The sequence below is a fragment of the Cheilinus undulatus genome, linkage group 1, assembly GCF_018320785.1.
Source record: "Cheilinus undulatus linkage group 1, ASM1832078v1, whole genome shotgun sequence".
NCBI lineage: Eukaryota > Metazoa > Chordata > Actinopteri > Labriformes > Labridae > Cheilinus > Cheilinus undulatus.
In genome coordinates this window covers 10,676,194-10,820,372 of record NC_054865.1, presented here as the reverse complement: position 1 = coordinate 10,820,372, position 144,179 = coordinate 10,676,194, and positions in this window count along the sequence as shown.

The following is a 144,179-nucleotide window of genomic DNA, read 5'->3' as shown; positions in this document are numbered from 1 at the left end:
TAATAACCAGTCAGGTTTTATTAATTTATGGATAATTGTGGCTACATGAATAAGGTGCGTGGCATGAAACCAGCTCATTTTTACAAAGTGAGATGAATGTGTTGTCTGGCTGATGCTTCCACATGACAGCAATAAAAAGGGGGGCTTTTTTGTCCTTGTCTGTACAATCAGACTAATTTCTTAAATCTGTTTTCCCATTAGAGCTGAGACAGAAACATCCAGCCACTTCCTGTGTGCATGCTTTGTGGAGTGAAATAACCTAAGTGATATCTAACTTTCATTTTCCCAACCCAGTATATTACTCTATAGAAAAACAACAAAATCCAGCGTTTTTCTGGATTTTTTCATATGTGAGCTACAACTATGAACAGGCACTGATTCAAGAGAAAATGTCAGTATTTTGTGTTGAGCTAGCATGATTATTTATGTGATAAAATGTCATATGAACTATGAAAAATAAACTGCATCATACCATATGAAATAGCAAAAACAAACATTTTTGGCTTCAAACATGGCCTGCCTATTGAGTGCAATGGCTTAATGAGGGATGAATTACTAAGATTAGGTGCAACTGTTTTTATTTTCCATTGCTGGGTCAAATAAACAGTTAATAACCAGTGTTATCAGAGGAGAACGAGGCTGTAGTGATGAATGTAGTTAGGCTACGGCCTCACAAGCCAGTGAGCAGTGGCGGCTGGTTAGATGCCAGTCAGATAATCACGACCCACCTGACGGGTTCTGAGTCCAGTCCTTGGTCCTGGTTTAATGGGTGGTAATATGGTCATTCTGAACCAAAGGGTGTTTAAAAATAGCTACAATATTACTGTTTACTACCAACATTAAGAAGGTGCTCTGTAATAAGCACATGTTTAGAATAAATGCCTCAAAACTGTGTGTCTGTTTCCAGCAGCAGCAGCAGCACTGCCAGTGTGTTAAGATGTCAATAAGTGATGACAGACCTGCTAATGATGTTGGGCTAATTTATCAAACAAGTCCAGAAATGAAAGGACTCATTCACAGGGCTACAGAGCTGCCCTGTGGTCTTCCCTAAAGTCAAACTGTTAAATGTGCACTGTATCACTGCCATGTGACCCACAGCAATGTGAGTCTAAAAACATGTTAATTCCTCTCTCTGAGTTATGATCTGACGTTTTATAACAGTGCATGCTTTATGCTGCAGCAGAAATATCAGAAACCACTCAACATTATTATAAACTTTAAGAGGTATGTTAACTCTTAGTATGGGATATGAAGATGAAGTTAAAAGACACCTATTGGTTATTTTAGCCAGTTTGGAAAGTGACTCATTACATTTACTCAGATTATTGTAATTAAGTAGTTTTTTCATGTACTTGTGCTGTTTTAAGAGTAAGTTTTGAAATCAGTACTTTTACTTCTAATTAAGTAAGTTTTGACTAGAGGAACTGTACTTTTACTTGAGTAAAAGTACTGTTGTACGTTTTCCACCTCTATGGACTACACCGAAGCACATAGTGAGAGACTGATTCCACAACACATCTTAAAACAGCACAAACTGGAAATGTCAGGGTTAAACATTTCAGAGTTGATTTTTACTCCCAAATTGTAATTTTAACCCTGCTCTTAATTAAAATATTACTCTAACACTGTAGAGTCAATTGATCTAAGCTCCGCCCACTGCAATCTCCAGTCTTGGGATGTGTGTGGGCAGAGTTCCCCATCATGTGCTTAGGTAGAGTGTTTAGAAGTGTTCTAAATGTGTTTAGTTTTGACTGGATGTTGCTTTTTGTATGATGATCCCTGCTGGAGTTCTTTTGGTAAACACATTTGCACTACGCTTGAAGTTATCCACTGAGTTAGAGTGTCTGTGAGTTTAGGTGATCCTTAGTGCATCAGTATGGATTACTTCACAATGAGGTTGACTCTGTTTTGTTTTTGCCAGAGGAGACCCACCTCACCACAGATTTTCAAAGGTTAGAGCAGCTCTGTCATAATGGGAAACATTCAACTCTTTAAAAGTATAATTTACATTTTACTTAATTATAGAGATGCAACTTCACCCGAGCAACCTGGTTGGAGATTTATTCTCTTGTTCTTGCCAAGAAGGAAAAATCCTATTTTATTGCACAACTCCTCAGTAGCTACTTATTACTCAAAGTAAACTTTCAGTGAAATATGTTTTACTTTTCCTAGGGCAAATTTATAGAAGTGTAATTTTACTTTTTCTAAGTCCTTTTTTAATTTAATTTTATTTTATTTTTGTGCCTTTATTAAATAGAGAAGGACAGTGGATAGACTCGGAAACAGGGACGGGAGTGGGGGGAGACATGCGGCAAAGGGCCACAGGCCGGGTTCAAACCCGGGCCGCCCGTGTACATGGTGTGCTTTAAACCACTCGACCATCTGCACACCCTCTCAAGTCATTTTTAACCACAGTAATTGTTTTTCTTGAGTACAGTAGTCATGCTTCCATCTATGTATTGAAGGTTCTGAAGTGGTCTAAGTTTTCACAACTTTATCTTGTAGTTAACTCACAGCTGAATGAAGCTCACCATTGATGTGCAGCACTAAAATGAATAATATTTACAGCTTAATCCTTATCTGTTTAACAGCATAGGAAACATTGCTTCACGTTTCTAGATCCAGTCAGACAAAAGCTCTAAATTAATGTTTCTCATATTACCCCTCAACAAGTGAGGAACAGAGAATGCATAGATGACACTGTGTGGGGAGAGAGAGAGAATAAAGAGAGGGTAATTTCATCCTCTATCCTGATGTAACTTAGCTAGCTTGTTAGGTCTGAAAACAATGCAGCAACTACAAATCACTCCCAGCAAACTGTAAACATCCTCAATGTTCTGGTTCTTTTTAAGACTCATGGCATTTTGCAAAGAATTCAATGAAGCATAAGTAGAAGGGTGAGTGGGTGATGGGTGGCTGTGCTTGCAGGTGCATGCCAGCAAGATCTTGGTCAACCTGTAAAATGTGGTTTTTAAACACCTGGTAGTAATACCAAACACTGCAGGAAGTAGTGGGTGGTTTGTGTTAAAAAACAAATACGACCCAATCCCACGCACCCCTGTGTGTAATGAGCTTCCCTTTCATCCATCTAGCTTACTCTTGTAAAGGACAGCAACTTTTTACATCAGTGTTGTGCCAATTAAACTTTTAGATTTCATTTCTGTAAATCTTAATTCTGATGTGAATGTTATGTGTCTCTTTGTTTAAAGGGCAGCAGCCAAACCACTCAACCTGCACAGGTAAGGTGAGAGAAACAAACTCTTGAAAAGCAAGCAACACTCTCAGCAATCTCAGCTGAACAGCACTGCTCTCGTCAATGCCACTTCACCCTCTCTGGCCAATCAAAATCAAGAAGGGGTGGATCTCTAAATGTCGGAAGGGAAATCAATCTGACTCATCTTTTCGAGAATAATGTCTACAGCTTCTTTAATATGAAGCACACAGAGCTATTTTAAAACAATAGCAAGGAGAGTCGGAGTCAACTTTGTAACCTAGCAACGATTAACACTGATGAGAGGCGGTCAGAAAATGAGGTTCAGCTCAGGCACCCACTGTACAGAAGTTATGGTTCAACTCCCAGTCCTAACACTGTCTGGTAATCTCCTGCTCTCTCTCGTCAATGATTCCTGTCCCTCTTCAGCTAGCAAATGTGGGCAAAAAATGCCCTGAATGATATGGCAAATATGTTTATTCGAGCGCTTTTATTTCCATGCAAGATTTGGATTTACAGCTATCATTTATATACTCCTAACACTAATGCATACACATATGCCTGCTGCCCCTACAAATGAATCCATTCCCACTCTCACACGATCCACTCAGGCAGTTCCTCGACAGCAGCTCCTTCTAGATAAGACCATCAAAAGGCTGAGTGGTCCTGCAAATGGAATCATCTCCACCATGAATGGGGATGATGCTCATCTAATACACTGCTGATGTGCAAGTCAGGCTCTGCCAGTGTGTGTGTGAGTCCAGTTATGCTATAGGATGTGATGTTGCGTTTGTCTGAGTGGATGACTGTCAGCGCTACCGGCTCTGTTATCCTGCTGACGTCTCCATTACTGTTGTCTGAGGTGGGACTTTAGTCCTGTCTGCTGTCACTCTGCTGTCACACAGACACAAATACACACAAATACATCACACTCGTGGACAAGGAAGGACATTTATGCTAAAGTGGGTATAAAAAGACTAATACAATGTCATATAAGTAAAACACCAAGATTTTTGTCTCATAATGTAAAAGATTTCTGTCAAGCAATTCTAATTCATGAGATTGTATGCAAGTTAAATTAATTTTTGTGGAAGCAAAAGGTTATTTTCAATTTGGTTTTGATGAGCAAAAGTCCTCAGGAAAGCAGGTGAGGTTGAAGACAAGAGTCAAAGTCTTTCAGTCCTTGGTCTTCCTGGTCCTACTATACTCTTGTAAGGCCTGGATCTTACCTGGCTCGCAGAGGCACTAGCTGGACTCCTGTGTCTTGACTTCTCCTCAGTGTATTTTTGAGTATCACTGGCGTTAGACTATGCATCTAATGCTGACGTGCTCAGGAGAGCAGGGATGTGAAGGACCAGCTTCCTAATACAGCATATCTACAGGCACCAGGTGTGTTTTCCAGTCCCTGATCAATCGTTCTGCGTACTGGGTTCCCAGGACCCATTGGGCTGGACCAGATGTCTGGGGAGGACGCATGCATTGTGGAGGGGTCAGCTGGGAAGATACTTGGAGTGATGAGGCAGGGGCCTGGAGCAGGCCTGGATGATGGCCATCAGGAGGCCAGAGCGGTACAGGACCAAGGTTGATGAGGTGAAGTGCTGAACCTGTATACACTATGCTCCCATCCCTGAACGGACCCTGGCCTGTCAAACAATTACCTTTTTAAATTGCAATCACTCACTGACTGTTAAAAGTTGATGGTATTAATCACTTTTCGAGTCTCATGTTTAAAATTCTTTAGACTTTTTTTTATTTCAAAGCTGTTCTAAATTCTGTTTTCACTGATGTGAAGCATTTCTTAAAAGTGTTTTTATACGTGAGCCAAACAAATGCAAGGACCTGAATGCTATGTTCTAATCTTCCAATTTATTATTAAATGAGTGCTGCACACCAGTGTCATCTGAAATCATGATTTGAAGCAAGAGGTAGCTAAGAGAGCCAAGACACTAAAAGCACTAGAAGAATACACTGGAGAGCATGTACAAAATGACCCACTGAAGTCCAGTGATCCATGGTTACTGTGACTGTATTCACTAACGCTTTTCAGGAGTTCTAGTTTCTTTCTCTGCAAAAACCGTCTCAGAAAAAGTTATCTGTTGTGGTTTTACTTTGTAATTCATGCCGACTAACACTAAGGGTATTTTACTTTTTGTGTAAATAAAAGAAAATAAAGAAAGTCCTGTGGTTTGAAAATAATAACATGAGCTCAGAAAAAAAAAAAACAATATAAAAACGGTAAATGAAAAGGTAACGATAAAAATGGAAACTATTGATCACAATGTGCTGATTAATTTTGACTTGCTGAGCTGTCTGCAAGTTTTACTAAGTGACTCGATAAAGACACTGTGGTGTCCGAACTTCCAGCACAGTTGGAACCAGAAGATGTTAAGGGTTGGCTCAGACTTTGACGTGACGTGGCTTGATTTTTGTTTTGTTTGCATGTTTACAAGTCAGGGTTTTCAGACTTCCTGCATGAGTGCTGAGTGATTAGCATGTCTTATGTGTGGAAAATCTACAGTCACTGCCTCCTGACAAGTCCATCCAAATTTAGTGCTCAGCCCATTTTATGACTTTGGTGTAGCCATGGGTTTTCACAAATAAAGGTGGGTCTCATCTGGAAGCCCCTTTGCATTAGAAGTAATTAGTCAATAAAAACTAGTGAGAAATGCAATAAGACACTCAGGTCAGCCCACAGACTTGGCTGGGCCCCTGAAAACAGAGAGAATGGGCCCTCCCCAGTTGTTAGTTATTGATGACAGGACTCGACAGTACAAACGGTTCACTTGCATTTGCGCCTAAAAATCGGTGTGTGTGGACTGTAAAAAATATTAAGGGGCACTTGCACATAAAAAAATCAGCCGAAGTAGCCGAAGGAGAGATCCATGAGGAGAGGAGGAAGAGGGAGTGGGAGGGAGGAGTTTACTGTGTTGAACCAATGTGGTCCTTAGAAAAGCATCACATGATTCGCTCGTCAGCAGAAGCCCATGGACTTTCCTCAAAGAAGGTGAACGAAGACAGATAGAAGGCAAGTTAGTTAGTAAAACACGCAAAAATGAAACCTATCAGTCATTTCTTCAGAAGACCGACTCCGACTGAAGTTGGGGCAGTTGATGCTGAGAAAGAGGACAACGATGAAGGCGGCGAAGACGTCGTGTTAATGTCAACTGAAGCCTCCGGTGGCCATCTTAGTGCATCCTCCACCGCTGGTGTGACCAGTAGGACATACAAGTTTAAAAATCAATGGCAAAAAAAACCTTTCCTTGGCTCCTTTACAAGGATAACTTCATGTACTGTAAATACTGCAGAGTACAAAAGCAGGTGGGGGACTTGACATTTCTTGTGGGCAATCGGCACCTGAAAAGAGACGCAGTCCTGAAGCACAGTAAGTCATGGAGGCACTTACTGTGCAGAGATGTGTTTACCGCCTAAGAAAATTCAGGTACCATGCAAGCAGCTGTGAGAAAAGTGCCGCTCTCCGAGGAGGAGATGAGGAGACAGCTGAAGATCAAATGTAATATAGCATATCATAATGCAAAAGAAGAGATTCCTTTTGTTAAGTTTGGGCCACTCATCACCATTGGCAGGACAGATGGAGCTCTTGTACCCACGATTACTGTAAGATAGCCTAAAAATTAATAACATCAAAGACAAAACTGAATTACAATCTTTTTTTAAAACTTGATGATTTTACCTTTCTGTACATTTTGTATACAAATTCATTAAATAATTTTGCGTATAAATGTCTTTTTGCATCACATTTATTATGGAAAACACATTATTTGATCAATTTTCATTGTGCCCCTACATTTCTTTATGTGCTCCTAACTTTTTCAACTTAGAAGCACATGTGCTCCCTGGGAAAAAAGTTACCATCGAGCCCTGGATGATATTAATGCATGTGTTGGATCAGTACCATTGGTGCTAGCATCCCTGATAACAGTTACTTCAGTTTGGATCTTAAAAGTGTGTTCAGCTATTATTGGGTTCTGATGTTGGATTTATTCATTTGTGCTACTTTTTAACCTGTTCCACCACTTTTTCCATCCATGTTGACTTATTTCTTTTAGCCCCATTTAGCATTATGTTTTTTGATTTTTTTCTGCCCCTCTGTTTCGCCCGCTTTTCGCCTCTTTTTTTTTTTTTCCAGATATATGACTTTATTGCCCCCTCTGACCCAACTTTTTCACACATTTTTGCCATTTTTTACTCATTTTAGCTATTTCTTACCACTTTTTGCTTTTTTATCACCCTTTTTGCCACTATTTGCAAATTTCTGCCACTTTTCCACACTTTTTAGCCAATTTTTGCCAGTATTTAACCTTTTTTTTTTTTTTTTTTTAACTTTTTGGCCATCTTTGTAATGATTTTGCCAAATTTTGCCATTCCTACAACTTATTTTTGCCACTTTTAACCTTTTTTCTGCCACTTTACAAAGACTTTTGAGAGCTGTCTCGGTTTCTTCTACTAAATTTCCTGGCATCCTGACATCTATTCATATTATGGCCTTGCTGTGAAGTCTGACATTACTTTCCCAATCGTCTAGTTCTGAGTGCCCATACACATTGTTGGCATCACCAATAAATAGGTAGTCTAGGGGGTTAACATTTTGAAAAAGGCTATAATTTACTACAGCATAAATAAACAAAATTATTTTTATTTTGTTGTTGTTGCTTTATTCAGGTTTTAGAAAAAAGCATTTCATCATCACAGCTAAACTTTAGAATGGACCATAGTTTTGTTGACCTCCATGGGCCCCTCTGTTTGGCCAGGGCCTTAAAGGCTCTCCCCTTTATCCCCCCTTATGGGCGGCCTTGAAGACACTAAACAAAGGTGAATTTAGATATCTGCATAAGGCAGATTGCTGGTCTGTGTACCAGTGAGAGAAATAAGCAACGACATCAGCCTTATGAGTGTTTAGTTCAACAGAACATAAGCATGGCCTTTCTCAGTCTCCTGCATGATGATCTGGATAAAGACTAAATAAATTGAAAACTCCATGAGTGACAGGAGGGACATGGCTGCTTTTGCATGTTGGCAACAAAAACCTAAGTTGACTGAAAAAAGGTTTCCAATCTCTGGCGTTGAATTACAGGCTCTCTGACTTTTACCCTGAAGCTGTATATGCAGTCATGTGTTTCTGTCAGAGAGCGTTAGAGAGCAGCTCACTCATGTTCAAAGACAGAGAGCTCGGCCATCAGCTCATGCCTCGCAGCTCCCGCATGGTGCTTTGAACTGCTTCCTATGCCATTTCCTGTTCACCAATCAGAGGTCAGGAGGGGTTAGTGTGAGGTAACCTGTGTGAGAGAACAAAACCAGCAACCTGCATTTCTTGACAAGGCTTCAACTCATTTCAAACATGGATGTGGACTGTATGTTTCTGTGGAATGACATCATCACTCTTTGTGGAGCTCATACATTGTTATAATAACATAGAAGAATCACCAGTGGAGCCTGCATGGCCTGCATACTTCTGAGTGTAATCCAGGCTATTGACTATGCCATTGGCCCATGTAGCCCTGAAAATACACAGAGGCCTACATGCATTATCTTACATGCACCTCATTAAAATGTTACTAAATAACACTGCTGTGCACTTTCTTTTCTCTTTTGCAATAGAGTATCACCATCTGTAGACACAGATTCAAACGCAGCATCCAAGGTGTCCCTGAATATCCGGATCTGTCTTGTGGCCCAGGAGACGGGCATTCCAAACATCTCAGCCTCCTCACACGGTAAGTTAAGAGCCCCCACAACGACATCTACAGTCTCTGCAAGGATAGTCATCAGCAAAATCCAGATCAGTGATCTGCACATCAACAAATGACACTCCACAGTTTGCCACCCCTGTTACCTGCCCCTTTATCAGTCCAGGCAGGTACTGGAGAGTGCAGAGGCTAATGTCGGCCTTACACCAGAGGACTTTGCTAAAACTCTTAAAAGATTCTAAAAAGACTAACACCTAAGACCCTCTAACATTTAAAGGCAATCTGTTGGCAAGCTGTTGAGTTTATAGTCTCAGATTGAGATTTTGCAAAGACTGTGGGTCACTAACTACAAGACTAGAACAGGATTCCTTTTGAGATTATTTCCCGTCATGCATCTGGTGGAATTTCACGATGTAGAAGGAGATGGAGATATTGATTTAAGGTCCCCGCCAGCACTATGATCTTACTTAATCTGCTGACTGTTGAGTTTTTGTTGCACAAGCTCTGTGATTGGTCTGATTGGTAGCATGGGGTGACTTAAGTACTTAAAACATTTTTGAAACCCTGAGTTGGAGTCAAAGATTTGTGCATTGAAAAAGTGGATATACCAAGTTCAAGTACTAATTAAAGTATGAGATAAAGGTATTAAAATAAAAAAGCCACAGCTAAATAAATATATGTGCATGAAATGCAAAAAGAGGATGCAGCTTCCAGTCAATAATATCATATCTTTTTCTTCATTAGACAATGTATACAAAGCCAACAATGTTACAAAATAAAGAAAATAAGCTCCAAAGATTTGGAGGTGTTTAACCCTTAAAGTCCACATTGTTGTTTTTTTTTTTGTTGTTGTTTGTTTGTTTGTTTTCTTGCTGTTTTGTCAATACTTTGCTTGTGACAATGTAAATTAATTTGAAAATGTTTACTGTTTAATGTTGCCCATGATTGGTATCATGTCCATCCTGAACTTAAAATAAAAATAAAATAAAATATATATCAAAATATGTTGAAGTTGTCATTTCAAGAGTTAGAAATTTAGAAAATGTTCATTTACACATAAAAGTAGGAGAAATAGAACATACAGGCATTTTGTTGACTAAAACATTCCCAATGATAAAAAAAATGTACATAAGTACACAAAGAACAATGTGGCATTCTTTGCATTCCAAGATTCACAAGAAAAGCAAATAAACATTAAAAAGATGTATTAGTGGGCCAAAATCAAGGTAAAGTGAAAAAAATACAGTTGTATACAAATGCATTTTTTTCCGTTTTTAACGGTCCCACTGCCCACTATTCAATATTTTATGAGCACAAATAAAAGAATATTTTTTACACAGAGTGCATTTTCAAAGAGTAAATGATTTGCAGATAATAGAAATTAAAGTTTTTTTTTTCCTTTTAAAAAATGACTTACCAGTGCCAGTCCTGTACTGTATTGAGCACTGTACCCCTTAATTTTAAATGAAATTCAAATGACCATATTTCCTGTTTTCAGTGACTTATTGACATTAAATCAAAACTGAAAGAGAGTCACACAAAGTGATTGCAATGCAAAAAAGGTGACTTTGTTTTTATGTGATTTCATGACAAAAATGGCACATGATGACGCCACGCTGGCATGGTCACAGACCCTAATGTTTGATTTAGAAAGCCTCTACCTTTAAATCTGTAGGGCTGTTTGGAGACAAAACCATAGTTTGGTTCACTCAATATCTTGACAGTATTGCTGCCCCTTGGTTGACAATATAAACAGGGAAACCCTCTGTTACTCTATCAGTGCCGATTCTACCATGATAGTCTTTGTTTAAATCTGTGAGATATGCCAATACCTTTGTTGCTCAGCTTGCATCTTCTGTATCAGTGGTGTTGATCTGCGGGTGGGATGTTAAATGTTGTACCTTTGACCGTCTTTTTCAATCTCAATCATGTGTCATCTCCAGCTGTCACCCATCCCCGCTGCACCTCCTCCTCTCTGACAGCGTTAAGTAGCCTGAGCATGTATGGCCTTTTTTTTCTCCATCATAATTAAACAAGTTTCCGCCTTTATTTCATGTCCATTAGCAGGGCTCATAGCACTGCTTGGGAAATGGTCATTATCGCAGACAGAAATAGGAACATAAATTTGCTGTTAATGAAAATGTCAATTAGTGGTCTGCAGTGTTAGGAAGGGGCTGATTGTGCCACCGCTGTGAATTAAGCATCCACGTTCGCACCAGGGTGCCTCTCATATGTACTAGTACATGTATTGTCTCACACGTCTAAATAAGACACAATAATATGACAGTAAACTTATAACACAAAATAAAAACACCTGAGCTGATATTTGACGACTCATTTCACACCTGGCTAGAAGAATCTTCTGGTTAATCTTAGATCAAAATTCAAACTAAGGCCTAGAAGTAATGCATGTTTAACTTTATAGAATAAAAGTAGCTCCCCTCATTAGTCTGTAGTTTCATCCTTAAGCAGTTTCGTCTCAGGAACCCCTCCGTTTGACGAGTTGTTTTGATATTTTTATTCACATATTTGGATCATTAATCAAATGGCGGCGTGTAGGGAGGGCAAGCAGAGGGGGATGGATGCGATCCATATAGCATATCTTCTTCAGGGCTTGTGTATGTGTGTGTCTGTTTGTGTGTTGCAAGATCAATCTAAAAGTCCTCTGCAACAGCCACTTCAGACCCTGGGCGCAGTCACAAAAAAATGATTACCATTACACTCCCGCCCTCCCCGCACCTCCCCTCTCACTCTCAACAGACGATGAGGGGAAATAAATGTTGCCACACACACACACACACGCACTTACACACACACCCACAAATATACCAACGACTGCGGCGCTAGAAATGACAGAAATAAAAAAGACGGATTCCCACCTAAACGTCAATATGAGGGGGATGTATTAAAAGTGCATTTGAAATTCTTAGCAGCGTTCCACTTCATTTCTGAATGTCTGGGTCTTGCACCCTTAAAAGCAGAAGGGAATAAATCAACTTTGTGGCTCGTGCTAAGACCCCTACAAAAATAAATAGATGAACGCTGGTCACCTCAAGACCATTTTTAAAATGTCCCTCCAGCCGTGCTGTATCCATAATTATGATTTTGATTGTCTGTGACCACATCCTCCAAGATCAAATGTGAAGCGGAATAACAGCAACACGGATGAGGAGATTTATCTGTCGTCTACCAAGGCTCAGGTTGTGCATGACAAACAGATACAGCTAATGCTCATGAGGAAAAAGAGCCATAGCCTGGGCTTTGGCAATAAAACACAAGAAACATCATGTTTCAGACATGCAGTTAGCGAAGACAGGCATGTTTTACATGCACAAACAAGGTTTCTTTCATAAGTGTATCGTGTACAGTAAGGATGGAGATATAGCTAGAAAACTCAGCTTAAACTGTTAACTTTAATTTCCAATTTTCATTATTTTTTTATGAAGTTAAATAAAAACATGTAGTTAAAAAGATAGACTGCCACAGAAAGGAAGGTCAAAGGTCTATGGAGGCCTATAGTAGTATTTAGTGTTGGGGTTATAGGTCGGATGTGTCTAAGACTGTATGCCTTTACACACTTCAGTGTTAGATGATGATCATATTATTATAAGAGCTGCAATGGTGATTACATCAGCTATTAGGCTTCAGAATCGTAGACTATGGGCTGTAAACCAAGCTGTGCAGTAACATCAAAAGACAGACCTACAGTCAGCAGGCAATGTGTTGTCTTTATAAAGTGGTTCTCAAGTGGTGGGTCGGGACCCCAAAGTGGGTTGCGAAAGCAATTTTTAGTAGGTCGCCAATGTGTGTCTAGAAAAAAATAGTGGCAAAAGTCTATGAAGAAAATACAACCATATCATTTATTGTACAAATTTTTGTAATAATGGGTAAATTTGAATGCTTTATCAATATTTCAACTCATTTATCTCCTTTTCTTGCAACAAAAGAGTTGCTTTTCCCATGTTAATGAAGCAATGTCTCAAGATTGCTGAAAAATTGGCCAAAATGTACACGTTGCCACGGGGAAAAGGGTGTAAAACATGACAGTTTTGTCCTGTCTCTTGTTACTATCATAAATTCTGTTCTATCCAAGATCTGTAGTGCAGCATTTTTATTTACCAAATGTGCATTGTTGAAAATCTTTGGAAATTTGATTTGTCATCAAAGATTTTGGTGGGTCCTGAGGCTAGTCCAGTTGAGAACCACTGGTCTAGAAAATATGACATTAAACAGACTAAATTTTTGGTAATACAAAAGTACTCTCTTGTGTTACCTGTCCTAGTATGGAATGTTTGCAGTCATGTGATCCAGGTGATGCTCAGATAGGGCGGGGACTGGGAACAGAAGAGAGTTAGCATCTTAAAGCTCAAAATAGATCTGCTCGTGACAGGGGTCTGGCTGCAGACTGCAGATCATTACTGTGAGACACAACTTTGCCAGAATGAAAGGGACAAGGATCAAATCCTGTAAATAGAACCAGTTACACAGATGGTGGTTTGCTTTAACTTTATTAACTTTAGCTAAAGGCAATGCACACTCACTGACCACTTTATTAGGTACACCTATCTTGCACCTTGCTTGCAGAAATGCCTCCATTCTTCGTGGCATAGTTTCAACTAAGTGTTGGAATAATTCCACAGAGATTTTGATCAATAGTGGTGTGACAGCATCACGCAGTTGCTGCAGATTTGTCAGCTGCACATTCATGATGCAAATCTTCCGTTCCACCACATCGCAAAGGTGCTCTATTGGATTGAGATCTGGTGATTGTGAAGACCACTGGAGTACAGTGAACTCATTGCCATGTTCAAGAAACCAGTTTTGGAGAATTTGAGCTTTGTGACATGGTGCATTATTCTGCTGGTAGTAGCCATGAGAAGATGGGTACACTGTTGTCATGAAGGGATGGACATGGTCAGCAGCAATACTCAGGTAGGCTCAGTGATGCTCGGATGGTACAAAAGGGGCCCAAAGTATACCAAGACAATATCCCCCCATACCATAACAGCACCATAAGCCTGAAGCGTTAAATCAAGGCGGGATGGGTCCATGCTTTCATGTTGTTTTTGCCAAATTCTGCCACAATCATCTAAATGTCACAGCTGAAATAGAGACTCATCAGACCAGGCAACGTTTTTCCAATTTTCTAGCGTACATTTTTGGTGGTCCTGTGTGAACTGTAGCCTTAATTTCCTGTTCTGATCGGACAGGAGTGGCACCCATAGTGGGTTTTCTGCTGCTGTAGCCCATCTGCTTCAAGGTTCCACGTGTTGTGCGTTCAGAGATGGTACTCTGCATACCTTGGTTGTAACAAGTGGTTACCAGCCCGCCCATTCTCCTCTGACCTATGACATCCACAAGGCATTTTTCGTCAACACAACTGGCACTCACTGGATACTTTCCCTTTTTCAGACCATTCTCTGCAAACCCTGGAGATGGTTATGCCTGAAAATCCCAGTAGATCAGCAGTTTCTGAAATAATCAGACCAGCCTGTCTGGCACCAACAACCATGCCACATTCAAAGTCACTTAAATCCTCTTTCTTTCCCTTTCTGATGCTCGGTTTGAACTTCAGTAAGTCATCTTGACCACGTCTACATCCCTAAATGCGTTGAGTTGCTGCCATGTGATTGGCTGATTAGCTATTTTTGCTAACAAGCAATGGAAACACAAGAAAGATCAGGACTAACATGGCAAAGTTTACTGGACCAAACCAGACTGTTTGGTGAAAATGGACACTATGGTCTGACACTGCACCTCCAAACTGTAGATGAAGGCTATTTACCATGCCAGCTGCTATTTCTCTGTTCACTGCCTTCAGGACACAAATGTAATGGTTGGCACCACTGTAAACAAAAAAAAAAGCATTTTCTCCACCCACAATAATGTTAATGTAACAGTGTACTTTTAAAAGTAACCAACATTCACAGTCAGTCTGTCTGAGGCGATCCCACTTCAGGAAGGCATAACATCTGAAACAATGAAATAATTTAAATGCATGTTATGAATCAAAATTCGCATTTAAAAATCCACATCACATTTATTTTACTTTCAGTTATTTTTCCTCAGACCCAAAGGTAGTCATTATTTATGGCTGGACTGTAACCTTTACAGCTTTCCTTTTTTCTCTCTATGTCTTTCTGTAATCACATTTATTACTGTGTTTTACCTCCATAAACTCTTACAAAAAATAAAAGGACTGCATGCATGTTCACTGCTTTACACACTGTATCTCTCTACATTATAAACATAAACTTGCAAACGGAGGAATACCGGCAAATCTCCACTCTGAAACAGAACGCCCATCTTCACTTTGATAGCTGTCATTTCTATACGAGACTCCTCTCTGCTGCTGGGGGAAATAAAAGAGTTTGTGGTAATGGAGGATAATTACACATCTCTCTCCCTCTCTCTCTCTCTCTCTTGTTTCTCCTCTGGTGCTGCATTGCACAGGATGGATGCCAGTGAAGTCGCAAACTGCTGCATTCAGGCCCATTACATCTGCAATGAGAGGAGATGCAAGCAACATCTGGTGTCTGAGCTGTGATAGAGAGCTGCGCCCTTTAATAGATATCTGGAGGCTTCACAGAGTGGGATATCACATCTGAGCATTAACTCTTTAAAGCCCACCTGAAGGTGAGGGTGGAGATTTGGAGAGGTGGAGAATGGACAGACGAGAGAGAAAGAGGAAGGGCAAAGAGAGTGGAAATATATAAAGGACATATGTGTTCTCATTGACAGTGTTTTTGGTTACCTTGACATGTTTCAGTTGCTAACTTCCTGCAGTTGTCTCTAGGAGAGTCATTATTTCTCTGTGACATGTCTTATCAGCTGACTTTATGCAGATTTGGTCTTCCTGCCTTGATTGACAGGATGGCCACGCCCATTACCATCTCGCAACTTAACAGCAACATCACATGATTCTTTCTAAGAAGACTTCAGGGAGTAAGCAGTTAAAACATGTCATTTGACAAAAAATGCAGTATGTCAATATGAATGTACAGAAAAATAATATTTTGTTTTATTCAGGGACATTTTAACATTTAAAACTGAAAAATAAATAAATAAATAAATAAAAATTAAAACAAACAAAAAAGGCTTAAAATGGAGAACTGTACCCCAGAAGCAGGAGTCTTGTATTGGGCTATGCAGCCAGCTGAGCCCCTTCAACATATAAAAAATATTCATTTTGTCATAAAAATGCTTTAATTAAAATGGTTATGTGCTATCAATCAAATAAATCTTGTGGAATAGGCGACCGAGTGATGATGTGCCATTCACGAATGAGCCTGTGCTAACAAACAGCTCTTTCATTAAAGTCAAGGTAGCTATAGCTCCCGTTTGAGTGCCAGTTTCCTTTCCTCCATCCCTTTTCATTTTTTAATCCAGATTTAAGGAGCCAAACTGGTTTAACATGAAGCGTTATTTGGGAGTCAAACAACCAGCTCTACTGAGCTGGACCAAACGATCTGGGTCTTTTAAAAGAGACAAATGTCCTGTCAGAACAAGTGAGGCCAAAGGTTGGTGAGACCAGCATCAGTTGAGAAAACAGGTGATATCTCAGTTTAATGAGCTAAACCATGACAAAACTGTAAAATCAGACCACTTTGTGGAAGTGGACCATGCACAAGTGTTGAGTTACACCACTCATCCTTAATGTACTCTGGTGTTTTATTGATCTTCAACTTTCTAAAGATAAATTGAACAAAAATGACCCAGAGCAGAAGAGCTATTTGGCAATTTGTCATAAGTTTATGGCTTTCACTTAATTCTTCTAATGGCTGATAATTGGACAAGCTACAGCCAGCACAACAATCACAGCAATCACACATAATGGTGAGGTTAAGGAGTGGATCAAAGGATAAAATGAATAAGGCTCCAACTTTGGAGTTATTCTACATCACTTTAACAGAAAATACTTAAAAACATACTTCTATCATCTGTCTGTTGGATGTTTCAACTATCAGTTTGAAGATGAAGCTAATTTAACATCTAATACCTGGACAAACAGAGACAAGGGACAAAAACAGAGCTGCATATAAAAAGGTAAATAAGAAGAGAGGTATGAAATAAAGTAACACAGTCTTTCATCAATCTGCATGTCTCTCAAACACACAAATACCCTTTTTTTTTCCCACAAAGCACACACGCTCTTCCACAAAACAAGAGATCACCTTCAAGAGCAGCGACGCATCAAGCTGAGCCTTCAGCTGTTGTTAAGGCGACGCACAGCTGATCAGCAACCGGTGTGACAACTTCATTCACCGAGCATCTGCTAGCTGTCAATCTCACAGGACAGAGATGTGTGTGAGTGTTTCCTGAGGCTATTGATGAAACTGTCAGAGAGAGGATGAGACATGTCCATCAGACCTCTTTATCTCTCTGTCTGTCTGCTGCTCTCTTATCCTCGCTCTCTCTCTCTCTCTTTGCCCTTGATCACGCCATGTTCAACATTCACTATTCATCCTTCATTACACCTCACACACAATAATCCCGCAACACACCATCACCACCTACCGTCGGTAAATAAGAGGCCCTTCAAGGCATTGATATAAAGAAATAGCCTGAACCTGGATGTATGCGCTCATGCTAACACAAAAATCTAGACAAAAGTGGCTAACGCAATCGCGAGCACTACATAGAGTACTTATACTAGGGTTGGTTGCACACTCCTGCCTTACTCCACCTAAGACTAAGATCTATGTGTGGACTAGTCTCAGTCAGGCTTGCACATCTGGACACTGAAATTTTACTCCATTCTTCTTTGCAAAACTTCTCAACCCAGGGTCAGGTTACATGGGGACAGGATATGAACATCCTTTTTCAAGTCCAGCCACAAAGTCTCTTTGGGATTGAGGTCTGTTTGAGGGCTTTGACTCGACCACTCCAGAACATTCACCTTGTTGTCTTTGAACAATTTCTGCGCCGCTTTCTCTGTGTGCTTCGGGTCATTGCCTTGCTGTAAAATAAATCTTCTCCCAAGCCGCAGTTCTCTTGCAGACTGAATAAGATTGTCCTCCAAGGTTTTCCTTTATTTTGCCACAACCTTTACAAGCCTTCCAGAGTTGGCTGCTGAGAAGCATCTCCACAGCATGATGCTTCCACAACTGTGCTTCACAGTGGCAATGGTGTGTTTGGTGATGAGCAGAGGTTGGTGCCCACCAACTCTTGTCTGATGGCCAAAAAGCACCTTTGTGGTTTCATCAGAATGAAGCACTTTCTTCCACTTGACCATGAAGTCTCCCACATGCCTTTTGGAGAACTCTTGTCAACATTTGATGACTTTTCTTTCTCTTTGCCGCTCCTACATAAAGCTTTGACTGGTGAACAACCTGGCTCTCCCATCTCAGCTGCTGAAGCTTGTAACTCCTTCAGAGTAGTCATAGGTGTCTTGGTGGCCTCTCTCACTAGTCTCCTTCTTGCATGGTCACTCAGTTTGTGAGGACGGCCTGATCTAGGCAGATTTACACATGTGCCATAGTCCTTCCATGATGGATTTAATTGAACTCCGTGTAATGTTCAGTGCGTTGTTGTTTTTTTTCCTTCCAGAAGCCCCTTTATACTTAAAGCAGGTGATTCCCTTTACACTATTTGTGAAACTACTAGCACCGGTTGGCTGGGCCTCTGTTTGATTAAGTCAGTCACTTTAAAGGGGGCTGAATATGTTTGCAGTCACCTATTTTACCTTACGTATTTTTGTTTAATAGACATTACTTGTAAGAAATATGTTTTCACTTTGATATTAAAGATATTTTTTGTATTTTTTGTCAAAATACCAAATTTTATAGACCCTAACTGATGAATAAAACCAGGAAAAGGTTAAAAAATGTAAGTGGGTGAATACATTTTATAAGTTCTTTATATTTATTCATATACCACAATAAATCTGACCAATTAAAGACTTTGTATTTAAAAATATACTTTTGGTAACCTTGCAAAGCAGATACATATGCCCGTTTCCTTGTTTCTCACTTATCTGTCTTGCAAAGCTCCCATCTGAACTGTTTGGGCCCGGTTAGAAAGTGACAGGACCAATCAGCGATGAGGGGCGGTACTTTCAGGCATGGCGGAGTCATGACGTATGCAAACAGTGAGAAGAGGCCGATGCAATTATGCCGGAAGAGCTTAGCGTGGATGCTGCTTAAGCGCCATTTTTATCAGAACTTGATGACATTTCTCTGTTAAAAGAAGAACAAAGAACAGCAGTGAGTTGTTTTCTTTTCAAAAGCCACAAAAGTCGTGTACTGACATGTCTACAGTCGCCATGGCCCATGTTATTCTTTGGTAGCTGCGCACGCGCACCTCGGTTGCGGCTACGTCACGTGTTTTGTTGCTCTGATTGGCCCGTAAAGATGTGAAAGACAGAATGTTCTTCCAATTACCCTCTGAGTTTTTTTCAAAGCCTCTGCCCTTTCCCAAACACTTAGTATTTAAGGTTCTCCCAATGGATGTGTGAAACAAATCCATCTGGCGTCTCAGGCTATGTAAACCCTAGAAATGGTTGTGCTTGAAAACCCCAGTAGATCAGCAGTTTCCGAAACATTCAGACCAGCCTGTCTGGCACCACCAACCATGCCACATTCGAAGTCTCTTAAATCCCCATTCTGGTGCTCGGTCTGCACTTCAGCAAGTCATCTTGACCACGTCTAAATGTTTTAAGGTTGTCATCATGTGATTGGCTGATTAGCGGTTGTGAAACACATCCATCTGGCGTGTCAGGTTATACTTTTGACCCATGTGTGCACACAGACCTGATTTTAGGTAATTATGCAACATTTCAACAAACTGGTGCATGACTCAAACCAGAGCAAATAACTATAGATTCTGAAATTCCCTTAAAAAGCAAAACACATGTATCTACAAAAAAATTAAAAGTTTTCTCTGTGTATGCCAAGAATAATCTTAAGTATAAAAATTCTAAATTTAATTTAGGTTACCATTTCCTATTTCAGCACACGTGCATATTGTTGATATAATGTCTGGATGGGCTTTTTAGTTTCTTTTTTCAGTCGAAAAACCTGCTTGTCCTTGCAAATCACTCTTGACTTCTTCATAACTGAATCTCTCTTGAAAAGAGAAAAAGTTTCATCCCAATATCTACAAATATCACTTATTTGACAGAGCAGGTGTTCATTATGAAGCACCTATTGCTTGGACGTGTGCTTGTTCAAATATCAAGAGGATTAATTAAAAGTCAATTAGCTGGAAAAGGACAATTATATATGATTAGAGGCTTTTACTTTGAATTCAAGCATATCCTTACTTTTAATATCACAAGCCCTTCATCTGTAGGCAGATTAATGGTCATCTGCCTACATATTTGTACTCATATTAACAGTTTTTTTTTTCTAATGCAAATTTAATGAGCATTTTAGTTGCATCTTTTAATGTTCCCTGCAACCTAATGCATAATTAAAGAGTGAAATAATAAAGGAAAATAAGAACGGTGGTGGACTTCCTGATAAAGGGGATTGAAACTGAGTAGAAAAGAGCAAAAATAGACCATATTATAAATAAATAATAAAAATCTTGTAAATGATTGACCACTGTGACACCTGATGTAAGTGTATGGGTGTTTAGAAGCTAAATGCTTGAATATTTTTTATCAGCTAGACCTTTATTTGGTCACTTTTCTCTTACATGCTCTATAGACACCCTGCAGTGGGTATCAGCGTTTATCTTTAATTGTAAGAAGCTTCCTGTTGTAATTTAAATAAGTTATATGGAAGCACTGAACATGACCTGACTAATTTTTGGTGCATACCAGAACAAAAGGCTGAAAGTGCAAAAAAGAACCTTACAGTTCATTTTACTCCATCAGTTTAATATCGAAGTAAAACACAGAGTTCAGAGGGGAACCAGAAGTAATGAGTCTGTATGTGAGGTCGTGTGTGTGTGTTCGTGTCACACTTCCGAGCAGTGCTGTAGATAATCTGATCCTGATAGCGCTGTGTTCGTGTCAGCAGAGACGGACAGTTTATTGTCAGCGTCCTCTGCCCGTGACACCCGCCCTCCTCTCTCTCTCCCTCTCTGTCTGATTGTCTCATCACTCCTCGGTGCTGTGACTCCCACCTGACGTCCAGACAGACCTCATCCCCCTGCGAGCTGGATAATCAACATCCTGTCTGTATGCTGTCAATACCCTACACACACAGTGGGCATGGACTCACACGTGCACACATACTGTATGACCAGTATGCCCCAGCACTGCTTTTTGTATAAACCAGCATTATGCCAGTTGGTAAATGTAATTTCTCTTACTAAGTTTGTAGTAACTTTTAAGGTCTAAACATTTTCATTAAGTGTTTCTCCAAGTCCATTTTTGAGTTGAAGAAAGCCAGTCAACATTTTTGATGGTTGACGTGTACAACACTGTCATCAACGTTTCGGGTTCAAGGGGGTATTTGTAGAAATTACTGCCAAGTCAGAGAGTTCAAATGACCACAGGATGCAGAGCAACAAAAAATATGAGAGCGAACTTTTTTGATAACAAAATTAGGCCGAGAGATAAATGCAAAGAATTAGTACTACCTTTTCAAAAACGACATAAGTCGAGTACTTACATGTCTATAGTCGCCATGTTTTGCATTATTCCTCAGTAGCAGCGCAAGCGCAGCTCGATAGCGGCTATGTCACGTGTTTTGTTGCTCTGATTGGCCCATAGAGATGTGACAGACAGAGCATTCACCCAAACACACTTCGAGTTTTTTTCAAAGCCTCTGATTTTTCTCAAACGTTTCCTATTGAAGCTTTCCCATCTGGCGTATCAGGTAAGTTGTATTTATTTATTTCAAAATAAATACAGTGAAATTGTCCACCAGTTACTGCAGCAGGTAACTGGGATTTGTCCCCATACAACATATGGAAAGCAGCTATAGACAGCTAAAAGTAGGAACTGTTAAGATAGGCTTAACCCCTCCAGTCTAATACTAACAACTCTGCAAACTCTTGAAAGACTTTTCTGGCACTTTAGCTGGTAAATTTTGACTTTCTTCTGAAACAAGTTGTTAGCTTTATGTCTCTGTTTGGTTATGGACTGCTTGTAGACAGAAGACTTGTCTGAGCTCTTTAATTGAAAATAATTAAACTGTGGATTTTAAACTCAAAATAATTATGTATTGCATGTTGTTAAATCACTTGCTATCTTCAGAAGAAAGAAACAGGTGGGGTCATTAAATGCCTGTCCATCATAGCACATCTACATTCATTTCTACGATTGTTAAAATAAACGGCTCCAAACTGCAGCAACACACAAAGCAATGATTTTATGTACACTTCTTAATCTTTAGAGTTTTCTTTCATAAACTGACTCTGAGGCAGAACAAACGCATATTTATCAAAGGGAAGATAACACCCACTGCTGTCTAATTATGCTTACCTTTAAACTATCAGTGACAGATATCATGATGATGAATTTGAAAATGGAATAAAAACATTTAAATGATGATTGCTTTTGACAGCTCAATCAACTCTTAGCTAATTGACAGTCCTTTTTCACACTTTAAGTGCTGTTTGCTTAAAAAAGTGATGATTTTCATTAAAACTACTTGTTTCAACTAACGATCAAGGGCCAATGACAAGTATAAGTGCTTCTAACACTAATGACTGATGCCAAATTCTCTGATAAATAGGAACTTTCATTTTTTATTAAAAGCTGAGCACATAAGGAACAGCTTGTTTAAATTATGCAGCAGCAACCATTCATTTACTTTTGCTCAAACTGAGTGATTTTAAAGGTTATACCATTAAGTGAGCCTTACGCTGGTTTTGATCATCATTGGAATTTAGTGTCTGCATTCAGTACCTTTTGATGCATTTTCCTAACAAGTATCTTGTTGCAGAAACAGATCTTGTTTGCAAAGGCAATGTTTTTTTTTTCAAACAAAGTGTGGATGTTTTGAAATTTAAGGAAAAAATGAGACCACAGTGGCTTAATGCTAGATTAGCACGGCTAAATAACAACTTCATAGCGAAGTCATATTGAAGTTTATCCACTTAATTTCGAGGAACAGGTGAAAAGAATACCCACCAATATTAAACCTGTCCTCACCGGAAGTAACCAGTATAGTTTCTTCAGTACCTTCCAACATGACCTGACCTGCTCCACTGTATGTGTTAGCAAACCGTCACCCTGTCGCCTGCACAGACTTGTACAGGTCTACATTTTCATGCTTTCTTCCATCTAAACTTTAAATCATATTTGACTCATTAATAATCAAAAGGCAAAACTCAGTGTCTTTGTTACTCCCGAAAACTACCTTGTTGCTGCTGCCATGTTGTTTTTGCTGATGTGTCACTTTGCAGAGGCCTAGTCTGTGCAGATAGCTGAAAGTGGTCACCCACAAATTCCACATACTCCGTCTGCACAATGATTTGGATGTGAAGCACGCTTCAGGGCAAATCGCTCCCTTTCTGGTAGATCTCTGGGGTTCCACGTCACGCTGTCATCCATCTTCAGTGTGTGCCAGAAGTGTCTCTCTGGTTTGTTCCAGTCAAGAATGATATGAATGATATGCATGATATTGTTTTTTTTTTTTATTTTTTCTTTTCTATCTAATATGCAGATATTACCAAACTTATTTTAACTGATGCTAATGCTGATACCAATTTATTCACAACTTTTTTTTTCATTTTGAAGAAGCACAGGTTTCTGTGGTGAAAACAGTGGCAGTGACAAGCGGCGCAGAAAGAGAAGCATGAACGTAGACAGTTTTGTTCCAAGAGTTCAGAGACACAGTGGGCCTCCTTGAGTGAGTGGTGCACTAGACAACCACCTGTACCTGATAGTATAGTTGTACATGCTGCTGATATTTAAGGCCGACATGTGAATTATACTGCTAATATGTACAGCTGGTATATGGACAGAAATTTTCGTATATATCTATATCGATATTTACCTGCATCTACCTATCAGGACATTTCTTCTTGGATTCCCTACAACATGGTAATCATTTTTGCTATTAGAATTTTTTAGGTCATTTTCAAAAATGTCCATTGATGTTTCAGTAAATTCCTTAAATTGTTTAGAGAATTTGTTTCTAAAATTTTCAGGAATTTTCATGAACTTTAGGGATTCTTTTTTTATATATTTTAGTAGATTTTCTTGGATATTTCATGTATCATTGTGGATGTTTTGGAGATATTTTTGAAAATCTTGCAGTTTCATTGGCAGTTCTGGAGAAAATTTGGATTATTTTGGCATCTTCATGAGAATTTGACCGGTTGGTTGGGAGGATTTGTTTGAACTTTTTCAGGCGTGTCATATAAATTTAAGAACTGTGTTTCTATTTTTTGAGGAAATTATTGAAATGTTTTGGGTGCAGTTGATTGAAAATTTGTGGTTTGTTTTTGGAGAATATATTTGTAATTTTTGGGAAATTTGGTTGGGAATTTTGGATGGGGTGTCCTTTAAAATTTTTTAGACTTTTCAAGGAAATTTCAGAGAATTTGCTTGGATGTTTGGGGGAATATTGTACAATTTAATGGAATCTTGGGAGAATTTTTTTTTTTCTTTTTTTTTTTTTGAAATTCATGAGGAATGTTAAGTAGAATGTAGTTTGATATCTTCGGAAAATGTTCAGGAATTTACATTTACATTTATTTTGGGGGAAATTTTCATTGAATGTATAAGTTTTATATTAAACTTTCACTGAAACATTTGGGGGAATATTTAGAAAAAAATATGGATACTTTTTATGGGATATTTTTTAAAATATTTAAGAATTTTAACAGAGACAATTTCTTTAAATTACAATGGAAATGTGTGGATTCTGGAAAGGAAAATTTCCAAGTATTTCAGAATTTTAAGTGGAAATTTTGTTCATGCTTGGCCTTGGCATGTTCTTCTTCTCAATCGTCAAAATGAGTCCATCATCTTTCTCTAAATGACAGACACCTTTTCTTACTGACTGAAGACCAACAACAGCTGACTAACTGGCTGACACAGCCTAAACAAATGAACTTAAATGTAGCCAGTTCTGATTTTTTTTTCTGCAGAAACAGGACCTGTAGGAGGACATCATTTTTGGTAAAACAAAACAAAACAAAACAAAACATAGTAATAATAATAATTCCTATTCAAAGGCAAGGCTGAGCTTTTAAACTTTTTAGGTCCTACAAATCCCAAGCAAGTGGGCTCAGGTCTCAGGACAATGAGCTAAAATATGATAACAATGTCATGCATCTCTACAGAACATGTCAACAGATAAACGCTAACATGAGTTTGAGAATGAGAAAATAAATTCAGTTAATTTCAAAACATGACACAAAGAACAGACTCTAGACTGTAAATCTCATCACTATATCGTCATTATGTCCCATCGTAGCACAAACTACAGGCCACCTGTTGGTCAGAGGGTCACAAAGGTGATAAGAGACCACAGGCATTATTTTTTAGTTGGAAAACTACAGGACCACACATCCAGAGAACATAGGCCTTTCAATTTTCAAGTGCTCTCTACCATGATAGAACTGAAGAAAAATGAAATGCAAATCAACTTCAGAAAGTCTGTTGTTTACATGTAATTCTTACATTGGAATTCTAGTTATAGCATGATCTTGCAGTTCTTCCATGAACTCCTGGTTCTGCCATGGTCTTGTGATCTCTTGTCTCCAGATGCTGGAGATTGCAAACTGCAGTCCACTGCATATTGCTTCCAAAATGCATTCAATGGACAAGCAAATCCAAATGCTTTCCCTGGTTTCTGAATTTAGGATTTGATGTTTACATACCCAAACATAAAACAGGGTATGTATAAAACCTGATAAAATCAGGATACTCAAGTTAATGTAAATTCACCGAATGGTGGAGGAATAAAAAAATGCATTGGAAAAAAACACAGCTGGATTATCTTTCATTACCAAATCTTTGGTCTAATTGTTTTCTGCAATCACACGAAGTGCTTTTGCAAATATGTAAATGCATTATGAATATTAGTGCTTGTGTAACAGGGAGTCAGTTCATTTGTGTTGTGTTGCAAAGGTTAGTCTTAGCTTCTGTGCTCCGCATGAATTGTCCCCTGAGTTTAGCAATCTGAACCTGGGTCCATGGTGTCCGCCTCTGCCACTGATCCAGCAATGACAGCATCCACCCCCACACCCCTCCAAGTCTGAAGCCTCCCTGGAGCTCCCCTGGCGCCTGGCCGCTGCCGTGCCCCAGGAACAGCAGCCCCTGTGGGTGGGCACTCTGCTGGCTGTCAGCTTCCACAACATCCACCATCTAGCTTTCATCCAGGAAGTATGGGCGCTGCCACGTCTGGCGGTGATCTCCATATGTTCGGATAATAGAGCAGCCCTTCTCTCACTTTGACACTCACATTGCGGCTGATGGTGCCCTTGCAAGACTGGCACAAACACACATGCCCTCAGTACCACCATGGGAGGCAGAGACAGAGAGATGACAGCTATATCCAAAGTTTATCCTGCCAGCCAGCCTCTGATTCCACAGAGGATGACCGAGTGACCTCAAGAAACTCCAGTCTAGACAAAAGAGGTCAGTGCCAGTGTCAGGTTACTCCAGCACAGTTTAAAAACTTTATTTTGGAATCTTGTTGTAGTTTCTTGTTTGTTTAACTCTGCTGCAGGGACTGGAGACTGCACAGCTGCTTAAAGGTCAGACCAACAGGAATTTTACATGCTTTTCCTGCAAAAAATGTGTTGGCTTATTACCATGTTAACATCCCCAAATACTGCTAACACCATAGCTTCAGTTTGATTTGAGCATTTTTATTTCAATTTCTTTGTATTTCTTTAATCCTGAAATAAATTAAATCTGAGTAGGTATCTGTAACAAATCTTAATTACCAATTTGGAAGTCCATTATCTCAGTAGGGGCCACTGACTGTGTATTAAGGTGAGAATAATGCCAGAAAATGAAGAGATCTCCCTGCTGACGGGCTGCAGTCTAGGCCAGAAGCTCTGCCACCAGCAGCTCATCTGAAAACAGATGAGCTGCTGGTCAAACTCAAGCAATCACTAGTGCTGAAAAAAATGAAGCTTTTGCAGTCGATCCCAGCTGTCATTGGACGAGAGGCGGGGTACACCCTAGATTGGTTGTCAGTCAATTGCAGGGCTGACATATAGAGACAGACAACCAGGCCTGCTCACACTCACACCTGCAGCCAATTTTGAGTCATCAATTAACCTAACGAGCATGTGGTGGTAGGAGGCGTGGAGTGCCCAGAGAAAACCCACGCATGCACAGGGAGAACATGCAAACTCCACACAGAAAAGCCTTGACTGGGAAGTGAGCCAGGGACCATCTGCTGTGAGGCAACAGTGCTAACCCCTGCACCACCGTGCAGCCCTGGCTAAAACAGTATGAATCTAAAAAATAAATAAATAAAATGAATTAAATAGTCATTTCCACCATCATGTTATTATTGTATTACATACCAACAGAGCCAACTCAAAGAGCAGTATATAGTATAGTATATGAGCTTTCTCAATGAACAACAACTTTATTGTCGTTGACAGGAAAGAAGAAGAAAGAAGAACCCTGCAAGCCATGGCAACTCTGAGTCAGAAGAGGTGAGTGGTGCGATTCAGATGGAAAGTTTTTTGTATTTTTATGTTTTTCCAGTTGGAAAACACCATCAGACCAAATGTCAAAAAGCCATTCTGCCTCCTCTTCTCCCCATGTGTATGATTTCCTGACATTGATATGAAGGTCTGAACTTTTCAAAATAATGCTTTCACGCAGGGCATAAACCGGACCGTGGTTCACTTTGGTCTTGACCAGGTCTGGGTGTTTAATCTGGACCACGGTCCAGGGGGAGGTTTCATACCTGCCATTTAGGTTGATGAAACTGAAAAGTCCAACAGTCCTGTCCAAACGACAAAGGTGTGAAAGAAAGCATCCTTGGTTTGACAACCATCAATGATGAACCATGTTGACGTGTGCCTTCAAAATCTGCTTTGTGTACTAGAAATCAGGTCCATATAATGTCAGGAAATCCGATTTATCACCACATATCAATGTCCACATACAGTAGATCTCTGTATAGTCCAGATATCCTCTATTTAAGCAGGTAACACCTAGCACCCTATGTTGGCTATTGTGGGGCTTTTCCATTAAGACTTTTGGCCGTCTTGAGCCAAACCAAGCTGTTCTGATTGGCTGTTCCATCACAAGTTTGGCTGCGCCGTGCAGCGCCAAAATGATCCTGCTCTAGAGCAGGGCCAAAGAAACCAGCATCAGAGCGGTTCACAGGGTGCAATTTGCTGGGTAGTTTTAACCCTTCTTCTACTGATACCTCCCTCCCCGTGATACAGCCCACAGGGAGATACATTTTATCCCTGCCTCTGCTTGAGCTGTCTATAACTGTGTTACAGACAGTGGTCTAACGTCAGCATTCACTATATAAATGAAACATTTAGGACACAAGACCAAAACTCCAGATTTATGTGCTCATGCTACGGTCCGATAACTGTGCATGGCTGGAGTTCTCACACTGACGAGTGAAATCAGGACGGACCAGGCACAGATCTAACCTTGCAAAGCAGATGGATTCGCCTGTTTCCGTGTTTCTCACTGGCGAATCCATCGTGCAAAGCTCCCGTCTGAACCATTTGGGCCCAGTTAGAAAGCGACAGGACCAATCAGTGACGAGGGGCAGTACTTTCGGCGACAAGAAGCCAGTGCCATTATGGCGGAAGACATTAGTGTGGATGCTGCTAAAGCACCAGTTTTATCAGAATTTGACAACATTTCTCCTTTAAAAGAATATCAAAGAACAGCAGTGAGTTGTTTTATTTTCAAAAACAACAGAGGTCATGTACTAACATGTCTATAGTTGCCATGGTTCATGTTATGCACTGCAGTTCTGTACGGAGCACGCGCACCTCGGTAGCAGCTACGACGTCACATGTTTTGTTTCTCTGATTGGCTCATAAAGATGTGACAGACAGAATGTTCATCCAATCACCCTCTGAGTTTTTTTCAAAGGCTCTGCCCTTTCCCAAACGCTGTCTATAGAAGGTTTTCCAGATGGATGTGTGAAACACATCCATGTGTAAAACAAATCCATCTGGCGTGTCAGGTTAGCACAGATCCGGGATTACAACTTTTTCTGCACCCACTAATAACAAAAGTTCGACCCATTCCTCTTCTTATTCTTACAGCCTGAGAGAAACTCCTTGGTCCATGATGCACTGTGTTGTTCTATGTAGCCCCTCCTTCTTTTGTTAGCTTCTTCGTTGGTCACTTGTATGTATTCTTTTTGCCCCCTCCCCTCTCCCCTTTTGTATGAATCCCAGTCGGAGAGTTGGGTGTCCATAGTTTATATCTATTTCCATCCTTGTGTTAAATGTCACATCTTGTACATATTTTTAGTTCTTACAATGTCCTTACATACTTTCCCTCCTGTTAACATGTTCATGTGCTTTAAATGTCTTGTTTAATTACTTTTATGGAAGTCGGGATGTCCATTTGTCGTGCACGACAAGTTGAGCTAGCTTGCGTGCGCATAGTATGCAGCTAGCTTATGTCAAGCTAATGTTACGTACTATAGTTTTATCTTTTGTAGGATCTGGAGTGGGCTGAGAGATTTATTGGAGTTTTTGCCTGATTTTATCTTTGTCAGGTAAGCACTGTTTATTTTGTAAGATGTATATTTTGTCTCTTTCCCATCATCACAAACACAGCGCAGATATTTCCACCGGTTACACAAGTCACTAACTTCGGGACGAATATTGTCAGGTTTGGAGTTTAGCATGAATTGACAGATTGATTTAAAGACATAACCAATACAGAATCATTAAAACATTATTAATGATAAAAGAAACTATTTCAGAGTTACAAAAATGAGCATCTAGCTAAGTGAACTGTTTGTTGTTATTTTCCTTTCCTTTTCTTATTTTATTCAGTGTAACTCTCACTGGGTAACATCTAGGCTCTCCTATAATTACTGAATTCTTTTAAATAGAAGCCTGGTTGATGAGCTCCTCACTGAAGTCTATAATTAAATAATTCTTTCACAGAACTTCACTGGAGGATTCCTAAAGGAGATGGGATTTTTATGTGGAATACGACATATTGGAAGGCTTTCTTTTTGGATTATGCAGGCCGTTTCATACCACCCACTTCACTTCTTTAAATATGTGGTGATATGGCAAAGAAACAGGATGCATAAACAAATCAAGCTGTAAATGAAGGTGAGAAAATCGCCCTTTAGCGTGCCTACATGAGCTGAAAAAGAGAACAGAGATAATGCAGAACGAGACAGAACAGCAGGATGAGACGCAGCAGAATTGCGGGTGTGGACAGATGGACAGGGAGTGTTTCGTTTAAACATCATCACCATCCTCATCATCCATGTCAATTCTGTCCACCAGGGACCCGCCGCTCACTGGGAAGATGATGTTTCCGCTCCACAGGGAGATGGCCATCAGGGACTCAACTCTCTGCAGCAGTTCTTTCCCCAGCACAGTCATAAACACCATCCTCTCCTCAATATGCATAACATTACAGCATCCAACAACAATACTCTTTAAGCAAAGCCCATCCCATGCTTCTCTTTATCAAGCTATTTTTGATCCTCAGGGTTTGGTGATGCATCCCAGCTCAATTATCTCCAAATATTATGTATATGCATGTTTATTCTCTATGTTCGGAATGATAGAGTGCTAATATGCAAACCACCCTTGTCAACCAAGCTGGGATTGAGAGGCTACCAATTATTTGCCGTCAGACAGTGAGAGATGATTATCTAGGTGAGGGACTTGGTTCATCCTCAGCAGCTAGGAAGTGGTGTATTGATTGGCCATCAGGGAGCTAATAACACAAGGTTATCTACACACAGCATGAGACATTCTCCCTACTTAATACAGCAATCCTATCTAGATTTAATGTGTCCTTATAGCAGTGATTCAGGGAGCACGGAGAGGTTATGCATCTTCCAGAGCCGAGCAGAGGTCATCCTAAAAGCATCTGCAGCTACGTGGTAGGGTTATACGCAGTGCATCGTCACAGCTCTGTTTTACAGTTTCACTGGGTGTCGCCAGCTCCTCGTAATGATCACTGGGGCGGTGGCCTTAAACATTTATAGAATTTTCTCATCATTTATCAAAAATAACAGCTGTGTTACCTGAGCTAAGACACTGGCTTCTCTTCATGCTCACATCAGTGTGCTTTATTTAGTTATCCTGCTGCTGGATCAAGTATCATGGCTCTGTTTTCTACTGCATGCTCCCCGTCAGACACTGGAATATAGATTTTAATATCTGTGGTCCTGGTTTGTTGTTGTCACTAGTTTTTCTGAAGTGCAGACCCGTGGTTCTTAACTGGTTGAGCAGAAACTTAAAGTGGGCTGTGAGGCTATTTTCATTGGGTCACAGATATGTGGAAAAAATCTTCTAAAGGTGCATGGTTTGCTTTTAATTCGAGGACTATATCTCCATCTCTTTTTGTGACATTTTTCTTCCATAAGAAGTTCAATATCCTACTTTTATTTAAAATGTTTGGCTATGATTGAATGGAAATAGGTACAGATGCAAGACCAGTTGAGAACCACTGCTGTAACCAGAACATTCCCCTCTTATTTGCATTTGTGTGTTTAAAAAGTGCAATCTTGGCTGTAACGTGTCACCAAGTAATATATAAAGCATTGGTTCTCAACTTGCCTCTGGACTAATCATCACTCTCTTTATAAGAAATCCTAACCATAATTTCCCAAAAATTCAAACCGCTTAAATATATTCAATACCTTTAATAATAATTAAAACTTTTATTTTGTAGAGACTAAAATTTTTCCTTGGAAGATAAATCATTCTCAGCAGATATCTTAGTCGTGACAAGACTGAGCAAGCTGTTAACTTAGGAGAAAAAATGTGAAACTTTGACTTTAAAAGTTGTAAATGTACATAAACAAGAATGGTTAAAATGTCAAAAATCCAACCACTTTTTTCAGTACGACTTGTTGGAAATTTTTGGCTTAACTTGGTAATAAATGTATGATTTTAAAAACTTAAAATTGTTGAGTGTCTATTGTCAAAATTTAAGACTTTTTAAACTCAAAAATGGCAAGTTATTCTTATAAACTTCCCACTTTTAAACTCCGAATTCTAGTTTGGTATCTTGTAAAAATACAACCTTATAATCTCCATAAATTTAATTTTCTTCCCTTAAAATCTTAACCTTTTTGCTCTAAAGAAAACAGTTGTTCATCATTGTTAAATCTTTTAGGTTGGACCTAATAAATTATGTTTTTAATCAGCATTTGAAAAACAAATAAATAAAAAATAATAATTCATTACCCGTGCCTCTTCTTGTCATATACAACAACGACAGTCTCAGAGGATTAACTGAAAAAGTTTTTCTGAAATATTTCTAAGGATTTCTTGAAATTCCCTGAATCTTTTGGTGATTTTATGGATTGTAGATGGTGAAATCTCTAGATTTCTTGCAGTTGCACATGGAAGGACATTGTTGAGAAATTCAAGTGGGTAAAATCTCATTCTTTTGTTGAGTGTGAACCTCTCAGAAGTGTTCCTTTTCTATCATATCATGGTACTATTCCCTGTAATCAATTACCCTATTTAGCTGGGGAATGTAAAGTTTTTTGAGTGTTCCAACAACTGCTCCAGTCTTTCACCACTTTGTCCCAACTTTTTAGGAACATGTTCAAATTTAGAATGAGTGCATTCCACCCCTACCTCCTAAAATCGTATGTCTATCATTCTGAACCCTAAGTAACATGTCCCTGTTTTGTTTTAAAGTGAATACAGGTTAAAAAGTATTTGTAAATCACTGTAATCAATTTTAATTCATATTTTACACCACGTGCCAACTTTGTAGAGTTAAATATGCTAAATATATCTGTAGCTGGCCTTTACTGCATGTAAATGTCCTGACAGCCCCGTAACAGAAATGCTAGAATGTTCCTAATATAAGAAGGATAGATAAGGTGAATATCTATTTAAATTGTGCCACTCAGTGTCACAAACAATGCTCAGCAGCGTGTGCATGGCGTACACAGTGTCATAATGTGTGAGGCTGTCTGGCACAGTGATCTGTTGTCTCAACATAAATCACAGTGGCAGCAGAGAGTGACCATGTTTCCTTGTTACTGTAAACCAATGGAGAGGCTTCCTCCTGAGAAATCAACATGACCTCAAAAACAATGTTCCCCAGCCACTTTCCAGGTCACGGTCGAGACTCCTACACACATAATACCCTTTTCACTCTCAATCGCTGTCCTGTTCTGTCTCCTTCGATCTTTCAGAGCATGCATGGACAAATATTTAAACTTATATAAATATGGAAACGCTCCTTTAAGGAAATAAAGAAATAAATGGACAGGAGTTAGTCAGACACAGACGTGGCTTGTTCTGAATGCTTTAGCTTTATGTTGTTGGTTGTATGTGGTGTTGAAACATAATCCAGCCTGGGCTGAGTGGAGTAATCTCATAGCCAGTCAGTCTGTTTTAGAGTGCTCCATTGTTTCTGGAGCTAAAAAAAAATGCTGGGCCCCTGGAATAAAAGATTTCCCAGGCAGAGTTCAAGGTTTTGGTGGGGGAAATACTCTAGGGAGGTCGAGCGTGCTGTGAGCCCCAAAGATTACATTTCAGTCCCCGGCTCGCAGTCAGAAGCTCGCCAGACGGAACAGGAAATTGTGTCGCTGTCAGTGAAAATGCGCAGAGAGAAATGTAAATGGCCCTCCAAGTAACGGACGCCTCATATGCAACCCCGGTTGTGTCCCCTGGGCTCTGCCTGTCCACCACCTCCATCTTGTGTCAAATAGCTGGTTTTAATACTGGATAGAAATGGGGGCTGGGTTATGTGTGTGTTGGTTTGTGCGGGAGTCTGTGAAACTATGCAGCGATGTCCAGGCCCTGCTCACACTGTAGAAATTAATCAAATTGTCATTATTGTGAAAATCAATGACATAATTTTGTTCTAAGTTGTAGCAAAACACAAACTGCGATCAGAACATGAAATGAGGATGTCAGAAGACAAAAGAGCCAATAAACATATCAGTCAAGTTAGCAAACCCACATTGTGGAACATCAGCTAGTACAATTGTTACAATGAAAGCCTTCATGTTCAAAGCCTGTCGGCCAGCTGACAGTTCCATTTCAGCAACACTGTCACAGACTAAACAAACACATCTAAAAGGAACAAATTACAGCCACTGAGATTTCCTTCAGACTCTCTCCAACCTGAAAGGCCTGAAAAGCCATCAGTCATTGTAGAGAATAAAGTGACATATGCATACAAATAAGAAACGTAAGGAATTAAAGGCAAAATGCAAGCGTGACAGTCCACTGTGTCCAAATAGTCCTTATTCTCACTTTTATCCTTGACTTTTAAGGATGACCAATCAACCTTAAAGGGATATTTTGTTTTTGTTTTTTTTTGGCAAATATATGTACTGGGATGTACTAGGTAGGGGTTTTCAACCTTTACTGCTTGTGGCACTCATAAGATCAAGCCAAAGTGAAATAAATGCAAAGTAACCTCTTTAACAGATCTTATGAAAGTGGTTCCCAAAGTGTGACCCATGGCCCCCAGTCGGTCCTAAACCTTTGAATGGGGGGACAAAGCAAGGTTAGCATTGGTACTGAAGAATACCACATTTTGCGAGTTTCTTGTTGTTGAGTAAAGAAAAAATCATGACAGTATTAAAGGGTTGGTTTTTAAGTAACAGTGATATAATTGCCCTAAAGAGCTGTTAGAGGTGTTTGTAGGCTGGTTGTGAGTCTGTTCATGCATGCACCCTCATCAAGGTATTGATACAGGCTGTTTCTGTATGCATTGTCATGGTATTTTCCCATGCTGTATGCTTTTTTTGCATGTTCCATCCAAACAGGGTACCCCTACACTGTTATTTTTGTGGGCTGTGACTCAAAAAAAAAAAACACAGGTCTAATGTATGTTAGTTACTTTTATCATTCACCAAGGTAAGATAATGCATTTGACTCTGTAGACACCTGTTCTGCTTCATTAACCCAAACATGCATGGTCACAGCGAGCTTTAGGAAGTGCTGGCTTCAGGTACGGCATGGTACAAGTTGGGGTAAAACAGCTTAACATCCACTCACAATGATGTACTAACAAAATTATCTCAGAGAGAGCTCTACCCTTACACAACAGCCTTCTAAAACACAAGTGTTTGTAGTTTTTGTTATGGCAGTAAAATAGAATAAAATGCACTAGACTGACAGTACATCTGGGAGCTTCTTTCCAACATTTTATTTTGTACTGATAGAGTAATCATGTTTGCCTGGAGCATTGCAATGCCATGCATGACTCACTTTGAAAAGGGCACTTCATCTGAGCTCACAGTGTTTAATAAAATATGATATGAACCTCTGTCATTGACCAAATAATCAGTAAACATTCAAACTGCAGGGAGAATATTATTGCATGGTTTTGTGTCTGTAACTCAAACTGGTTTGAAAAAAAATCCGGGAGTGGCCTTCAGAAGGCATTCTGTAGGTCATGTAGAGCAGGCCTCTATGCTTTATTATGAATCAGGTGTTACCAGCAGCAGTCTATCCAAAACACAGAGAGAGAGAGACCAAGAAGAAAGAGAGGGGGGCGATTTATCAATGCAAAGTTAATAACATCCATTTGAATCTAACTAAAAATCAATATTTCATTACCAAATTGTTAGCGGGAATGAAGAAGGATTGAGGAAGTTGGGGTGGCCGTGGTGGGGAGGAGGTGTCGGAGAGTTCGATGGGGAAGACGGGATGATTCATGGGGCCATCAGGCAGAGGAGGAGAGAGCGAGGGAGCGGGGGATGGTAGGACGACGACGGAGGAGGGTGCTGGAAAAACTTGGAGAGGTGTTTGCTCACTGTGACCTTGGTGACAAAGAGGGGACATATATAGAAGAAAATTAAAGCAACTGTCATGTGCACACAGGTCAGATTCAGCTTATAAATCAAACCAGAGAGCGGAGTTTCTGTTTGTGGTGGGTTTGTGGTGAGGTATAAGCAGAATGGCTGAGATGATATACTGATTTTAGAAGATATTTTCATCTTTATGTTTTCCACAAAGTATGACATTATGCCAAAAGTAGTTCAGAACATTTACTCTGGTATTTGTCCAATTTAAGTAACCATGGACTCAACTACAAGGCTGGAGGATTATAAACTTAAGCACGAATGATGAAATTCTTATTAGACAGAGATGTATCCAGAGGGGTGTCCATTAGGGCTGCATGATATTACCAGCATGATATTGATATTGGCAGATATGATAATTTCTTCCAATATTTCCAGCTGATACATATCAGTAATATGAATAATATATCAGTCTGGAATTTCAGCAAAATGTATAAATGTACCATCAGGTATGTGGTTGGGTGGACTGCCCACTTAAGAAGGCTCACTCTAAGCCCTAAACATTTCGAAGTATGCAACAAGTGTAAAACAACTACCAATCTGTCCTCTTCCCTGCTCCTCTTACAGCTCCACTTGACAGTTGTTGTTCCTTACATTTAAAAAGCTACAGCACCAACTAGAAGCCAGAAATGTGTCCAAAATACTGCAAATTTGAAACTACACATTTAGTGTTAACGCTCCAACTCTACAAAATTGGTAACCAGCAAATCCTTATTGTGTAAAAAAATAACACTATCACAGCAAAATCTTAGTGTTAATCAACTTCCATAGTGTTAAATTTAACACTTTCCCCAAGCTAACATAATATTCATGGCTTCACAACTAGACTTACACTTTGGAGAAGTGTTGATATTGTAATACAAATCAGTATTATTTCCCTCCACTTTGGGTTTTATTTGCTGTATTTATGACAACCTTTATCCATACATCCAAGGCACACCCTATAAATTTAACCCATACTTTTCCACAAGTTGGTAGTCACTGACTCAGTGGATAAGTTCACATTTTAACAACTAAGTAATAACCAAGTATTTACCTAATAATAATGTATTTATCATCAAGTAATTCCTTATACTATGGTGGCAGTGCTCTAGAAATTAGCTGGTATTTAACCCAAACCCTAACACTAAACTCTAACACTAAACCCAAATAACGTGGTATTTTACCAAGTAAATTTTTAAAATGAGATAACTTTCCATGTAGTTGCTTCATAATTCCATGCTATTTTCTTTATTTTGGCCCATTTAATGAGTCTTTTCTGAATAATTTTAACTTTTGGGGTTAGGGGTTAGGGTTAGAGGTAAGGATATTAGGGGTTGGGCTAAAATATAATCTAATTTGCAGAGAATTGCCATAATATTACAAGGAATTAATAATGAATACACTACCCAGCGCCTTAAAGCTTAAGTATCATTCAGTGAGAACCGTGTAGAATCATCTCTACTCCCCTTCCTGTTCTTGAGTTCCGAAGCCCCACCCCTCTTCCTACATACCTCCTCACGAATGTGCATGTCCACTGAATCAAATACTGATGGTGGCACAAGTTTTATTCTAGGGGAAAAATCCTACTAAAAAATCCTGGATTTACAACAGATTTTCTTGCCTGTGCACTCACATGGAGGACATTGTAGAAATTTGCAGGAGTTTTGTATATATGGAAAATGGGACTAATCATTTTATATAAGCCAAAAACATTTTTTTTTAAAATGTATTTCCCTGTAAATTCAGAGTACCCTTACTTCAAATGAAAAACAAAGAACTTTTTCCCTTTTTCTTTTTGTGCCTTAGTATGCGGCTCTACACGTACCTGCAGAGCATATGGATGTTTATGTCATGATTTATGAAATTATGATTACACCGAGGTTTGTGTAATTACATTTTCAGAGCTCATCACACTTGACAGATATCACACTGTTCCAAGTGAAAGTGAAGTGGGAAACAACAGCCAAAGAATGATTAAAACCGACAGCTATTTCAGCTCTCCACTAATTGTCAATTTTTTTATGACACTTTCCATGAGCTTAAATCATCGGTACAGTAGTGATTTCCATTAAAGTGACTTAATTGGACTCTGCATAAAGATGTGTCTGTATTTGTGAGTGAGACGCAGGTATGCGCGGATGTGTCATGAATAACATAACACTGCTGTGCAGCAGCCTGCAATTTCCAAAGTGAAATTTTGGCGGGGAAGTAACGCAGACAGACATACAGACATCTCACTCAGACTGGGTGATAACACCAAGTTTTTCAAATCCAGCTCATGGCGAGTTTGATGCGATCAAACTTGCTCATCTTCACACCTCGTCTGGGTAGTCCACAGAGAGGAATTGTCGTCTTTTGTCAGCGATTCCAGATTGCACGCACATCAGGTGACAATTAAGACATAACAGCATAAATTGTCTGCCGTCACATCCACTTACCTTCACGCCTTTCCCTCTGATTCAAAAAAGGAAACACACGCTCAGGAAAGGTTTTTGCTGCAGTGTAGCCAAAAGCTGACATTAAATTAACAGCATCACTTCCTACCACCTACTCATCCTGGTCACATTCACCTGTAATGAGCAATTACAGTGAGGTGGGCCCCATCTGTAAAAGTTTCTCCACTGCTGATTTTCTCCCTCAGCTTCTCAGAGATCCTGCTGCGACTTCCTTCACCCCACTTACCACGGCACATTTCAAACAATCCAAATATGGCACGTGTGCTCTAAATAATTCAGCTGCTGCTAGCATTAAACAACTGTTAACACGCTAGAATAATTAGTTATGCTTGCTTGACATGTTTGCATCTTTAATAATTAATGCATTTGTCTTAATTAACAACAACAGTATTTTAGACCTGTTTCTTCTTTCACAAGGAAATAAAGTAGAAAACAGGCAATTACACTATAAATATTAATTAGATGGCCTTATTAAAAATCCAGATAATGGGCCGTGGGGGGATGAGTTAGACTGTGAAGGAGAGTGATGACTTTTATAAATCTCACTCGTCACTTCTTCATTGAGAGCAGGTATCTCAAAGTAGAGCTTCTTTGTGTTTGTTCTTCCTTTAGATATAAATGCAGATATAAAATCATCCACAAGACAAACACAGATTTACTAAAACATTAATGCTGTCAATGAAGCCCGCTGATTAATGTAATAATTATGGATATGATATTTAGCAGAATAACCACATTCATCATGAATTGATTGCCTGTGCCTTAAGAGACAGCTTCTCTCATAAAGGAAATGTTCTGGGCATCAATAAAGAAGAAAATATAAGTAACACAACAATTGGCAAAGGTTTTAGGTAACTAACTACATAACCAGGGGTCAGATGAAAAAAGCAAACTGCTACTAAACCAGAGAACCAATCCAGCAACCTTACAAAGCTGACAGACTGACTCCATGTCTGTCACAAGGCAAATCTGTCTTGCAAAGCTCCAATCTATGACATTTGTGCCTGATCCAAAAAATGATTCTGACCAATCAGTGTCATTAAAGGAGAATGAGGCGGTAGCTACAGGTTGGGGTAAATTTGTACTGGAAGCTGATGGCAATGGCTGCTACTGCTGTAGCGATTAGCTTGGATATAGCTGTAAAAAAAGTGTCACTTTAATCAGACTTTGACCACATTTTATCATTAGAATCAGATTAGACAGCCACACAGAAGGCTTCTCTTAGCAGAGACGATGTTAACACTGTCAAAGAAAACTGTGACTAAAAAAGTTTGTCGACAGTGAGACTAAGACTAACCACATTTAGGTCTCCATTGATTAAAACCTTTGATCAGGATGACTAAAACTAGACTAAAATGTTAGTTTTCATCATACATTAAAAATCCATGATATTTGGGGCGCACCGGTAGTCAAGTGGTTAAGTTGCGCATCATATACGCAGGCGACCCGGGTTCGAAATCGGCCTGTGGCACCATTTCCTGCATGTCTCTCCCCGCTCTCCTCCCTGTTTCCCACTCTATCCACTGTCCTCTCTCTCTAATAAAGGCATGAAAAAGCCCAAAAATAAATCTTTAAAAAAAAAAAAAAAAAAAAAATCCATGATATTTCTCCACTGTGGGTAAATCTGCCAAATAAAATGCATCTGTAGCTTTTCTACCTCTCAGCTGTAAAAAGCAGGGACCCTAGGTTTGGCCAACCTTGCAAAGCAAATTTGCCCGTTTCTGTGATTCTCCCTGGCAAATCCATCTTACAGCACTCCCATCTGAACTGTTTGGGCCCGGTTAGAAAGTAACAGGACCAATCAGTGTTGAGGGGCAGTATTTTTGGGCATGGCAGAGTCGCTGCAATTATGGCGGAAGACACTGTACTGGGATGTCTACAGTCGCCATGGTTTGCTACGTCCCGTGTTTTGTTGCTCTGATTGGGCTGTAAAGATGTGGCAGACAGAAGGTTCATCCAATCACCCTCCCAGTTTTTTTTTTTTTGTTTGTTTTTTTTCAAAGGCTCTGCCCTTTCCCAAATGCCGTCTATTCAAGGTTATCTGGTGTGCCGGGTTAAGATTTTGCAGGGTGCATAAAACAAACTATCATGATTTGGTACCAGATTCAGGAAAGAGAATAAATGCTTGGACTTAAAGTTAAGACTGAACTGTCAGGACATTTTATGGACTAAAACTAGACTAAAATGTTTTTGATTTTTCATCTACCAAAACAACAAGGGGTAGAATTGACTAAAATGTGACTAAAACTAAAAGGCATTTCATCAAAATACTAAGACTGAGACTAAGATTAAATTTACTTGTCATAATTAACACTTTGGCAGAGAAGATGCATTTTGCACTTCTCCTGATTGGCATGAATTTTAGCCATCGTCAGGCTCTGCTAGTACTGGAGCTGTGCATGTCTGCTACCTCATTTTGTCGCGTTGCCCTGATTGGCCTGTCATGAATGTGACAAAAAGAACGCTCGTCCAATCACTTTGAAAAGTCCTGGTGGGGGGCGGGGGAGAGCATCTTCAGAAAAGATGCTGGGAACTGTTCACTCTGGGACCTGCTTTTAAAAAGCAGCATTCCGAAATGCCTGTTCCTCTAGGGCAAAACGCTGATACCAAAAATACTTTTGCTGATATTCCTAATATTGTCTCTCAGTGGACTCTCCCCATGTTAACCAACTTCAGGTAAACCATGGGCCTTGAGACACTAACCGCTAGTTAATGAGGGAACAAATAAGTAACTACCTGGGAGTTAAACACAGGACAAACTGATTGCTAGTTTACCAGAGGAAAAACAGAGTGACTAACTGCTGTTAACCATGGAACAAGTCCAGGTACAGATCAAGAACAAACTACTGTTTAATAGGGAACAAATGAATGGCAAACTCTAAGTTAACCAAAGACCTAATAAGTAACTGCTAATTAACCAGGGAGTGAATGAGTATCCGACTGCCAGTTACCAGGTGACAAACGATTTACTAAGTGCTACTAAACCAGGAAGCAATTTCTCCCAGGACACAAATCCAGGGCCAGATAATTAACTGCTAGTGAACCAGGGAACAAATGGTCAAGTAACTGCTTGTTAACCAAGCTTGAATGAGGAACTAACTTCTTGTTGATAAAGAATTGTGTAATTTATTGTTTTCTTAACCAGTGATGATAAGTAACTGACTAGTAATTTACCAAGAAAGAGATTCAGGAAACAAAAAAAATACTAAGTGCTAGTTAACCAAGGAATGAATGAGTAACTGACTGCCATTTAATGAGGCAAAAAACAAAACAAAACAAAACAAAAAAAAACAACAGAAAAAAAAAAAAACAAATACTACAGTTATCCTGGGGAAGTCCCTGGACAGAAAAAAAACAGTGCTACTTCTCCTGGGAAAGAATGAGTAACTTACTGCTAAAAAATGAACAAATACGTAACTGTGAGTAAACCAAGGAATGAATGATTTTCTAACTGCAAGTGGACAGGGAAAGAAAGGACAACAAACTGTTAGCTAACCATGAAAGGACTGAGTATCTTACTGCTACGAAGAAGCAACTAACTGCTAGTTAACTAGGGTACAAATCCCAGGGCAGATAATTAATCAACTGATTTTTAGTCAGGTAAGGAACGAGAAACAAACTTCTAGTTGACCGGGATAAAAGAGATAACTGCTGAATATAAAGTTCAAAGTTTGTGGAGCACCTAGCTGTTAGGTAGCTACTGGTTAACGGTTAGCTAATAACTCCTTATCATGTTTATTTATTTATTTATTTATTTATTTATTTTTACGTTCAGTTTGTCAACATACTAGGCTGTTACCCAAAATTGAATCATTACTCAATCATAACCTGTTCATTATTATTATTTTTTTTTACCCCTGGAAGTAGAACACTGTATTAAGTTGAGATTAAATCATTACGTTTTCATTAGTTACTCATTTCACTGTCACTTCCTCATGAACACCATGGTCAACCAGCAGTTAGTTATTCATTTGTTACCTGCCAGCTTTGCTAATTCAGTGCAGGTTAGCAAACATTTCGTTAGACTACTCGTTAGCGTTGCTCTGATTCTGATACCAGTCGTATCAGAAATATGTCCAATATTGCTGAAACTGCAGGTACTGGTATCTGAGAGTACATCTGTTTATACACCAATCTGATACACTTCTGTTTAACTTTAGATTTTGCTTCATTTAGCCATGCTATATGTTGGCATTATAAATTGGAAATCATTCCTTTTGCTTCACGAAACACTGCACACATGAGCCACGTATGTGTGTAACAGAGAAAGCTAAATGTTGGCAGTTTGTCAAAATTTTACACTTAAAAGTCTGACATAAAAAATGGACCCACAGCAGCAGCCAAGTTCGGAGGCGGCATTCTAATGAGGGGAATTTTTTTCCCAAAGACAGTAAAAAAGTACTGAAGATAACCGATGAAAGTGTTGAGTTTATTGTTTAAGATTACCAGCCCCTGTCCGTTGTTGAAAATTTGGGATATCGTCATTGAATGGAGCATTCAGAGTCATGATATAGTATGCCAGGTTGCAAATTTATATCTGAAACTGCCCTCCAAAAACTCTTCAACACAGAAACGCATGTCTTGTTTGTAGATGGAACAGGTGCTGATATTTGAATATGAAGCTCTGATGTATGAGTGGCCCATAACAGAGGGAAGGTAGGTCAACGCATGAGTTATTTTAATATTTAGCAGTGAAACTCACAATAATTTGCATGATCAATGACTTTTAGTGTCACAGAGAGGCTGTACATAATAAAATAATATGCTAGTTTTCCAGTCCATGGTGTAACATTCATGATCTATTTACACACAATTAAGCCACTTAGTATCCAAGCATCTGCTAAAGCCAATCTCATTGTCAGCAGTCTGTAATCCATCAAAATCCCAAAGTTGCTCTTTCAAATGCACCCATTTGACTGAAAATGCATTGAAAAATGTAGCATCTTCTTAATTTGTCTCCTTCAGCAAAGAAGGCCTGTGTGCGGGTAAGTGATGAGATGGGTGTTGTATTTAAATTTTCATGGCTGGCGTCCTTGTTTTGGCTGAAAGAGAGGCTAGACGTGAAAGCGCTCAGCCACTCGGAGACGAGCCAAAAATGCAGCTGTCAATGAGAGCAGAGACAGGCGACAGGAATGACGCCCTACGTGCCGGATGACTTTGGGAAGACTTTGACAGCCACCCAGGAAGGGAAGTTATTTTCTCTCCTTTTTTCTCAAGCTGCCGCATGATTAAAAGCCAAATGAGTGACACTGCTCGACACCCCAAATCAGCCCACTGCATTAATATTTCACACAGATGGCAGCTGTGTATCAAAACAACATGCAGCTAAGGACAAGAGGAGGAGAGGAGTGTTGGTGCAGGGTAAAGATACTTTAGGGGAATGGCAATGTTTCCCTGATTGAACATGATTATATGGATACAACTGGTAAAATGAAAAGAATAACTTATTCAGAAAATTCAAGAAAGAAAATAAGTTCATTCTCTTCATTTGCTGTGAATAAGAAGAAAAGGCCCATACTGTGAACTGTAAATGTTGAGTTGGTGCATTCAGCCAGCTCCATTCTCTGAGTCCTGCAATGGAGGAGAAGCTAGTCTGGCTCTATTGAGACAAAATAATAGCAGCCTACCAACACCTTTACAGATCTTTAATAGACATATTTATATGTGTCTTACTGTTGCCAAGAAACAAGCAGAGACACAAGGAGATTCCTTGACTTTACCAAAGTTTAGCTCTTTTGTGAAACATCCAAGTTTAGCTTTCTATGAAAAAAGAAAAAGCAGATCCAAAGGGAGTATAGAGTTTTGTAGAAAGTATAATAGTATAGAGTTTTAGTGAAAGGGAACACCTTTTAAAGGCAAAATGAAGAAGATGCATCTCCAAAATACAGCTTAAAGACTTGTAGAAAAAGCACCCTTGTTTTCAGTCATCATTCATCAGCAGAGGAAGTGCATTTCTCTGCAGGGACCCTGCCCTGTCACTGTCTGGTCTTCTTTCGTTTTTAGATGCCCATCTTTGGTCAATGGCTTTGAAGCCCCATACAGAATTATGATATGATGATAAAACAGCATAAAAATAAAGCAAAAAAAAGGAAGTAGACAACATGCTTCATTGCCAACTTTTACTCCTGCTTCTTGTTTTCAAGAGCCCCATTGCAAAAACAGGGTTTCAAGGGGTAGTAGTGACCCCCCCATACCCTCACCTGTAAATAAGGAAATTCCCCCAAAGTACCCTTGATAGCCTAAAGTCCTGCTCTCCAATAAACTCCATGGTTTACTAGCTAATTGGCCCAAAATGCCCCCTTTAGCAGACTCTCCTAGTTTCATTGCCTAGTGCAGAGGTGTCCAAACCCTTTTCATTGAGGGTCCCATATAGAAATATATAAGGATGTTTGGGCCGCATTAATCTCCACAAGGTGAGGTATGTGACACTGATTAAGTCAGAAGCAGAATAAAGGAGGAGCTGGGGTGGAGGAGGGTTGCATTAACAGTTTGCAGAGACAGCAGCAAAGGCATGGCCGGGCAAGAGCAGTTTAAATGAGGCATAATGAGAGCAATTGGCCAATAGCGTGCTTAGAGCAAATCAGCTGGCAATCAGCAGATTGGGGCAGAGCTTGACTCCGTGGCCTGCCTTAACTAATGCTAAATGCTCGATTTAATTGCTGACAAGGCAAATACAAAATCATTTCTGGGTTTTTGAGAAAACCAATCAGATTTCAGGGGGTGCTGTTTGGCCCTAACTGCCACTGGCTCTGCTCCCGGAATATTACTGGTTACTGCTATTTACTGCCGTAACCTATCAGTGAGCCAAGATGTTTACCATGTACAGAGTTGTCTCCATCTAGTCACAAAAACACATCAATAAATTCATCTTGTCAAGATGTTTGTTTAAATAAAAGAGCAGTAGCACTATCTTAGGCTGAAACTATGAAGTACAGTATTCAAGCAACAGCTTTGTGTTCACATGTGGGCCATATTTCATTTTATTTCTAGAATTTGCTGCGGGCCAATCAAAATTGGACCGTGGGCCACATTTGGCCCCCGGGCCATAGTTTGTACTCCCCTGGCCTATGCATAGGGAAAAAACTGTAGGTCTGATGTGGCCTCATATTTTACTCATTCAGTCTTTAGGGTGACCTTGCAAAGCCCATGGATTGACCAGATTCCATGTCTGTAATCAGGCAGATTCATCTTGCGAAGCTTCAGTCTGAAATGATTATGTCAGGTCTGAGAACCGATTGTACCAATCAGTGTCATTTGTGAAGGAGGCAGTATAGCTACAGTCATGGTTAAGCTGGTAAACAATAGACTGAATTAGCTCAGATGCAGCAGCAGCTCTTATCAGAATTAGACTAAATTTCTTTATCACAAGAAGAGCCAAGAACTACACTGAAAGCTTTTCTTGGTGGAAATATTTTTTCTTCACTCTTCTCCCTACCAGCCAAAGTATGAGTTGTCTCACCAACTGGCTCCAGTGATAACTGACATCAGCATCTACTGTGCTGGGTTTACTCTCCAGAGCCAAGCATGCCCTCTAAGTCTTATCCTCCGTCACTCTGATTGGCCTGTAATGAATGAGACAGAAAGAATGATTGTCCAATCACCCTCCGGCATTTATTCCAGACTGGGACTGGGAAGAGGAGTCGCTGCAGGGAGCTGATTGACCTGGAGAAGTGATTAGCCATATATCTGAGGTAAGAGGAGAAATTGTTTAATGTATCATTGGAGTAAGTCCTGTTTGGTTTTGAATGGCTCCAACTGTGTGCATAGCACATTATGGTTTACATGGACATGTTGGGGTGCTTGCTGCCTGTCTTAATCTTTTACTTGGCTACATAATATCAGATTTAAGACTACAGGGAAGATCCATTAAGATTTTTTTTAGCACAGACTTTCACACCAGATTTGCCCCCGCAAATAACTTCTCTTTGCAACTAATCCACAGAGGAATTTGCACTTATCAAATGCAGATGCAAAAAAGCACACAAAATTGGCCAGCCTGGTGCACTTTGCTCGTGCTTTGCCACTGCCGGGGGTGACTGCATGCTTCGTGGAGGGCTCAGCTGGGATGATGCCTGGAGAGATGGGGCATTGGCTTTGGGCAGGCCTGGAGTATGGCCATTAGGAGGCCAGAGCAGGATAGGACCAAGGATGATGCGGTGAATTGCCGAATCGGCATATGCTCCCATAACTGACTTGTGCTTTGTTATTTGGTGATTTTTCAGTGTTTGTTGGGATATTTTGGCCATGAAAGTCATTCATTTTGTGCATCCATTTTATTGTATATAATTATCTTTGTATGCTTATATTTTCTCAGTCATTTATAATCATTAAAGTTTTAGAAGTGTTTAAGTTTGAAAAATGCATCTCTGCAGATTTAAGAGCAATGAGTGATTGTGTTTAATATTTGGGATTTCAATTTCATTTTAAAGAAATGATTAGGATTTTTGCCATAATTGACGAGCCCTATAAAAGTCTCCTTAATACTTGTTTTAGTGTCTTCAGTCATCTTATAGTTGTAGTAATAATGTATAGTTGTGCAAAATCCCATGGCACGCTAAGACTCAAGGTGCTGTGAGCCTCACCACACCATGTGAGAGCCACTAGTCTTAAATTTAACATATTAACCTAAATGTTCTGTAGAGCAAGGTAGAAGGAGCTGATCTTTAAGCTGTATGTTTTTGCAGCCAGGCCAGCTGTGCTCATCTTTGCAGCATCAGTGTTAAATTTGACTGGTGGCAAGGCGGTACAAGGCCAAGGAATGAGAGTGTTACCACCACTGGTACAAAGCAAATAACAGAGGCTCAGAAAAAGTCAATGTGGAGGTCAGGAATTAACTTCATCGCTCTTATCTAGACATTGTTGCAGTGATGGGGGAGATGGTGCTCGCCCTGCTGGGGGGATAACAGCCATGAAACGCACAAGCCATCAGCACTTGAGGGACAGCCTCAATTGGAAATGTCCATATTAGGCAATATGCAAATGCTGTTGATGGTGTTGTAAATTCAGTGGGGTTGACGGCGAACAACATTTCAGAGGCGATGATTAAAGTGTGAATACTAAAAAAAGAGGGAGGGAGGAGGAGCGAGGGGGGGGGTAATAATGAGAGGAGCAGGGGCAGGAGATAACTGGAGCCTCAGTCAATGGCCAAACAAGCAGTATCCCTCTACTGTCAGAGGCCACGATGTGGTTTCCTTCCTACACCGCTGTCAATAGCTGTCAGTCCTTAACTGCCTGTCTGCTGCTGCATTAGTATACTCTGACCACGCTAAAGCCAACGACCATCACCGCTGACCTTCCCAATGGTGACTGTCCTCACAGAATACTGCCAGATATCATTATCAAGACCTCAAAACAGGCATATATCACTGGAAAGGTTACAAGCGTTCAGCAGCAGTAAGGGAGGCTGGAGAAAACAAATACAGAATGTATTAATAAAGAATGAATGGCATTTGGAGCAATAAGTGTGTATATTTGTGTATGGTTGAGATTGCATGGGTGGCTCCAGCTATAAAACCCAGCTTTCTAACATACAGTGCTTTTTTTTTCTCGAAAATGTCACAAACCCTGATTTATAGTCTGTCTTCTGAGTGCATTATTTGAGTTTGACAATCTTAATCACTCACACATCCCACATACCCCCTGCCTCTCTCTTTTTCTCCCCTTCCACAGCCGTCATGGATTATTGAAATATAAAAATAAGTGGTAGAAGGGGCCCCTGGAGCGGTATCAAAATGTCAGGTTTGTACTTACAGCCCGGTGCTGCCAGACAGGGTCAAGGGCTTCAATTATTTGTGTACGTACGGTCTTTCGCTACATGAAAGGTTATGTCACCCGCTGGCTGTTTACTCCTAAACACTAGAAGGTAACCAATGCACTGCTGCACAATAAACTGCACTGATATGGAACTGATACAACAGAATAGGAGAGAAAAACGCATGGGTAGGAGCTGCAGAGTGAAGAACTGCATCAAATGTAATGACTGAAAAGGCCAAAGTAAATGGTAAGTTGCACAGTATTTCTTATAATTGAGTCTTTGACAGGGGCGAACCGGGATAATAATTCAGGCCAGGAGTCTGACTCTATCCCAGGCTGCACCGTCCACATAAACCACTGACTGTTAGAGATGTAATGCTATTTTTAATTTTACGGTGACAGAAGAGTCTCAGTGATGTTGTGGACATGTGACGGTTTCAAACAATAGGTCTTCAGGGCAACAAGTGTAGTTTTTTTTTTAAGCTGAGCAGAGAGAGGGGAAATGGGAACTAGAGTTACCATTGTTCCAGCTGGTGCCCATCATCTTTTGCGTTTTGCTCACTGGCTTGATCTGATGGTGGTTGCTAAGAGTGGCTGAGAACTGAGTTCTTGAGAATGGGAGGCTCCAGCAACTTTTAAGTGTGGAAGCATTTTGGTTTCTCATTGTCAGGAAATTAGAAAAGGTGATGGACAAACAAAAACCAAAATGTAGATACTGCCAGATTCCGAGGAAGACCAGTAGTAGCATTAACCTGACACACCGGATGGATGTGTTTCACACATCCATCTCGTAAACCTTCCATAGACAGCATTTGGGAAAGGGCAGAGCCTTTGAAAAAACTCAGAGGTTGATTGGATGAACGTTCTGTCTGTCACATCTTTATGAGCCAATCCGAGCAACAAAACACGGGACAACGAAGCCCCAAACCATGCTGCGTTGCTACTGACGAGTAAACTCCATAGAGAGCTGCATAAAGCGAACCATGGCAACTGTAGACATGTCAGTACACGACTTAAGTCGTTTCTGAAAAGAAAACAACTCACTGCTGTTCTTCGTTCTTCTTTTGACGAAGAAATGTCGTCAAGTTCTGATTAAATGGACGCTTTAGCAGCATCCACGCTAATCTCTTCCTCCGTAATTGCACAGGCCACTTCTCGCTGCTTGCATACGTCACAACTCTGCCTGAAAGTACGGCCCCTTGATGCCAATTGGTCCTGTCACTTTCTAACAGGGCTCAAACTGTTCAAATGGGAGCTTTACAAAATGGATTTGCCATAAAGAAACACAGAAACTGGCGTATCCATCTGCTTTGCAAGAGAGAGCATGTTTGAAAACTGGGAGATGTTACACTGTAAGTATGGCTTTTTTTTTTTTTTTTTTAACAAGGTCCAGTTGGTGCCTATTTAATTTTCTAAAAGGAACTTTGAGGTCTCCCAAACTCCATCCTATTAACTTTATCTTCTAATTGTAAATAGAGCATTCATAAGCCTATTGCACACCTGCAACCCTTTTATTGCACATTGTTACCCATTGTTACCAAGGTACTTTGATACCATTCCATCCCTAGCCTACATAGGCTACCTGTGTCCCTAATTCTTCACTTTAAATAATTGTTGCTACAACAGTCTAGGGCTGTGCCATTAATTGCAAAATAACTGTAATTACAGTATGACTAAGTGCAATAGACCTCAACAGTGCCCACTCACGTTTTCCAAAAGTAAATTTTACCATTAAAATCCTCCTCTGACTTTTCACAGAATCTTCACAGAATCTTCACAGAAATCACAGAAATCACACTAACCAATTACCTAAATACTCATGACTATGAAACATTTAAAACTGTGCAAACACAGTATAAATGGAGTAAAAGGATAAAGTATACAAGTGTGTAAATCTTTTATACTAGAGTGAAGGAACTGCATATCCCACAATCCATTGTTATTTCCTAAGTGCACATACAAATTCTTTCTTTTAAATGTTTATTTTAATAATTACATTGTAAAAAGCATGATAATATATCATTGGTTGGATGTATACACTCACTGGCCACTTTATTAGGTACACCTGTTCAAGCGCTTGTTAACACAAACCGCTAATCAGCCAATCACATGATGGCAACCTTAAAACATTTAAGCATGTAGACGTGGTCAAGATGACTTGCTGAAGTGCAGACTATGTGGAAGAATGGGAATTTAAGAGACTTTGAATGTGGCATGGTTGGTGGTGCCAGACGGGCTGGTCTGAATGTTTCGGATACTGCTGATCTACTGGGATTTTCAAGCACAACCATTTCTAGGGATTACAGAGAATGGTCTGAAAAAGGGAAAATATCCAGTGAGCGGCAGTTGTGTGGACCAAAATGTTTTGCTGACGTCAGAGGTCAGGGGAGAATGGGTGGACTGGTTTGAGATGATTGAACAGTAACTCAACCACTTGATACAACCATGATGTACAGAATACCATCTCTGAACATGTGGAACATGTGGCCAGGGGACTCCAACACCTCACTGAGCACAATAAACAAACAAGAGTCACACTCATATGATGATCCCAGCATTCAGAGAGGTCTGTTCACTCATTTTCACTCTTTACTTTGACCACTCTAACAGGCCTAATAGGCCCACAGGCAACTGGGAAATGTCCCAGTCCTACCAACATACAGTTTACACCAGGATATTAAAGCTATATGACTTTATGTATCTCTGATTTTAAGATGACATCCTACTCCTCATTATGATTTTAGTCATATCCTCCTTATTGAAGTCAAATAATAACGGTAGTGGTACTCATGTGGCTGGACGAGGAAATCTGTGATGATAAATAGATCATTCTGAGCACAATAGGATTGATGGATTGCTCTTTATTCTATCCTCAGTCCAAAATGATGACATCTCATATGGCTCCCTCTCCCTCCCTCACCCTCCCACCCTCTCTCCCTCCTCTGCCATCACCTCCACGAGTCTTCAGTGCCAATAGAAGAGTTCCTGTAAAAAGCCTCAGAGTTATTGGGAGTGATATGAAATTTTCTAAATGTCATTAATTGACACCTTTTTCTGTAGGAGCTGTCAGTGGGGAGACAGAAAGGTCACAGCTCTGGGGGTGAGATATATATATGAACCTCCCCTCCTGCCAGCACGGTGAGTTATGGCTGTCGTTAACGCAAGGGAATGGATGGAGGAGCCGCTTCTGAAAGCCTCTATCGATCCCCCTCCTGCTCCAGAGGAATCAAAGGACCTCAATGTGGCACAGGGTTTCCTGGGCAAACACAAAGGGGCTGTGGTTTTCTGAACAAGGTATTGTGTTTTGAATTCAACATGGATTTGGGATTGAAATTGTGCAGAAAGTTACATTTTTTACAATCTAACACTAAGATGTTTCCTTTGCTTTAAATAAGAGAGTTACAGTCACTTTGTTACATTTTTAAACTGATTTGGTTCAGTAAATAAGTCTGCTCTGCTGCATCACCTTTTGTAGAAAGTAAACTGATGAATAATTCTTACCTGTTAAAAAAAAACATATAAATATTTGACATATATTAAGAAGAATTTTTTATACATGAACAGCATTGTATGAGAATCCAATAGAAATGCTGCATTAAAATATATATCCCAGGGAGCGCAGATGGTCAAGTGGTTTAAGGTGCTACCCATGTACGTGGGCAGCCCAGGTTCAAATCTGGCCTGTGGCCCTTTACCGCATGTTTCTCCCCACTCTCTTCCCTGTCTCCAAATCTATCCACTGTCCGTCCTCTGTCAAATAAGGGCATGAAAAAGCCCAAAAATAAATCTTTAAAATATATATATATATATATATGTATCCCAGGTAAAAGAATTAAAATTTCATATCACAATTATAGCTACCTAAAATATGTCTATTACCAGTATTATCATAGTGTTGTTAAATTAGCTTAAAATGTTCAAGGGGCAGTGATCAATTTTTTTTTAAATCATTTCACTAAGTTTTTAAAACACACTAATGAAGCTTATTAAATCTTTTTTCCTCTTGTTAGCAGTCAATTTGTTGTGTCACTGCAACCGCTGCATCACTCCTCCACCCCAGCCACCTCCATTACATCTCATCTGTGCACAGGTCAAGCTCCTCTGTGACATCCTGCATCCTCCATCGCCAACTCCAGGTCTTTTCATCAGTCTCTGGGTCAAGATTCTCATAAGTCTACTCCTCATCCTAGCCCACACCTTCCATCACCAACACCAGAGTCTGTACTCCATAGTGGGGTATCCTGTCTGGCTGTTGCCCTTACTATCTCATCAAATACATAAAGACATCACATTAAGGTGTCACGATGGAATCTATTTAATGACGAATAGTTCACATTTCCAAACATTTCCAAACTTGCAAAGTAAATGTCTGTTAGCTAGTAAATCACTCCTGACTGAAATAAAATTAGGTTTTTAGATAGGGTTGTCAATTTACAATTTATTACACTTTTTTAATACAGCATACACTGAAGAACAAAGTAACTATTTTCTACATTTGAAAGGACAGAAAAGTACCAGTGAATAAATAGATATACAAGTTATATTTACCTCCACCAAGGAGGTTATGTGATCGGCAGGGTTTGTTAGTTAGTTAGTTTGTTAGTTAGTTCATTTGCTATCAACATAACTCAAAAAGTTATGGGTGGATTTTCAGGAAATTTTCAGGAAATGTCAGAAATGGCATAAGGAAGAACTAATTAGATTTTGGGAGTGATCGGGATCACTGTCTGGATCCAGGAATTTTTTAAAGGATTCTGTACTATTGGGAGATAGGGCTGATGGCGGTCTGCGCTCTCTGAGTGCTTTTCTAGTTTTTAAATGCAATCTTTATCAGTCAGAACTGAAGAGAGCTGGTGTTAAAAAGTTATAAACTTCATGGTTCCATCTGTTACATCTTTTATATACCAGTGAAAATACAAATTTCTGTTCCTCATAAATATACTTATTCAAGTTTTTATTAATTTTTTTATTGTCAAAAACCTGTATTTGCATAACCTTGCAAAGCAGATGGATTTTGTGTTTCTCACTGGCGAATCCATCTCGCAAAGCTCCTCTCTGAACCATTTGGGCCCGGTTAGAAAGTGACAGGACCAATCAGCGTCGAGGGGCAGTACTTTCAGGCGCAGTGGAGTCGTGACATAAGCAAGCAGCAACAAGAGACTGGTGCAAATATGGTGGAAGAGATTAGCATGGATGCTGCTAAAGTGCCAGTTTTATTAGAACTTGATGATATTACTTTATTTTAAGAAGAAAGGACAGCATCATGTTGTCTTCTTTTCAAAAACGACAAAAGTCCTGTACTGACATGTCTACAGTCGCCATGGTTCACGTTATGCAGTTCTCTATGGAGTGTACTCCTCGGTAGGGGCACCTCTTTTTTTGCCTTGATTGGCCCGTAAAGATGTGACAGAACGTTTATCCAATCACCCTCCGAGTTTTTTTTTTTTCAACGTCTCTACCCTTTCCCAAACACTGTCTATGAACAGTTTACACATCTATCAGGCATGTCAGGTTAGCATTTGCGTGTTCCTGATGCTACATTTAAACACACCGTGACATTATAATCACCCGATTATCATTTTTCTGAGCTGAACTTGAATGCATCACAATGAAATCACCTCTCAGGTTGTCATGTGAGCTAATTAACATCTATTCTGCCAATGTCAACATGGATTTCAACACTGGATTGATAATTTTACCTAACAGGATTTGCTGAAACTTTCAGGAGCACTTTTCACAGCGACCAGAGCAGGTGAGGAGCGGCTAAAGCCTATGGCTGCATGATTCTCCCACTGACTGAGTTTTTAGTTGTTTGTTTGTCCTATAAGTCAACAGTCAATGCTTAGCTACATGCTTACCTTAGAGAGCAGAGGAGAGAGTCAGCGACTTCTCTTGTCCTATAGATAATTTAAGTTTCACAGTTCACCTCAACACACATTGCAAGCTGTCTGGACTTTACTTATCGGGACACCGCTACTGCGGTTTTAATGATAAATTGAATTTCAAAGGTTTTGCTTGAATGTTTCATTAAATGCCAAATTTTTTAAAGGGCTGTTGAAATGATGTACGTTCTACCCTGAAGAGCTGACATACTGTCTGATAATCGTTTCCTTCCTCAAAAGAAAAAAAAAAAAAAAACGGAAAAGTGGCACACAATATCATTCCTCCTAGTTAAGTTTTCTTTGAAAAATCTCACACACAGAGGTTGGATTCATGGGTGGAGCGGGGGGAATACTGATTACCCAGGCCCACAGTAGAAAGAGGCCTGAGAGAAGCCTGCTTTGAAAAGTGTGTTCAATTTATTTTTTTCTCAGTAAATAGTGTCATTATTGAATCAAAACCAAATAAATGAATTGGTCAACAAACTGAAATTTTATATCAAATAATGTAAAAAGAAGTATTGTTGGGCTGGGGGTGGGGGTATGTTTCTCCCTTAAAAATGTCCAAATGTCCATCACTGCAAAGCAATTCTAGTAAATCTAATGAAACCATCTCATGGTCAAGAAATAGATTAAAATGCAGAGATATATTAAAAAATGATGCAATATTTGTTGCTTGGCAATCCAGTGAAGGGGGAGCCCTGTGTAATATTCTTTCTTTGGGCCCAAAATACCTAGCTATGCCCCTGGTTGAATTCATATCCATTGTCTTACTTTTATTTGACAAATACATACAAATAGTGACAAAACCAATCTTGCCATCTTTCTTCAAGATACACATAAAACAGCATTGCCAGCAAACCCAACTAGCAGCTAAATAAATATTCTGTGTCAGCTGGAGGCCTGCAGTTTTTCTTTTTTGTAGTCAAGAAAGACTCTTGCAAAAATACATCCCTGCTATTTTCATGATGATTTAAGATGCTTTCAGACAGTTTATCAAGGGAAAAAATGCCACCAAAATTGGGGAATTTGCTCATGGTTCTGTTCTCACTGTGTAAGGGTGTGTAGCTATGCAGTCAAAATAGTGTGTAGCCCAGTCAGAAGCAGCTGATTGGGCCAACTTCCCTCTGAGTCATGCAACTCAAAATTTGTGTCTGAATCAGCTGAAAATCCCACAGAGTACCACTGGCTTTAGTCTTTCCAAGTGATCACTGGACGGGATTGTATCTTTCATCTCCAAGTGATTGATACACAGGTAAGGAATGCATATGAATGCACAGTGTAATCTCCATTTGAAGAACACTCATCTTAAAACTGTGCTTTATTTGTAATGTTGGCCCTCAGCTCTCCAGTCATTTTCCAGTCATTTCAGTTTTAATTTGAATGAAATCTTCTCTCCAGAAGCCCACAAGAATGCCAGAGTTGATGATTCAAACTCAGTTTTGGAGAAGCGTACACCCTTTTTAGCCTCAGCCGCAGCTCTCCGTCTCCATGTCTTGACAGGCTGCAGGGGAAAGATGGTTAATTTCTGACTGAATATTATGCTACATAACCACTTGGCATTTAAACTGAAAAATGGCTTTCTGCTTCGCCTGTCGCCGCTGCTGTTTCCCCTCCAGAATGAGCGAGGAGCTGGGAGGTGAAGGAGGAGGATCAGGGCGTGAGAGAGGAGAGTGATGGAGAGAGGTGGATCTGAGAACATGAAACAACAGCAGAAATAAGAGCAGCATTGTTTTCTTTTATATCAGACTTTACTTTTATACTTTGTTCTCTTGATGTAGAGATCATGAATAATCACACAGAGAATGAAACTGGCAGTTGAATACAAGCACACGTTTACATATTTAGTTACACAGACATTCCTACGCCAAACGGATGCCGCCCAACCTAAACATCAGTTTATTCTAAACCCTAAATCTCATTAGGCTGGTGAAACAGGAAGGCTGCCTGGCAGGAGTAAATGTTGAATCACTTCCTGCCACGTTAACATACTGCTTTCATGTGGTTCTGTGGCCAATTAAGAGGGACAAAGCTGAATGGTTAGATGCACTAGAGGGAGTCAAAAGGCCATCATAAAGTACACTCTACAATGTGAAAGATTAAGAAGGGTTTTCTCAACTTTTATTGCTTTAAAGTTGCAGTGTTGGCATACAAATCTGTGTTTGTGGTCAGGACTCAGCAGTGAAATGATAAAACATGGTGTTATGTGAGATTTGGATTAATGGCTACTATGATTTGATTGGCCATGGATAATGCAGACCAGTTAAAAGTGCATCCTTCACTCTGGTTATGCAGCAGAGAGGGGGCATCATGTAGGAGAGGATATGCATTCAGAGTATTTCTTTTTCCGTGCATGTGGGCATCAGGGTGTCTCTGCTTGTGTATTTGTGTGTTGCTGAAGTTCTTGGAGGCGTCCAGGCAGTTACAAAGAGGGTAATTCATCTGATCAGGCTGATTGGTCTCCAGTAAATAACTCACTACAAGATTAGAGGGGTAATTCCTGGGCCAGAACAGAGGCTGAAAGTGCTAATCAATGCAGCTGCCTCACTGACGAGACGACATTTTGGCTGCTTGACCACTAATGTACGGAGGGAGGGGGCGGTGTGCAAATATGAGAAAAAGAGAAGTATGATTATTTCCACATCTTTGCTTATATCTATTTTTTGAGAGATACACTCTCATGTAGGTTTTATTTGTGTGCATCCGTGTGTGGGTGTGTGCATGGAACTTTTCAGGGCCTGACAGTTTGAACTCTTTTCAAATGTAATGTGTGATTAATGAGGCTGCTTTATAGTGGTGAGGGAGTGCAAGGAGAGCGAGTGAGGGTGGGTGTGCGAGTGGGCTCTAAAGTCACAGGACCGGGACATTATTGACATCTCCATTATTTACTGAGTGATCGGAGCAGCCAAAGGGCTGCTGATTAGAAAACAATAAATGCTGTTATTGGTGATCGGGGGCTTAGCAGGACATTGCAAATGCATGTTGCAGCCGTTCTAATTACTGCAGCCACTGAGCATTGGACAGTGATAAACCAATAGCTGCTGTCTATGTGTCCATCCATCCATCGAGTTGTCTGTCTGCTCATCTGTTGTTTGCCTGATTGTCCAACAGTCTGAAGTGTTAACACCACAGAATGGAATTAAAATGAAATGTGCTCAGTTTCTGGTATCAAATCAGGCTAAATTTCATCCTGCACCAAAGACAGTTAATCTGTTAAATACTTTATCACATCCAATATAATGTCACAGATATGCTGACACTGTTAAACTATTTTGGATTATCCAGTGTCGGATGGGGTCTGAGGGCCCAACGCAACAGATACCCAGGAAACACCCAGCACAAAGGGCTGCAGCACAGGTGTCTTTCCCATTTCATACCTAACACACATCATTTTCACGTCAAGAACTCACAACTTAATAAAGGCAAATAAACTTGCTTTCCCATAGGTTTTCTGCAGGTGACATCACAAAGCAACATAGAATTCTTGATAGGGGACAAGTAGGGATTTCTACTCTGAGAAATGCTACCAAAAGGCCGTGTTATGAGCTTTTCACAACTAGGCCAAACTCTCAAAGAGCAAAAATGAAAACGCTCTTTATTCTTGAGCTACTTTTTTGTTGTAAAAGTAGTGAAATATTGAGGTAAAACAGAAAAGGTTGAAACCACTTACAGATAAAAAGGCAGCAGGCAGGAATTTAAGCCTAGGAGCGGTATCACACAGTGCTCATATATGGTCCGTTTGCAAAAAGCAGTCCAATTTGATTGAGTACAGCACACTGAAATCTGATCTTGCCTGTTTTTCCTCAGATGATGCCTGACTCATCAACCTCCAAGTCTTTTAAAAGATCCAGATTGTTTGGTGAAGCTCAGAGCTGGTTGTTTGGCTCCCAAAGGGCTTTTCACTCGCTAACAGTTTGGCCTTTTAAATGTGGATTAACCCCTTGAGCCCTTTTGTCTTACCTGGACTTATTTTTATTATTATAAAAAGAAATTAAAACATGTATGATTTTTATGTGTGACACAGTAACACTAAGGATTAAGACATTTTTGCACAAACTTGTTCTTCCGTCTCTTGGGGGACACAAAGTAAAAAATATATATATAATTCTGTTACAAATTAACTTTCAAATTATTCACATATCTACTCAAAAAAGTCCCTGTGCTTTTTTATATTTGCTGATTATGAGACATTACTCAAAGGGGTTCCTGTCTGCAGTGACACAGAGGGACACATCTCAAGCTCTTTGTGTCTTTTTCACTGCACTATGAGATACTCAGGCTGTCTCCTTCAGTTATTAAGTGTATAAACATACTCAAATTGGCAAAGCATACCATGATGACCGGACAACCTGTCACTGGCTGTCACAGCCCATGTGACATGGGTTGTTTTGGTATCTTATCAGGATGCCTCACTGCTGCTCCTCTCTTTTAGGCACATCGAACTGGGAGGTAAGCTCAGGGTGGACCCAAAACTCATGACATTCGTTATATACCCCAGCTGGCCTTGGAAGGCCTCAGAATCCCCTAAGAAGGGACTGGAAAATGTTGTTCAGGAGAGGGATGTCTGGTTGACTTGTTTAGCTTGCTGCCACTGCGACCTGGCCCCAGCTAAGCAAAAGAAAATAGATGGATGGATGGATGGATGGATGGATGGATGGATGGATGTCCAGTGTCATCATGCAGGCATTAGGAGAAACAGTCAATATACAATATATAGAAATGAAAAAGTAAATATTCAGATGCAACCTTTATTTGATGTTGAGCTCAATGAAGAGCAGTTTACATGTTCCCTTTCAATCCAGTCAGAAAGTCTGGGGATTTTAATAAATGATGCTTTTGTACTTTACATGGAAATCTTCTTGTCCTTTTGTTTGAAAATTTCTGAAGTTATACCTGCAACATATTTTGAGAAGTGAATAGAAGCTTAAAAAATCAGCTGGAGTTCAGTCTATTTAGAAATAAAGATTGAAACCTGCCATACAAATACCAACTTATCAGCCTGCAGGTGCACATGGCTCTTAAAGGGAACGAGAGCTGACACTGATTGGTTTGATCCATGTTCAAAACACCACCTCAATTTGTGCTCACATTCTGTGCCTGGTAACTAGCAAAATGTAGTCAAAAAACACCACGAACAACACGCTTTAAGTCATCAAAATTAGGCCCTTAGACAGCAGCCAGGTGAACACAGTGCAGCCTGGATATATAGAAAAGGTATCTATAGTAGCGTGTAGCATTATACAGATATCTTGAGTTGCAAAAAGACTGATATGAAGACAGGAAGTACTCATCTTGCTGGATAGATGTCTTCCAGGATAGAAAATCAGAAATATCAGCAGTCAACTTCAGCTGTTCCTCTCACTCCCTGTCACATTCGTGTGTCTGTTAATACAAAGTGTCAGTGCTGTCCTTCAGCCTAACACCTGTCAGTGGTCTGAGTGGCCGAGCCCGCACAGAAACCTCCATACAGCGATGTGGAATATAAAAATACACCTTGTTGCCATTGCAATGAGCCACTAATCAGCTGGCATGTGTCACAGCTTTGTCTTGATGGGACAGAATTGACCAGTGCTTGCTGAGATGACAGGATGTGTCTCTGTGTGTCCGTGAGCATGATGACAGCTGTTGAAGGATCATACGTCGATCTTAAAATATTGTCACTGTTACCTGTCACACATACAATATCATACATTTTAAATCAGTATTTATCATTTTTAGATTGTCTGGTATTAATCCTGATGATGTTGATCCTGCTGATGACCAGAGTTTCATTCATTGCAGATAAAAAATGTTATTTTTGATGATTTTTTTTTTTGTGCCATAGTAATCCCTTTTATTTTGTGCAGACATGATTTATTCCCTGTATTTTTTTTCCTGTATCCGTTAAGGATATCTCAACACGATTTACCATTCAATCAAGTGCAAAGGACATATTTTAAATAGCAATTTCTTTCCTTTTAAAAATTATCTCATTTACCAGTGTGGACAGAATAACAATAAAATGCTGAGGGGACCAGTCATGAATATAGATCAGGCTAGCAGTGACACTTTTTAGCAGCTTTTCTCCTTCATTATGTTCAGAGATTTTAAGAAAATAGTGGCATTATAAAACTTTAATGGTGTTTTGACTGACTTCACAATTAAAGACAACATGTCTTGTCTCTGTTTTAACCTCACTGGTTTAGGCTTTGAAACCCTCATCCAGCATTGACTAAAACACTTCCACTCTGGTCAGTGAAAAATATGCTAAAAGTTTATAATTGGATTTGTGGCCCTGATAATGATCCTTTCTCTGCTTTAGAGCTTAAAACCTGAAGTGTCACACTTATCACATTGTGACAGCAAGACCCAGCTGCATCAATTTTTAAACCAAATCAGTGCCTCGCAACGAAACTTGATGACACTTCAGAGCTGTGAGCTTACTTCATTCTAAATATCTTCAAAGAAATGCATCTGTAGAGTGACAGGGAGAAAGTGGGGAAGCAAAGTGGAGGCATGAAGAGAGTCTTATTTTATAGAGCTAGGGGGAAAAAAGATCAGATGAAGATGGGCTCTTAAAAATGCTTAGATGTGACTTTGGAAGGGTAGGTTTATATACTTAACTTCAGTATAAAAACATCAAGTAACCAAGATCTGTGGGTAGATGCATATTGTTTGAATCTACATACTATACACATGTGTATTTCAATGACAACTGAATGGTGTTTAAGTATTAATCAGATACTGTAAAGATGATTCAGTTTACATGAACTGCAGAGAGGGAAAGGTGACTAAATGTAATATTAAAGTAATTGTTTTTTTATTTGGATCTATAACTGTGGAAAATAAATAAATAACATAAATACAACATTGTTGCAAGGTCACAGGTTATTCCATGCCTTACCAATCCCTTTCTTGCTGTTTTATGGTATTCCTCTTTACAGGTCATTCACGATGAGGAAAAAAATGCCTGAAAGTATAAATATTAAATTCATCTATTGGTATAATGTGAGTTTTAGTTTATTAAGCAGTAAAATAGTGAATCCACCTTGCCCACTGTAAGCAAGTAATAAAACCATGGTCCCTGTCTTGATGGCATAGAGTGCTGTCTAACGTGTGAGACACAAAGGAATTTTGGGTGTCTATATTTTGCAAGTTACACGCTGCAAAAACTAAGAAGCAAGTGACACTGTGGTTGCAAACTCTGACCTGCTCGGTGAACATCTTTCCTTTTGCTGCTCCACTGAACAAACAGAACAGACAGACCACAGAATTAACTTTGGCAGACTTCAGCTATGCCTTGCTTAAATTTCCAACAACATCAGAAACAACCAAATAGAATACTAGTGAATATGTTCACATGAGTAACAAAAGAGTATACTCAGTAATAATTGGCATTTTGGACAACCTGACTGAATGTATGTTAATTAATGTTCTGTGAGCTTAATCCCAAATAAAAGACTGTACTCATGGATTTACTTATTTTTCCCAGGACATTCCTTGGCTGAATGTGCACCAGACAGTTAGCATTAAAGGGATATTCTGAATCATGTTGTATAAGGTATTTGGCAATAGTAAGGGCATTAGATGGCAGAGATTTCAGTACATTTGCTCTATTAGGAAGAGCATGTGGGGGCACTGACAAGGAAGTCAGTCTATACATCTACAGACAGGTGCAGTTGTTCCGCCTTTTTTAGTGAGTTTTAAGTAAGAATGGGCCAACAAACAATGTTGGCTCAAATACGCTGTGTTGAAAATGTGTTTTCTTTTTTCCCCAGACAGTCTCTGTGTTCTTCTACCCCAGCATACTGTCATCTCTTGATCAGCTGTGTGGGTCTCTGGTACTGCAGACTGAAGGCCAGTCTGTCCAAGGTTATCATGAACTTGCAGAGCCTGTCACACCTATGGGTGCAGGACAGAACCGTCCTTGGTGAAATCCCCAGATGACATGAACATAAACATTCTTCACTTTAATCCTCTGAGACTGGCGTTGTCATGCACAATAAGAATAGACACAGGATATAAAGAGTGATGTAACTTTAGAACCATGTATCGTAACCTCCTACTTTTTTCCTTCTTGAATTTAGTTGTTTTGCTGTTCCAGTGACGCTATCCATGCCTTCAAATTCCTTATAGAACCTTTTGTAAGCAGCCTGGAACTTGGGTGACTTTTCACACCAGTAACTCTGATATTGAACATTTTTTCCATTTTTAATCCATTGTTTCTGCCACTAGTTGCTAATGCTTAATCAATTTTGTATCTCAGAATGCATTGTGACACACGGTGACAACCAATGGCAAGCTGTTCTTCATTGCATCATGCTTTGTCCAACAGCTTTAGATCTTGGTGGAGATGGCCTGAATAGCTCATAATAGAGAGAAATACACAGAGAGCCTGTGATGTGACCTTCTGTGTCTCTGCAGACAGAAAGAGCTCTGAATCATGGCACAAATAGAACCAACCAATACAAAGATGTGCAAAGACTGATTTTGAATATTTTTTTGTCACAGATGGTTCTGTTTTGTTTTTACTTTTTAGTCTGCCATGGGATGGAGGGAAAAAAGTGCAAAAAAAAAAAAGGTATCATTGTTATTTATTGTGTATCACGCTTAAAAATATTTGAGTTTCAATCTCTGTTTACTTTTTTATTTTGTCTTTATACTATACTTAACTTTTGTAATCATCCTTTTTTAAGGCTGACCTGTAAGCTCTACCCTTGCAAAGCAGATGGATATGTCCATTTTCTTGTTTCTCACTGGCGAATCCATCTTGCAAAGCTCCCCATCTGAACCGTTTGGGCCCAGTTAGAAAGTGACAGGACCAATCAGCAAGAGGGGCAGTAGTTTCAGGTGGAGTCGTGACGTAAGCAAGCAGCAACAAGAAGTCGGTGCAATTATGGCGGAAGACATTAGTGCGGATGCTGCTAAAGCACCAGTTTTATCAGAACTTGTCGACATTTCTCTGTTAAAAGAAGAACAAAGCACAGTGCTGAGTTGTTTCTTTTTTAAAAAAACGACAAAAGTCATGTACTGACATGTCTACAGTGGCCATGGTTTGTGTTATTCTTTGGTAGCTACGCATGCGCACCTTGGTCGAGGCTACGTTACGTGTTTTGTTGCTCTGATTGGCCCGTAAAGATGTGACAGATGGCACGTTCAACCAGTCACACTCCAAGTTTTTTTCAAAGGCTCTGCCCTTTCCCAAATGCTTAGTATTGAAGGTTTTTTTCCAGATGGATGTGTGAAACAAATCCATCTGGCATGTCAGGTTAGTAAGCTCAACATCACATAAAAGAATAAGAAAATATGTTTAGAGCTTGACTGCACCACAGGGTTGATGTTTCACAAGATTTTAGACCATAAGTCCAGGTGAAACAAAATACTTAAAAATAGCTTAAGCTTGAAAGGTTAATGCATCTGAGTTAAACTTTTGACATATATTGTCTGTTAAACCATTGGCACTGTTAAGTCTATTGAATAAGTACAATGATTGTTTTTCAGTCTTAATTGTGTTAATGGAGTCCCAAAAATAGAAACATGTAATGAATGAGTCATGATAATGTGTAATTTACTTGCCCTTACTGTAGGATATGCACTGCATTACTCATTTGGAGATTTTTTTTTTTCGGTTTTGTTGAGCAAAGTCAGTAAAAGCATGTTGCTGACTGAATAAGGATGACTTTTGTCTTCTTTTTTATTAGGCAACACTGCCACCCACAGGAGGTCTCAGTGTACTACAAAGTTAAGTAGACCAACTAAAAACCATCTGCTTTTCAAAACACAAACTATGAAAGACATCAGTATAGCCTAATCTCACTCAGATTGGTAGCAGAAACATTATCAGTCCATCCCAAATAGAAAATTATATCAAAAGTAAAACTGTTCACTTGTAGGACAGCTTGCATTCAAACTCGCGGATGTTGTGGCGAGATGCCGTTGCAGCAATGGCGGCATGTCAGCTCCTGTTTTCCCCTAGATTTGTCTATAATCCTCTACCGGTTGATCTGGGACACTTCTGTTGGCACCTCACACACTCAAAAGATTACATTTGGATTGGCCATAGTGGCAGCCTGTTGACCCACTGGGGAATAAAGTACTTTATCATTTATGATTTTCTCCCTTTTTTTCTTTTGCTAGTGAAAATGAAACTTTAATTATTAAAAATAATAAATTCAAACCAAAGGCTGAAAAGTCATTTTGAAAAGATGAAGTTTCAGGCTGCAGCTGCTGTGATATATTTCCTAATTTCTCCAGAAAATAAAAATAGTACTTCATATTCTTAAACAAAATAAAAATTTGAAAACACATTTGTAACTCGGTGTGTTATCGTGTGCACAACTAGCACATGCAAGTAACCAGCTGGTCCATGATTTTAACAGAATCAGGGCCTTGTGTTTGAGTTTTTCCACTGCAGCACAGTTATTTATATATCCTCACAGACATAAATGCAAATTAACACCTTTCATGTGAGTGTGTGTGTGGCATGAAGAGAGAGAGGATGAGTGACAGTGTCCCCACTGCCCCAGCTCTCCATATGGGTGGGCGGGACCTTGCGACTGACGAAGCGTCGGCCTGAAATCACCCATCTGCAACTTTGCAGGTGTTCCCAATGATTATATTATTAGCTCTATCCGCTGATCTTTGATTTTTTTACGAGCTTTTTAGCATCCAAAGCCTCTGAGTGTGGGCGGGGTAGGAGCATAAAATATATACATGTCTGGCAGTGCCATCTGCCTCCAGGATCCGCCATATACAACATATAGAGAACGTCTGAGGGAAAGCAGTTACGATCTGTTAGGGTTTGGGAGGTGGCAGTCACAGAGAGGAGAAACACAAACAGATCCATACTGTGTGTGAGTGTTATTTTCATGCTAACACATATGTTCCTCGCAGTGATAGTGAGGATATGTCTTTTTCTCACAGAAACGACACTGTGGATGTGTAACATCTGAGGGTGGATGGTCAAATCCAGATTACAAAGAGCATCATAATTCACTCAAAATGTGCACAAAGTTTTTTTTCTATCTGTGTTTGAAATATTTGTAGCCCCTGTCACACATGCACCCTTTTTTGGCTTTGAAAACTCTACCCATGCTGTCAACATAGGGTACATTTGTGAACAAAAATAGCCAGTTCTGCTACTGACCTTTTCTGGACTTTTAGCTCACCTCAGTTATTAATATGTTCTTTCCACCGTATGTCTTTTAATGCATGGTGTAGTGATAATGACTCTCTTACAATGCCCTAACCTAAAACTAATAACCAATACATTAACATGCAGTAAAATTACACATAAACAGAAATCAATTTATCCTCAGCCAAAAGGAAGTCAGCTAGCAGTACTGTTCTGATAGCACGGCAGAAGCTATTAGAATATGGCTAGGGATCTACAGATGTGAGAAAAAAGAAGCAAGTACATTTCTGGTATTACTTAGAACAGAATGTGATGAAATGATAAGCTCTAACATTATCAATATCATCATTGTCTCATGTTAAGGAGCTTGATTGGAGGCAGACAGTTACCCAAGATATGACTCAGATTTAAATACAGATAAAAAGTCCTTCTTTTGTCAAAAAAGTCCTGATATCCAAGTTAGCATTCAATTTTATCTATCCTCTCTATGTTGCTATACAGCCACTGTAGACATACAAACAAATGGCTGCAAGCTTTAGTAGAATTATATTTGCACACAGCCCAGTAATATTACTGTACACATTCAGTCGACATGGTCCTTTGGCTTCTAATGTCTTTGCAGCCTCAATATCCTGTGTCAACAAGTGCATGTTGTCTATGGAGGGGAAGAAACAGCAGCATTTTACGACAGCGTAAATGCACTTGAAGATCAAACTCCAAGTTTCCAAGTATGTACAAAACACTCATTGATCTAAAAGCACTAGAACAGGTACCCTCTATCGGACCACAGTACTTTATTTCTGACTTTTTCACACCTAAAAGCTAGAATGCTGCAAATGGAATGGCAGTCACCTTTATCTATTAGGCTGACAAGCATTTCACAGATGAAAACCTTAAAGGAGACGTATTGTGCAAAAATCACTTTTTTCAGGCTTTTCTAACAAAAATGTGTCCCTGACCTGTCCACAATCCCCTCAAGTACCAGAAAAATCCATTCCCTCTCCCACTCTCTTTCTCCACTTTTCAGAAAATGTGTGCTGAATCAAGCCATTCTCAGATTTAACACCTAGTGACCTCACATGGGGAGTAAGCCCCAGCCCTCAGGTTTGGTTGGCCCTCTCGCACTTGGAGGAAAGTTCTGCCCTCCTCTACTGATCCTCTCAGCTGCCAGCTGAGATGCTGGATAGCTCAGTGGGTTACCCTGCTGACTACAGTCTGGGAGATTGATGGTTCATATCCCAGTCAGGTCCTAAACTTTGGATAAAAGTGTCTGTAACATCAGGAGTGCCACATCCATTTCCTGAGAGGGGTGTGGTCAGGGGTGGAGTCAGACAGCTAATTAACATTTAAAGCCACAGACATAGAAACAGCTCCTCCAAGAAGGGCTGGACCAGAGGGGTTTTTAGACATGCAAAAGTCCTATACTGGAGTGTTTTTTTCAGCAACAAACTTCACGACATGTTTTGGAGACCACTGAGACCAATATTAACTTGTCTTAAAAGGGTAAAATATGTCCCCTTTAAGAATAACCCAAAAAAATTGTCTACAGTTTTTCACCTAGAAGGAGCAGTCCTTAGAAATCCTTCAAGTTTCTTTAAGTAATAAACAAAATAATCTGTATTTTAAGGTTGTTGTATGACAAAATCTGAGTTCTTAACCACAGGGCTGTCAGAAATGAAAAACATCTCACTTCACGACAAAGTCTTAAAATCATGAAAAATAAGGTGGTAATATCAAAATCAACATTTGCCAAATACTCTTGTCGTCAGAGGAATTTACTTTGCAAATTCCACTGAGCAAACTCCGGTCCTTCACCTGCACTTTCCAGAAGGGCCACTTTGCTGGACTATGCTTGAACTACATGCCAGGTCTGTTTTCCATGTCGGCTGCTGCCAGAACTGACAATCCACATTGAGCAGACTGATCCAGATAAAGAAAATGGAAAACTACAATTTTTATTTTTATATAAAACCACACATAAACCTTTACAATGGAAGCACCTGGGATCTCAATTTTCCTGAAGCGGCAATAGAGAAACAGTGTTTTCATGGCAACATCTATTATTTATCTACTGTACTTGGGTGAATAAGACAGAGGGAAAATTAATGGTTTCTAATGGGGTAAATTTTACCTGCATGGTGCTTATAGGTTTATATAGCCATTTAAAAAACATGGAGTTATGCAAACAATTTTTAACACACCAGGTTCTACAAACCAAACTTGTAGATAGAGTCAGGGACTGACAGACCTTAAAATGTAATCAATTTGAAAATACACAATTAAAGAACAGCTATGGGTAAATTTTATCCCATGGCAGCTCCAGTGTTACCCATGCCAAAGGCAAGAAGTCATGTTATATTGTCAACTTGAATGACAAATCAATTTCAGAAAGGGGTTGAAATATTTTGCTGCTTTTCGACTCCAGCTGTTCGGGGCTGGGCTGCACACCTGGAAAGCAGCACGGCTGGAGTATGTGGATTTTGTGGGTCAGACATGCACACAAACTCCTAGGGCTGTGCTTTGCTCATGTGTTGATCCTGTTTTCACTTCTGAAGATTTCATGGAATGGGAACTACTTCATCCCCCTATTATGGCTCAGTGATAATCATAGTGAGAGCAAAACATCACAGGTGCATAAATATCTCACCTCTGCATTTGGAATAGGGCGTCGGCTCGTAGTCTCTTGCATCTAGTTAATACAGGCAAAATGAATGTTATTAAAACCAAAGTCTGTGTGCAGCTCTCTGTGCCACTAGACAGACTAGCCACCAAGTGTGACCACTTACTGTATAATTATGCTCAGCTATGATGCATGCAGGAGTATTTATGTAGTAATGTTTTCAATGTGGAGAGCATTAATCAGTAAAATGCCTGACAAAATACCAGTGTCATTAATGCCATGTTCTGATGGTACTCACAGTCTGTCTTTAGGCACAAACAGAAAATTATCATGTTCAGTTCTAATAAGCCGCTTCTTCATACTTCTAATAACCTGCATCATGCTGCAGTGTAATGGTGTGTAATCTTTTAGAAGGCACAGTGTTATGTACAGTAGAAGAAGTTAAAAGAGGCTTAATGTCCTGCTATAAGACACACCTTTGCTGCAACTGCAGAGCAGTTTTGATGACAAACCATAAAACATGCATGTCCCATTGCATCATGGGACTGCTTAAGGCTCAGTGGTAGAGGGGGTTAATGTCCAGCTCCTGCAGTTACATGTCCATGTTCAAAAAGCTGAACCTTAAAGAAGCAGCAGTGATTTAATGTGTGTACTGGAGATGAAATAATGGTGGTGGACAATTTACGGAGTGTAAATGGGTGAATGTAACAGGAGGTATGAAAGAGCTTTGAGTGGTCAGAAGATCTGAAAGGCACTTTAAAATTGAACATAACCAAATGTGTCGATAGGAACAAGGCTCGAGCCTTGATAACAAAGATCTCTGACCGTTAACCTCACTTCTGGAAAGGTGTTTTATGTTTTTACGTGTGCAAATTTAGCATTTTATCTGAGTGTGATTGTTGCACAAGCATTGCTCATGGCTCTGCAGGTGGACGGTGTATAGTTACTGCGTGTGCTCTGCTGCAGCCTTTGCTGTGCTGAAATAGGAGAGCAGGGCACAGTAATAATGGCACCAGTTTAATGACAACAGATAAATCAGTGTTTCCTCCCTGCCACAGGGATGGAGATGTCTGACACACAAACACAGACACACAAACACACACTGTTGTTCACTAAATGTCCCTCTGATGACCAATAGACACACATATTATTGGGAATGGTTGCAGCACATTTTCTCCAGTAACACACACACAATATTACTTTGCATCATCGTTATTGTTTCCCGGCCGAAGTCTTGAAGGTGTGACATCACTGAGACAGCGCACATGGTGCCACATGATGGCTGGTTTAAGGGTTTTCATGCAAGTAAGGCACATGGGTCGATAGTGAGTTACTGATATCAGTGTAGTAGAATTTGAGGCTGGACTTGTTCGAGGTTTTAATTCATTGGTTTTGTTGCCAATCAGAGGTTGATTCTTTGCTCTAGAACAGTGGTTCTCAGCTGGTGGGTCGGGACCCAAAAGTGGGTCGCGGAGCAGTTAACAGTGGGTCGCAACTAGGTGTGTGAAGACAAATGTTGGCAAAAGTCCTGAAGTCCTTATTGGACATGCATCGATACCTTAAATTCTACCCTGTTTTATTGTGAAATTGGTTCAATTTAAATGTTTGATCAATATTTGAACTAATTTATCTCCTCTTCATGCAATAAACAGCTACTTTTCCCAGGATAATGAAGTACTTTCACAAGTTCTCTGGAAAATTTGCAAAAAATGACACATAATGATGGAGCAAGGGGGTATTAAATTTGTCATTTTGTCCCTTTTCTTTTTCATATCAGGTGTTTTGGTCCAATCATGCTCCAAACTGCAACATATTCAATTAACTAAACATGAATTACATTAAGCCACTGATCTAGAAGAGAGTAAGTTTAGGTCAAAAATTTACTTGACTCATCTTGTCATGGGTGTAAATTGCCAGTCTAAAGATGCTTTTTATGCCAGGGCATGAGTCCTTTATATCCTTTATATTTCTCATGTCTTCCTTTTTTTTTTCATCCAATACAAAATAAATAAATAAACATTGAGCGCATGGAGCGTTCATAAACAGACCTTATGAATACTATCTATAGAAGCAGTCAACTTTCATAACAACAGTAAGCACTGGTAAGAAGCGCACTGAAACTGAGGTTGAAAGCACTGCCTCAAACACCTTTGGACATAGGCCTTTACGGTGGCAGAACACTGACTGACATCTGAAAGTGATCCTCATAATATTGAGGAATGATAACTAGCTAATGTTAGACACATTAGCACTTACCAAACTGCAGCACTGTTAAGCCAAACACAACTAAAATACATAAAACTGTTTGTTCTCTATAGGCTTTCATCCTGACAGTGGTGTAAGAGGAAGGATTCTCCACTACGGCAGATATACTATTATGTAAATGTCACCTGGCTTGAACTTTGTGAAAAACATTAATGTGTTATTATTAAATTACAGGATTAATTTGTTGAAATCTTTAACGCATGCACAGAATGAGCCTTCCAATATATCCCACAGTTCTATCCAATCTCCACTGTTTGCCAGGTATTGATTTACTCAATATTCCTATTTCCTATGGGAAATCCTCAGGCTTATGAATTTGGGCTTAGCCCCGGACATTTAACACTCCTGCTCCCCCCAAGCAAAGATACTACTGTACTTTAATAAGCTTACTGGTACTATAGCAGTAAGCTACATTCACAGGCCACTTTATTAGGTACACCTGTTTAATTGCTTGTTTACACAAATAGCTAATCAGCCAATCACATTGTAGCAACTCAATGCATTTAGGCATGTAGATGTGGTCATGAGCATCAGAATGGGGCAGATAGGGGACTTAAGTAACATTGAGCATGTTGGTGCCAGACGGGCTGGTCTGAGTATTCAGAATCTACCTAGATTTTTACACATGACTATCTCTAAAGTTTACAGAGAATGGACAGACAAAGGGAAAATACCCAACAAGCGGCAGTTGCATGAATGAAAAGGCCTTGTTGATTGATGGGAAATTGGTCCAAGATTGTAGAAAAGTCACAGCAAGTCAAATAACCACTAATTACACCCAAGGTATGAAGAATACCATCGCTGAACAGATGGGCTACAGCAGCAGAAGACAACACTTGGTGACACTCCTGTCAGCTAAGAACAGGAAACTGAGGCAATATTCACACAGGATCACCAAAATTGCACAAAAGAGATTGGAAAAAAACATTGTAAGGTCTGATGAGTTTCAATATAAGCTGCAACATTCAGATGGTAGAGCCAGAATTTAGCATAAACAACTTGAGAGCATGGATGCATCTTCCCTTGTATGAAACGTTCAGGCTAGTGGTGGTGTAATGGTGTGGTGGATATTGTCTTGCCACACTTTGGGCCCCTTAGTTTCAGCTGAGTATTGCTGCAGACCATGTCCATCCCTTCAGCCATTTGTTGATGGCTACTTCCAGGAGGGTGATTCACAATGTCAAAAAGCTCAAATCATCAAATCATCAATCATATCATCAAACTGGTTTCTTGAACATGGCAATGAGTTCACTGTACTCCAGTGAACAAGAAACTGACATCATGTCAATAAGGACCAAAATCTCTGAGGAATATTTCGAACATCTTGTTGAAACTAGGCCACAAAGATCTAAGGCAGTTCTGAATGCAGAAAAGGGTCCAACCCAGTACTAGCAAGGTGTACCTAATAAAGTGAACAGTGAGTCTAGTTGTAATTAAAGTCAGCAAATGCTTCAAGACATCTAAAGCAGATGTCATGTCACCAGGCCTGACAGTGGGGGGGGTGAACACTGCATAAGAAGAGGCCTAAAAGTGGAGGCCTGCAGCAGGACCTCTCAGTGCTGAGGCTGCAGGGCCCCTAAACCAAATCTATCAATAAACCAAATCTATCAATAGGCTCAAGCTGGCCCTGCTTATACATATCAAGGATTTTTTTTCTCACATCTAATGATTCTCTGTCATGACTCATCAAAACTGGATTTTAAAATGCCTTATCTCTGGTTTCAATTTGTTTCAGTTGCTCTGATAACAACAAAAAAGTTGATCTGTATGTATGGTGTTGTGTAATAAAAAAAAGCAGCCTGTCAGCAGTCAGCGGATAGTGAGGAGTGTTTTGCAGCTTTGACTACAGTCTTGCTTCTCCCTAATCCTGTCTGTGTCTGTCTGAATCTCTTACTCTCCATCTCTCTCCATCGCTCAGATCCAGATGCTGTGAGTCTGTCGGCAGACAGCAGCTCGGCTCTGTTCCGTTGTCTTGTGCTATCATGGGTGGGATTCTCAGGGGATCCCGTGTTCACATCACTCGTCTACCACGCTTTCTACAAGAGCGCCTTGTTTGTACACACACACAAGTGCTTGTCATTTTTATTGTTTGCTGTTTTTGCAAGTGATGTTTTGTCTTCTTTGGTGCTATCTCCTTTCTTTTTTTTTTTTTTTTTTTTTTTTTATTCTCTGTCACCCGGCTCTGCTGTCTTTCAGTCTGTGAGCTTCTGTCCCCTCCATCCGCTTCAGATTCAGCCTCATGATGATTCTGCCCTCCTCTTTGTCAGTGGTTGCCTTTGACTGAGGCGGCAGACTTGGATGTTTGGTAATGGCCACTTAGAGTAATCAATGGGCCTCTTTGAAGTTGTGAGATGAAAGAGGAGTTTGACAGCTAATGTGTGCCTGTCCTGTGACGTGAACAGCATGGCAATGTCTGCGCACTTTGAAGGCGCATGGACGGGAGCATCAGGTTGGATTTATCCCACACTGAACACTCACCTCGCCTGTGAATCTGGTACAACATGGCAGTTGCTCTTTCACTTTCTTCCACACATACACACACTTTTCCTTTCTGTGTCCTCCTCTCTCATCCTCCGCCTTTCTCTCATTCACCCTGTTTTATATATCTGTCACATCGGCGTTCCTCCTATGCAGCTCGTGCCAGCTCCCATTCCACGCTCTCCTTCAGAAATGTGTTCAAGTAAACATTTCACGCTTGCTTATGCTAAAGGGAAGTGGCAGCGGCAGGTATGTGACAGGCAGAGAACTGTCTGTGCCCAGGGCTGCCATTGACAAACCAAGCCCTTCTTCTTTCCATGCTGCTTTTATCTTCTGAATAATGGATATGTGTGATCGGAGGAGAGCATTTGATGATGCATTCGTTCTATTCATCAAAACGCTCAGAGAGAACACCCCCAGTGAGGGAAAAACAAAGAAACACTGCTCCTGATTGTAATGTAAATGATTTGTGCTAAAATGAAAATGAGCATAGCGGGAGCGGTGCTCTACACTTTATGCAGCTGTTGCATTTGACTCATTTCTTTGCGCTATCAGTCCTGCATGACTCGATTTGCTCGGCAGAGAGCGAGTGAGGCATGTCCTTTGAAGAAAAAAAAGGGAGCAAAGGAGGAAATAAAAGAACAACATTTACAGAGGGAGATGATTTCCCATGACCACCAGAGGTCTTTGAACACTCTTCATGGTGGTCTGAAGTCCCTCCAATGAGAGAAAATAAGGTTGGATTCAGGGCATATACCTCCCCCTTACGGGGGGGGGGGGAGGCTTGGATGTGTACAGGAAGTGATCTTAGAGTCTGCAGCACTCTTCCCCTCCCTCAGGGACACTGTTAACTCACTGCAGAGCTCTTTGCTGTGGTTGAAACCATGCATGTTTGCCGTGTGTGTCTTTGAGGTTAAAGCACCAACAGCAGTGACTGACACTTATCCTTTTTTTTCTCGTCATTGTTTCTTCTTTCGCTCCGTCTTCCACACTCAGGGTCAGGTTAATGGTATCTTGTAGTGTAACCGTTCCACATGCTCTCCTAACCTGAAACACATGAGGAGTGTTGAGACAGCCAGCAGGAGCTCATGCTGTAGATTTTTTCTGGCTTTGGTTACAGAAATGTGTCTGATCCTCTGCTGTCTGTACTTTTGATCAGAAGCGGTGTAACTTCTGTGATCATAGTTCTGTTTCTGTTTGGATTCAAAATGAACTACTTGAAGGACTTTTTTTCTATTTTAGTGCAAAGTCTTAATCTCTGAGGACATTGTATTTAGGGTTGCTGATTTTTCTATCTGTGCCATCCCATCGCTCAACCCTGACCTTCTCAATTTAATTCCAATTCTCCCCTTACACCGTCACTCAGGCTGTAAATACACTTGCTGTTTTACCTTGCATTCACTGGCATCAGGCTTCTTCATGAGCATTCTTGGTCCTACACCTACCTATTCATGACATATGTTACTGGAGGACAACACTAGAGGGCCAACAAGAGAGTTTCTCATATATGACAAGAAAAAACACCCTACTCAAAGTTAAATAACTTTTGAACCATAAATCGTAGCCACTTAGTTGTTTCTTTTTCTTCTAAAATCCCTCTGTTGTGCCATTCTAAAGACGCTGTCCATGCCTCTATGGCTCTTACAGAACATTTTCTAGCAAGCCTGGAACTTAGGTGACTTTCTGAGGTCTTTCAAGATTAATCAACACCAGTAACTCCAGTATTGGATGTCTTTTTATCCATTTATAATCAATTTTTCGATTGCCCCTGCAGCTAGTGGGTTAGCCCGCTGCCATATCTGTTTGTATCCCAGAATGCGTGTTACTGGGTCAAGATAATCTATGGTAGGCTGTTCCATAAACACATCATACTTTGATAAACAGTGCATTTGCACAGACTTAAAAACTGAAGGAGAGAGCCTGCATGACTCAAAATAGAGAGAAAGAGACACAGAGAGGCTGTGATATGGCCCTCAGAGTCACAGAAGATAGGAACTGCTGTAAATAATGACTCAAATTCCCAAAAGCACAGGGCACAAATGTGCCAACAATAGTGGACACTTTGACCACAAGGACTCTGAGATTTGTTCCCAAAGTCATGGTTGTGGTTGTGGTCTCCCAAACTCTCGAGCTCAGTCTTGGTCCCTTTTTGCTCCCTACGGTCCTTCTCCCTCGATTGCTCTATGTGGTCAGGGGTCACTGCAGGGTTTTGCCATGTATGTCATACTGAGGATTAGCACACAGAGTTTCTCTTCAGCTGCAGCACAACACATCCTTGTATGACCAGGTGTACACTGTGAAATCAGGCTGCTTCTGACTGAAGGTTTTCAGTCCCACGACTGATTTCATTTGCCATGCAGTGTACGGGGACAGGAGCCAATTACAGCCAGATCAGCTGCTTCCAACCAGTAAGATGCATTTCCTGCATGTTTGAAGATTTCATCGTATGACTCCGCACCCATGCACTGTATGAATAGAGCCATGAGATTTCCCAAGTTCAGGGCTTTTGCTATGATTGTTGCCTGGGCAAACAGCATCAGACAACAAATGGCAACAGCCGGTCTAGGCATGTCTGTTTGATGTGTTATGAAAGATAAAAATGAGAAAAAGGCTGGCAGCTAATAGCTGTGGACCTCCACCTGCCAGAGAATATTTGTTATGATCTAACTTTCCTGTTAGCTTGTGTTTGTTGTTGATTGTTGCATGTGAGAGAGTAAGATCATTTTTGAGGTGTGTTTAAAGTGGGGTGGCCTACTGTCTGGTATTAGCCAGAACTTTCCATATTTTCAGCCAAATTTGTTTGTCCCAACCAGGATGCCCCTTGTCCCGTATACTGCCTTTAATTCCCTGTAATCAGTAGACAACTCTTCACTGATCCTGGATCAGATCATCTGACACACCCATCATGCACTAATCACATCAGTCAGGTGACACCTGCCAGCCAATCACAGCTGTCTTGTTCACATCAGAGATACTTACAGCATTTAGAGCCACAAATACAGATAAGTTTGGGGTTTGGATAGTTGTCTTTTGTTGGCATACAAATGTGGGTTTAAAACTTGGATACACTTGCAAAACAGAAACAGCTTTACAACTACAACAAGGAATGGGAAGCATTGAAGACATGACTTAAGCCAGTCATTGACGACTTGTGCCGCCTGGAGCTTTAAAATGCCACAGAGGTCAGATGACCAAACACAGCATTCTGCTACAGTGATGCACAGGAAGGTCACAGTAGCAAAAGGTGCCAGCAATATTGGTGGTGCAGGTGCAGCACAGAGCTGAGCTTTATGTGTGGAATATGACTCATCATGTCAGGACTTTTTTAGTGTATGATAGGACTAAAGACTCCTCAAAGTTGTTAAAGAAAAAATAAATATCTCTGAAAAAATGAACTTGGTGAGTCATGTCTCTCTTTTGGAAAAAAAATCTTTTTTAATCGTCCTAAGGCTCCAAGCTGTGGTTTATCCTACCATTTATTTGAGATGTTCCTGAAGTGGAGTTCTGGGACAGAGGTCAGTAAGGGACTTACAGGAGGTCAGAAGTAAATAATCATCCGTTAACCATGTAATTAAAGCATTTTTACATGGTTTACTCATTTTCTATAATTAATATAGCTGCAATTATTACACTGAGCTCTGTGTAATAATTGTTCATAGTAGAGGCTTTTTTGGAGGAAGGAGTGGTTTAAAATACATTATAAAATCATCTGCCACTTTATTAGGTTCAGCTGTTCAAATGGCTGTTAACATAAGTAGCTTATCAGCCAATCACATTGCAGCAACTCAGTGCATTTAGGCATGTAGATGTGGTCAATACAACTTGCTGAAGTTCAAACTGAGCATCAGAATGGGGATTTAAGCGACTTTGAACAGGGCATGGTTACTGGTCTGCATATTTCTGGAACTGCTGATTTACTAGGATTTTAACACAAAACCATCTCCAGGGTTTACAAAGAATGACTTGAAAAAGGGTAAATGTCCATTAAGTGGTGGTTGTGTGGATGAAAATGCCTTGTTAATTTCAAAGTTCAGGTTGGACTGTTTCGAGATGGTAGAAAGGCAGCAGGAACTCAAACAATCAGTGGCTACAGCCAAGGTATGCAGAATATCGTCTCTGAACACGTGGAACCTTTAAGCAGATGGGCTACAGCAGCAAAGGACCTCTCCAGTTGCCACTTATGTCAGCAAAGAACAGCAAACTGAGGCTACAATTCACACCGGCTCACTAGAATTGGATAATAAATATTGGAAAAGCATTGCCTTGTCTGATGAGTCTGGATTTCAGCTGCAACATCCAGATACTAGGGTCAGAATTCAGCATAAACAGCATGAAGGCATGGATGGTAATGGTGTGGGGGATATTTTCTTTACTTTGGGCCCCTTAGTACCAACTAGGGCTGTCACGATATCAGATTTTCACTTCACGATTATCGTGGGCAAAAATGTCACGATAACGATATTATCACAATATCAATAAAAATTTAAATAATAATGGGACAATCAATCAAATTTATCTTTAACTTTATTTATGTTGTGTTCTCTCTTTTGGCAGATAAATTACACTCAAAATACCTTTCTAAGGAGGTACTAAGACAATATGAAAACAGTAACTGTACAACTGCATATAAAAAGTGCAGTTGCACTCGATAGCTAGTTAAAAGGTAACCAGATGAACTGATTAACAGAAAATCCACAAGGTGCAACATCTGCTATAACTACAATATTAACTCTGGAAAGCAGGGGACACAGCATTTGTGTGCAACTGAAGAATGACAACTAATAACTTTGGAATAATCCAATGTCTACTGTACAATCCCTGGCATATTTTTCTTTTTCTGTTTCCAAACTGTGTTCAATTGGCACTGGATCATTTACACAATATTATCATATGCACATTTTTAATGGGATATTGAAATTTTATTTTCTAATATCACGATTATCGTCAATATCGGTATATCACGACAGCCCTAGTAATAACTGAGCATCGTTTAAACACCACAGCCTACCTGAATATTGTTGCTGACCATGTCCATCTCTTCATAACCACAGTTTTTCCAATGTTCTGATGGCTACTTCCAGCAGGGGAATACACCATGGTGCATCCTGACATGTCAGAAGCTCATATCATCTCAAACTGTCTTCTTGAACATGATAATGAGTTCACTGTACTCCAATGGCCTCCACAGTCACCAGATCTCAATCCAATAGAGCACCTCTGGGATGTAGTGGAATGGGAGGTTCACATCATGGATGCACAGCCGACAAATATGCAGCAACTGCGTGACGCTATCAAGTCAATATGGACCAAAGTCTCTGAGGAATGTTTCCAACACCTTGTTTAAGCTATGCCTTGAACAATTAAGGCAATGCTGAAGGTGTAAGGGGGTCCAACCCAATACTAGCAAGGTGTACCTGAGTGTATTTGAGTTTTTACCAAACTCAGATCAAATACACATTTCTTGCTTGTACAATACAGTCATGCATTGTTATACAGTGCTGTGGCACTGAGCTTAAACAAAATAGTGCCCCTTATATGGCAATAAAAAAGCTGGCAACCCTAAGCACAATAAAGGGAGATGAGTAAGATGAGTATATTCAAGTAAAGTATATTTAAAGATGCGCTGTGTAAATACCAACGCACCAGTTTGCAGGTGCACCTAGCTCTCAAAGGGAGCATGAAATTTAGGTGGATGTTACTTCCAAAACTTGTACGACTAAATATGCTGTACTTTAAACATTTTCTCATACAAAATGATTAATACAGCTACAGTTCAGAAAGGAAGAGATTTAACGTTTATGCTCTGTGTCTTAAACAGTTTTGGCGAGAGAAATGTACCAATCTGGCCTGGTGTAATAATTGTTTGGCTTTCACCACTTGTATAAAGACAGATTTTCCTTGTCTCCTCTACAAGAGGACTATTTTGTTATCAAAAGACTCAAAGTTTCGTATTTCTTAGCTCTGTTTATGTATTATTTATAGGTAAAATTTTCCACCAGAATTAATGCCACTGAATGTTTGCTCTCATTTAAATCCATGAAAATTGGTAAGACTGTTATCATAAATACTATTCTTGAACAATAAAGGAGCATATATCCACATCCTAGTCAAGGTTAAACCCACAGAAAAAGACTGTAAGAGCTCAGTCTCAACAGCGTGTCTGCATAAGGAAATGTGTGCATAAATAAAAGAGGAGAGTTTAGTGAGGGGACACTTTGGCTGTCCCTCTTTTCTCTGCCGTTCTTAATCAGTGACTCTTTAAGTCGTTGGTTTGATCAAGCTTCTTTTTCCCCTCTCTTTGGTAAGCTCCTCTGCGTAGAATATCTCTGCGCCAGTAACACCACAAAGGCTTACTTATCTGGGCATTACCTATTAAAGGTTTAAACCCCCGCGTCTCTGATAAACACTGCCTATAAGGCTTTTATCTCCCCGCGGCCTTATCACACTCTTGAAGGTCCTTCTCCTGAGGCGCAGTAATTTGTTTAATTAAAGTGTCATTTTGGGAGGAAAATATAGCCACGGAGACAGTATGAGATGCAAAGAAGTTTACCATGTGTGTTGATTTTGAGCATTTCTCCACTTTTCACTGTCTGCCGTTCATTCTTTCTCTGTCTTTCTAACTCTCTGTCCAAGGCATGGATTAAGATTAACCCACTGGTGTTTTCATTCTTTTTCTTTTTTTTTTATTGGAAGACTTTTTTCAGACGTTTCCAGACAGTAGCCATGGCAGGGAGCAGTAACACAGAAGGAAGACAACAGAATCAAATCTAGTTTAAGAGCACCCCCTTTAGCTGCTATCTAAATGGAGCCCTGGGAGGATTGGCTCTCTGGCCCTGCAGTTTGTGTTGTCAGCACTTTGGACGATTTGTGTGTGATTTCATTAGGAACCAAAATATCAGCCAGATGAAGAGGAAAATAGTATGCAAAGTGCTGCCGTACTGCTGCTGCAGTATGACACTCACACTCACTCTCATGACCATAAGGACTCTCAGGAGAACAAAAACACCCTCCATCCTTTTTTTTGATGGACAGAAACACTCAACTGTCTTCAGACAAATATATAAGAGAAGCAACTCCTCAGGAAATTTATCAGAGAACTGCATGCAGTTAAAAGTCTAAATCAAACCGGACCAGTAAAAAGCATGTAAGACTGATAGAAATTACATTTCTTAAAGTGGGACTTGCAGCTGTTTCAGATTGGGTGCATGGTGGCTGCGCAATTGCTGTGTCACTGCACAGTTTTCATTTTGGTGTACATGTAAATGAGTCACCTTTATCAGACTGCCAAATATGAATGTCGGCTTCTGTGCAGGTGACACCAAAGGGTTCCCAGTTAGTTTTTTAGGGCCAAAATATATAAAGGAAAGTAAGCCAAGGGCCAAAATCTTCCCCTACTCATGACACCAGTTACGTTTTTAGTATGTGTGCAGAAATTGTTTCGGATGATTTTCCAGGCTAGCCGTGTCAATTTTGGTTTGGAAAACTTGCAGAGCATTTGTAACTTACGCTGATCCAAGGGGCTAAAGACCTAATGTGTCAATTGTCAAGAGAAATGATCAAGTCCGCAGTTTAAATATAATATCAATAGGCAAGTGTATGACATATTGAGGTATTTATTTCACCCTCTTTCCTCTTATGTCAATGTCCTGACATGACTTGGTGCAGGCCAGATAATTTGGTCTGACTGAATTTGGCCCATGTGCCACTGTATGGGGGTGGTTGATCTAGACAATGAAAGGCTCACATATATTTACCACGAGCTGCTCACCCAAAATATTCAGGAAAATGATCTACAAAAGAGCCATATTTAGCTTGTTTTGTCCTCATCACTGGTATATCTCACAAGCGAGATTAACACAGTGCAATTCCATTTCTCTAACCTTGCAAACCCAATGGACTGGTCAGATTCCATGTCTGTCATCAAGTGGGTTTATCTTGCAAGACTTAAAGAGGATACAATTGTTCTCAGTCAGAGAATGACTGGAGCAATCAGTGTCATTTAAGAAGAAAAAGGCAGTAGGCCTTGTACTTGTTTAGTCAAAGTAAACAAACAGATCATACAAAGGCAGGTGTCTTCTTCCTATCTGTGATCTATGGCCGACCACACAATAGATGATTTTCTGACACAATTTTAAAAATGTGGAACCACAGACCAAGGTTGTAACAGTTTTGGATTTTTCATTAGTTTTTATTTTCGTTTTAGTTTATACCTTTTGCTTTAGATTTCAGTTTAGTTTTTGTTATTTTTTCCTGCATGTTTCTTAGTTTAGTTTTGATTTTGAAAAAAAATCTTCATTTTAGTTTATTTTTCATTCGTTTTAGTGTGTTAGTTCTTTTTTTTTTTTTTTTTTTTTTTTTTTTTTAGCAATATGAGACACCTGTCAAGGTCCAGACCTCAAAGTGCTCATCACTTTTCATTTTTTTAATTCAATTTTTGTGTTTGTATACAACTTAAGACCAACAATTTATCATTGGGTGAAGTCTTCTACAATCAAATCAGGCCACTTTACTCTCTCTGGGCCTGGGTGTTCATTTCAGACAATGTGCTGCCAACAAAGATAAATCATAAATCTCAGTTTTTATTTAGTTTCAGTTAACTAAAATGATTTTTACCTTTAGTTTTAGTTATGTAGTTAATTTGAGTTAACTATGATAACCTTGCTACAGACATCAGGACAATTTTAAACCATGTTTCATCTTTAATCCTCTGAACCACACCCAAGACTTAGACAGTCAGATAACTGGAAAGCACACACCTGCCAACCTAGTGACCTCAGGTGATTTCAGAAAAAAACAAAAACAGTGACGGATATCTGTCGATACCCTCTTGCAGTCCCTCCAAACAAGAGGCATGTGTAACATGTGCTTCCAGGCTTCTTTTTGGAGAACATTTATACCAAATTTGATGACAACTGCAACCAGAGATGAGTTGGAACATCCTCCTGAGTGACAGGGTATAAGAAAGGAAGGTTTATGAATGCTGCATGCAGATACGGAAAAAAGCTACTACCAAAAGAAGGAAATAAAACAGATATTAAGAGGAAAAAACATTTAGAGATGTAGAAAGATCACATGCTATTGTGTTAAAAGGTACAAAAAAGGTACTGTGTCCTATATGAGATAAGTCTTTACAGGATTTTTGCAGGTGGCTGGAACAGAAAGGTGCAGCACTCAGACGGCACATATCTGGAGCCAAGTTTGAGTAATTGATGACTTAAAAATAAACTGCTAGCATTTGTCTTGGGGAAGGGATGGAAGAATGATTACCCAACAACACAAACATGTAGCATCCAGGTCAAGAGCACCTCAGCAACTTTCCTGAAAAGTTTGAGGAAAAACTAAAATATTTAAAGAAACCGGGGCACCGAGGAAGCTCCCTTCTCTGACATCTATGAGGCCCCCAGTGTTTTAACACAGCCAATCTCAGATATTTTGCAGGGTAAAATACAATTCCTACCAACAAAACTTGGCTTTTTTATTCATATAAAAACTCATTTATGATAGGTCATCAATAATTTAAGCATAAATTAAATACTCTACACAAGATATGATTTTTTTCTGTGAATAATGGTGTTATACCTATTTTAAAGAACACCACACGGCATTGTTTCAACTTTGAGGAGTTAGATGGAAACTGGGGGCGTGTAAGCTCAATTCCAGGTTAAACCAAGTGTGGAAATGGGCCTGGTAGCTGGGAAGGTGCCAGTCCATTTCCTGAGAACTGCTGAGGTTCCCTAGAGCTAAGCACCAAACCTACAAACTGCATTTGTGTTTCTTTGTGGACTCTGTAGCATATTTGAATTTTCTCAACAGGGTTTGTAAAGATTTAATTTCATAGCTAGTCAGTTTTAATGCACAGTAAGTATGCCAGGGAGCTTTCAGTGAAAACCATAACTAAAGATGACAGATAGCGATTCAAAACTCAGTTTTAAAATGAGGATTTTGTTCAATAAAAACTGCACCCCACGATATGTATAAAAAGTAAAGCACTGTCTCACTTAAGGATGAATTTTACATGTGAGGGAGAAAAGCTGGTAAAAGTGGCTCTCCTGGGTTTTGCTGCAAGCTAAGTATCCTGGGATAGCTTGCATGTAGACCAGAGAGGCCACTGTTAACAGCTTTTCTCCCAAACAAAAACAGTGGTTTATTTGATTTGCAGCATTTCCTGCATTAGAAACAATAAACATGTGTATCATGGCAGTCATTGTGACAAGACATGGATAATTAAGACTATAAAGAAAAAAAAAACGAAAAAAAAAAACATGATTTTCTCCAACTTTGGCGTTTTTGTATAAAAATACATGCACTTTAACATGGAGTTGGGACTCCCTTTTGCAGTGATTTAACAGCCTCCACTCATCTGTGAAGGCATCCTATAAGTTTGGAGTGTTTTTGTGTGAATCTGTGTCCATTCATTCTGTAGAGAATTTATCAGGCCAGATACTAATATTGGACAAGAAGGCCTGGTTTGCAATCTTCATTCCAGTTCCTCCCAAAAGTACTCAGAGAGGTTGAGGTCAGGGCTCTGTGTGGGCCAGTCAAGTTCTCCCACACCAAACTCATCAAACCATGTCTTTATAGTCCTTGCTTTGTGCACTGGGGCACAGTAATGTTGGAATAGAAAAGGGCCTAGACCAATCTCTTGCCACAAAGTTGGAAGCATAGCATTGCCCAAAATGTCTTGGTATGCTGAAGCATTAAGATTGGCCTTCACTGGAGATAAAGTAAAGTCGTACTTTATTAATCCCTGAAGGGAAATTCACAGTTTACACTCTATTGTTTTACATGCTACACACACATTGACAGAGTGATGGCCTTGCTGCTATCATTGAGGCGCTGCCGTGAGCTGTTGGGGGTTCAGTGCCTTGCTCAAGGGCACTTTGACAGTGCTCAGGAAGTGATGTGATACCTCTCCAGCTACCAGGCCAAAGTCCAGACATGGTCCGACCGGGACTCGAATGGTCTAGCCCAAATGATTGCAAAGCGAGAATGCATGGCTAGGTGCTTGAAGACCTGAATTCAAAACTTAAGTGACAAATACTTTTGTCCATGTAGTGAATGTGCTATTTAAAATGAAAACACAAGGAAACTAGCATGCTCAACCTTGATAGTTCTCTAGCTATGATATAGAGCCCAGCTGAAACTGTTGGTCCAGGAGGATTTACAGTACTTCCCTTGGTTTTAAGAACACTTGCACCTTCTCTAACTTCCCTGTTCTTCTTTCAGTTACCTCTCTGTTACTGAGACTGCTTCATGGCTGTGTGACACCATATTATCCAAGTAAAATTAAATCAAGTACATTTTTAGGTGCTATGGGCCTTGGTAGATTTACACATATGCATGATGTGAAAAAAACGTGTTACAGTAACGGGCCAAAAAAGATCTTAAGATATGCAAGACATTCATTAACATCTTAAGGCTTTTATTTTGGTGTAAAAGACTCATCAACCATGAATTTAAAAACTGAGACTAGGCAGGTGATCATATGTGAAATAAAAGGGGATATGATGGGCAAATCTTTGCAAGTAAAATTAACACTTGAGCAGCTCTGTGTAAGTGTTTACGAGCTAAATGTAAAACACTGTACCGTCTTCCTGTGATTGGCTATCCCTGAGACGTGTTTTTAAAGCCCTGACGCATTATTAATAAAACAAACTCTAATAGAAATATCATTGGGCTTATTTTTCAATCAGGCCCAGCATCGCTGCAATCCGCAAAGCGTGACATTAATTAAAGATTGATGGCCTGGCTGTTCATCTGAGCTGCTGTTGATCCGGTAATTAAAATGACAAAAAAAGATTTATTTATAGAAATTTGCTCAAGTTGTTTCATTTCCTTGTCAGCCAAGCCTGATTTTCTGTCTTTTAATGAAGGGAAGGAAGCGCATGTGTTCTTCATCTCCCTCTGTTTCTTCTCATATTGATGGACGTCACCACAACACGCTCGAGTTTCTCCTCACGGTCTTAAAGCAGAAAGGAAATCCGCTGGATCAGAGATGAACGGGCCGCAGACATGCCAAGGCCTCTCGCACGCCGCTCTGCTCAATCAAACTTTTCAAAGGAATAAAAGTGAAAGTTTCAATGACCTTAGTTCAGCAGTTATTCAGGAAGAAAAGCAAATACAAATGAAAAAGCTTTGCATTTTTATTTTGGTAAAGTAATTATGTAGTCTCTTGGAGTTTGACAAGGCTTCTAATGAGTTCTCCCAGGACCTCTCTTTTATTTGTTTGTTTGTTATTTTTAAGCTTGATTAAGTCCCCTTGTATTTAGCAGGCCCAATCAAATCAAAGGGGAGGAAGATTAACTGTGTACATTTCTCCAACATCTTTAAGGAGGTGTGAGAATAATGCTTTATTCTTTCTGCTATTCGCTCTTATCCCTCCTGCTAGAGTCAGTGAATATCTGCTCTAGATCCACATTTCTCTCTGTGCAGTGATACAAAACAAAACACACACTGTGACTGGCATCATTTACAGTACATCTCTGCACATATTAATACTGATCCTGTGTAAGGGTTAATCCATCTAGACCAGATGCAGCATTGTTGTGTACATACCTTTAAGAACTGCAACATCAGTGTGTTATGTCATATCTGTAATTGATAATCAGGCCAAGAAATAAAGATTTAGTAAATGTATAGTAATGTGCAGTTTTGCAGAAAAGCCTCTGTGTTTCAGAAGTTTTTAACAAAGAAATACATAAGTCTAAATACTAATTATGGGCCTCTCCTTCCTGTTCTGTGGGACTCCCTGGAACAGGAAGGGCATATTGGAAGGACATATAACACAACTAATGGCAGAACACCAGATAGGCTTTTTTTTTCCATCTGATTTGGATGTACTTTGCCTTTATGTTCATACAAAATACTTCTCATGATGCAATGAATCAAAAAAAAAAAAAAAAAAAAAATACTAGGAAAAAATAATTATGGGCCTAAATCACTTCATAGTTTATGCATTAATGCTGACTGCTTTAGTATGAATGTTTCTGAATGGGATTAGTTACTACTGATGGACACTTTACTTAGTAGCCTTTACCAATGAATGTGGTATGAACAGAAAAATGGAAAAAGAGGAGCATACACCGATTCCCCTCTTCTGACCAAAGTCACATTTATCTGATGGTTCTCAAGAGTCAGATGAGATTCTCGCCTGCCATTGCAGTGCAAAGATCATTTCCTGCTCTTGATGGTAAATGGTAAATGTAATTGGGCACATACAGAATCTTGGCTAATAGTTACCTCGGTTTGGAGCTGAAAAGTGTCTCAAGCTATTTTTTGGGTTCTTTCTTACAATTTTAATTTTTTTTAACCACTTTTCTGATTGTTTTTGCCACTTCCTGCCTATTTGTTGCCCCTGTTAACCCATTGTGGTCACTATCAACCAATATGCCTTCATTAGCCAGTTTCACCCTTTATTTATAATGCTCATTCTTGCCTCTTTAAAAGAGTTTCTGACACGTGCAACTGATTTTCACCATTGTTCTGCATGCATTGCCCCTTTAACCCATTTTTGCCACTTTGTATCTATTTTTTTGCCTCCATTGACTTATTTTCTGCCTCCACTAAACCATTTTTAACTTTAAAAACAATTTTGGCCTCCTTTAACTAATTTTTGCATTTTTTTTTTTTTTTTTTTTTTTGCCGCTTTTGACCATTTTTTAACACATTCTGCCTATTTTCTACCTTTACTTTCTAACTTTTGCCAATTTAAACCAAATCCCCCTCCTTTAAAAATAATTACCCCTTTTTCAATCCTATTTCACATTCACCTTCCAACTTGTTGCCTCTGTTAACCAGTTGTTGCCATTATTAACCCCTTTCACCACAATTTATGTCCATTTTGCCAATTTTAATTGAATTTCACTGTATTTTATGCCCATTTTTGCCTCATTATCCCAATTTTCTTAACCAGATGGATGTGTTTCACTCATCCATCTGCAAAACCTTCCATAGAGAGCGTTTGGGAAAGGGCACAACCTTTGAAAAAAAAAAAAAAACTCAGAGGACAATTGGATGAATGTTCTGTCTGTCACATTTTTACGGGCCAATCAGAGCAACAAAACACGTGACGTAGCCGCTACTGAAATTAGCTCCTATGAGGAGTAAACTCCATAGAGAACTGCATAACATGAACCATGGCCACTGTAGACATGTCAGTGCACGATTTTTGTCATTTTAGAAAACAACTTAATGACATTCTTTGTCGTGCTATTAATTAAGAAATGTTGTCAAGTTCTGATAAATCTGGTGCTTTAGCAGCATCCACGCTACTGTCTTCTGCCATAACTGCACCGGCCTCTTGTTGCTGCTTGCTTACATCACGACTCCGGCGCGCCCAAAAGTACTGCCCCTCATCGCTGATTGGTCCTGTCACTTTCAAACCCAAACTGTTCAGACGGGAGCTTTGCAAGATGGATTTGCCAGTGAGAAAAACGGAAACAGGCATATCCATCTGCTTTGCCAGGTTACAATTTTGCCACATGTAACCCCTTTTCCCAACTTTTCTGCCTGATATTGCCTATTTTTTGCCACTTTAAACACATCTTTGCCACATCTGAACAATCATCATCCCCACCCCATTATGCCCCTTTTGACCAATTTGTAACCCAATTTAATTATGTTTTAAAAAAAAGTGATGATTTTTTTTTACAATGGACCATGATTTTGCTGACCTCCATAAGGGCTCCCCATGTGGCTCGGCCCCAGAAAGTTCTGTTCTTTATCCCCCCTTATGGGTGGTGTTGCTAGGGTCCATTTTCCAGAATTACACAATTCTTATATAGTTTTCAAGGTTTTTTGATCATTTTCCATGAATATGAAAAAGTTAACTCTTGCAACCTTGCAACAATAAACACTGTTGATAGGTACTCTAACACTAAGGTTGTGGGTGCTGCCAACACAACAAGCGTCATCCATGGACACGGGCCCAGAATAAAGCAATACTGAGCACTGAAGAACAGAGATGCAAAAACTCTTAGGTAATGCCCTGTTTATTCAGATTTATTGAATGATTTAACTGTTAATCTCCTGAAGTGGCTGAGGGAGACGACTATCTAAATGTCTGTCTATGATTCAAAGACAAGGAGCTCATAGACAAAGTGAATGATTACACCAACACCTCCAATTTATTAAACCATCGCACCAGCTTTGCACACATCCCTATACCACCCATGTAAGGCCCTTATACTTGTACATGGCACACAGCCCAGTGTCACTGCCCTCTGCTGAAATTTATTTCCATGAGGACCTGCTAGATACAGGACTTGGCACCAGCGGAAGCAAAAGTAAGAGGAAGGAGCAGAAAAGATGTATTAAATGATTATAATGACTGATGATATTACCTATTTCTACGAAAAATGACTGCAATAGTGTAATGGTCAAATGGTGGGTAAGGATGACAGAATTATTAAAAGAGAAAGAATTGAGTAATTCCAGCACATTTATCAATCTGCACATCACAGCTTCACACTCACTTAATACATATTGTACATCTTACTGATTCCAAGAGGCTCCTTTTAGAGATATTTCTCTATATTTTTATCCTATTAAGTCCTAAGCTCTGGAGTGCAAGTTAATTTCAGACCCGAGATGGCAACAAAAAATGGGGAAAGGATGTGAGATGATGAATTGGATGAGATTATAAATCTTTTTCATATTTAAGATGTGGACAATACAACAGGCCCTGCACTGGTGCAGGTAAATGGGATTTTGCCTGCACCATCTTTTCCCCCTGCTGACATGATACATATATAATGTGCTTCATGATGAATGCTCTTTGTAATATGTGGCTGAGATAAGATTCTAGTATTCATAGTTTTCTATCATGTTAATGCGTGGAGATAAAGCATTGCATCCAGTGTGCTGTTTGGGGCCAGCAGGGCAGCCCATTTCTCTTAGTTGTAGGATGAATATGTGGAGGTGTGGATGGAGATATCAGAGTGAAACTGCTGCTGGTCTGGAGATTTGCTTGGACCATGGACTGATCCGTCTTCCACCTGTTCTGCTGGTGCACCTTTATACTTCTGCCTTTACTCTTAGGACATTTCACATCTTTAGTTTGGTTGATGTGGTCCAAATTGTGAATCAGTTTGTTAAATTGTTGCACAATTATGCCATCTTTGTCTGTGTCTACATGGGGGGATTTTAAAGGTGGTCTAAAATGTATGATATGTGAGGAAAATATTCTCTTATTGGTTTATAAATACATACAATAAACCAAGAAGAATAGATCATTCTGAGACACAGATTAACCTTAAATGAGCACAATAAATAAAATAATGAAAGGTGCAAACTTCATGTTTATATTGTTCCATCAAAATTATCTAAATCAACATGTAAGGATAAAAAAAAAAAAAACCCTCACCGGGTCATTTTTGACCCCCTATGCATCAAATCCTCAGTAAAACTCTTCAGATCACACCTTCCAGCTGAAATTGTGCTTTGGCTTTTAGACTCCAACCTCATCAATCCCCGTCGATTGTTCTTCATGCAGAAATTTGATGAGTGATGAGATAATATCTTTAAATAAGAGCTCAGTAATGGTGCAGGGCAGAGCTGGAAATGACAGAGCAGAGGGAGAGAGTGGAAATCTTCAGCTGTAATAGACAGCTAAAATAGGAGGATGTGTTTGACAGCTGAGTGTGGAGAATGACAGCTGTCAGTGTGTAATCAGGGCAACTGCAGTCGCTGCCTCAACTTGCTCACATTTTCTCATTCAGGCAGCTTTGTCTGCGGCTACTTAACCCGTCAAAATATGACACTATATGTAGCTTGAGGCTTCGGATTGTTATGTGCAGTACTCCTGGTCTTATGAGCCAATGCTTAAATGCAAAGTTAATTGAAATCTAAATAGAGGTATTTTTTTAAATAAGAAACAGTGTCTGACGAATATATTTTATCCTTTTTTTTTTGACGATCACTGCCATCAGATTGATTCTGTTAAACAGTGAAGGCTTAAGGCTAAGACAATTAAACTACATGGCTTGGTTTACAAGAAATAAATTTAGATTTAAATAAGAACAAATAAAGTTTATGTATTCTCGATGTTTAAAGAGGACATATTATTAAAATTCAGGCTTTTCTAACAAAGTAAGTGTCCCTGGCCTGCCCACAATCCCCTCAAATACCAGAAAAATCCACTCCTCCCTTCTCCACTTTCTATAAAATGTAAGCTGAAACAAGCCGTTCTCAGATTTTCCCCTCATGATGTCATGTTGGGAGTTAGCCCCGCCTCCAGGTTACCGATGGCCCTCCCTGCTTGGAGGAAAATACAGCTCATTCTGAATGGGGCTGAAACAGAGGATTTTTAGACATACAAAAATCTTATACTGGAGTGTTTCTCAGCAACTGAGACCAAACTAAATTTGTCTTAAAAGGGTAAAATATGTCCCCTTTAAATACTATTTCATGTTTTATTTATTTAGCTAACTGTATGGAAATAAGTATGCTTATTTATTATTCATCCAGATACATGTAACCAGCCTCTAAGTCATCATCTGTTTCATGCAAAAATCAACAACTTCTCCTGGATCAGAGCCTTGAGTTTGTTTGTTTCTAAATATCTTCCAGAATTACTGCCTTAAGTAATCATTTTTGTTTTAAGAATGCTATGTTTTATTAACCTGATGTGCCAGATACTTTTTCATATCTCCATTGCATGAGAAGACTTAACATTTATCTGGGCAAACTCCCATATAAAACATTTAGGAAGGGCAGGATTTAAAAAAAAAAATTCTCAAAAGGTGATTGGAGGAACATTCATGGCAGGGCAATCGTAGCAACAAGACAAAATGGTGTTGTACACAGGAACTGTTCTTGAGCTGATAGGCTACCGCTGCCGTAGATTGTTAATGGAATTGCTTCTTTTGGAGAATGACTGCCAAGGAGACATGCAAAGACATCTTCCCTGACAAGACACAATTTTGGTGTGGCTCTTTCCTCTTGTTTAAAAAAAAAACAAATGTGATCCAGTTCTAATTAAACTGTCGCTTTCCTACAGCTACATCCGAGCTAACAGCTACCGTGGCAGCAGCCATTGGCTGCACTGGCAAACCTCACCCGTAATGATCGCAAACCCATGGCAAAGTAGACATCTTTTCTATCATGAGAAGCTTTCAGTGTTGCTCTCTGCCCTTGTTTTAATAAAGAAATGTCCAGTTTTGACAAAACTGCCGCTGTGGCTAAGCCTGAGCTAATCACTCCACTAGCAGCTATTGTATACAACCACTCACAGTAAAACTAACCGCCACACTGTAACTATCACAAACTCATGCTGAAGCAGGTTGTCAGAAGAGTGAATTATCTTTCACATCATGAAAAGTTTTTAGCGTTGCCTTATTTTACACAGAAACGTGGTCCAGTTCTAGTAATCACTGAACTGGAGGCAGCTATTTCAGATGGCTTTGAGTACAACTGAACCGGGCCCACAGCTACCCCCCCTCGTCCTCCTCAAGTGACGCTGACGGGTCAAAGCCTAGACTTGCTCAAAGACTGCTGGAATTGACTCAAGCCTCCCAAATCTGACTGAGATAAGCAGTGCAGATAATGGAAGGGAATAACTCTCAACCACGGCTTTCAGTATAATCTAGGGAAACTGAAAAGTAACACATAAATGTTTGCATAACTGACTGAACAATCTAAAAGATATACCTTATATTCAGAAAATGACATAGTTGTAAAACCCTGCCTTTAAATGTCAAAAATTGCAAAAATGTTCTTAGAGATCTAAATACCAAATGCTACTGCTGGAGCTCATGTTTTTGGTTTAATGTAGTCTGTAAGTTTTAACCTGCAACTTCTACCAGTTCCCTTCATTTGGTACCTGACTGGTGCTCTGGAGAAGACAGTTATCATTATCTTCTCTGTCACCACATTAATCTGTTCAAGTTTAGCCTGGTATCTTTAAAGCATTTCCATTATTGACTATTTCATGACTATGTTAAAATCAAAAATAAAGACAGTGGTAGATTGAAATGAAGATGTGTATAAAGTCAGGCGGGGTCTTCTTTATCTGAGTCTGCTGCTCTGGATTATGACTGCTGCACTGTTTGTCTTTTTACAGGTCCCTGGAAGAGACACTGGCAGATGCGTGCAGTAAAAAATAGTGTGCAGGCACTCACAAACCCACACCATCTCCGTCACATATACCACACCAGGAAGGCTAGTCGCACAGATGTGTGCATGTCTCACCTGAGTCCAATAACGTCACCTCATTCAGTGCCACCATACGGCTTGGAAGGCTCAGCTCGGTCTTTTCTTTTCTGTTTCTGGCGTCGCTTTGTCTCTCTCCCTCTGTCTTCCTCTCTCTGACTCTCCTGTGCTTCTATGGCACTTTGAAGCTTCTCCAGTCATCCTGCCATCCTAACATGCACCCAGGGTCCAATTAGCCCTTCAAACACCCTGTAGTCAGCACACAATCCATAACCCTGCTCCTGTAATGTAGTCTTCATTGTTATGCTTTCATATACATTAGTTAGAGGGAGGTGGCTTTATGTTGTAGGAGAACCAAGTTTTTAATGTAATGGAATAAAAACATAAAATACAAATAAATTCATTAATAATAATATGATATTTTAAACCTTTGTGGTCAGTATGATATAGAATGTTGTTGGATATAAAGACTATAATACCTCGACACGTTTATGAGCATAAAGCCTTAGACAGTTTCGTGAGCATGACTTTCATGGTGCTCTTGTCCAGGACAAATGAAGAGATATGACTGCAGTTGGGCCCTTAGAGATTGTAACTGGGTGAATTAAATGCTTTAATTGCCATTGTTGCCTAGGAACCTTTAAATTTCTAAATTATCGTCTACCATCGTCATCAGTCAATATTATGACACAATGAATAATTTAATTCAGCATTCTGTGTTTTCCTCTAAAAATCAATGATGCCTGCCTCGATGTTTGAACAATTTTTAGCTTTTATTTGTCCTCTAAAACTGTCTCTTGCTAAATGATACTGACCCTTTGAATCTTTTAACAGCACGATCAATAAAGCATGTTTATGCGTGGCTTGCAAAACCATCAGTTTGGGACTTTTGAAAAAATATGCCAGCGGCTGCAGCTTGCTAAGTGCAGAGCGCTAGCACTAAATCTTGGGAGTTAAAGTTTTACTGGGGCGTTATGGGTAAAAATGCCTTGTCAGCCATCTGCCACCTCCTCTCCTGGCAGCCATATTTTCAGGTCTGCTCAAGTCCTGGGAGAGAACACTGCATCGCCACCCAGGGCCGACCAACAATATTACAACTCGGCACCAAGAGCTGAGGAGGAGTGACAAAATGAGGGGGGCAAAGAGAAAGGAGAGTGAAACTTACATGGGAACAGAGTCAGCTGCAAGCCCAGGAGGTTTGATGAAGCACAAAGTGTGACTAGAAGGAAAGGCTGGGGTGCATTATTAGCAGGTGTACAAGATTAAGGATGAAAGGCAACAAATATTGAACACTATACAGATAAATGGCCAAGTAATTTACCAATTTTATTCTAAAACACATTTTAAAAAACTCCCTTTACTTCTCATTATGTTCATTTAAAATAATGAGTCAGAAAAGTGCTTGAAATATGAAAACAGTTGGTCCAGTAAAAACTCCACATTTATATTAACCAACATCTTCCTTTGGTGTTGTTTCTAGGCTCAATGGCTGTGGGTTTTAAACCAAGAAATTTAAGACATTCTAAATACTGTGGAGCATTTTGCAGCCAAAAGGAAGAATATTTTTTGTTTATTAGTTTGAAAAAAAAAAAAAAAAGAAACATAAAATGACTCCTTCGCTGTTAAGGAGCCAGTTTTGAAGTACAAATATCTGCAGTTCTTCGAGTGTCCACTTGTGGCTGGTGCCAAAACCCCTGGAAATCCCATTACATCCATCCATCCATCCATCCACAGCATCCAAGGGGTTAATCCTTTAAAACGCTTCCATATTGTTGCTTTCAAGGCCGAGTTTTCTGCACACTTAATAGTATTTGAGATTCACAGATGACTGTATTGTAGCTGTTTGCCAGTAGGTTTGATGCCCACATCAACTTCAGCTCTTTGACTGTTACAAAAGCCAGGGACTGCATTTCCTACAGACCTTCTGATGTTACCAACTGTTCTGTCCAGCCTTGGCCCTGCCTGGATGGCTGAAGGGTCATGTTACCACTCAATGGATGTGAGCGCTGACTAAATAATCCTGCTGACACTTCCATGTGGTAGTCCATGTAGTGCACAATTAATGCATGCAGTGAGTGCCCCAAGGTGAATTTCTTAATTTAATTCTTAATTGCTTTTAGATAGGGTTGTTACAAAATATCCATACACTAAAATATCATGATATAGTTCATGCTATGATACTGTATCAATACCTTAAAAATGCAGTATTGATATTTTATTTATTAACCCTCTGGGGTCATTGATCAGGTGGCATGATTTCATCATCTGCTATTTTTGGCACATGATAGCATGAAAGCAAAGCCATATTTGCAGTTGCAGTTACTTAGAGTGAAAAGCATGATTTTTAAACTTTCTTTAATTTTTTTTATTGTCAAGAAGCGAAGTAAAACAGGAAATATGATCATCTGAATTTAATATAAAACATAATTTTACACATAGGGGACAGTGGACCACACTGTACAGGACTTACACTTGTATTTTTTTTTCTTTCATAATTTCAGCATTTTATAATTTCTTTTAAAAAAAAAAGCCAACATATTGTTTTAAATAACTTTTTTTTTTTTTTTTTTTAAATCCATATTTTGGGGGTTGGTGTTTTTTTTTGGAGGTCCTACATCTAATACAGTAAATTAAACTTAAATATATATATCTATAGTGCTTAACAGACTTATTAGACCACCTGTCATATTTGTCTCAAAGACCATCCAGCATCATGAAGTGCTTTAATGCGGCGTCTTTCATTTTCAGTGAGCTCTTCACGTTTTACCATTTTAAACAGGAATGAGGAATTTCAAACTGAATTCACCCAAATTTGAGCCGGCTCACTGGGCTTCTCTGAGAAGTCAGAAATTAATCAAGCATAACATTCAACCACTAAAACTCATTTTTCTGTTCAGGAATGCAAGTGAATAACTATAATTTGACATATTAAACAAGAAATATTAATGTGCTTTACTAATTTTTCAGTTTTTCTGTAAATCAGTAAATTAGAAAATTCATGGGTAATGATAATAATTATATTTTAGCATTAAAAATATCATTTGGGTTAAAGAGCTTCTACATATTGGTGTATTAACCATTGCAGAAACATAAAAAATGATTTTGGTAATTACCAATGCTGTTAATTTAGGGCAGCTGTGGCATAAACCTTACTTTGGTTAGGGTTAGGGTGGTCGAATAAATTTCTTAAGCACTGTACATTTTCAGTTAATAAAGTTGAGGTAGTGCAGAAAAAATGATACCAAACATGACTATGGTATGCATTTTCTGAGTGGTTTATAGTGTCAAAAGAAAAGTATAAACGAAATGTCAGAATAGCCAGTGGACCTCTAATAATAAAAAATAAATAATAAACTCTGTTGGTGCAGTAGTTTTGGGGTGCCACACATTGGCTTCATGCATTTGACTCTCCCCAAAGACATCACATGAGGCTTCACATGAGGGAGCCAGTCGCTTATGCCTACTCAGCAGAGTGACTTTTGTGGCATTCAGAGCAGATATGTTTACTTATTTGGGCTTCCAAAACATTAAAGACAGTGCAAACTTAGACAGGAGACAAGTTATTTGCAAGCAATGCCCAGCCAAAGTAAAATACTTTGACAGCATGATGAATCAGAGATCTAGACATCATAGTGATAGCATTCCAGCTAACGTGAAACAAGCCTGTTGAAGCCACCACTGGTCTCTGCTCGTGCAACCATAATCACAGTCAATACTTAGTTTTATCTGTAAGGACCGGCTTCCATAGTACACTAAAAACAAGGCAGCCTTATGTCACACTCTCCCCAGAACATAGACCAGCAGTCCTTAAAGCTGGACATGAGGACCAGCTTGTCTCTCTTAGTCTCTGTCCACAAAAACTTCAGCATTAAATAATGATATACAAACTGATTCAACGTAACATATGATGGGAGTGCATTTAATGTATATTGATTTATTTCCCCTTTTTCTTTTTAAAAATTCTGCAAGCAATGTAATTCACCCCAGCATTAAAGAAGCTGGCCGTGGCTCAGATCATGTTCAAAGAAGCAACTGTAAAGACTGTAGCACTGTTCACTAACCACTCTACCCATGAAAGCTCTGTTAATTCAGTGATACAAACAGAATTTCTTTTATGTACTTCTTATTTTGTCCAAATCAGGAAATTAGGTGTTTACAATATCAGCTTCACACACATAAACAGTTGAAATACCAAACTTAAAACCCCAGCTCCAGGTACAAACTACAAGTACTTAAACTGATCACAGAGAGAAGGAAGACATAGCGCGTGAACATTTCTTCTTTTGAAATATGACAATTTATAACCATGACCACAAAGAGAGAAAAAAGTAAAAAGCATTTCAGGTTGTATTGCCCACCATATTTTTAAGATATATTTGATGTTCATTACCATTTACATGCATATGCCTCAGCTTTTACTCTTATATTTCAGTGAAAAACACAAAGTCACTACAAATGGAGGTAAAGTATAAACACAGAGGTTTACAGTGAGCAGTGTCCAGTCCATCTTTTCTCTTCCGCATGCCATGTAATGAATGGAAAGGTTGACCCTGTCAACATGACAAGACCGGCAGCTCAGTGCATTATGAGGAAGGGAAGGGTGGAAGAAATATAAACGAATAAATAAATAAAAGACATACATCAGGACCCCGTGTTCCACATGGCCATCCTAAATGATAATCACGGCTGATTAATCAGGCTGTAATTCCACTGAACTTAAAGCATTTATCAGTCAGTTGTATAAAACTGGCCCTTTCTCATGTGTTTGTCACATTTTGTTGTAGAAGGTCACCTCATTGTGAGTGGCTTTAAGTAGCATCGTAGCTGATACTGAGTGCGTACACTGGATTAAAAGAGAGCTGCCTGGAATCACTTACTTTAATGTGGTGTAGTGTTTTATTCAAAGATAAGGGAAAAATATACCAGTGAAGTGCTGATGAAAAACTAATTACTGCTCTCTGTCCATTAACACAGAAAATCATGGTATGGACTTGATAAAGAGCTGGATAAGAGGATCATTCCTGTCTTAAAGTCTCCACACTTACAAATGAAAAAAACATTCTGTATGTTACACTTTCTTTTGTTTAATAATGACTAAACATTGAAGCATCTTTGTTTCTGATAAGAATATTGATATGTTCAAATCTTGAAATGTGATCATGTAAATTACAACCAATCAGATTATTTTGTTCTTGTTTATTGACTGATCTTGGGTTGTTGAATCAACTGAATCAATCAAATGAGGTCTCTGCAGGACTGTACCAGGACTCATTTATTTCCCAACCTTTCACTGGTGATGCATAATTTTAGCCTTAATAGCAATTAATTCAGAAGTAGTGCACAATTTAATACAACTTAGTTTTTTGTCATAGTCGCTTTGGACATTTCTTTTCTCTGCAATATTATAATTTTCAGTGTAAATAACTCCAGCAGACTGTTGGGTCCTGTCATTGCTATAAACACAAATATCAAGTTCAAAATGAATAATTTTCAAGTCTGTGAAAACCTATTTTAACCAGAACCTCAAGAATAGGAGATTGCAAGCCATCAGTACAAGGTATATAACACAAGATGCAAAGATCTCATTTATATGATATACACTGGGGCAGTGGTTCCCAAACTTTTTTCTATTAGGCCTCCTTTTGGCAGATGAAAATATTGAAAATATTTTCAGTAAAGCAGATTTCATGTTATATTTCATGTTGTGCATTGCATACTGACATATGCAACTGTTGGCTTACCCTGTCATGTTTACATCATGCTGCAAGCTTGTTTTATTTTAAAAATTATAATAAAAACACTGTATGAGTTCACTTAAAATATTTTACTTTACACTACTAATATACTAATATCTGTGAAAACTAATTATAAAGTTAATACCACTTTGAGGTGTAATCTTGGATTTAACCCCAGAAAACACTTGATCCCAAATTTAGGGCCCATGGGGGCAGAGCAACACCAGGGGGCTCAGCAATGCTAAATAAAAACAAATATGTATACTGCTTTGCACGGATAGTATTGCACAGAAAACTGTGTGCGGTTATGGTAAATTTTAAGCTAAAATGAATATTCACCAGATGTCTTGACTATTAAAACAGCACAAGAACAAACAGCTGTTTTGTCCATTTCGACTGCCATAGCAGCAGCAGCTCTGTTTGAGAGCAAAGACAAAGACATTTAGTGCCAGTTGCTCCAATTGTTTTTTAGTTTCCCAGTGGGCAGGGAGGCGATCCCGGATCGGGCTACTGGCTCTGGTATCAAGCTCCCGGCATGGCAGTGGGGAGTTTGACTGCTGATGTGCTGCTGTTGGTGTTTGTCAGGGACGGCAATTAAGCCGTGTCGAATGATGCAACACCAGTGTGTTTTGGGCTTTATAGAGCTTGACAGTGGGGTTCTGGAAGTAAAATCCACATTCATTTTCCATTGTGTGTTTGATTATTCACTGTTTTGTCAGAAATATCCAATTTAGACTTACCATAAGCTACGTGAGTGTGAAACAATGGTAAGTGCTCCTATATAAGACAAAAGTTCACTAGATATCAACTTCTTTTTAGAAAAAAACAGTTATTGACAATCTCTACCAAAAATATGACAGTGCCCATGACTGGTAACCTGACATGCCAGATGGATTTGTTTCACAAATCCATCTAGAAAACCACTGATAGACAGCGTTGGGAAAGGGCAGAGCCTTTGAAAAAGAACTCAGAGGGTGATTGGATGAACGTCTGTCTGTCACATCTTTACGGGCCAATCAGAGCAACGCGTAGCCACTATCGATGTGCACCGCTGCCCAGGAGTAAACTTCATATATAACGTTTTTGAATAGAACACAACTCACTGCTGGTCTTTGTTCTTCTTTTGATGAAGAAATGTCCTCTTGTGGCTGCTTGCTTACATCACGACTCCGCCGCACCCGAAAGTACTGCCCCTCGTCGCTGATTGGTCCTGTCACTTTCTAATTGGGCCCAAATGGTTCAGATGGGAGCTTTGTAAGATGGATTTGCCAGTGAGAAACACGGAAATGGGCGGATCCATCTGCTTTGCAAGGTTACTTGACTGGGCCTGTGAATGAGATCTGTGGACTGATGAGGACAACATGTGATGCTGTAGCATGAAGTGCTAAATACTCAAACTACAATATAATACAACTGTATCGTTTAACACTGAAAACTGTAGAAAAAGGTGCATATTTGGTTTTTAATCTTCAAATGCTATTCTTCACAATGAGTTAAGAAAGCAATGGATTGTGGGATATGTAGTTCTTTCATGCTAGTAATACACCTTTGCCTTTTTCTCCATTTATGAATACCTCATTTGCACAAAATCAAATGTTTTATAGTCATGAGTATGCAGGTAGCTGTTTAGCTTTGTTCATGCATTCAAAGCATTGTAGTAATAATGATGACAAACATCTACGGGGTACTTGAACGGTGAATTTAATTTCCAAAACCAGAAAGGCCAAAAAAAATGGACAGGCACTGTTTAACTCTCTATATTTCTGGAGACTAAAAGCCAGTAAGGATTTAGTTCCTTTTCCTGCCTTTCTTTGAGTACTTGTCTATAGGTTGCAGTCAATGTTAAAATCAAGAACACAGATTCCCCATCATATTGGTGTGTCTGCTTTTGTCTTTGAGGCTTTGAGACACTAGTGAGCGAGAGAGAGGGGAATTACATGTTGGAAAGGAGCCACAGAAGGATTCCAAACCAAACTGCCTACTTCCAGGACAGCTTCCTCGGTACATGGGGTGCACAAACAGATTCACTGGACTACCTGCCACCCCTCAATTTCATTCCTGTCTGTATTTTTTTTAATATCTCAAGTATTACCTGCTGCATTTGCTAGGTTGACTCATCCCTTTCCTGCTATTTTTGTTTACATGAAGCTGTACCTACACCATCGTCATCATCGTCATTAAACTGTCCATCCTCCACCTTTCCCCCCTTCTCATCTTGTCCTGCACATCTTTATAACATCCTTCCTTTTGTCCTTTTAACTTCCTAAGAGATTTTGAACCCAAAAGCTCATGTGCTTAATGTTTATTTTTAATCTGAAATTATAAGGGGTGGGGGTCAAGCTAAAGCTACTGACTGGATGGTCTGACATTTTCTCTGTTTATGTTGTGTGTGTGTGTTAAATGTGAGGCTACCCATCCATTAATTATCCCCAGGAAGTAAAGCCCGCCTCGTACATCAGCAACTACTCATCGCCACCACACAACACATGCCTCTCCACCCCCTGACACACAAAGACACACCAGCCCAGTGTAGCTCAGCTGAGAATTTAAGAGCTAAGCGCTCATAAATCAGCAGGCCCGCTGATCTTTCCTCTTCCTGGAGACGGACAGACAGACACAGACATGGGTGGGGGAGGTGTATACAGGGGGTCAAGTTGGTCTATAGGGGAAAGGGAGGAGAAGAGACAGAAAAGGGAGGTGGTTGTAAATCTCAGATGAGTGATCTAGGTCTTGTGAGTTTAGAGGCGTTTAGAGCGACAACAGAGGGAAAACACATCTACACATAGTGTTTATATAAGCCATGATGAGCTGGAAGATTCAGGAAACAGTGCTGTACTTCATTTGTTATCATGCTGCAACTGAACTTAGGTGAACTATTAAAAAATGTTTGAAGGAATGTCATTATTCACATTATCTGAAATGCATTGATTAAACACTAAAGAACGTGGACACTCCAGCTTCTTCTTCAACAACACTTCAAGTTTGTTTTTGAGCATTTTATAAAAAAAGAAAACAATGCAAGTAATGGCCACTTCAGGCTGGAAGCATGTTCTGCTGCCACACCTGCACTAGTATAAATTTAGAGAACAACTTTATCAACAGATTCATTTCAGCTTGTGGCCTTCATCAGGGTCATCAAGAAAAAAACAATTGCAAACATATTTTACTGATGTGCTTGTATATATTTGCTACAAAAAGGTAAATATTGCTCTCAATTTGTAATTTTTCTGTCTGTTTTGGCCGAGAACTGCACAGGGCACACGGAAAAAAAAGAAAAAAAATAGGCAAGCCCTTTATTCTTTAGATTCTCCATGCCTCAGATGGGTGTAAGAGGTGCAGCTCTCACACAGGCAGCCTAAAAAGCCCTGACTTAACATACAAATTTACTGTTGTCCTTAATCTATCAGTTATTGTATTAATTTATCTATAGTTTATTTTGGGAGTAAATTAGCTGTTTTTATATTGTATATATTTATATTCCTTCATTTTTTGCAACTAAATTTCAAGAGCTTGTATTTTATATCTATATTTTTTCAGTCTTCTCTTTAATACAAATATGCATGACAAGTATGCAAAACTCTGAATGTCTGGACGGCTCAGCAGAAATCTGAGGTGTGTAAAAACATCCTCCAAGGTGTTTTTTTCTTGTTCTGAAAAAATGATACAAAAGCATATGGTAATAAAGTTAATTCAAATATTTTTAAAATAATCATAATGTCTGTATCACAACTGTGCCAAACATGCATAGATGAAAAATAATGCTAGAAATAAAAATATAAAATGATAAATAAAAGTACATTTATACGGTTAAAAAAACATTACGAAAAGTATAACCATCACTTCAATTTCTTTTGGGATGCATAAAGTAACTTTATAACCTATTTTTGTTACCTCAATACTTGACTTAATACTCAACCCTCAGAGCTCTCATTAATTTTTAACCATTTATCTTATCTGGACTTGTCAGAAAAAAAGCTTGTAAAACATCAACCCAGTGGTGCACAGTCAAGCTCTACATATCCTTTTCTTTGGGAGAACCTGGGCTTTAAGAATATGTGTGCTGCAGTATTTTAACTCGAATTTTAAAAAGTTATGGGGCTATAAAGTCTAAAGAAGTTACAACTGTATTTATGTATTAAACACAGTAAACGTTAATGACTACGTTTTTTTTTTTCCTCAAAGTGCTTCTCCCATCTCTTTCAGACTAAAGAATTAAAACGTAAAAATTCTGTGACAAAAAGTCTAGTCATTATCTAAAGTACAGAGACTCCAAAGGACAAATTACAGCCTGTGTCTCTTTCCCTCTATTATGAGTCATTCAGGCTCTCTTCTTTATTTTCTAAGTCTGTGCACATGCACTGTTTAGCAAACAGTTATGTGATGATGTGACAGCTTCCGACCGGTCATCACAGCCCAGTCGCAATGTATTCTGGGAAACAAACAGACAATATGGCAGCGGGCTAATAAATGTAGCCGGCTAACTGCAGGAACGATTGAAAAATGGATAATAAATGGATAAAAAGATATCCAATATCAGAGTGACTGGTGTGGATTTAACCGTTAAAGACCTGGGAAAGTCAGCCAAGTTCCAGACTCAATAAAAAAGCGTGCTGTAAGAGCTACAAACACATGGAGAGCGCCATTAGAAAGGCACAACAGAGCGCTTTCAGGGGAAAAAAAAACAAGAAAGTGCCTACGATTTATGGTTCAAAAGTTACCAAGCAATTAACAAAGGGTGTGCTGTGTGTACTCTAAGGGTTAAACACAGACTATTTGATCACTTTGGGTTAATTTTTTTCCATCAGTGTAGAGTGAGGAAAGCAACTGAAAGGATTTACTTACTGTAACCAAACTAAAACAACAATAGTAAGAGACATTTTATTTCTAAGACACATCTGCCAGAGTTACGTTAGCATAGCAATCAGCAGTGATTCCAGGGACATAAAAATTAATTACAAGGAACAGCAACACATTCCTTTTGATTAGAAACATTCAAATACATTCTGTTCAGATGGGGATTCAAAAGTAAACTACCTGCAGTGCTGTTTGCTCCGACTCTTGTCTGCTAATTTCTGGATGCTTTATTTGAGGTGCATGAATGTAGCAGTGATGTTACGGTGCCACACATATGCCATTTCTACTCTGTAAAGCTTGCAATGCATCAAATTGTTGGGATTCCCAAACTTTAGACAAGAGGTTTTCCCCTCCACAAGCTCATCTTTGGCAGAGATGTCTGACTAGGTGCAGCAAATCAACACACAGGATGTGAATTGGCATCTTAACACCATCAATGTGGTTATTATTATGTCCACTATTATTATTATGATTATGTCGACATGTCATCTCAGCTCTTTACAAAATTAAATTAAAATCTCAGCCAACACCAGCTTCATGATAGCTACTGTTATAACATGTAAATAATGTAAATGTAAATAAAAACAGAGGGCAGTTATTTGCAAATCTCATAAACATGTGTTGCCAATTAAACTAATTAGTTGCAAAATGCTGCTCTAGCAGGTTTTCATGAGCACCACTTACTTTCTCAGCCTGTTCTTGCCCCGTCCCTTTGTTTTTGAGATGTTAGCTGTCATCAAATTAAGAATGAGCTCGTAATTTTCATGAAATCATAGAATGTCTAAGTTTCAACATCTGATATGTTGTTGATGTTCTACTGTAACTAAAATATGGGTTTATGGGATTGGCAAATCACTGCATTCTGTTTTAATTTACATCTTACACGGCACTCCAGCTTTTTTGGAATCAGGGTTGTAGTTGAATATCTTTATCGGCCTCATTAATCAATGTAAATCACCCAGCAGAAGGCCTCAGAGTGGTACATAACAGGCAAACAATAAAGAGTGGTCCTGGATGAAGACCACAGCTGAACTAAGGCAACACTCACAAGACAATGATTACAGCCAAACAATGCAACCTCATGTTGCTTGCTGGCCGTTCTTTTACACTAAAATGTCAGTGCTTTGAAAACAGAGGTTTCTGTTGTAGTGAAAACTGCCATTAGGTTGTCTGCAGATGTTGCTGAGTCACAGCGAAGACTTATTTCTGCATAGAGAAGCACTATCAAAAAGCCAAAGTTTTGTGCCTTTATGCTCTGCCACCATTAAAATTGCAGAAAAATATTTCTACTTTTGAGTCCCAAAAATGTCTTCATGTTCCCTCCTCTCTGTTCTGTGGAAAAAGCTTATCTACACATCCACATGGTGTTTTATTTCCGAATGACATTGCCAACTACTGGCCTGGACTGAGTACTGCATGAGGCATGCTGCCTGAATACAGAACTTTTTAAAAATTTAAATCCTAAGAGCATTTCACTGTCAGATCATTATTTTAGTTAAAATTTAATGTAAGAATTTAACCTCAGACAATTCACTGAAATAACTTGTTACTTGGTTTTGACTTGTCTCTTGTGAAACCTGTCTTTAGCTATTTTATTCTGTTAATTCCCTGGTTTATTAGCAGTTATTTATTCCATGGTTGGCAGGTAAATATACCAATTTTTCTTGTCCCCTATCATCAAGTGTTACCTATTTATTCATCCCATTATCAGCCTTTTCTTTGGCTAACCACCTGAGCTGTTTTAACTTATTCTGAGAAAGCTACAAATGTGAAAAGGTCAAACTCTATGACAGTTCCCCCGCTCACTCAGCAGTAACACTTCCTCTCATCTGCACTCTTCAATACACTCTGTAGTCAAAGACAACCTTGTCTGTCCATTTGTCTTTGGATGTGTCTGCCAGAGAGGCAGAATTAACGCTGTCTTGTTCTCTGTCTGCTGCTGGGCTGAGAGCTGACAGCACAACAGCCTGCTACATGACATGTATGCATTTCTAGTTGCTCCGCTGTTATTAGCACAATGCAAGGTAGCTGGCGTCAGCCTTGTAGGGTAACACTCAGTTCATGTCCCGTATGGCTGACAGAAAGCTTCAGAGAGGTATGTTTAGTGAGTGAGACAGGAGACATGGACATGAGGGAGAAGAAGAAAAAGACAAGTGAGTATAGACGGGGAAAAGGAAAGTTCGACCAAAGCAACAGATACTAATGAGAAGGAAAGAGAAAAGGAAACAAAAGGTAGGAGGATGAGGGAAAAAAAAGGTAATCATAATAACAAGGAAACATACAAGAGGGGACAAGATAAGGCATGCATATTTTCATATATCAAACATTTAAGTGAGATTTTTTTGGTATGTATGTCTCTCTTTTCTATTCTCCACCACACTCCACACTGACCTTCCCTATGTTGAAGTTTGTGACAATGACAGGAGACAGACTATTGTCCTCTCATTCCCACGTCACCTTCTTTCATCATCCTCCCATCTCTTTTTATTTTTGTGAATAGAAATGTCTGTCAGCTGCTACCGTGGCAACCAAAGCAGGGTCACTTCTGAGGATGCCAGCTGACGAGGATAATGAGGGGCAGAGAGAGGGTGACGTGAATGTGTCAGATTGTTTCTGGTGCCTATGTTTAGACTATTTCAGAGTCTTTAAAATGTAATGACTAATGCTTTTTTTCTACTATTGATGAAGGCGTCCTTTAATTAAGGGTTTAAATTTTGGTGCTGTATGTCTTTTTTCATCTTGTAAGATATTATTGACACTCTAGAGGTTGTTTATAAGATAAACTTTTATTGTTGGCAGAAATTCATTTGGCTGTTATCCTCTGATTTAAAAAAGCAATAGGCAAGTATAATAATGAATGATCTCTCCCCCTCATAAACACACATATGCTTTTGGTCCATTGTTAGCAAACAGCAGGGTTGCCAGGTCTGTGGTTTTCCTGTGGAATTGGGCAACTTTTACATACTGCTGCAGGTAGATGTATTTTGTCTGTGGGTTGAACAAACCCATTTTGTGTATGAGTATTTAATGTCCATAGCAGAATAAAGTACTTAATTTACACTCAAATACAACTAAATCAATCGCCAGAAAAGCAGGGAAATACGGAGCATGTCACATAACCAAAGATCTGCAGTGCCACACTGGCACACAAACATACACGCCACACACTCAGAAGCAGCATGCTTGCGCACACACAAGCAATGCATTAGGTGTGGCAGAGGTTTTACTGACTTATTTTGAATTTCAGCATTGGGCTAGGTTTTGGGCTTATTCTAGGCTAACTTTTTATTGGCCATTGGGCTGGTTTTGTGGCACAGACCTGGCAACCCGAAGTGAAGGTGTCCGTTGACAACATAGTATTTCTCTCACAGGTGGTACTCGGCCTATCAGTGTAGTTATCAACATAATCAACTTCCACAATCACTTAACTCATCCATTATCTCTCTTTTCTCTTCAAACTATGCAATAGACATAGTTAATCTTTTACTTACAACATAGAGTAGTGTATGACGCACTCTGCGTTCTGAAACGAAGCTCCTCTTCATGTGGATCACAACAACCATGAGCACCTCAAGAATGGTTAATAAAGAAATGTATCAAACATAGTGCTGCTGTTACAGGTTTAAGATAACCTGACACGACAGATGGATGTGTTTCACACATCCATCCGGGAAAGCTTCAATCGGAAATGTTGAGAAAAGGCAGAGGCTTTGAAAAAAACTCAAAGCATGATTGGGTGAACATTCTGTCTGTCACATCTCTACAGGCCAATCAGAGCAACAAAACACGTGACGTAGCCGCTATCAAGCTGCACGTGCGCAGCTACTGAGAAATTTCGCGAAAAATGGCGACTACAGACATGTAAGTACTTTTGTTGTTTTTGAAAAGAAAACAACTCACTGCTGTTCTTTGTTCTTCTTTTCATGAAGAAATGTTGTCAAGTCCTGGACAAGAAGAGACAATAAGTCAGAGGCGTGACAGAGCAGACACAATGCAGCAAAGCTGGTGGAAGCACTCTCTTATTGATTCAATCTGAAACCTATCGGCTCGTTGCTGTGACGGAGCGGAGACAGACTGAACACAGATGGAATTTAGGGGTAAGGCAAGAATACTTAAAGGTACAACGTGTAGAATTTGGCATTTTAGCGACATCTAGCGTTCAGGATTTAGAATGAGCCGATCTGTTACCAAAACGTCACATCACTAAGCGACGAGAGCCTGTGAAGACCAAGAAGGATCGTGAGCTGGACATCATTTACAGCAGTAACGAGGTGAGGGTTTAATCATTTGTTTTTGTAACCATTATTTTTATAGATTATAGGACAGTCTTCTTCTCCACCTGCCTTCCAGGTAGCTTTCAGGACCAGCGGGCAGGTTTGTATTTAAAAATCGCGTTTTGCTCTTTTTGTCCCCAAAACGTTGCCGTAGACAACATGGCGGTTCGTTATGTCAGCCTCTGTGAGGGTGACCTGCGGTAAATTAAATTCAAAAAGCTTTTTTCTAATTTTGTAAAAAGAAAACGAAAGTTTAAAGGGGATGATTGTGCACTTATTTCAACATACTTCACATAGATATATAAACATTATATCCCATGTACACCGTTTCTGTGCAGCCAAATTCTACACAGTGTACCTTTAATTTTAAATACATGACAAGATTCAAAGTTTAGATATATATATATATATATATTTTGCCACCAGGTTTGTTTTTATGGATCATATTCTTTGTTTGAGAAGTGGCGTACGCCAGTTTCAAACACTTAAGTTCGTCCGCAACATTTATAAAGGAGACCCATGTTAGTGGACACAAACATCTGGGTCAAAAAAACTGTTCAATACTCTCAGAAAATCTAGCCATTTTTGGGTCAAAAGCTGAGGCTGAAGTAAGGCGTTTTATGCCTAGAAAGCTCACCTGAGGGCACATAAGGCAGAAAGGAGGACTGATACCCTCATTGTGTCTCTGGATGCCCTTGACTAGTACCAGGGGCATGGGAAAATAATCTGTAAAAAAAAAAAAAAAAATACATTTCCACATCTTTTTGGCAATAAAGGGTGGGATGTTGCAAGTGAGCACAGCCTAGGCATCATCCAGGGTTGATAGGAGGGTTGCCACGAGACCCTGGTGTGGATGTTGAAAGGATGCAAAGGATGTTGCAAATCTGTTCTGGGAGGATTACTTAGGGTGAAAAGATCTGGACAAAAGAGATGCCGTCCAGCTCTCTAGCCCTGGGCCATGGGCAGTAAATGCAATGATGCAGTAGCTTTTTTTACTACAATTAATAGCACAGAAAAGATTAGGAGATTAAATAAATGTCTTTGAGCTACATCAGATACATCTGAAGAAAGCTCATGAAGTGTAAACCATACAGAACTGTTAAAAGAGAAACAAAACCCTCAGATCCCTTTTTCCATATACAAACCCAGGGGCGACTGAGGCTCAGCAGGTTGAGTAGGTGGTCGGCAGTCGGAAGGCTGTGGGTCCAATCCCCAGCTCCTACAGTCACATAAACAGTACATGTGTCCAAGATATTTAGCCACAATTTGCTCCCACCGCTTTGTTGGTGGTGTGTAAACATGTGTGGTTACATTTGAACGGGATTAGCTAACACTGGTGGGTCATCCTTAAATGTAACCTTTGCCATCATCATATTAGTGGTTAGGTATTACTTGCAGTGTAAATGTGCTTTGAGTAGTCAGATGTCTAGAAAATAGCTATAAAAGCTCAAGTTTATTGAAGTAGTTCTCTTGTTCAGCATATTTATTGTTTGAGCTACATACACTTCCTTATATAAGTGCAAGCTAAACCGGTAACTGCAACCAGGTCAGCGGCAAGACTTATGATCATCTTGGTGTCTACTTTAGTACATTTATGTTTACAAAAATGTTGCACTGAGGTGAATTTGACCCAATTTATGACTCATATTTGTTTAGTTGAACACTCTTTTATAGTAGAATGTGCAGTCATCTTGTTATATATTATTTGAAATGTGGCTGGGCCAACTAAAGCCCCAAAACTCATCAATGAGAGTGAATGCAAGTGAGTTGTTTCCACAGTCACAGGAATTGAGAGCCTATAAACAGGTACATTTTCTCTAATCAGTCTGCAGTCTTTCTTACCTTTCCTCAAATTACTCCTTGATGGTTGCCAAATTAATTGTGCAGCCAACCACCACATAAATGCACACCGTTAAGCACTCAAGAATTTTGTGATCCCCATTAGCATTCCTCCTGCGTTCAGCTAATTGGGTTTTCCATTAGAATACACTTCGTCTGGTGGTAATGAGTAGAAAGGTAGTGGTTAAAAGAGGCTTTTTGCTGGAAATTACTCAATGCAGTCATTTTCATAAGCACAGCCTTGATGATATGAAGACTAATCCAGAGACCAAGGTGATCATGGTTTGGGATTTTTCAGGAGTTTTTCTTTTCATTCATTTTGACTTGTTTCAGTTTTAGTTTAGTTTAAAGGGATACTTCAACATTTTGGCAAATTCATCCATTGCCATAATTCCTATAGTCTTAGTAATAGGTTCGTTACCTTCAGTTGTTGGTGCAAGCTGTTTTTAGATCAGCGCTGCCGAGTTAGTACCTGCTGTGCCAACTCAATGTAAGCAGACAGTATTCTGGCTTTCACAAATCAAACTCATCAAATACACAATCCAACAACTCCAAAACGCTCTCATGGACAAGTTGTGACCTGCACATTCACCATGCTATGAAATAATAACATATAATTATGTAACATTACGACGCATGAAGCAAATACTCTGAGCTATTTCTTGAGTAAACCACTGGGCTGAATGACAGAGTGCAGCAGCCATGCCTGGAGTGTGGTTCCGGCTTTGCATTTAGCTTAAAAACATCTCCGTCTCATAATGTTCCATGATTATTTCATAGCATGGTGAATGTGCAGGTCACAACTTGTCCACGAGAGCGTTTTGGAGTTGTTGGATTGTGTATTTGATGAGTTTGATTAGGGAAAGCCAGAATACCATCTGCTTACATTGAGTTGGCACAGCAGGTCCGAACTCGGCAGCGCTGATCTAAAAACAGCTTGCACCGACAACTGAAGGCAACGAACCTATTACTAAGACTATAGGGATTATGGCAATGGACGAATTTGCCAAAATGTTGAAGTATCCCTTTAAATGCTGATCTGTTAGGTTAGTTTTTGATGAGAACATGTGTGTAAACTTATTCTGTTAGGGTTCAATAAATGAAAACAATTATAATTGATGTTATTTTTTGATAATCGTGTATCCCCCATGTGGTCCTGCCAACTTTTTTTTTTTTTTTTTTTTTTTTGACAAAGTAGGGGGTCTAAGGGAACAAAAGGTTGAGAGCCACTGCTAAAACTTTCAAAATAAAATCTGATTCAACTTCCAGTTGGGATTAGTGTAGGGTTACAGTAAGGGTCAGGATGCCAAAAGATAAAAGTCAAAACCCAGATTTGAAAAACATAATCATAAAACATTAAATAAAGCTGACTAAACAGTCTGCTAACAGGAAAAAATGCCCTCCGTGAAAAACATTAATGCAGCTAACACAGCTAAGGCTAAAGGTACATGCAGTGGTTAACAAATTTATTAGGCCACCTGTCATATTTGTCTCAGAGACCATCCAGCATCATGAAGTGCTTTAATGTGGACTTTTCTATTTTCAGTGAGCTCTCCACGTTTTACCATTTTGAACAGGAATGAGGAATTTCAAACTGAATTCACCTTTTTATACCCAAATTTAAGCCGACTCACTGGACTTCTCTGAGAAGTCAGAAATTAATCAAGCATAACATTCAACCACTAAAACTCATTTTTCTGTTCAGGAATGCAAGTAAATAACTATAATTTGACATATTAATCAAGAAATAATAATGTGCTTTATTTTTTTTTTTCAGTTTTTCTGTAAATCAGTAAATTAGAAAATTCATGGATAATGATAATAATTATATTTTAGCATTAAAAATATCATTTGGGTTAAAGAGCTTCTACATATTGGTGCATTAACCATTGCAGAAACATAAAAAAATGATGATTTTGGTAATTACCAATGCTGTTAATTTAGGGCAGCTGTGGCATAAACCTTACTTTGGTTAGGGTTAAGGTGGTCTAATAAATTTGTTAAGCACTTTACTTCTGAAATGAGTCTATACATAATTTAATCCTTGACCTTTTTGCTGTTTTGTTAATGAAATGTTTCTTACTGTGTAATGTTAGCAAACTGTAATGACTGGCTATGTGTTGGTCTACTTGTGTCAAAGATAAAAAACGGAGACTGTATGTCTTGATTTTTTGCTCTGTTATAATTTTGTAAACCCAGTCATAGACTGCAGGATGCATTCAGAATTAGCAGAGCCCAGTTCTCCATCATGCCGTGACCCTTCTCAAAAAAAACCCAAAACAAAACAAAACAAAAAAAATTCATAAGGAGATTCAAAAGTTTGGAAATCAGTCGCTCATCCCTATTTCTGAGAAAAGCCACTGAGATCATTTGATGGAATTAGAGTATGTTATAGGATGCTCGATCAATTATTTAATTAATTTAACATAAACTGATGAAACCACTGACATACCTTATGTCTTGCAAAGTGGAGAAATATCATAGATTTTGAATGTCCAACAGTCCAGCACCAACATAACTTACATTTGGCAGGTTTTTATATATATATATATCACTAAGGTCTATTTTTAGCTAGTCTGAAGGCCAGTCCCATTTCTACCCCATAACCTTCCCCTTTGCTCTTCCCCGTCTACCCCTACCCCTGTCCAAACCTTTCTTTTAGAAATAAAACGCTACTTGATGCTGATCATCATCACACATTGCCAATAAACAGTGCGTCATCAGAGGTGACAATAAGGCTTTAACCATCTCGTTCATACTATGGATCTGTGTGTTGAACTTCTGCACATATTTATACAGTTTAAAGCCCTGGCTACATGTGTATACCTAAAATACAGTAAACTCACATCCCTAGTTGCTAGAGATTGAAAATATGAATATATCATTTATAAATGCCAAAATATTTACATTTACTCGCCTCTTTTGTAGTACATTGTGTCATTTCACAAGTGAACGCAGTGCATGATGGGAAATTCATTATTCCCCTTGGTTTAAAGTGTTGTCATGAAAAATTTTTGTTTCAAGGGCTATGTATCCATTGGCCCTTAGCCCTAGCCCTCGATTCAAAAGAGAATTTGGACACCCCTTCATCTGACATGAACGCACACAACCAAGGAGTAGGGCTAAGATAAGGGCTAAGCGGTAGAAATGAGATTCAACTTAGTCGCTTCTTTCTCATAGGAAAAAGAAGTTGTATCAAAATGAACACAAGATTCATGTGCCCTCCAAAAAGGATCAAAGATCAGTGAAGAAATCCCTAAACTATTTCTGTTTACCTCCACGCGTCAACCATGCAGACTGATGGGTGGCAAGAAACCAGCACTTCGCCTGGGTTTTCAGGTGGGTGCCCTCCTTCGCCTGTGTTTTGTCCAGTTAGTCCCACAGCACCTCTGGGGCTGAACAGTGATCTCCAGCGTCCCAGAGCCACCCTCATCCACGAGTGCCCGCTCTCACTGCCCGTTTACGTTTTCTGTTATTTTTGTCAAAAAAAAAAAAAAAAAAAAAAAACACTCATTGAAGTCATTTAAAAATGAAAAAAAAAAAATCTCTAATTTTTTTTAAAGAACCTCCTGAAGGTTGAAGTACTTGGAGTCATATACTTACTGTTTTGTGGCGATATTATACTTTCTCTCCCTCACACTCTTCCTCTCTCTCACCCACATGCACACATGGCATGGCATGGCTGGACCTGGACAGTGTGATGAGATGACAGCGAGCCCTGGGCTGTCTCTGTTCTTCACTGATGTGAGAGGGGGAATGTGAGAGAGTGTGTGAGTGCTGAGGCCTGGGCAGATGACACTTGCACGGCCCAGTGAGACAGGCGTAGCTAGACAGGCATCAGAAAACACTCAGTCCCCTTCAGCGTCCGCAAACACTTCACACATACACACATCGGTGCAGGTGAACATCGCACACTTACACTGAAATAAACCCTGACACACAAATGCATTCATGACTAGACACATGCATGCAAACTACAAGTAAACATCTGTGCACTTCAACAAGCAGATTTTAAAATTAAATGTGATGAAATTTATCAATCAACATTACAAAGCAATGGATGTTCAATGCTGTTGAGTGTTACGAAGGTATTTTAGATGGCCGATGAAACATTAATAGCAAGAATGAAATATAGTCTAACTAAATATATGACGACTTTCTAAACACAAAAATGGAGTAAAACTTCCTCTGGGTTCGTTTAGTCTCAGCTCTGTGTTCACGTTGACAGGAAGATGCATCCTTCAGCTTTATTGTTTCAATCAGAGGCTCCAGCATGTGCCTAACAGTTTATATAAAGCCCTCTCTCCTCTACTTTTAGCCCCACCATCATGTGATGACAGAGAGACAGTTGAGCCAACTCAGGGATGCTGTTAGTAGAGGAACGATGGAAGAGTTCATTCACAAAAGCATAATTCAAGGTGAAGCAACAATTCTTTTAAACCACATTAAGAGACTTGATTGCCCTAAAAACTTCATGTAGAGCCATCATTGTTTTTTTTTAATCTGAACGCAGATCATTCCAGCATCTCTTCAGTCCAGCCTTATCAGCCCTGGTGATACGCCGGAGACTACCAGCTGTTTTCAGACCCTTGGGACATCCACAGCACGACCAGGGGCTCATGGCAACCCTATTTCCTCCCCAGACCTTACTCTGAGCCATGCCTACATGTAACATCCTACCCTTCCCCTGCCCTAAAGTTGTGGACTGTATTTTTTCAAACGATTATTTTCCCATGCCCCTGGTTATATGCAAGGAAATCCAGAGCATGGGTCAGTCATCCTTCCAGTTGTGTCAGTCATCCTTCCAGTCTGATGGTGCCCTTATGCTGGCTTACTCGCAATACCAAACCATACTTCAGCCTCAGTTTTTGTCCTAAACATGCCTAAAAGTTCTCCACGGTGTTGTAGATCCACTTTATGTGATCTAAACTGGACTAGGTGTTCTGAGCATGTTTCCAGTTTCCAGGCTGAGCTTTTATCTGCAAGTTGACAAGTATAAGTTCATAGCATAGCAGAGATCACATGGTATTCCATCTTGGATGTTTATCATACAAAAAAGTGAAAGTAAACATTGCATTTGTACCAAGACAGAAGCATAGAAGACGTTCACAGCAGTAACCCACAATTTCCACCTAAACCGTCCTTGAGTTCACACAGGAATTATATGTCAAAAGCAGATTATTTTGCCTTTCAAGGTTGATTTTCTTATTCATTTCAACATGTTTCCACGATTTTATTGCCTCCACCACAGGTGAGTACTTTATAAAGTTTATAAATTAATGTTTACTACAAATTATCTGTGCTTTTTGCCTCAAAGTTAACTTTCTTTGACACTGCTGTAGCTGTGGTGTGATCTACTGACCTTCCAATGACCTTTTGCATGTGTTGCAGGATGAGATGTAAAGTTGCTATAGTGATGATTATGACTGGGAGCCAGTCGTGTTTTGAAGTTGAACAGATATTTTGCATCTTTTCTCATTGTTTGGCTAGATCTGCTCTATGTGGATTGATGTGGTATGACAGCGTCCAACAAAGTAGAGCGGAGCGGCACTTCAGGGCCGTGCTAAAGCTGGATTGCTCTGATTGACTAGAGAGAGAGGGATTTGCTCCACTATCCCATTCACCAGCCAATCACAGCACAGCCATTGTATGTGGAAAGTGGAGGTTAGTGTGTTTGTGTTTTAACCATTCAACATACACCCAGCTTGCTGCTTGCTGATTAGTCTGAAAGGATAAAGATAACCCTGCAAAGGTGATGGATTGGCCAGATTCTATGTCTGTCATCAGGCAGATCCAACTTGCAAAGCTCCATTCTGAAACATTTGTATACCAGGTCTTAAAAAAAGGATGGGCCAAAAAGCATATTTTGAGGATAACGAGGCAGTAGCTTTGGGCACGGTTTAGCTGTACTGCAAGCCAGTAAACAATGACGGCTGGGGAGGTGATTAGCCAGGATGTAGCAATACCGGCAGATTTTATTTCTTTATTTAATGAAGAACACTGAAATCTTGTTTTGGTGAAAAAAAGATGTTTTTGCTTTTCACATGCTTTGGCATGACTTTGTTTCACTAATTTGTTCAATTAATAATATATTATGTGGAGCAAACAACCCATATAGCCACATAGCCTGCAACTGGTCTTTCCTTAAAGAAGCCACTCTAACCAGCTCCTTGGCTAATACACTAACTATGGACAGTGACCTCACACAATCTGTATAAAGCTGTTTTTTTTTTTTTTAATATATATAAATATTCTGACATTGTTCATATTTATGTCAGTAAAAGGTGTTTTATGTCCTGTCATAACTCAAGAATGGAAGATAAATTAGGATTCATCATGTGAGTGGCTCCTGTTGAATTACAGACAGGAGAGTAGAAGTAAGAATGAAGAGATAAGAAAAGGAAGATTGTGGAGGGAGGAGAAAAAAAGTTTGAGAAGTAAGACTTAGTGATTGATATCAGGAGGTGAAGAGGGAGAGATGAACGTTAATAAAACGGGAGGAGGGGGGTACTTTTATTGTATCTCAGTTCATTTTGTTGGAAATAGCTCCTATATAAAAAGATAAAACCATTAAAAATCTGGTAAACACATTATGATACATTACAGCTCCTTTTTATTGCTCTTATGCCAAAATAGCATCGGAATAAATTTACCACAGAAGTCAATTAAGTGCAACTGATCAGAAATCACCTGAGAACCATAAAGATGCAGTGAAGGAGGAAAGTTCCTCTAAGATGCATTTCACTTCTGTTGTTTTTCCCTCTTTGTTTTCCCTCGTCTCCCCTCTGCTTAACAGAGCAAAGTGCTTTTAATGTGCCTCTTTGTGAAGACGTCCCCTCTCCCATTTAAACAAGCACCTTGATTGGCTCGCTCGTCCTCAGCAGAACGGCAGCAAACAGTTCAGCACCCTCCGCTCACTTTTTAATGGCCTCCCCTACTCAGCTCCATCCCCGATTTTATTTCACACAGGAGACGGGCGAAGCGTCTCCTCAGCATTTCCACGGCTCCTCTCCTCAATCTCTTTGCGCTTAATTCCCCTTTAACTGTGTTCGCTGGAGTCGTTAACTGATTAAGCAGTTTAATTAGGCCACGCACAGGAGACGCACTGAGTTCTAAGAGAAAGTACGACAAAAAGACAAAACAGAGATAAATTCTTGTGACAACAAACAAGGACTGATAGAGGCATACATGTCAAATATTACATCTTTTGTTCATTTACCATGTAAAATGTAATTTTCAAGGGAACACAAACATTAATGCTGGAGGCTGAAATGATTAAAGTACTGCTCGAGTGTTTTTGGGTTCTTCAGTACTTTGAAAATATTGTATGTTTGCTGAATTTGAACTCCTTCTCTTCTCTTTTAAAATCTTGAATAGAATTATATCTGTGCAGCTTCAATTATTAAAGGTTTTTCACTGACCACAACTTAAAAAATGTACACTTCAAGCCACCGATTCATAAGATTTTCTTCTTTATTTCCAGCTTATGCCTCATTTCACCCATGAACTTATGGACAAAACTCCTGCAAATTTCCAGAATGTTTTGAGGTGAGCTGCACGTGTGATCACAAAAACCCAAATTTTTCTCCCGAACTTATCTGCCAGCCCCTGTTGTACATTTAGTACAAAGTCGGTTAGAGCTAATGTGTAAATACAGCATCAGGAAAACTCACCACATATGACAGGGTTGGGTTGGTGACCTTAATTTCCTGTGGCTGTTGCAATTAATAAAACTCTATGTTCCATGGCAAATAATATAAAATTCAATTAAATGCAAATTATGAATGTGGATAAGCAAAGTATAGTCTAAAGTCAAGTTAATACTGTCCGTAAACCAACTTCATACAGCAACCATGAACCAGCTTCACAGCGCATCGGTGCGAAGTTGGTTTGCAAAATGTGGCTAATGTTAGAAGTGCAGCACTGTCAGCTTAAATCCTTTTTGCAGGCTAACGTCCTTATTTTTGTGCTGAGTATGGTCACTCACTGCTTCGGTAACATCTAAAATAACCTTACACAGCATCCAGACAAAATTATCCTCATGTTCTAGATCAACATAGTGCTATTTCATGCTGTTCCAAGAAGATGCTATCAGTGCTATCAGTTAACTGTTGTTTACATTGGATTTAAGAGCATTGTGGCAGCAAAAACAACTACAGTGGCTACTAGTGGGCAGATGGCTGTTTTATAGTTTAGACAAAGCATTTTTCAGGCCTAAACTGATAATATGAAACATTAGTTTAACTGACTTGTAATGCTGGTGCTGTCAGCCAAGGTGCTTTATCATGTTGTCTCTTTCCTAAGATCTTCTCCCTTTTATTGAGCTATTGATGGTCAAAAATGATCAATCTACTGTTGTACAGCTTACTTGTTTGCTTTTATTGATTAATTAATTGATGGTCTATTTGTTTGGGACAGAATCTATTCAGACACAAACTGGGAACAGCTATCCCATGGAAGTATTATACTAATCAGCAAGTGTTAATTTGCAACACCTGTCCCTTTGTGTGCAACTTTCCTGTCATTTATTTACTGCATGTGCTGTCTCCTCGGGCTACCTGCACCCTCTCTTCTGTTCAATAATCCTGGAATCCCGCTGTGAAAAGCACATGCAAACTAGGGGCTTTATTCCAGGGGCATTGTTCCAAAATGTTCCAAAAAACAGTAGATATATTTAAAAACAGCAAACACCTGGGCTTGTATACACTGAATTTACAATAGGACTGGGCAGTTACTAGAAATTAAGATTAAATCGCAGTATGTCCTATTACAATTTTCAATCGCAGAAGGTCCTGACCTGAAATTTGTTTGAAAATACCAATTGAATACATGTTTTTTGCAGCAGAGATGTAATGCTGTGCGCACAATGTAAACTTTAAATCATCAGGTTATTTTTCTAGAATAGTTTGCCAAAATTACTTTTTTGGTTTTGTATGTTTGATATTATTGAGTATGACATATAAGAACATCATTCCCTTTAATATAGCAGTTCGTATTTAATTTGCAATGAGTCAAAATAATCATATATTTTTCAAAATTGTTCAGCCTGAGTTTAATAGACCAAATATTGCGTCTGGTCCCTTCTAACATAGAATGACCTATGGCTTGCTAATTGAGAAATGCATAAGATTAAGAACCCTCACAAATAATTGCGCATTAAATCACACATCATTCAGCCCTAATTCACAACATGCCGCTATAAAAGATAATGATGTATCATCATCAGAATACATCTGAGGATCATTTGGGGATCATAACCTTCATACACTAACACACTAGACGCTGAAATATACTTAAGCTGGATATTCACTGAAAAACAATGTACAACATTCAAAGTTGTAATCCGCCTGAAGAACTTATTTTCATCTTTATTATCTGACTGTTTAGAGTGCACCTAAGATGTGCATCTACTCTAGCATTATTAGGAATCTAAACCATAGGTGACTCTCAATTTTTTGCGTTGTTGCAACTGTTTGTGTACAAACCATCTTAACATTTAGTTAAGGTTGGGTAAAAGGATTATGGTGTGCCCAATGGTTATGTTTGAACAGAGACTGTTGTCATACATCTGCTGTTCTAACAGAATGAAGGCACAAGTAAAAAAAAATGTGAACCTATTGCAATGAAGATGCTTCAGTTGGTAACAACCTGTCAAACTGAGTTTGTTTAACTCAAGTTAGCAAATAGAAACTCAAATTAATTCCAGGACACGAATCCCAATTCAATTGTTTCATATTTTTTTATTTTTTTATTATTATTTAACCTGGTGTACTTTTTTTACTTTTTGGAGTTCATAAAAGCCTAAAACTCAAAAAAGGGCTTTGTTGGTCTGACAAAATTGTCCAAAGTGGAATTTCTTAAAGTTAGACTTCCTCTCCAATATAATGTTGAAGGTTGTTTATTCCTGCACCCTTATCAGCCTTAGACGGATCTTTGTGCACTTTGAATCCTTTATTTTTTTCTTAGGGTCTAGCCTGGATGTCAGATGCAATTAAAATGCTGAAGAAATCTTGAAAGAACAATACAAAGGTTTCAATATGGCAACTACAACAGTGAGAACCTTCCAGTTTTTGGATGAACAAGGAGACAGAGAGATGCACGCACAGAGATGTAAAATTGTCCACATTTTTACTTCCTATTTACTGCTCGCCCTGTTGTTTTGCATAAGGCCACCTGGGTGAAGGTCCAGCAGTTTCTAGCTGCAAGTTTGAATACTACCACCTACCATAGTCAAGTTTAACTCTTTTATCACCATATCACCTCGACTTGTGTTTGGGTCAAGGACAGTAACCCAGTAAAAGACCTCGTCCTACTATAAATGTAGCTCAACTGTGCATTTTATCAACAGCACACGCTCAGTCTTCCTCTTTTTATCCAAGCCATTCCAAGTATCTTTTTAGAAAAGGCCCAGTTGAGTCCACTGGAGATTTTACTACTTTTCATCTCTTTTTATGAGCCATTACATAATGATGCCATTTACCAGATCAGCTTTTTTAAATGTTTTTGAATTTGTTAATCTGGGGAATTCATCAAAGATCTTGTTTGCAGACATTATTGTTGTGGGCATCACTATCTTATCTTGTCATCAAGCAATATTGTCTTTATGTTATACGTACAGTATGAAACAATTCATGAAAAATTGTACACCTTTGCACCATTCTGGATTCAGGTCCCCACTATAGAAAACACTGCTTTTTTTTATTATTTTCTCAATTTTAGGTCTTATCACATTTAAGCACATCTGTCTCCGACTGTTTCTGTGAATCCACAGGAGAAAAAAGAACTTGAGGAGTTATTCATTGAGAGAAGATGGCATCCAGAGAGCATGATTGGCTGGCTGCTGGCCCTCTCACACCTCCAGCGGGGGATCGGCCTCAGGGAACAGACTGCTATTATAGGTGAGATATCCTGAGTGGGCCCACAAGCCTGGCACAGGATTACACATCAGTCCCCCACCAAGACAGCCAGCAGGGGGGCAAAAAAGCAACGCTGCCTCCTTCCAGCTAACCTGCATGCAGGCCTGTCCCGCCGTGCTGCTGGATCAAACACCTTTAATTGAAACAGTGCGGGAAAATGTGCCATGTACACAGAGACATGCATGGAAACAACATGAGATATTTTTGCCTAAAAGGTTTGGATGAAATTCTCTGTATGAATTCACAGAATTTTGTCTGTTTCCATTGTTCATATTTTGATATTAAATGTGTTTTTCCTCCATGCAGATATGTGATTACGTAAGCAGTCAGAATATCTGTCTGTCTGTTAAATTTATCAGAAACTTAGATTAAAGAAATTAATCACAGGAAACTGATATCCTTCTCAACTAGTCGATGATAACAAGATATATTTTTCATCTTACTCATACCATTATGCTTATGATCTTGTTTGCCACATAAAAGATGTCATTGACCTGACACCATAACATGCATTACGGAAGAAAAGAGTGGATGGGGGTCTTGCAGATTGAAGCTGGTGTAACCTTTGACTCTTTAAGTGGGGGCACGTCTAGGTCAGAGGATCCACAGCAGGTCAGCAACAACAGCAAACACTCAGGCTCTCATAACAAAAGATACACAAGACACAATGACGTGTGCTGATGTGAGGTGATCTATCACATTTTCTACACATCTATCGAGGCTGTTAAAAAAATCAATTCACATGTCTGTCTATGATTCAGAACTTCCACATTTCCATTGGTGGCCCATGTCATGAATAAAATATGGAAAACTCCTAATTTGCATGGATATTTTTGATGAATTTGGAAGACCCAAAATCCTATTCTCGGGTACTGTGACATATAACAATTTTGGCGTCTATTTTTTGACCAAAGAGAACTGCAGCTACCTCTGAATGAGGCATCCCACTGATGGCTGATGTAACTTTTGATCTTGGAGACACACAGGAAGTGCCTCAGCAGGTCAGGAACAACACCAACATCTCTCATGACAAAGATACACAAGACATACAATGACATGAGCTTATATGGGCTGTCTATTTTTCAGTCTAATTATTTAGGGCCAGGGGCCACTGAGCATGACAAACGTGCTGCTGGTGTTTCTTCCGTTCACCCTCTTGACTCCCCTTGGTACACGGACAGGGGTTGTGTCAGTCCTGGCTGATCGGTCCTACTGCTAACATTAGCTAGCTTTCATCACTGGTAACAGACAGTTGTAGCGAACACAACACACAGGATGTGGAGCAGCTATACATTAAGACATACAATTTTTACTTAAGGCAAGTGGAGCGCACTTTGGATCCACTAAATAAGAGGAAGCCAAAATAGTAAATATGTTGATACCTACTAGACGACGGTCAAATCGAGCTCATATCACAAGCTTTCTTTCAGATTTTGAGTAAAGGCCTTTGCACACTAAAGGTGACAATAAATGGCATGAAAGTAAGAATAGTTCTGTGGCAAATCCTGATGCATCAAGGTTATAGTTTGGGATTTTTTATTAGTTTTTATTTTGATTTTGTTTTTAGTTTTGTTTTAGTTTTGATCAGATTTTCACTGCTAGTTTGTTGGTTTAGTTTAGCTGTTATTCTGCAAAAAAGAAAAAAAAAAGTTTAGTTTTTTATCATTTATTTATTATTCATTTCTGTTTTATTCTGTTTTTTTAATTATTATTATTATAGCAATACAGAATTCTTGACGGGGCCAGTGTTAATTTCGTCGACTTAAACTATGACTAAAATGTTTGTCAACAGCCTTTTTTCCATGACAAAAACTAGACTAAGACTAGCCAAAGATAGATCTGTGATGACTAAAGCTGACAAAAAGTAAGTTTAGTTTTCGTCAGATGACTTAAACTAGACTAATATGTTATTACGTTTTTGTCGGACATTAAAAATCCATGATATTTCTTCACCCTGGGTAAATCTCTCAAAAAACAATGCATCTGTAGCTATTCTGCCTCTCAGCTGTAGAAACCAGGGACCCCAGGTTTGACAGGGTGCCTAGAACACACTACCATGATTTGGTACCAGATTTAGACGAGAGAATAAATGCTTGGACTAAAGTAAAGACTAAAACTTGAGGACATTTTATGGACTAAAACTGGACTAGAATGTTTTTGTGTTTTCGTGGACTAAAACTAAAAGGTTAGAAATGACTAAAATGTGACTAAAATTAAAAATAGCTGCCAAAATTAACACAGGGTGGGGCAGACCCAAAAGAGTAAGAAGAAGTTAACACACATTATTTAGATAAAAATTCATTTTTCATTTGATTTATTCAAATCTATCTTTTTAAACAAATCAAGGCTTAGAAATACCATTATGTGAAGTAATCTTTAATTAAATCAGGCCATATTTTAGTTTTGTAAGCACAGTTAGATTTTAGTTAGTTTTCTTCAGCAAAGCCTAATTTTTCAGTTTCTGTTAAATAAAATGATTTACATTTTTGTTGTATTTATTTAGTCAGTTTCAATAAACTAATTAATTACTATTTAGACCGGGAGCAACACAATGTTACGTCTAAACTATTCACATTCTCACAAACGTTTGCACTGCAAACATTTTTGCACAATCCTCAGGTAAACTAAGATAAAACAGATTAAAAAAGGTTTCAGTTTCTTTTCTCTCCTGGTCCATTACACACAGGCAGGTGGTCAGTGCTGTTTTACTTTGCCGTGATCAGTGCTGCTCCCTCATTTCAACCAACTTTTCCTTCTTTCATTTGACTTTTCATACCATTGGAGTAAAATCCTATTTCACTATAAACAGCTTCAGCTGCAGCATTGCCTATTTGGTTCAAATTGACATGGAAATGTTCTGCTGACTGTGTCCATCTTCTACTAGGCTACATCGTATCATATTAAGGTTATTAAAAATAACTACGAACTAACTGGAGGAAATGTGAAAAGGGGAGAACATAATGTAGTGTTGCAAAGAGAAGGTCATTTTTGCAGCTCTGTCTGCCTCAAAAGTCTTCTACCATCGGCAAAAACAAGCGCTTTGATTGGTCAGATTTCTGCTCATCAGGACTGAAAAAATAATAGCCAAAAAATACTACATGCTTTTTAGCACAGCCAAAACAAAACAAAACAAAAAACAAAACAAAACAAAACAAAACAAAAAAACATTGTATTTTATGCACTTTTAGGCTGGGTTTCAACTTTAAGTCATGGTTATGGATCACACTGGTTCCCCAAAAAGTTGCCCTGTGTCAGGATTCAGTGTCCTTCCCTCTTGTGCATTCCGTTGTCTTCAAGCATCTTATTCAAAAGTGAGGGTAAACGGGAGCACGAGGTTGAAAGGTGGATTGGTGCGTGGTCAGCAGTACCCTCATAAGCTCTGAGTAATGATAGAATGAGATTGCAGATACAAGCAGCAGAAATGAGTTAATTTTCCAGAGGATGACTGGGCTCAGCCCTAGAGATAGGGTGTAGAGTTCAGACATCCAGAGGGAGCTAAGAGTAGAGCTGAGTCAGTCGAGGTGGTTCAGGCATCTGATCAGGATGCCTCCTGAGCGCCTCCCTTTGGAGGTCTTTCAGGCACATCCAGCTGGGAGGAGACCTCAGGGAAGACCCAGAATACGCTGGATTATATACAGTATATCCTGTCTGGTCTGGGAATGCCTCGGGATCCCCCATAAGGAGTTGCAAAGTGTTGCTGGGGAAAGGGATGTTGACTTGCTTCGCCTGCTACCACCTCGACCTGGCCCTGGATAAGAGGAAGAAAATGGATGGATGGCTATGAGGTCTGGCATTACTCGCCAGTGGCTTAGATGAACTGGCCCGTCCACATCCAGGCTGTCTATTTTTTAAAGCAACAAATAAAATAGGTATTTTTTTTGCATTGACAAGAATGATCAGTATAGGTAAAATATATTGTTATTGCAGCTTAATTTTACAATAGATCAGTTCTTGCTAAACTCAGTGGGCCACCTACATAGAAAGATCACCCCTTTTTGTCTCTTATCGGTGGTTTTGAACATGCAAGTAAAGAATGATTGATGGGGACTATCTATCTAGCTTTCTATCAGGGCAATGTACATTAGGTCTGAAATTAACTAATTCAGTTTTTTAATAGTATTAACTGTGTGCTGTTTTGTCCTTCTAGTAGTTAAGCTACCTATCTGTCCATGTTACTGAGGTTTTGCCTTCCCAAATTTAACAGAAAATGCTATAACCAGAGAGAATGATGAACTTAGAAACATGAATATATCAGTAATGTTTTATTTTTTGAATTGTTTTGGCATTATATAGGCTAAAGGAGTATTTACGAGCATGCTTTCATCAGATTTTTTTTATATCGATGTGTGGTGCAGCATTTTCTCTGTGTGCTGACTCCCAAAACAAAAGATGGGGTAACATTTCCTTTCATTTGCTGAATCTCTGATCCTGGCTCCATGTTAGATTTGAACAGAGGCATAAGGGACACATTGTAATTTATGATTTCCATCTAGCCACAGATGAAAAATAATCAAATCCACATAAAATGCAAAGAGGAGGAAGTGATTATCTAAATGATGGCTGCCAGGTTTGGAGAGTTTCATCTGACAGCTGAGCGCACTGTCTTTATGGACAACTAGAGGATAGAGGGAGGAGGAGGAGGAGAAACACAGGCACAAAGGGGTGGTTTAGGGGTAAAATGGAGAAGGGAATAGGGGTGGGGCTCTCACACATTTGGGCACTTTACAAGAGGAAAAGATCAATTCTGCACACATACACACACAGGCGCTCTGACAGGCTGAGACAGAGCATGACATTTAAAAGGAAAAAGCTGACATTGACTCCATCACTGTCACCCCGACTGCCATAAAGCAGCTGCAAATATTAAAACATTTTTCATCTGTGCCGCTCGGGGTTATTGGCACCAGAAATTGTTTTCCTCTCCGTCTGCTGTTGGCCTGCTCTGCCGCAGCCCTCCCCCGAGACCCTTGCCTGTTACCGCCGCCTCACAACATATTGGCAGTTGACGTGAAGCTATCCATGTACACTTGCCACTCACAGAGTCTTTATCGCCTTCCACTCACCCTCTGCAGCAAAACCCCTCCCTTTCTCTCCTTAGCACACACAGCAGAGGCAGAAAACACACACACATGCACTACTGTACATCCACTCTCTGGAATAAATAGACAATAGAAGTACTGTTGAATCACTCAGATGGAAAGCAGTTTTGTGTGCGTGCATCGTGGCCAAATGTGCATGTGTTTATGATGCCGCTGCTGCTGATAAAACCTTTATCTTCCTTGCCATCAGATTTATCCTCAACAATCTGACTGATTACTTTTCCATACAGTTGAGCTTCACGTCTGTCTCTCTGCTGCTGTATTTTGAACCAAACTGCAAACATCTTTCATTAATTTTCCCACCTCTGCATCAGCTCCCTATCTCCCTTTATTTGCATGCTAAGCAATCTAAGCAAGCTTTCAGATGCTGATTGCCCCCTCAGACTGTCCAGCATATGGTGTATATTTAAATCTGAAGTTGAATTACTTGTCCTGACACTTAAAATAGCCTCCAATAAAGGCTCATCACTTGTCACATGAGCCAAGTGTGCCCATGTTTCCAAATGTATTCAAATATATCTGCTTTGATTGGTTTGTAAATGGAATGGAAATGTGTGTTTTCTTTGGAATTCAATTTTGTTTTTTTTTTTAGGTGGGAATCTCACATATTGCTGTCTATCTTTTTCCTTTTTGGAGTCCTGACAGGTTTTGTATTATGAAGCACACCTGAGTACAAAGCGTGCTGCCCCTCATTTGCATCAAAAAGATGGATACAGTAATGGTTGAAGCAGGGCAGGGTTTCCTGATGTGGTTTACCTTTAAAACGGTAGATATTCAGGGAAATGTCACTTTTTTATATTTAAACTGGTGTAATGTTTTCAATGTTATACTCTGCGACAGATCGTATGTGCCAATGCAGTAGGATATTGTTAAAAGATTTGTCAGACTCTTGCACACAATGAAGGTTGTTTTCACACCTGATAGTCCAGGGGACCTGGTTCAACTAGGGGGCTGAAATTTCACTTTTTTTTTTAAAGATATAGTTTTGGACTTTTTATGACTTTATTTAGAGAGAAGGACAGTGATAGAGTCAGAAATAGGAATGAAAGACTGACGATAAGACGTGAGAAGAAGGCCACAAGTTGGCCTCGAACCCAGGTCACCTGTAACCTAGGGCAGTACTATCGGGCACAGCGGAGTCGTGACGTAACCAAGCAGCAACAAGAAGCCGGTGCAGTTATGGCGGAAGAGCTTAATGTGGATGCTGCTAAAGCGCCAGATTTATCAGAACTTGATGACATTTCTTGGTTAAAAGAAGGACAAAGAACAGCAGTGAGTTGTTTTCTTTTCTAAAATGAATAAAGTCGTGTACTGACATGTCTATAGTCGCCATGGTTCACGTTATTCCTCGGTAGCTGTGTAAGCACACCTCGGTCCAGCTTACGTCACGTGTTTTGTTGCTCTGATTGGCCCGTAAAGATGAGACAGACAGAAGTTCGTCCAGTCACACTCTGAGTTTTATTTCTAATCCTCTGCTCTTTCCCAAATGCTTAGTATTGAAGGTTTTCCAGATGGATGTGTGAAATACATTCATCTGGTGTGTCAGGTTAGGCCACCTATGTACATGGGGTATGACCTATCCAGTAGACCAGTGGTTCCCAGCCTTTTTCACTGGAGTCCCCCTACTTATGTCTACAAATAGCCAAACCCCCAATAGACCCACAGAACTAAAAAGTTATCGATTACTGTCAAAACCAACATCAACTTTAATTGTTTCATAGACAAAATACAAAGACAAAGGTTTATATATATATATTTATTATACCAAAAGACATTTGTCTAAACTATTTAAGTAAAGTTTTGCCATGATCTTTTTTAATATACGCCAATCCAGTCTTCACAATCTCAGAGCAGACAAAGCCTTGCGCCGCCCCTGCAATCTCTGGCGCACCCCTAAGGGGTCCCTGACCCCAGGTTGGGAACCAATGCACTAGGCCATCTGCACCCTCAAATTTCACATCTATGCGGTGTGGTTTATTTTGACATTGCACTTGGTCAGACAAACCAAACCTTTTGGACTGTATAAAACTGTTTGTGGCGCTATGGTCCCAAACAAACAGCAACGAAGAAGAAAGAAGGCATAGGAGAAGATGAAAATGGCTCATCCTTTGGCCAAAACAGAAATTGGAAATCCATTTCTGATGGCTTTTTCATCATATAAACAATGGGGCAATACAAACTTTATGCTGTCTTGGGATTTCTACTTTTCTTATAGTATTTTTGTTTCACAAGAAGGCATCCAGCATCAGCAGCAGCAAGTGAGGCAGTGAACTGTTCAGCGTCTTCTTCTTTGCATGAGATAACTGAATCAGTAACGAAGAAGAAAGCAAGTCAAAATGAGGGCAATGCTATGACATTTTGTCATGGTCAGATCACATATCTATATCTGTAAATCAATATGCTACTTCCTGCCTTTGGTCCGTTTTACTTTCACGCCTCAAACAAGCTGCACAAGAATTCCTTAGGAACAAACCAAGACCCCCTATTTCAAGCAGACCAGAGTTCACTTATTTGATCCTCACCAGAGTTCAAATGAGCTTTCACATTACCCCAAACGGACTGGTTTATCCAGGGAAATGGACCAGGGTTTGTTTAAAGCAGACCAACTAGCTTTGGTGTGAAAACAACCTAAGCTGCAAAAATAAATTTACTGTATGAATGCACAAAAGTATTTGCATGATATTGTTGTCAGCAGATGTGGATATTTCTGTTAGTATCTACATATATTAGCTGTAAATATTGGCCAAATATAAAAATAAGTTTAGCCATTTTTAGGCAGAACCAGAGGACCTACATCAGCTGAAGTCTTTTTCTTTGGTCAGCCACATTCCTTAAAATTGAACTGGTTCTCAAGGACAGTGGTTCCCAACCTTTTTCCTTGGAGCACCCTCTACTTCTAGCCCTTACTCAAAGAAAAAGGTTAGACCCCCCCCCCTCCCCCCCCCCAAGGAAAATGATGTATTGCTGTCAAAGATTGCCAATAACCTTTTATGAAGTGAGTTACATTAATTTGAGTAAATATATGCAAACACTTTCACCGTCCTCCTACATTCAGTCACAGAACATGTCAGACACAAATCCCTCTCCAGCAGTGCATAAGCAAACCTATAATATCCTGTGTGTTATACAGTACACTTATTGTTGGGGGGTAGTATTTCTTCAGCTTTTATTATGACAAGGCTACACTGGGCTGAAAGTCACAAACATGGTAAAGGTTCCTTGCATGTTGTCTTTACTGTGTTGTTTTCATGTGACTGAGAACTGATATTAAAACAGCAAAAAGCAAACTTATTTCACAGTCTACAGCAGGAAGAAAAAGGGACAATGTTGGTCTCAGTCAATATTAACCATTGATTCTAAATGAACATTTTTCTTTGGTCTAGCTATACGAAGCCCTATCAGGTGTGTGCCCCCGACAACAACTTTCCTTTAGAACTAAAATCACCCCAGACCAAACGAGCAGCACGGCTAACACGGCTGTTTCTCTAGCCCTGCAGGCTGTCTTTAGGCCTGTGGAAGATATTTGCTGCTAATGCTCACCAATGAGAGGCCCAAATGGTCTTATTACAGCAGCTCCCACAGCTCACGCTATACATCAGGTAGGAACACATGGCAAAATGGAGGCCGTGATTGTTCTGGGAGCAACAGCGCTCATTACTCAACACGCCTCACCCTCCCTAGCTACATGCAAGTCTCTTTCTTTTTTATCACCCTCTCCTATCTCACTTCCTCTATGTGCCTTTAACTCCCTTTCCCTAACTTCCCATCAGTTTGTGTGAAAGAGATAAAATAGTCCAGAGCAGTGACTGTTAGAATGAATCCACAGTTTTTAAAATGCATGATAGGAATACTTTAGCAAAGGAAGACAGGGATGTCCTGAATTTGTCGTCAAATGATACCATATGACACAACCTGGCACAAAACGAAAAAGCATCAATACAATAGTACACTAGCATCAAACATAGTTGGCTCCATGGCTGCATCATGGAGTGTAAAAAAGGATAGCAGGATGTTCAGCTTCAAGTAAAGCCAAAAGATTTTGGATTCCCCCTACTGACATGCTGCAAACGCTGCCTCCTCTTCTTCTTCTTCCTGTCTTTTTATGGCATCTATCCCTTTAGTGCATTACCACCACCCTGTTCACTATATGTTAAATAAATCAAAATGTGTCTCAAATTTTATGTTTCCTCCAGGACTTAAAAAATGCACTTTTTTTTTTTTTTTTTTGGCTCTTTTGGTCCCAAAGAACTGGCTTTTAAATCATAGCTAATCATGGTAAGTAGATGAAACTCATACATTATAAAGGTGAATAGTAGTGCTAAATGGAATGATTGGTTTTCTTTGCGTAGAATTTCTAGCAGTTACTGAAGTTTTAGTGTGAAAAATGCACATTTATAAATTTTGGGGGTCCTCCCCAAGGAGAAATTGAGAATCCAGTTCTTAATTTCTAACTTTTAGGTGAAAATTTGTAAAACAATCTGTGGTAGAAATTCAGTTAGAAACCCAAGACTATTGATTAATAATAAAAGATTGAAATTTCCTTTATGAAGCTCACATCCTGTTGGCTTGAATTTTTTGCTTTTCTCATGTTTGTTTTGAGCTGACTAGTTTCATACAAAACACAAATCACATTGAGGTTTATTTACTGCTTTAACGCATAAAAAATAAAGACTAACCTTACAGAGAGCCAAACATTAAAAAGTATAATTTGCTGATTTTTGCAAAAATAAGGGGATTATGTTGATAATGTTACAAAAGTGATGTGTAAAACCTTTTTTTAACTGATACACTTTCAAGTCTGAAAACCTTAGAAACTGACTGTAGCATGCTAGCTCTGTCTCTCTTCCTGCATCAGTGACTGGTTTTATAGATTTAACAGTGGCTGGTCAATAGAGGGTGTAATGTGTAATAAATAAGTAATTTCAAACCATTCTATGTGTTTCATATTACTTCCTGTTCTTATCCTGGATGCACTATTCTAGTAACCTGGAAACTACTCATAGACAGCGATTGGAAAAAGGCAGAGCCTTTGAAAAAAAAACTCAGAGGGTGATTGGATGAACGTTCTGTCCGTCACATCTTTACGGGCCAATCAGAGCAACAAAACAAGTGACATAGCCGCTACCAAGCTGTGCCCCATACCGAAGGAGTAAACTCCATACAGAACTGCATAACACTAACCATGGCAACTATAGACATGTCAGTACACGACTTTTGTCTTTTTTGAAAAGAAAACAACTCACTGCTGTTCTTTGTTTTTCTTTTAACAAAGAAATGTCAAGTTCTGATAAAACTGGCGCTTTAGCAGCATTCATGCTAAGCTCTTCCACCATAATTGCACCGGCCTCTTGTTGCTGCTTGCTTACGTCATGACTCCGCTGCGCCTGAAAGTACTGCCACTCAACGCTGATTGGTCCTGTCACTATCTAACTGGGCCCAAACTGTTCAGATAGGAGCTTTGCAAGATGGACTCACCTGTTAGAAACATGGAAACGGGCGTATCCATGTACTTTGCAAGGTTACCCATCAGAGCAGACACACCCTGAGAACCCCCTTGGGGTGCTCGGACCCTGGGATTGTTAACCACTGGTCTCAGGAGGTTTTTGTTTTAGGTCCAGATCAAACTAAGGCTAAACGATGTAGGTGTGAAAGCACCCTTAGGATGCACCCTCTGGCAACAAATTTGCTATATATCAGAGCCCGTCACAATGGTATTTTGGCTTCCTCCTTGTCCAATGAGAGGAGGCTGAGTCACACAGACCATACACTATCTATGAGTAGAATCAATAAACCAGAGTAGTAGACACTGCTTATTACAGTTAGGTGAACTTTTCACCTTTTTCTTTGAATTTGTATGATTTTTCCCCTGAAAAGAGAAGACTGTAAGAGACAAAATCCTCTCAGATAGGATTATTCTGCATGAATGTGATTTGCATATCATGTGCTTTGTCTTTGCATGCACATATGTACATGTGTAGTGTTCAATATGTATGAACATATGTGATCTGTGTCATATTTATGGTTTTACACAGCCTATACATCCTTTTCTTCAGTTACTGTTTCTCCTGGCTTGTAAGTTCATGTGTGCGAGTATGACATTGGTCTTCAGCCTGGTGAACTCTGGTTGACCTGTGGGGGGAGCATGGCCAGGTCAGTTGTCTATTGGTGGGGATAAATAGCAGCCAGCACCAATCACATTATACGCCTCCCCTCCAGCCGCCAGCCTTGTTAGTGCAGTAATCACTCATTGTTACCTATCTATCCACAGGCCCCTCTCTTTCTGCCCTTTCAGACTATTTTTACACCATCTCTCTCTGCTTCAACCACACATTTTTACCCCCTGTGGTGTCATCGCTCTTATCTGTCTGTGTGTATGAAGGAATCTCCATTGCTTAAGTTGATTCAGACTCATTTACATGCCCGTCTTACAAAAACACGCTCTGCTGTCAGCTGTCTCCTCAGCCATCTGCTGACCAGGCCAGCTCTGCTGCTTCTGACGAGCTGTCAATCAATCAAGTTCAGGAACAACAGACACAGAGCAATCAAGAGAAACACAAAGAGAATGCATACATATGCATGACTCTAATATACTATGATATGAGCTATACCACTGTGTGAAACGTCAGAAATGCAGAAGGTGACTTGATGCACGGAGACAGTTTGATGACAAGTCGACGTGTCATCCTGTAAAACTAAGAAATGGTCATATTTGACAGAAAACTACAATGATTTCTGAAATGTAAATTTAGTCTCAAAGCCACCTAAGAGCACATAAATGACAGCATGGGCTCTTCTGATAAGTGTTTATGAAAGGACAAAAAGGGAAAATTGTAACTTTCCTTATAAAAACTGAGATTTTAAGTGATAAACCAAACACACATGGACTCATGTACAATCACTGCACACATGCACACACAAACAAATGTCCGAAACTCAATCACCAGAGGTCGTGTTAGTGAGTGGGGGAACAGATTCGATTAGCGCTGTATTAGATACGGGAAATGATTTCTGTCAAAGCCATCTTTACTGCAATTATGATATGATAATTATGCGTTTCATTATTTACGTGGGATAGATACAAGGCTGCTGGCTGAAAACAGAGAGCAGAGAGACACGGGGTAAAGAGATGGCATGATGCTGGGCACAGGAACATTACAGGGATTACAAAATAAAGAGAAAGTTTAAAAAAAAAATGAGTGAGAATAAATATGAGGGAGAGTGATCTGAATAAGATTTGCTTGAGAAAAAAAGTGTAGTTGTGACGCATCTTCCACTTTTGTATTTTAAATCCTGCAAATCATATTTGTCCAGATTTATTTTCTTCCTTTAGCCATTGATGATCATATTTATGCATTTGCACCAAAAGCTTAAATTGCTCCAATTCAACAACTCTGTTAGTTGTGACCAAAACTCTTCTGCACCGTTGGTCAGTAACTACTTTTACTTTGACCACATTATTCAACAGTTCTCTTATTGCCATGTGGTCTTCCAAGTCGAATAACTTTAATTAACTAAGCCTGTGCACTGAGGGTTGGAGAGCCCCTTTGAAATGTGTCCGGTTTGTCATTATTATTATTTTTTATCACGCCCTGGTCTTTTTTGGGCCCCTTAACTTGCTCAAAATCCCCCAAAAAATGAGCACATATATGTGGGGTCTGAAAAATGCAAAGTTGATCTAGGTTTCAAAGATGTCCCTCAGGAATTTCCTCAATAGCAACACCTTTTATGCTTCAACGGAACAGCCCCAAAAGGGACTTTGACCTAGAGTTATGAAATTTGGTGTGTGGATTCAGCTCAAGGGGCTCTACAAAAATGTCCACTGGACCAAAACTCTAACTCTAACAGGAGATCCACCCTTTTGAATAAAGTAGCAGGGGGTTTTGGCCTGTTCCAGGGGTCATACTTAATCATCCTAGTTTGGAATTTTTTTTTCATTAATCAAGTAGTGCCATTACAGTACCATCCAAAAATCTACATATCACCCAAACAAAGTTAAATAGTCACACCAGAGCCCACTGTAACAGTCCAAAATCAAACTCACAAGGTTGAGGGACATGGAAAAGGACATGGATTTGGAATTAAGATTTTTCTTCTGTATGCTAAATCCTGGTCAGATCCTTGATGTCTTAGCACAGATAAATTGTACCTAAATGAGCCAGAAAACCCATTAAAATTTACCATTTCCAGTGCAGTCTGCACTTGATGTTTGGATGTAGCCTGACATGCCAGATAGATTGTTTGATATTACCATTGCATGAGATATACAGTGAATTTACTTTTTTCAGTTTTGTTTATTTGCAGGCTGATGCTACAGTTGTTTGAACTTATTTTCTTCCCATTAATCTACAATACATGACACAGTGCAAACAGAATTTCTGATTTTTTTTTTGCAACAATATTTAATAGAAAAAACTGAAATGTCACAGTATTCACAGCCTTTACTCAGTATTTGCAGCCTTGAGTCTTTTTGAATATGACACAATAAGCTTTGCACAGCTGGATTTAGTAATTTGTAAGTATAACGCCTGATGTCAATGACTGTCATGTCTGACCTTGACATACCAAATTGAAAAAAAAATGAAGGGGAACTGAATACTTTATGAATGCACTTTATTTCACATCTATCTGGTAAACCTCCCATAGGACATGTTTTTTAAGGGGCAGGACTTTCAAAAAGTTCTTGGAAGCTGATTGGACAAATGCTCTCTCACAGTCTATATGGGCCAATCAGAGTGACAAGACTTAAAGTATTAGGCATGTTCAACTTGACAGGCAGGCACTATCATAGGTTTTGAACAGTAGATCGAATTGGTCAATCTTATGCTCAGGATGGTTGGAAGGGGAGTGAAAACATCTTTTTCACTCAGAAAGGCTTTCAGTGTAGTTTTTTGCTCTTCTTTTATACAAGACTATGTCCCAGTTTGGATTATACTGCTGCTGTAGCAACATCAAAGCTAACTGCCACCAGCAGCCATTACACCAATTAAAGTATGTGGTCCAGCTCTGATAAAACTGCAGCTAAACTATAGCTATATCCATGCTAATTGCTAAACCAGCAACACCCATTACTACCAGCTTCCAGTACAACTAATCCCTACCCATTGCTACCATCTCATCCGCCTCAAATGACATTGATTGGCGCAGTACGTTCCCAGATCTTGACAATCGTTTTATATTGGAACTTTGCAATATGAATCTGGCTGATGACAGTTATGGAATCTGGCAAATCCACCTTCTTAACAAGATTAGCGCTTAACAAGCAGAAACTCTGTCCACAGAGCGATCAAAAGCTTACAAATTGATTAAAGAGAATAATACTGATGCAAATTGAAAGAACACACAATGGAAAAACCCCTGAGGTTGATTCAAACTTGATAGTCCAGGGGACTTGGTTCTACTGGGTGCTAAAAATTGCAACATTGTTGCCCTTTCGTTTGGTTTGAAGCGCTTTCAGATTGTGCTTGGTCAAATAAACCAAACTGTCTAGACAGTGTCAAGTAGTTCTAATCTCTGCTGGTTTGTGGTCGTATTGTTCCAAATAAACAGCAATGAAGTAGAAAAGAGGATTGGTCAGAACAGATACAAGATTCTATCTCCTTCCTCTGGCTGTTTTACCAAGTGAACAATGGAGCAACATAAAATGTATGTTGTCTATTTCTGATTTTACTTTGGTATATAATATCTGTGTTTCACAAGAAGGTGCCCATATGAGAAGCAAGCGAGGCAGCAAGTTGTCCAGCATGTTGTTCTTTACATGAAGATGAATTGGTACTGATGAAGGCGGTAAGCCAAAATGAAAGTTAGAGACTTCGACATTTTGTCATGGTTACACAAACGCCAAGCGAAGTACCGACATGTTTTTCAATGCATTATATCACATATGTAAATCCATAAACCATTATGCTTTTTGCCACTTCCTGCCTTTGGTTCACTTGGTCCGCTTTGATTTCACACCTCAAACAAACTTCACCACAGTTCACTTGGAAGCGAACCGAGACCTCGAGTTTCTAAGCGAACCTGAGTTAACTTGTTTGGAATTTGAAAGAGCTTTCACACCACTCCAATCTATCCAGAGAAATTGACCAAGGTTTGTTTAAAGCGCAATGAAACGCTTTGGTGAGGAAGTGACCTAAGACTTTTACACCAGATTAAGCATGGAGGAACAATCGCACTACTATAGTTTGATTCAGGGTCAACCAATGGCCCAAGACGTGTAAAACAGACAGTCACCTGGCCTGACAGTGGAGGTGGCCTCTTACTGGAGGCGACAACAGAGAAAAGAATAGTGACGGAAATCTGCGGTGTGTAAATACCAATGCACCAGTCTACAGGCGCATCTTGCTCTCAAACAAAATGAGAGCTGACAGTCTGTGATTTGATTCATGATATGTTCAAGTGACTTAATTCATTGTCTGGATTTATGAAGACTTTAATAGCATAATGAAGTTACACACATCCCAAATTCCTTTTGCATCACAGCCTAAAAACAGCACATTATACACTGTTGAAATAGGGCCCTATTTAGTTATGTAAAGATCAGCCCACAACTCCTTTGACAGTGCATTCATAGGATTGTTTTCTCCCTTTTCTGTGCTGTATTAATGTAAAAGTAATCCTTTGCATGTTCAAGAATTGCTCTTTTCTATGTTAGTTGAGAAATATAGGTTTAAACAGCGTCACAGGATAAATAAACAACCTTTTCCCACCGTAACAACCAGTGAAATGCACTGCAGAAACTCTGATACACTCAGTCTTTGACAGAAATCACAATAGACAGCAAGAGGGCTACAGTGACATTTCAAACCTAGAATCTATTGGAATAAACACACCTGTCCATGCACAAACCTGTAACACACTCCTGCATGTGTAAACACACTCACACAAACAAACACAAATGCAGGTATACACACATCTTGTCATTCTGCATTGGAGCTTCCAATTTGCCTCTCATTCCAGCCCTCATCTTCAATGTTAGCGCTATGAAAGTCCCATGCCACCTTAACACAGCTACACCCACAGCGGGCCATCGGCGTCTGACAACACAGCGTCTCTGCGGAGTTCACCAGCGGTTTAGGGAGCTGTATATTCCAATTAGCTGCCAGGATCCCCGAGCTATGGATAGTATACAGAGGGAGTCACATTCAATTACCGTCCGTGTCCACTGTGGATTTGTGTGTTTTTTACCTGTCCTCATGCATAAAGTAAATACTGCCTCTCCCATGCACACTGGTGTCAGAGTGTGTGTGTCTGTCTGTGTGTTTATGAGGAGGTGTTTAGGCTGGATAACTGTGCATCTTTGTGTATTTATGTTCATGTGCATGTTTTTAATGGCTCCTCATCACAGGAATATCATTTACATTAAAAACAATGCCAGTTATGTGTGTGAGATCTGCGCTTGACAGCAGAAATGCCAGCAGCTTGTGAATGATGGTCAGCAAGCTGTCCTACATAGCTGCAGCTTAAGGCAAATAAAAACACTGAAAATATGCTAATGTATTCCAGCAGAGGAGAGAAAAAAACTACAATAAGTGCCATATTCGTGCCCATACATCATTATATGACTTCCCTTTTGATTTCCTCATTTTCTCTGACTTATTATCATATGAAAATAATAAGGAATTTATTTTTAAGCGTGCACAGGCTGCGTTTCGCAGCTATATTCTTTACATATCAGAAATCGTTTGATGTGTTTTTTGAAATGTGTTCCTTGAAGAAAACAAAGGCGTGCATAAATTAGCAGCTAGGACTGCAATTAGACAGTCACAGTGATTGGAAAAGAATAATTATCCAGCGGCTGGCCTGCTTAGGGCCTCTTCCACCACTCAGCCCCCTGTGAAAATGCAGGCAAAGAAAGAAGGGCAACAAAAAACTAAAATTAAAAAAAACATATTGTTTTGACCAGCAGGGATATAACTGAACATAATTATCAATTAAAAACACACAATTGTTTCACGGCTTGTTATGGCTAGTTATGGCGATACTTGACACAACAAAGCAGGCTCTGGTCCTCCAAATCCAGAGGCTTTGTTTAGCCTTTTTTAAGCCTTTCTGCTGTTCCAGCTTTGCAAAGCTTTTCAGAAGCCTCAATAAATAATGTGGTTAGGGTAGCCTGGTTATATGAGGGGGTTTGGACATAATATTCACAGCATATGTTTGATTACCAGGTCTTAAAGGCATCAGCTATTGCATTGCTTCCCAACCTGGTGTCTGGGGCCCCCTGAGGAATGGCAAAGATCTCAGGCTGGAGAGGTGTTTTGTCCTGAGGTTGTCCCAATTAGATTTACATATATTAACTAAAATCATGATAAAATACTTATTTTATAGTTTATATATTACACAGAATTTCCACATTACACCGGTTGCACCATGCTGCATATCACTGAGTTGTTCTTAGATGCAAGTAAGGGGGCTCCAAGAAGACGACAAAGAAGAAGAAGGCACTTTCAAGGCAATTTGATGAATTTTGTCTTTACAGGGCACCAAAAAATGGTATTCAAGAGGGTACTTTGGCCAATTATGTGTCCTGAAGGGGCTCCAAAGAGACCCCATTTAAATTTTTTTCTTTTAGCGGGCACTTTTTCGGGACAATTTTGTCTACTTAGAGGGCACTTTAGAGGCAATGTCACAAATTGTGTCCAAAAAGAGAGCACCAAAGAGAGCACTTTGGCCAATAATGACCCCTGAGAGGCCACCAAAAAGGGCACTTTATCATTTAATCTCTATTAAAAGCACACTTAAGAGGGTACTTTGTCCCTTACTGTCACCTGGATGTGCATGGAGGATGATTTATCATAAACTGTCCATTTAAAAGGAAACTTTAAGGCATGTTGTCATATATTGTTATATTGTTATTGTTATATATATAGAGAGAACCTAAGAGGGCACTTTGGCTCATTTTGTCCACTTAGAGGACACTTTAGAGGAAATGTGACAAATTGTGTCCATAGAAGGGCACCAAAGAAGGCACTTTATCACTTTGTTGTCTCTTTAGAGGGCACTTAAGAGGGCGAATTGCCAACTTTTTTTTCTAGTTGGAGGGAACTTAGGAGGCAATTAGATCAAATTAGTCCACATAGAGGGCACCAAATGGGGCACTTTTGCTAATTATCCCCTGAGAGAGCATGAAAGAAGGCACTTTATTGTGTTTGTTTACGATAGGGGCATACAAGAGGACACTTGTGGTGATTTTTTTCAAACAGCTAGGAACTTGTGGAGCTGCAGCACCAGAGTGTTTGATTTCTTCTGTTTTCACATGGCAACAAAAAAAAGTTTTGGACTTCTGTGACCCATGATTAGTCACCACAAAAAGTCCTTTTAATGATGTTCCTGTTTATTTAGCAGAAAATCTTTGCTTTATACAGTGACTAGGGCAAAAGTCTACCAAAGTACAGACAGCTTTATGTATTTTTGGTGTCCCTTGAGTCTTAAATGCTTATTCATACCACTTTTATTTAAACAGAGTGCTTTAGAAAAATTGATAGAATTAAACAAATTAAGACATAGGTTAAAAAGCACTTCACAAAATATTAGAGTTTGAAAGCAACCTTGATTTTTAAAAAGGAGACATTTTCAGAAATGAGAGCTTGTCGTCTTTTCCCTTTTGAGAAGGGTACCTTTCAAAGTCAAACTAAGATTTCTATAGTTAAGATACTTGATATCATCTGAAACAACAACAGCAAACAGTGAGGATGATAAAGTCATTTTCCCACACCTTGTCAAAACTTTCTGAAGCTTTATCCCCATCTAAAATTCGCTGAATCACATCGTCACGACTACATGCACATACTGTTTTTTAAACCCTAACAACTAAACTACAACTGGCTTTGAGCCAGCGGTGATAGATTTCTCATAAATCCTCTGAATCATATCCATCCATCAGAGCCTGAACAGACATCTCTTGTTCTCTCCTTTGACTACAGACTGTCTCTGTCCATGACTTCAAACATGGCCACGTCCATCCTCCTCACTCACTCTCAACTTGGAGCAAAAACAGTCTAATTCACAGGGCAAACTTTCCCTTCTCCGATACGTTGATTTGATATACTCCAATAGAGCCTTTCTCCCAGACACCATCAATTGTCTATAGATTTTTCTTGGCTCTCCTCGGAAGAGAAACAAAAGCAGGCCCAGAGAAGCCTCGAGCCTAAGAGGCTTTATTGATATCGATGTTGGGGGAATATCGCCCATTTTCACCAGGGGATCAATCAGCCCGTCACCGCTTGCTTTACGAGCTGCAGCCTCTCTGCTTGTGCGCCCACAACATGTGTGTGACTGCCTGTCAGTCCACGTGTGTCCATGAGATACAAAGACAGAGCGAGATAAAGATGGATGGATTCATACTTAGGTAGGTAAATAGATAGATTTTTATGTGTTAACTTTGGTGCAATGGAAAAGGAGGTTAATATCAGGTTAAATAGACTCACTCGTTTACCAATACACAGTGGATCTGCCTCAGCATGGGAATAAAAAGCTCCCTCACACAGTCCCTGTCTGCAGTCTTGAGTGTACTGTCCACCAAAGACGATCTGCATATCATAATTCACAGCAAACCTGAGCAAATCCTTTTTCATTTGGTTAGCTGCCTCCCTTATCTGAGGGGCTTAGCGAACGCTTTATAATTCAATTACAGAACTGGATATATTACATTGAGGTAATTCAGGTTAAGCAGTGGAGATGAAAGCCTTAGGTTCCCATAAATAAATCGATTCAAGAGATGGTCATACAATGGACTTCTGAGATTTATGTAAAAAAATACATTTAATTTTGTAATTTCACATTTACTCACTTATTGGGTATTTGTTCTTTGGTCCATGGAAAATCAGTTATAATTTTACCGACTTGACTTATTAGAATGCAGAAAGAAAGAGGAATATTTAGCAGCTGTAGTGGACAGGAAGCTGCAACGACATGGTTTAAAGAGAGGAGCTACAAATATACAGTGCTTAACAAATTTATTAGACCACCACCCAAAGTAAGGTTTATGCCACAGCTGCCCTAAATTAATATCATTGGTAATTACCAAAATCATTTTTTATGTTTCTGCAATGGTTAATACATCAATATGTAGACATTCTATAACTGAAATGGTATTTTTAATGCTAAAATATAATTATTATTGTTATCCATGAATTTTCAAATTTACTGATTTACAAAAAAAAAAAAAATGAAAAAAATAGTAAATCACATTAATATTTCTTGGTTAATATGTCAAATTATAGTTATTTACTTGCATTCCTGAACAGAAAAATGAGTTTTAGTGGTTGAATGTTATGCCTGATTAATTTCTGACTTCTCAGAGAAGCCCAGTGAGTCGGCTCAAATTTGGGTAAATTCAGTTTGAAATCCCTCATTCCTGTTTGAAACGGTAAAACGTGGAGAGCTCACTGAAAATGAAAGAGTCCGCATTAAAGCACTTCATGATGCTGGATGGTCTTTGAGACAAATACGACAGGCGGTCTAATAAATTTGTTCAGCACTGTATATATGTTGACTGGCTTGAGTTTTAGGAGATTATGGCGACCATATTTTTAAACCACCAAATAGGAACACTTTAATTTAACAACAAACCCACATGTATGAGGTCATGGCATAAGCAGAGCGAGGGGCTGGCTAACAGGGTTTATGTCCCAATTCTGTCTTAAAAGCCCTGAATCTTTCAGGATGGTAAAAAGTATATTATTGCTAAGAGTTGTAATCATGATTTTAATGTAACCCTGCAAAGCAGATGGATACACATATTTCCATGTTTCCCTCTGGTGAATCCATCTTGCAAAGCTCCAATCTGAACCATTCAATCAGCGACAAGGGGCAGTACTTTCAGGCATAGCGGAGTCGTGACATTTGCAAGCAGCTAAAAGAGGCCGGTACATTTTTGGCAGAAAACATTAGCATGGATGCTGCTAAAGCGCCAGTTTTATCAGCACTTGACGACATTTCTTTGATAAAAGAAGAACAAAGAACAGCATTGAATTTTTTTTTTTTTTTTGGTGTGCTTGACTGCTTGAGTGTAACTCTTGCCTGTAAACAGTGTATTTTAGACTTACTGTTGGAGCTGAGCTGGGAATAACAAGACAAATACAAATACACAACTCTGCCAAATTCCTGCCATAAACATTGATACAGCCACAATTATAAAAGAAAATAAGAGTGAAATGCATAAAATGCGCACAACGTTCCCTAAATGGAGGCTTTTTAGTGGTCATTGGAGGACAAATCTAAACTTAAGTGGAACTTATAGCTGTGATCAGCCTAATTTAGGTGACATTATACAGCAGGTCCTTTTAGTATGATAACTAGGCAAAAGATGTACAGACAAGTCAGCACTGAACTTTGATTTGCTGTGCATAAGTAATACTTTTCTATCGGTTAAAATGGCAACAGCCTTGGCATCAACACTGACCTTTCTGCAGAAAACTCAGTGCTTCAATCGTGTCTCTTATGGTATTTCAGTTGGTTTAAACTAGGACTAGGACTAAAAGTCCAAGATTCAGAATCAATCTTTAACCTGAAAGCCAAAGAGCATAAATGCTAAGTGTTGTTTTGTTATCTGCCCTTGGATATCACCATAAGCTAGAGTAAAGCATGCATGTCATTCAAACAAAAGGAGAAAACAAGTATGTATGAAACATATGGAGCTGTTAGCTGCCTGCTGACTTGTTTGCATGGCCAACCAGATAGAGCTCCAACAGTAACAAGCTGATGAGGAGAATATCCCCAAGTACCATCGTAGTGACAGACATCTGTCAACAAAACAATTCTCCAGAGCTTGTATTTTATAAAGACAGTAGTTCAGTTAAATATCCAAGCAGAGGGAATGCTCACTCCACCCCCAGCCATTACAAACTGCCTGCACAGTGTAACAGAGACATAAAAGTCCCAGGCTTGAATGGGTAACATAAAAGAGGCATCTGAACTGGGACGCCATCTTTCCAACCAGCTGAAGACTGCTGATGAAGGGTTTAAATATGCAAGTAAGGGTGTGTTCATTGTATGTGTGTGTGACAGAATGAGACAGACATGTTGGGTAATGGGGGGATCATGAAGAAGCAGGGGATGGGGGATGGGTGTTGCACACCTGGCATCTGCCACAGATGGGCATAATCATCTCCCTCGCCACCCCCACCCAACACAGCATCATGACACACACAGCACACTCCTCCTACGGCACCTCAGCTGTCCTGAGCTACACACAGACACAAACACATGCAAGGTTACTCACAGTCATCCTGATTTGAATGGAAGTCATGCCAGAGCTAGATTGTCTGAAATGGTCCAGCTGACAAAAGCAATTATCATCCATTAGAGTCAGAAACTCTCACACTGTTTGTTTGTCATCAAGAGAAAACTTTGGATGTTTAGTAGATTACAACGTTTTTCTTTCTCATATTAAACCGTGTGGATTACTCTTTTGATTGAAAAGACTCTTCAGTTAAAGACAACAAGTGACGAGTGGAGTAGGGGAGCACAACTTAGCTACCGTAAAGGTAGCTAACAGGAGGGTTAAAGTTCTAGAAAGTGCAAGTTGTGGATTCTGACAAACACAATGTAAGTCATTTCTAACTAATAGATTTTAAACCTTTACTTCCTCTCTAAGAGACTCCAAAATTCAAACTGCATCTTAAACACTAGTGCAACTTATATTCTGGATTTCTGGGTTTAAAACAACATGCAAGGATAATTTAGAGATGTAAAAAAAAAACAACAACAACAACAACCTATACAGGACATCAGAATCTGCTGTTTTAAGGGGACAATTGGTGCATGAGAATATAATACTATGAGCCCACCAAGAAGAAAAGGAGAAGTGTTAAGAATAGAAATTAGAAAGATATCACAGCCTTTCTAGTTAACTGTTTAAATTACTGACAGGTTTAGGGTAAAACGTTGTTTTCTTTGCTTGAAATCAAGGTGTTGCACTTGTGGCATTGCAGTTTTGGTGTTTTGGTTTCATCACCATCAGGCAAATTAACACATTCAATAGATTTATTCAGTAGTTTAGGCTTCACACTGAGCTAGTGTTTTGCAGTGTTTCATTACAGAAAGCTAATTCTAGTTTTGTTTAATTGCCAAATTTGAACAGATGTCTCAGATATCATCATAAAGTTATTAGCTTCTTAACAGTCCTGAATTATTCAGCCAGTCTTTGATTGCATAAAACTGCACTTAAATGAAATAGAATAAAATAAAACTTCCCGATGTATCTGCTGTTTTCCAATGATAATCCTGAACCCTAGACAAAACAGACAAGTCACAAGTTGTGTCAACTAGACTTCCTCCTTCATGTTAACCTGTCAGTGCATTTACATGCATGATGAAGATGATGGCTGTGAAGAATGTTCAGAATGCCCTCTTTTAGCCGGCTCAGTCAGCAAATTCAGTCAGATTTTAGCCCGACTGCACCGCCGGAGCTTGTTGTCAAATACTGGGCCTGTTTATGAGCGTCACAGATGACAAACACTCTTGTAGTGTGACATATTCAACTACAATCAACAGGACTAGCGGGTCAGAACTATTCATGCATTGTTGTCTATTTTGAGAAGCTGACCTGACGTCAATGATGTGTATCCTCACACTAACTGATAGGACAGCATTTGCTCATTATCATTATTTGTATCATCATTTACCAGAGTGACGTTGCACAAGCCCCCCCCCCCCCAATCTTAATGTAAATACAGGGAAGCTGTAAGGACAGTTTGTTTGCAATGTTATCCCAATTGTCTGTTTGGGTTCAGATAGTGGGGATAGCCTTTGAGTGGGAACAGAGGAAAGTTAGTACTTTACAGCTCTAAATAGATCTCCACGCTACAGTTATCTCCAGAAAATGTCTCCATACATTCAGCAGACTCCCTACACTTTACCAAAAAGGGATTTGTACCACCATTTAACTGGTGTAGAAGCAATCAATATCACAAATAGTCCTGCAGATCTCCCAGCGTCATCTAGACTAATGAAAGGGGACAAGAGTCTAGAGGAGTCTTGTACCTTGCAAAGAGGCTAGCTGAGCCACTTTAACATATAAAAAATCTTAATTTTGTCACAAATATGATTTTTAATTGAAACAGTGATGCACTATCAACCAATACACCTCAAGTTTGAGAGCCAGTTTCCTTTCCTACTTCCTTTGTTGTTATTTAATCCACATTTTAAAAGCCAAACTTGTACAAAATGAAGAGTCCTTTGGGAGCCAAACAACCAGTTCCTCTGAGCTTAACCTAATGATTTGGATCTCTTTCAAGAGAAAGATTTCACAGTGGTCACAGAAAGAAATGCTGGAGGCTGGTGAGACAGAAATCCCCAAACAGCATCTTGCATAGGGCCCCCACAAAGCTAGAAACCGCCCTGCACACTTGTAGGGTGCCAGTCTATCAGCCAAGATGGGACAAGAGTTTTGTTGCATGGTCTGACGTGGTGATGTCATGAAAGACCAAAAAAAAATTGTGTGGTCTGTAGTCCATGTTGTGTTTAGATGCATGCATGCAAAAGTAAATTGAGTTTAAACTGTATACGGTGTGTTATTATGACCTAAAGATTTTTTTTAGTAAAACTTCAGTTAAAATTTAAAGTTCAACATACTTTTTAGAGGTCCAGTTTCAGTTGGACTAAAAAAATGTTTTCACTATATCCAATTACTGATGAGCCTACAAACAGGGTTTATATGGTTTGTTTAGTTGAAATGAACCATATAGTCTAAATCTTTGAAGAAATAGCTAGCACTCTATTAGCTATGTTTTGGATTACGTTTGTGCCTTTTTTTGCTAATCATGACCAAAAACACTTTATTTCTTATTTTTTGTCTGTATTTCACCCTTTTACTATCATAAATATTCCCTGTTATATTTCTTTCTTTAAAGCAGCTTCATTACAGAAAGATGTAAAGTGACCCCTTGAACTTGAACTGCCACCTAGTGGTTATATGCCTCCAGAAAGTTTCCAGTTAGAAGGTGAAACTACAGTGGTGGGTCAAGAAGGGCAGTGGCATTTTCTGTGGTTAAAATGTTGTTAG